The 106,613-nt window shown below is 43.6% G+C and overlaps 1 protein-coding gene across 2 annotated transcripts; it reads right to left on the reverse strand.

Annotated features, from left to right (window-relative positions):
* Positions 1-38,528: 38,528 nt before the first annotated feature.
* On the reverse strand, positions 38,529-106,317 carry FNDC1 (fibronectin type III domain containing 1). 2 transcript variants are annotated; one of them, XM_065833333.2, is made up of 20 exons: positions 106,146-106,317; positions 80,105-80,314; positions 78,265-78,363; positions 76,309-76,423; positions 74,925-75,112; positions 74,166-74,273; positions 70,663-70,851; positions 67,580-69,946; positions 66,145-66,272; positions 64,262-64,373; positions 62,947-63,327; positions 58,959-59,024; positions 56,969-57,130; positions 54,740-54,970; positions 53,203-53,311; positions 47,078-47,157; positions 45,129-45,158; positions 42,635-42,796; positions 41,701-41,823; positions 38,529-40,236 (listed from the first exon to the last, which is right to left on the reverse strand). In XM_065833333.2, the coding sequence occupies exons 1-20, from the start codon at positions 106,231-106,233 to the stop codon at positions 40,121-40,123; spliced, it is 5,064 nt and encodes a 1,687-aa protein (XP_065689405.2). In that variant the 5' UTR covers positions 106,234-106,317; the 3' UTR covers positions 38,529-40,120. The 2 variants fall into 2 exon arrangements, with proteins under 2 accessions (XP_065689405.2, XP_065689404.2); XM_065833332.2 differs by having other exon boundaries at positions 58,959-59,027; positions 106,146-106,316.
* Positions 106,318-106,613: the final 296 nt, after the last annotated feature.

Consider the following 106,613-nt stretch of genomic DNA (forward strand, 5'->3'; position numbering starts at 1 on the left):
CAGAAGAAATGTGAATTGCCTCTGGTGAGACCCAATCCTTCTTGGCTGCAGGGGGGTTCCCACCAAGGTAGGCAATGTACCCTCATCCACAGCTGAAGCTAATTGCCGCGGTGTTCACTTCTGCAGGTTTTAGAAACTCCAGCCCAGTCTCTTCTCTTTGAGGAAAGCACGTGTGGCCAGCAGAGATCCAAGGTTATTTAAAGAAACTCTACATAATGAGGAGGAAAACATTTATTCTGTGCATCTAGCCATCCATCTTCTTCTGTTTACATTAGCCAAGACTTTGGGGAAATACCTAAAAATGGAGATTTGCAACTGCATTAAGTCCAACAGTGTATCAGCAAGCTGCATAAAGTTATTAACACTTCATTCCAGTGTTTGCCCTCCTTTGCATGCTTCTTCCATGAGACCCAGAAGTTTGGGACAATTGCTACAATTCAGTTTTTCAAAGAGCTGAGAGGTTACATGGCAATGATGCTATACTTTATATTAAATCTCTGAAACTGGCACATTGCTTGCTGTTGATTTGTTTAGTAACTCTTGTCTTGAATTGAAACAGATGGAATTAGCACAAATATGGTGTTGTTAAGATTCAGCACTTGGCGAACAAAGGTACTTTGTTGCTAGGAGAGCAATTTCTGACAGTAGACTTTTAAAACAGAAATTACTGTTTTACCCTTCGCATGTTGTGATCCAATGTCATGTGTTTCTAGAAATCCACTTTTCTCCTCAGAGCAAAAAATTCCACTCCTGGAGTCCAAACTTTGCTGTCTGCTTGGGAGCTATGAGAATACAGCATACAGGAAAAAGTGATGCTCATCCAGAAACCAGCCATTCCTCAATGTTAAGAGCTGGATTTTGATAGTCTCCTGCTGAAACACCTCTGCAAAAACAAGCATCCTTTGTTAGTGAGAAAGCCAAGCCCTGTGACTCCGATCTATGGATGTCTTGCTGGGTAACTACTGGACCATAATTGAGAGTGGCCAACAAAATGTACTTGTGAGAACAACCAGAAGTCATATTACTCCACTCTGGGGCATTTGGAAAATGACCATGAAAAATGCACAAATAAAATCTGATTATGCTCTCCAGAGCTGAGCACAATGAAGTTACTGACATGACATGATGGAGGCAGGAAAGTGCTTGCTATGCACCAGCTCTGTTGAGAAGAAGTCAGGTTAAACAGACATAGCCACACGTGAGATTTATCTTGGAAACCGGAGATCTGACTCTAATACTGCCACCGAAGGCCATGTGGCGATGCAGCACTGAGGGAACTTATGTCAGTGTTGTGGTGCATAAAGAACACCACTTCATGACAAATGGCTGTCACTAGGAGGCAAAGGTAGTCACTCAAATGCTTTCTGAAACAAGTTCCGCTGACAGGTAACAACAGATCTGTCAGCAAATTAGAAAGAGAAGGAAAGATCTTCTCCCATAAAACCCATGTGGTAATGCCCACGGAGCAGAGCAAGCAAGCTGAGTCGAGGTGTTTGCTGGCTGAGGCAAGTGGAGGCGCAGAGCATCAGACCGCACTGGGTTTCAGCATCAGCTCACCGGGGCTGGCTTTGGTCCCTTGAGCAGCCCTGCCCAGGAGCTCCTCAGCAGCTGGCAGATAGAAACAGGAGGCAACCTTCTGCTGCCCCTCGAAGTACGTCACCCACCTCTGTTTTCTGGCAGTATTAACAAGGTAGCCGTTTACATGGAGAACTGCAAAGGAAAATGCTTGCAGGGGCTGACAAAACCAGGGCCCGGGGGTTTGCTGCAGGCCTGCCTGGTATGGGGCAGCTCCAGCCTGACTGCCTTGTACCACCCCTCTTCTGAATGATGCTGCCTGTAACATGCCTTGCCAAGGGAGACAGCTCATAAACCTCTTCCCACCCCCTTCCCTTTCTCCTCAACTCCCAGTTCATTTAGATTCTTTGAAGTTCCAGGAGGTTGAACAGCATTAGCTCTGCACCTGGGAGCTCAGCTGGCTCGTTTCATCTCAAAGCCCCCACAGATACACTGGTTCCGAAAGTGCGTGAGCTGTAACGCAACGAGCTTGCTGAGGGCTTGGACCCCACAAGGATGTTTCCATTACACTGTTACAATCCGAAAGACCCAGTATTAAAAAGCAAAATTAGCCACCCTGCACCCACCCAGTAGATGCAGTGGAGATCTCTGCATGCCTGTGGTAAGCAGCAACCTTTCAATGTATTTGCAGTCGTTATTTAAGAGTTCAGTATGCCTGAGCAAACCAGCCAGCAACAGCTCTCAGTACTGAGATGGTCAGGACCTGATTTAACAAAGAAATCTGCAGTGTCCCTTAAAATGTCATAATGACCGGTAAAATGTAACACCAGTCACGTGGGAAAGGAGCAGAAACCAGTACTTCCCAGGCTAAAATAAACAAGACCAGTAGCCCACCAACACACCATGAAAGCTGCAGGTGCTTGCAGCCTCCCATGGCAGAGCAGACACCCTGCTCAACTCTGCCCACCGCCCCATGCCTGAGCACTGCCCCATGCCTGAGCACTGCCCCATGCCTGGCCACTGCCCCAGCTGCTTCCCTGATGGTTTTTGATGCAAGGCAGCCACAAACTTGGCACAGATCTGTTTTGTTTTGCCACCCAGAGCAGTGTAAAGCACAGCTTGATGGTTGGCCCTGCATGCAAAATTACCTTTTCTGGTCTGATAACCTGCTTCAAACAGAATCAAAACTTGTCTTTCTTGTGAGGAGTTCTCATTTATCAAATTCATCTTCAGGCAAGCAAACTCCACGAGGGAATGTGCTTGACATACAAACACATCGGTATCCACAGGCAGTCATATATACTTTGATACTTCGTAGCTTCTGTCTGAGACCATAACCAGAACGTCACAAGTTTTGTAAAATAAATTCGGCTCCATTTTGTTGAGACATCTTTCTTCGCTGTCATGAGGCTGCACAGTTTAAGGCTCTGAGACAATAGAGTACTGAATCACCTCTCTAGCTCCAAGTACCTGTATCCCGCATAACTTTATATATACTGTATCATAGTATATTGCTATACTGAGCCTTGGTATGTGGCTTCACTGAGCTGGAACTGTTTTCTGCACTTGGAAATATTCCTGGCCTTCCTTGGGCTGCTGCTTGCTTAGCAGAACGAGTTTTCTCTGATATGGAGCTGTGCCCGTGTGATTCAGTCAGATTTCAAAATGAAGGCAGTTTGAAAGTGTACTCAGACTGACATCTCCCATTTGACTGGCCCAGCTCTGCAGGCAGAGCCACGGGCCATGGTGTGACCAGCGCCTTGCCACCACTGCATGCTGTGGGCTGGGACTGTGCTGTGAGGAGAGGGGACCAAGGAGGGAAGGAGATGGCATCTGGCATCACCTGGGAAAGGGATTGGGGGAGAGCATTACGGGAGGCAGGGGAAGGGAGAGCTATGAAGACATCTATGGGAGGACAAGGAGGTGCCTGAAGCCAGCAAGAAGTAGACGAAAGTTGCAACTGAGGTGTTGTGGGAGAAGAGAGGATGTCTGAGGAAGGGAAGTCAATTTGGCAGGCAATATAAAGACCTTTTCTTTTTCTATCCAATTACTGTCTGCTTTTACAGTCCAAAATTAAATACTGTAGTCCAAGGCAATTACAGTCTTCATCAAAGCCATGGGAGAATGACCTGTCAGTCTGAAGAGCTGTCAAGCCCTTTCATCTAAGAAAAGAGCGGGAGGCTCAGGCCGCTGCAAAGCCCCGCTGCGGGCAGCCTCAGCAAACAGACAGGGATTTTCTCTGGCGACAGGCGGGAGATGTGTATTGGCAAGGCAAAGCCAGGAGGATTTGTGCCCAACGTGGGTGGCAGCTTGAGCCTGACAAGCTGCCGTGCTGGTAGGTTTGGGAACTGCTGCTGCCCCTGAGTCCTTGAGAGAGGGGGTTGCCATACTTCCCTAGGGATGCACAGCGAGTTCATGTCAGATAGCCTCCACCTGAATAACTGGTTCTCACCATCATGGAAACCATCCTCCAAGTGGCTTCCTCCAGTCACAACAGTGTTGCTGTCTGGGGAATGCAGAGCAATATCTTTTAGATGCATTTCAGCCTACAAGAAGAGCTTTATGTACCTTGGGGTAAGGGGGGTGGGGGAGGGGAAGGCAGGACTGATCACATACACTATGCCAAGAATAACTGAGACGTGCGAATAGATGGCTCTACACATTGGCACAAACAGTTTCTGGTTCAGCCAGTCTCACGTCAACTAGAAGTCAGTCCCATGGCCTGCACCTGACAGACAAGATGTTTAACAGCATGTAGTCAACACAATATCTCTGATCACCCGATGTGCAAAGAACTTGCAACCAAACTGCAAGTCACCAGTTCTATCTCCTCTTCCCAGCATTTGGCCTGTGTATACTTCTTCTCTGGAACACAGAATGGGATTTGAAGACTATTTAATGCTTAAAAAATCTGTGCAGCTATGTTCTACTTAACAGAGAAGTTTTACATGGAAAATGTGTTGTTTTTTCCATTATGTCAACTTCTCACAGCTCTGCCTGCCAGTTGTAGCTCCTTGCTTTCAAGCTACTGATGAGTCTCAGCATCTGTTCTTCTGGGCATCCAGACCATTTGCAGATTCTTTAAAAGCAAAAGCCATGAAAACCTGTTTTTGTAAAATGACTGGTTGTCTTCCAGGGTTGAGTCAATTTGTGGAATGGACCCTTGAAGTATTGCTGACATGATGTTGCAAGAAGAGTAGGTTGAGGGCTTGTCCATCCTCTTTAAGGCTACCACAGGCTCTTCTACTGTAACCTAGGCAGCAGAGTTCCCCCAGGTGCTCGAAAGGCAGTGGAGAAGTCAGTCCTTCTAATGAATGGCAAGTTGGAAAAATAGTTTTTAATACTGCAGACAGCCTAGCTGCTCTTTAAACCTACCTTACAACAAAGTCGCCTGACATGGAAAACAAATCAAACATTTAACAAGGTAAAACTGCAAGTGAAATCTCTGGATAAAACCCTGATGGCATGTTCCAGCTAGTAATGCTAGAACCTTATATTTTATGTCTGGAAGAAAAAAAAGTATTCAACAGATGTTAGGGAACTAAGCCAAAGTTTTGTGACAAAGATTGTCACTCCTTCGTTATCCAGCCAAATTTTGCCCATGGACCATTTCAATGGTATTGCTTTCAGTCTTTAGTGACTCTCACATGAGAAAGAGCACACACCTTATCCATCTCTATTCGTGCCCAGGTAGGCAGAAGAGACAACACTGAGAGATTATCTATTGCTAAACTTCTCCAAATGAAGGCTCAGCCTTTATTCTGGACAGAGAGAGGAGCTGAAGATTTTCCCAGGCAATACACAGAGCTCTGCACTTTCATCACTACTGATGTGTTGTGGGGCATGCCATTTTTTCATGCTAGTGATGAGTCTGGGAAAGGCACAATATGATGCCTAAATGTGACTGCGAAGCAGTTTTCAGTGACTTCAAAGCAGCTGTCAATTCATTGTTTGCTGTGGGAATGTTGCCTGTTCGACCTGGGCCACAGTCGCTTCAGAGACACAAGGAACTGGAAACTAACATGTCAGCAATGGGGACATAACCCTAAGATGTATCAGCCCCCCCTCCACCTTCCCATTCCTGCAGAGATCCCCCTTGAGAAAGCCAAGGGAGGAGAGATGGCAGGACACCTGTCTGTGTAACTACCTTCTTGTCACTGCTGGCAGAGCGGCAGTGAGTACATGGCACACACCAGTCAAGTTCTTCCTTGATTAAGTGAATGTGCATCAAAATGGGAAGTGAATAGGAATGAATCAAAGCAATTCTCAGTGTATCTATCCCTTAGCCTGGATATAAGTCCATTAATCAAGCCCTTTTTTGTTATTCTTTTTTCCCCTTTTCATCAAGTTATTCTTCCTCAGACATTTTGTTTCTCTCAATTTTTCCCCTTTAAATCACACTAGTGACAACAGCACTAAGATAAATGTGTTTACAGACTAGAACTGGGCTGGTATCTCAAATTCCTCTCCATTGCAGACAATTGCATGACTTCACCCACTGGCCATATAGCAGAAGGCCAAGGAGCTGCCAGCCAGCGATGTCAGGCAGTGTGCAGCCAGCGGCAGCTCCTGCTTCTCTTTCTGCACCCAGAGAGCTCAAATGCGGCAATGGACACAGACAGGCATGCCTCTGGCAAGAAGAAAACTGTGTGGGATCAAGCTGGGGATGTGCTTGTGCATGTCTCCACTCGCCAGTTCATCCAGCTGGGGCCACTCTGGGCAGGTTCAGGTGCATGTGGCAAATTTTTACTATGCATGGGTAGCCACAGCCTGCCATGTGTGCATACACATAATGGGTGTCATACCCTGTCCCAGAGCCCTTTAATGTGGAGTGAAGTCTTGCTCCTGGTCACTGCAGGGTAGTTCTGCCAACTATTTTTCACCTCTGAAGAAAAGGAAACAAAACCCTTTCTGAACAGAATTACGTGGCCAGCAGCTTGGTGAGCATCAGTGACACAGATTTCTTTCTCTCAGGTTTCAAACTTAGACATGGCAGAAAGGCAGCTCTGGTTGCTTTACAGACAGTTTCCTTATGATTCTGGAGAGGGGTAATTCCCAGGTCTGATTTAAATGTTCTGCTGTTGCACAGACTGAGAACACTGACAGTAGCTTTCATCTTGCCTTCTGCTTTCCTGAGGCACGTGGACACAGCAGGATGCTGTGTCTGATGGTGTGCAGCATGCGGAGTCTGCCAGCCCTCCCAGCACAAGAATCTCAGCTCTGGCCACCAGCCAGCCCCAGGGACAGGTCCCAGGAGCCCAGGTAATCTTCTTGTGACCGATTGTTGCCCAATTGTCCAAGCTGAGAGCAAATGCAGGTTTCACTGACTCAGGGTGCCCCAGGGAATTAGCAAGGCAACTTAAGTTGACTACTGCAATTCCAGTTTGGGAAAAAGAAGACAATTTTATAAAGGGCATTTTTTTTTTCCCCCACAGTTTTCTTTAGAAATGTCCTCTAAAGCAATTTCATATTTGAAGTAGTTTAGGAACACACAGATTTCATTTCTTTCTTTTCAGACTCTTCTACCCCACTGGGGGAATATCACGAAGGTTGGTTTGCATTGAGCCAAACTCAGGCAACTGAGGCAGGGATTTTTGCTACCTGCAGTAGTTTTACCCCTTTTCTCTCCCACCCATTTCTGAGAAAATCTTCTCAATGAGAGATTGAGAGAATTTTTTGCTTGGCTTTTCCCTGTTGATTTTGTGATCATTCATAGCCGTGCCATCCATGTGGACTGGTAGTGTATTTCACCTCCTTCATTTAGTGTGAATTGTCACCTGGGGAGCATGCCACTGAGAACTGGTCCTCTCACATACCTGACTTTCTGAATCACTGTCTAGCCCAAACGCATGTTTTAATGGGTATCACACAAATGCAGAAGGTAAACCATATTAAATTATCAAATGGGGCACTGTGTACTCTTTCCAATACTAGACCTAATGGTGATTGTGATGTGGAAAAATATGAAACAACCACAGAGGCAAAAACCAAAAGCTCCTTGCAGCTGTGTGCTAATAAAAAGGCCAAATCTGAGATGCGGCTTTGCACATCCCTCTCTCTCAACTTCTGTTACTAGTTTTTAAATACTAAGAGAAACACACATGGTTCCTCCTGATAAAATTAAGCTTGTCCTAGGGATTTAGAGTGGTCACAGACTGCCTTGTACAGGGACAGAACAGAACACAATTAAATGAGGCATTATGAAAGAGATTTTTTCTACTCCCTTGTTTCCCCACAGGAAAACCATTGCAAATGGGGAATAAAGAAAAACTGAAACTTTACACAAAGAGGTGAAGAAACGCATCTAAGGGAAACAGGTGCCTGGAGTCAAAGAGCCTTTCACAGAGCTGTGTGACTTTTCATAGATCTTCCGCCCACCAATGTGCAGAATCATCAGCTCCACCCACAGGGGCAGCTAAAAGTGTTTACAAGCCATTTTGGTATTATGGAACACAGAGGTCTCATGCAGAAGAGGTCAGATCCCAGCATGAAAATGTTTGATAGCACACTGTGATCAAAGTGAGTATCTATATAAAAATGTGCATAATTCCAAATTGTTGTACATGTCAACAAATTTTAGGGTCCCTGCTGATAATGTCTTTCCGGTGCCCCTGGAACAAAACGTAATTTGTAATTCAAAAGAGCACTGCAATTTCCAACCTGATCTCTTCCAGGTTTTCTTTTCTTATCCAAAGCATAAAGTGAGAAGGATTTAAATCTCAGAAAGCTGAGTTTCTTTTGTTTTGTGTACTTAACTTTCTCATTTTTTCTTTAGAGACCCAAATTGATTTAGAGACCTTATCTGCTTTGCAGAGCTTCTTGCATCATTATAACAAGTGGGATCCATAACTTGGTGAACTAAATGATGCTGCTTCCAATGTGAATGCCACAACGAAAGGTGATGGCCATTATTCAAAAGTGCTTAAATAAGTGACCTAGTGATATCAGTTTAATAGGAAGAAACTTTAAGTCACTGCTGACAGATGTTTCTCAGGGCAGAAAACATTTTTGATGGGTATGACCATGGTGTAAGTTTAAGTGAGACCTTTCCTTGCTCTTTCATTTAAAAATAAAGGACAGATACAAGAAATATACTGCACAAACCCAGCAGCTTGTGCCTAATATTCTAGGAGTAGCTGCTTAACTTGTCAGTGGCTTTGATTGCTAACCAGACTAGAAAGAGTTTAAGCCACAGAAGTTTGGAGAAAAGAACCAAAACATTCCAATCTGCACCATAGGCCTGATCCACACTCTTAAGGTGCTCCATTTAGACTAAATGGGGCCAAGACTGTAGATCCCTGCTCAGTTTTTAATGTTGTTTTAAACCTGGCTTGTGTCAGTTTGACTCCAGTAAAATTCTTGGCAGACATGTAAGAAAATATTCATGCAAAACACTGTGTGGATTTAAGTAAACTTGACTAATATCATTGGCCTGTCTTAGAACAGGATTTTTGTAGTCAATTGACAGCTCTTCCAACCAAACATCTATTGTAAAGTACAGACATGATCTTAGTGAGAAGGCACCGTATTTTATCAGAGGTGACTCTTCTCCCAGGATTCATCAAAATTTAACAAAATCCCAGCTTGCCATTATTGCCCTGTTTTCTGTATTACTTCCATGGCACTGGCATGTATTTTACAGCTATGTTAGAACCTGCTTTGACATCAGGTGAGCCTTCAGAAAGATCCAGCGTGGCCAATGAAAGGCTCCTAGATGATACAGTGCTCTGAGGAAGAATGAGCAGTTCAGGGCAGTTGGAGTTTAGTGCAGATGGGCTGCTCAAAAGAGCAGTCCTAGCAGTAAGGAACTTGTCTGCTGTGTCTTTGCATCCTGTAATTACAGTACACCCCAAAAATGGCAGACTTCAATGTAAGGTCCCCAAGGACCTTTGCACAGAAAGGACTGACCTCCGCATATTGGCCTGTGCTGTGGGGAAAAGGCCGATGGGACTGGAGTATGTTTGCCCCACAGCCTGCGGGGAAGGGGGGGTATATCTCAGCTGGCTTCACTGCAGCTGAGCCAGGCATCTGCAAAGCAATTGATGGGGAACTTGGAGCTGCAATGGCTATACTCTTTCTGTTATTCAGAACATCTTGTTCAAAGCAAGATTATGTATCTCTGCACCATACTGTGGTCCTAGTAGATGTTCCCCTGGAAATCTAATCTCCTGATTTAGAAGAACAAAAATGGAAGCCAGATTCAAATTTTTTTGAGATTTACACCCTGGCTATATTTAGTTCTGCATTAGCTTTGCAAAAACTCAGCTGAAAATGTAATTATAACCCACTATCCCCCTAAGGAAAAGAAACCAAATCAGAACCTGAAACTATCTTTTGAAATTTCTGTCTCATTCGAGGGTTTGGCAGGGCTAGGTCTTGCTTGTGGAATGTAACAGTCTCCCAGTGGGGGACAGATAGCTCACTTGTTACTACCTTCTCCTCTATGACTGTGGAAGGTATAAAAGGATCAGGAAAGTCCAATCAATATCAATAACTTCTTGTTACTTTTCCCAGCATTAATTTCCTGTTCTCCTTTCATGCAAAAAGCTACCTGGACAAAGCACAGTGCATTATTGGCCTGGTATGCCTTTCCACATTATTGTAAAATATAATCAGACCAGAAGCTATTCAGGGAGGATTAATACCAACTGAAAATAAAGGTTTACCATGGAGACCATCCAACAGAAATTTCCTTTTTCTTACCACAATTTTATATGGGATTAAAATCATATTCATCAGCACTTTTGTAAATGTGTTTCACTGACATTGCAACTCATGTTTTCTCGTACTATTTTAAACAGCTCCATAAGCACAATAATTTCACGTAATTCCATCTGTGTTATAAGAAGGAAGGTGTTTCACTGAGATTTGGAAATTTCTGTTTACCACAGCCATCCATTTGACGTGGCCCTCCCAAACTTTGGAGCCACAGTTGTTCATTTTCTTCTGCCCTGGCAGACCGCTTGGTTCTAGCTGAGGTTCCTTTGCTCATTGCCCCATTGGTGCATGTGAAGACTAACATTGCTTGTACAGATTTGTGAAAAATCAAGGTTTGGAAAGGAACAACAGAAAGGTCTAAGGCTACAGCACAGTTTGTGGCCTGTGCAGCCCTCCTGCACCAAGCAGCTGGCACATGAGGCTTCCCTGCCTGATTCCTCCCAGGCACTGCTGTTCTCTGCAGACCATCCCTTCAGCACGGGCACTAGTGTGTTGCTCATGGTGAACAAGAATGACAGAACTGAACCTGTAATGGGTGCAAAGCTCAACACATATCTGCTTTGCAAGGTCTGGAGCACAAGCAGCTGACTTTGAATTCTGACTGGTGGTTGAATGCTATAAAGTGAAGTGAACAACAAATGAATTCTCACTGCATAACACTAATCCTCTTGCACCTTGACTCTGGCTCTCACCCATTTGTCCAGCACCCCTGAGCTCTCCTGGGCAGTTGCACTTGCACCCTGGTCTCTAATACCCTGTACATGGTCTAGCCAGTCCAGCCTGCCAGTTTTTTACACTGTGTCCCAAATTCATGTACAGCTGGTCACCACAGAGCTGCTCCATACTTGACAGAAAACAACTCTTAAAAAAGGGATTTTACTTTATCCAAGTCACAAGCCACACTGAGCTCAGCATGCTCTGCCTTCTTGCAGATAAAAAGTGTTGCCAAAGGGTGAATGATACTACTGGAGTTGAGGATCTCCTTCACTTACTCTGATCCTTCATGGCACAGACAATTACCATACCAGAGACATAGCTTTAAGGATATGTTGTGTGAGGACAGATGATGGTATTGAGCCATCAGGGTAGTCTTGATTGTCTTCTGGAAACTCTGCAAGAGACTCTTGTTTTATTTCTGAGTAGGCTACCCAAAGTTGGATGGTATGAACACCCTCCCCTGGTCCCTTGCCCAAGAAACACTCAGTTCCCCTCCTGCAATGTTCCTGTGTCATTCCTCTCCCAGGTACTGTTGGCTGCAGCTAAGGCCTGGCTCAAGTCTGTCTTTAAGCTGTGACTTTAAGTCCTGACCCAGCATTCATGGCCTCACTATATACAGTCCCAGCATGCTCTTTCTAGGCATTAAGTTCCCATAATAGCTAAATCCTGGCATGAAAGGACTTTGCAATGTGGAAAAGAGAGCATGGGCTGACCTAGTAATATAAAGCACTGGTCTTAATGAATAACAGCTTAAACTGCCTTCCAGAGTAACTTTGAGAGCTTATTCTTCATATACCAGACTGAATTTGCAGAAATTCACATCAGTTGCCACCACACCAACTCCCACTGCCACATCCACTGCAATTCCTGTTCCTAGTTTTTTGCCAACAGGTAATGCAGTTGCTGTATTCCCTCTTCCAGACCTCAGGAAACACTTGTCCTTGAGGTTTGGGTAAAATAGCAAGGGGAAGAAAATGTAATGGTAACTGGGATGTGACCACCAAATCCATATGTGGTTTATTGTTTTCTGGTGTTATATATTTAAATATGACCTCAAGCTGTTGACCCATAGTTGTAAACCAGAAGAATGGGAAAATGCTCAGGGATGTTAAAAAAGCTGTCCAAAAGTACCGAAGAAGGTTGTCATGATTAGGTGTGGTCATAAACAGCCTAGAACTGAGCAGAACCCCTCTCTACTAACTATAATCACCTTCTCAAGGAGAAGTGGATTTGGCTTTCACTTCTTTTCAGCTACTTTTGGACATACTTTTCCCCTCTCTGGCCTCACATCTCTGTTACTTCGGTCAGTTTTCCAAACATTTCTTGTATGAAAATAAGGCTTATTTTTGATCTATAAATATGAATCTTGAGAGACATGGAACAAACAAACAGCCTGATAATAGACCAGAAACAAAGACATGTATGAGTTCAGACAGCATGGAAGCAGCCAAAGAGAGATGCAAACCAGGCCCAGCTCCTGGTCTGGCCTAGGGAACCACGCTGGATGCAGTACTTGGCATCAAAAGTCCTGTGTAGCTTCAAACCAGGATACTGGACAGCACGCTGCAAGCTGAGGTCAGGCAAGCTGATTTGAAACCACCACGTGTTGTTATGGCCCTGTGCCCCCTGCTGACATCCTGCTATCGAGCAAAAACAGGTCCCCCATAAAATCAAATGGGAAAGAGTTAAAAGATGTATGATCCTTTGTGTTCTTCCCATTCCTGTTGCTGGCCTGGCTTAATCTAAGTCTGGTCAAAATAAGGCAGCCTTCAGACCACTTTCATCTACCTGTGTTTGCTAGCAGCCCTTCAGGCTATTCTGCAAGTTTGTGTCGGGGCACAGGGACACCACAGGTTTGTGCTATCTGCCACTCACCATGCCTCACAGCACTTACAAGTTTGTAGCTATAGCTTTGGATCTGGAGTGATGCAGGAATAAGCCCTGTGTGGCTTTAGGGCAGTTACTGTTCCTCTGTTCTCCTGCACCTCTGAAAGTCAGAGGCAAACCATGACTTTCCTCCTCAGGTCCTCATGATTTGTGTTCCCCTTTCTGCCCTGTAAATGTGGGGAACAAGGTAGAGAGCAGCACAGATTGATGTCCTGGCTGTAAACGGAACTGGAGATGACTATCAGATTCCAAGCACAGCAGGGGCAAGATTTATCTTCCCCCTTTGGAGGCAGGCCCAGATCAGAGGGGTTGTCCCTTCCACCAGGGCAACCAACAAGGCTTTATATGAGTGATGGAGACTCCTTACTGGTACAGGTTTATCTCTGTCCCAGTCACCAGATCCTCACCCCCCAGGGTATCTTCTTGATCTGACACAGTAGAGGTGGCCATGGGGCACATAGACCTTTAGGCCTTTTCACTGCTGGGGAGCAGAAAATGGCGGTGATGGTGCTTAGATAAACTAACCCAGACCATGTTTAAGTCTTCATGTCCCAACCTGCCTGTCACTTGTCTTTCCCTGAGTCTGCTGCATACTGTCCATTTGTTTGGTGGGACTCAGGGAAAGCTGGACGCACTCTGAACAGGCAAAATTCTTCACCCAAAGGTTTCATATTCATTGATTTCCTGTTTCCCAGAGTGCAGGAGCAGGAACACCACAAGGACCTGAATCTCCTACCACTAGCAGGGAGACCCAGCCATATGTCATGTGGCCACCAAAGCCCTGGGGTCTCTGGGCTACAAGGCACATTTAAGTTCTCTGTGCCTGGCATGTGCAGCCAAAATTACCCAAAATGCTGGTTTGCCTTGTCCTGGCTGAGAAAAGCTCTTGCTGCACTCCTGTGGGCTCATCAGTCTTCCCCAGAGCCTGGAGCAGCCCAAGTGTCCTCCCAGCCTGGGCATCACTGGGCTCCCCTGTGCTGTGGGCAGGCAGTTCCATGCTGGAGTCTCGCAGAGGTCCATAGGCAAGGCTAGGCAAGTTGTGGCAGGGGTCTCTCCAAGGTCCATGGGGCAGGCTAGGCCCTGCACCACCAGCCATCACTGGGGCCAGGCTGCTTCGTACCTGGCATCTGACTGAAATCCCAAAGCCCTGTGCTTCAGATATGCTCAGCGTTTGGTTTTTTGATTCCTTTATTTTCTTTTTAATCCAAATATCACAGGGTTAGTGAAGTATCAACTTACTGAGCACACTGCTGTAAAAACAACCTGACATTGCCGAGTCTCTGCAGGGCTGTTGTCAAAATGTTTGACATGATGCTGAGAAACACCCCTGCCAGCCTAGCCCAGGGGTTTGCTCAGGTCCAGCTGGTCTCTTCCCTGAGCCCTGCCACATGCTGTGTCCCACTTGGCAGCCTGACAAGGACCCTGGGAGGGCACAAGCCTGCCTGCTGCCCTCCCCAGCCACAGGCAGAACCTCAGGCTTTGCCTCTCCGCTACCTCTCACCGGCAGTCACCATGCAGGCTCTCCGTTGCCTCCTCCTTTTGGGACCTGCAGGGCTAGGGTGTCACATCCACATTCAGTACTTAACAGGAGCCTATGAGAAAGATGGGGACAGACTTTTTAGAAGGGCATGGTACAACAAAACAAGGGGTAATGGTTTTAAGTTAGAAGAGGGGAGATTCAGACAAGATACAAGGGAGACTTTTTTTTACAATCAGGGTGGTGAAACATGGGAACAAGTTGCCCAGAGAGATGGTAGACGCCCCATCCCTGGAAACATTCAAGGCTAGGGTGGACAGGGCTCTGAACAATGTGATCTAGCTGAAGATGTCCCTGCTCATTGCAGGGGGAGTGGACTAGATGACCTTTGAAAGTCCCTTCCAACACAAACTTTTCTATGATTCTATGACATCCCCCACTCTAGCCTCACACAGCCAGTGCTCATTCTTCATCCACCTCAAAATCTGATAATGTTTCTGTTATTACGTGGTGCACATCATTACATTGCCTATTAGCAGCTTATTGTCTCTGCAATCACAGTTAAGGTATGGCTGCCAGGTGCAGCAGCAGGTGCTCTGTGCAGCCTGCCTGCCTCCTGCTCATGCAGGAACAGATCCAAAAGCCTCTGTAGAGTCAACATGGATGTCAGGGATTTTTTAAAAATTTTCTTTGACTCTTCCTGGTGTATCTTTTGCATTTTTTACTGACTATATGTTGTGTCCCCCTCCAGCCACACCACATTCCCCTGCCTCGCCATTAACAGGCAACTCTGCTGTCTCTCTCTTGATGTTTATGCTCAAAGTTACACGTTTCTGATAGACTAGCAGTCTCTACAGCTCTGTGGCAAAGAAAAGGCAGGAGCAACAGGGGCAATGTTTCCTAGAGAAAATGAAGAGGTTTACCCTGTAGAATAAGTGATAGTGAAAAATAATTCAGTTATCAGCCAACTTGCAGACAAAATGAAGGATGTAAGTTCATATGGCTGAACCACCTTCAGCACAGTTCAGTCGATTTACCACAGGTGAAGAAAATCAATCCCCATAACTAACTGACTTGTGCCCTCAAGGTGGATCTGGATTTCAGACATACAGTGCACAGTACATAGAGGGTTGAGTACCCCAGGAATGGATCCCAAACTGCCAGTAAGTCAAGCAAGGCATCGTCCAAGGGCAGTATTTGTAATGTTCACTTTCCAGACCTAGACAGCCTCCTGCTACTGAGCACTGTAATAAGTATCAGCGTTTTTCTATGTGAAAGAATGAAGTGGCACTGAAAGACATACTAAATAAGAGGAAAAGCAAGAAGAGACAAGCTACAAAATAAACAAAGATTATAAAGGTCTAGAGGAATACACAGAGGAAATAGGAGCTCAGGGCCAATCACAAGATCAGAGAAAAAACACCCAGATACTTGTGCAAAGACAGATAAGTATAATAAAGTGTCAGATCAAAAAGTAAAAGAGAGAAAGAATATTTTGAAGACCTATAAACCACAGAGAATATCCCTTGATATATCTTAAGTTTATATATTTAGCAACAATAAGTGATTATAAGGAGCAGTGTATCTATGGTAGGGAAAGTGAGAAAGCACAGCAATTCTTTCCATGCAAAAATGTACTGGCCTTTTCCCTGTAGAGCTGCTTTCTAAGCATCTGAAGTAGTCTGTTTGGGAGAGTTGCTTCTGAGTGGCCGTGTCAAGAGAATATTAAAGGGTACAATATTACTTTCATTTACCACCAGCAGCAACAAGCATATGCCTGGCTTCATTTCTGCTGCCCAGATGGAGGGATGGCAACCAGGCTTACACTCCATCTCTGTGCATCAGACTGTATGTCTAGGATAGACCAGGTGTACTGGGCATCTGAAGGAGCAAGGTGGCCAGCTCTCCTCCCCTTCTTCCAGTGAGATGATACTCAAGCTGGGTCAAGCTTCAGGACAACTTCAGTGTGAGATAAATTTGTGAGACCAGGCTTTGAATGTATGCTGTGCTTCTGGCTTCCCACCACATTTTCCTAGATGTTGAAATATTTATGAGGAAAACAGCCTTACGAGATAATGAGCTACAAAACTGCTGATTACCATAAGGACTCATCCCCTTTCGGTTGACTTGAGTTTCTCCTATTAACTTGCAGAGATAGGCTTAGTCCTTCTGGCATGGAAATGTCTGAAGTCCAAGATTTCACTTGTTTGATGAAATAGGCCTAAACACCTATGAGCCAGCAGCTCTTGATAAAACTTGTTATGTCATTGTTGTCTGTTTCAGTTCAGAAGTGTGGGGTATTGTGATAGAGACAATGTGGCTTCTCCTTAAATGTTAGGCTCACTTTCCAAGTCACAAAACTTTCCAAACTTAATGTGCCATACCCTAATTGTTTTCTTTTCGTGGCAGGAAAATATTCCTTTGATTGATAGCAGAACTCAGGCTCCATCAAAGTTCAAACCATAAATTCCCTGTGGCAGCCAAAACCACTGATTAAGGCAGCTCGACTTGGAAGGATTTGGGGGCGAGGTTCTGGGAATTCAGATTTGGGATGCCTGGAAGGTGCTGAGAATGTGATGCAACTCAGCTGAGGACTTTCAGGCTGTCATGAATTGTGATCCAGAGGAGGTACGTTGGAGAATCATTGTTTCTGATAGACAGGTGGGTAAAACCTATGAAATTGTTTGTTTTAAATATTAGTTTGAAATGCAGACCTGCAGCTAAGGAATCCTGCCATAGGATCAGTTCAGGAAGTCTTTAATATCACTAAAATCCATTACGTGACTATTTTTCCCCAAGAATCAAGGACCTTCCTAAGCAGCTCGACATAGTCCTGCAGGTTGCCAGACCATCCTTCTCCAATTTTCTTTCAAATTAGACAGTGGCAGAGAGCAAAGAAGTCCCTGTCTCAGCACTGAGTGAATATCTGAGTCATTCCTGAAAGAGACAGGAGGCAACACACGTCTTTTAAGAAGGGTTGATGTGGTCAGAAGCAAAATGGAATGAAACAGGACTGTTGAGGTCTGTAAGAATCTCCAGCTGTCTCTGCTGTCACACAGTTGCTGGAAGGAAGACAAGTACATAGGGCTTTAGGTCAAAATCTCACTCACATATACCTTATGCATGGAGTGGGATATCGCTTGGGTAGCGGGTGTGGGTCCTTTTGGGACAGGCCTCTGCTGGAGCAGCCAGCACCAGCATGGCCACCAGAGCCGTGCCATGGGCAAAGCCCCTGCTGCTCCATGCCATCCCCATCCCCATGCCTCGCCGAGGAGCTGCTGCTGCACAAAGCTCTCACACTCATGCAGTGTCCTGGTGCAAAAAGTTTGGGAATAATTGGAATATTTGTATGCTGTAGCATCCCAAGTATTCGCTTTCTAATGTTTCAAATGGCATTTCCTTTTGAAAGGTTTGGTAAGTTATTTAAGAAGAAAAAACATTTGGAAACATTTTTAAAAGGTCAAAATCAAAATAAACATTTGGAAAATACAGAATCTGTTCACCCAGTCTGAAATGTTCATTTCCTTTGGATTAGCTATGCATAATTATTTTTTTTCCAGGGCTTCAACATCTCTTCTGGTCAGAAAAGAATGTCAGATTCTGACAGTCCTTGTAGGGCTGGAGGAGCCTCCCCCACTCAGCCCTTCTGTGCATGCATCATTCATATGAGAAATGAGCCCTTGGACCGTAAATCAACTGAGTAATTTGCTTCCAAAAGGAAACCACCACCAGAGTAGAAAAAGATGTCGAGAACAAAAGTTATTGTTTAATGTGATAAAGAAAATCAGTGTTGAAAACAGCTTCCACTGTATCCCGTTTCCTGCGGCTTTGTCATTTGAAAACAAAGATCCCACTCTCTCTCCTCCACAGGCTTGACCTAAAGCTTATCTTTCTCCCAGTTACATGCCACTTGGATTCTATGAATTTTACACTCCCTGTAGTTTCTCTGACTTTGCTTGTCAGGTCCACAGGCCGGGGATACATTGGTTACGCACTTTCCAAAGCACAGCGGGCTACTGTTCCCTGATGCAGGCACTATACCAGTAGAGATAATAAATAAAGAGGAATGTGCCAAGCCATACAAGAATTCTAACTTTGAAGTTTTCTCTTTCTGTTTTTCTCATTGCAGATCTAATGTAGTTATTTAGAAGTCAATATATTTCACCATTGCTGCTTACTAAATATGATTAGATCAGTGGAGATGTAGAGCTGCTGAACATGCTTAAAGCAAGGAGGAGAAATTGTTTGCCAAACAGATGTATAACATTATTACTAATTTCTTGTTTTTCATCATTCTTCTCCCAGTCAAGAAAACTGAAGTCTGAAACTGGTAACAAACCTTACAGCAGCTGGATTCTGAAATAAAAGTGTCTGTGTCTGCAGTCATCCTGCAATTTGTCCTTTGGCCTTAATGTGTTTATTGTCCTTGGCATTATTTTTAAAACATCTCTATCTCAAAAGTTATCCTCTAACAAGTGGGGATTTCTAAGGTATTGGCGCTGCCCTCTCTCTGACCCTGTGAAGGCAACAGCCTGAGAAGGCTGGGACATCTCTGGGTTTCACTCACGGGGCTATCAGTGAGGACAGGCTGACTTACCCTGCATTTGTTCTCACCACGCATCTGATATCCCCAATGCAATGAAGCCATGACAAATGCTTTGCTAACACTATTGCGCAGGTTTCTTGTCACTGCTCCCTGTGGACTAGTGATGCCGCCAAGCAGAACTTTGGCTTCTCAGACCCCTTATTCTTTTACTTCTACTAATATTATGAGACTTTCTGAGTCTGTGCCAGGTAGTAAGGTATATCAGTGCTGCACCAAATGCCCGGCCTCCCACCCTGTGTCCTCCACTCAGGCAGTTCAAAAGGCCCTACAGGCTATTAGCTTTGCTCAGAATGCATCAGCTCTTCTAAAATAATAAACAGGAGGGTTTTTCTGCATGGTCAGCCTCTGGCATCCCAAGATGTTCACTATGAATCTCCAGGATCTGATCCCCAAGCATGAGTGCTACAACCATACTTGATTCTAAGATGATGCTAAGATTAAAAATGGTCAGAAGGGAAGCCAGCTGTGAGTTGTGCAGTGATGTTGCAGCTGCTGGTAAGAGGACCTATGCCCAGCTTAGCTCACAATTCCTGGGGCTTCAACCTGGGCCTTTCCCCAGCTGTGGAAAGGGGCTGAGGGCAAGGCGTCCTAGAAGACCTGCAGTCTCCATGTAGTCTGCAATTGTCCAGACCTGAATCAGAACCAGACATAGAAAGAGTTTGACCTTGGGTCTCCTCGAAAGGCACTCATCTTGTCCAATCTGAGCAGACTGCTACACTGCTGCCTAAAAGTATTTTGCACAACATAACCTCCCTGCATAGGGCAATAGAAGGCAACAGAAAACATCAGAATAAGAGTCATCTGACCAGTTTAAACACCTACACAGGGATTAATCTTCAGATATGGGTACTTAAATGTGTGTGCCCCTGTGTAGGTGCCTGTGGTGCCATTTAAAGCCTTGAATAAAGAGCTGTCCCATAGTCAGCAGACCCTTCAGAGCTGTGCAGTTCACCTTCATTCCTTTGCCTAAACATAGGTGTCTAATGGTAGGCACCCTGTGGGGCTGGCAGGTACAATACAAGACCTATGGATGACCCACAGCCTTCCAGGGTCATGTCTAAGGATCACACAAGATTGCAACTCAGGGAGAGGCCCATGTTCAGGAAACTGAGTCCTACCTGTAGAGAGTACACAGGCACCAACACTCAGGTGTTTGCCTAGAGCTAGATCACTCCTCTGCTTCAGGGTGACCTGAGTCTTTCCATAAAAGTGCCTATTTCTCTTCTTTTTAAGTGAAATCTGCCGAACTGGGCAGGTGTCAGCAGCTGTGTTGAAGATGGTGGAGGCCTCCCCATCTAAGGGCTGTGCCATGACCACCACCACACCAGGTAAATATTGAGGAGCTTTTCATATTTGCATTAAAAAATGCTTTGGAAGTATTGAATTCTTTCCAATGAAAGAGGGAGAAAGCGGGAGGGAGGGGGGGTGGAAGGACGAAAATAGTTTTATTTGTTTTAAAATAAATATCAGGTTGATGGGTTTCTTCAACACTGACTGTGTGGCAGGCAACTGAAATCTTTGTGGTAGCACATTGATCTCTTGCAGTGTTGCTAAAGGCAAGCAGCACTCTGGGATGAATTCTTGTCCAGCCAAAGATGATGGAAGATCTCCTGTGAACTTTGGTATGGGCAAGATTTTGCCTCTAATTCTTCATAGAATCAGAGAATCATAGAATAGTTTAGGTTGGAAGGGACCTTCAAAGTCCATCTAGTCCAACCCCACTGCAATGAGCAGGGACATCTTCAACTAGATCAGGTTGCTCAGAGCCCCATCCAGCCTGGCCTTTAATGTCTCCAGTGATGGGACGTCTGCCACCTCTCTGGGCAATCTGTTCTGGTCTTTCACCACCCTCATTGTAAAAAATATCTTCCTTATATCTTGTTTGAATCTCCCCTCTTTTAGTTTAAAACTATTACCTCTTATCCTACCTCAACAGGCCATACTAAAAAGTCTGCCCTCATCTTTTTATAGGCCACTTTAAGTACAGAAATGCTGTAATAAGGTCTTCCCAGAGCTTTCTCTTCTCCAGGCTGAACAACCCCAGCTTTCTCAGCCTGTCCTTATAGGATATGTGTTCCATCCTTCTGATCATTTTTGTGGTCTCCTCTGGACCCTCTCCCACAGGTCTGTGTCTTTCCTGTACTGAGGACTCCAGAGCTGGATGGAGAGTGAGGTCTCACCAGAGCAGAATAGAGGGGCAGAATCATCTCCTTTTTCTGGTCGCAGTATTTCCATGGGGTTTATTCTTCCCCAGCATAGGATCCCCAGCTGAGATAGATCAGGCCAGCACAGGGAAAATTCAGACAAGTAGCTCTGAGATCTCAAAGTGTGGCAGAAATAACATCCAATGCCATGCACTTGCACAGGGATTCTACAAGGGGGTTTGAAAGCTGTAGAACAATGAAGAACCAAAGGAGTCCGTCAGGAGTGGAAGTGGTTTGGGAGGAGGTTAGAAGAAGGCAAGGTGAAGACTTTTCTTCAAACTGCGTGAAAGTACAGCTTGAAACTGGATGAAAGTTCAGGGCTGTGCTGCCTTTATCCAAACCAGATTTCCTAGCTTCAATCTCTGTGTGCAAGATTATTTTTTAGTTATTATTTCCTAGCTTTCCTGTTGCTGTATGCAATCACTCGGAGGAATGTTTCACTGTTTTCAAAACTCTATGCTTCATAATCGAGGTGGATTTTGGGGGAGGTCACAGCTTCATCTGCATCGATGAGCGATGCAGCACAGTTGGAGCAGATCCTTGGAGTGCATCAGTACTTGGGACCAACCTCACCTCCTTGGGGTTTTCTTCAGCCCAGCTCCATCCTGGGCTGGGTGCCCATAAGAAGGTGGCACACACTACAAGCACTCCCAGGGACCACTCTCACACTGGTTTTGCCTTGCAGGACCCCAGTGTGAGTCACCCAAGACCACTTTGCCATAGAAATCCTTGCAGCTTGTGCATGGGGAAAGCAGATACTCACTGCAAAAGCATGTTCCTGCTCTGACCAAGCGCTGGTGTCAGCACAGCCCCAGGTAGCTGTAACGCAGGGACAGCGGGATCGCTCCCTTCTTTGCCCCCATCAGAGCAACACCCTGGCATGCTGCCAGCTACAGCAGCACTGTTTGGAAAGAGCCAATGTGGCACCACATGTAAAATGAGCCTGCAAGACTGGAGGTGACTGCTATCAAGACAATAACTACAGGCAGCTCCAACTATTTTTCCCACAAGCCACAGCAAATCATATTGATCCAACCCATTCAGAGCACCTGGGGGTACAGAAATTAGTGTTTAGGAAGCGAATAATGAGGAGTTAAACACTAAGCTGGCATTATTAAGAAAGGGAGAGGGAGAAAGCTCCTTTCCAATCACCTCTTCCTAACCAATACTAACAAACTGGGCTAAAAAGCACCAGCTCAGCTTGTGCTCAGGTGCTGACAGCTACTTGTTGGGATGTAACACTTTCAAGGCTGCTTGCAGTTCATCCAGTCTGTAAAAACATAAATCACTTGATCTCTGGTCTGCTCTTGAAGGGAGTCACTAGTTTAGGCTCATTTTAATTGTCATTTATATGATTATTCCTGCATGAAGAATCATAGAATCACTTCAGTTGGAAGACACCCTCAGGATCATCGAGTCCAACCATAACCAAACTCTAGCAGTAAACCATGTGTCCCTAAGAACCTTGACTAAATGCCTTTTAAACAACTCCAGGGATGGTGACTCCACCAGTTACCTGATCAGCCTGTTCCAATGCCTGACACCAAAGAGGGAAAGCACTGAGACTCCCTCCTCTCCATGACTGTTGTCCCACATCTAGCCCTACAAGAGTGACAGATGCAGTTGGCACAATGCAACACTGAGGTGCTCTGCAGGAGCACAGTGCTGCCCAGATGCAGCAAGGTCAGCTCTTAAGGGCAAATTTGTCTTCCATGAGGGAAATTCTTGCAGTGCTTGGTGTTCTTCTTGCCCTGTGGCTTCTGAAACCAAGGTAGCAGACGTGCACCAGAGGTATTCTACTTCTTGTGCCTAGCTTTTGTGATCTCAGAGGAAACATTGTGAAAGCAAAATGCAGAGAACTCTAAATTTGCTGTTTAAAAAAATGTTTAATTGATACAACTGTCTTTGAGGCGAGAAGTACAGTGTCACATTTGGTGATTATGTGTGACTTTTGACAATTAAACAGCACACTCTAAGGCTAAGGGCTAACTAAACTCTCTTCCCAACCTTTCTTCTAAATTGTCAGTGTCTCCCATGTGCTTATTGCCTCCTTATTCAGGAATGGATTCTCATCCCTGACAAGGGCTCAAATATTCATCTTGAATGACCCAAAGCATTTTCCTGCATCCATGAAGACATAACTCCCAGACTTAAGTGGAAAACTTCTTGAATGTAAACCAGATATTTCATGATCTGATCCTGCAAATGCCCATGAGTCAATAAATCTATGGAAGTTGCTCATGCACATGAGCATTTGCAAAACTGGGTCCCCAAAAAGAATCTTTTTAGCAATGATCATCAAAATCCTTGATGATTAGGGGTCCACTGCAAAGGTTTGGATACTTATTATATTTATGTAAACCTTCTGAATCGGCAACACTTGGCTGCAAATATAAGGAGTAGGACAGCAGAAAGAATTGTAGCACTTCTACTATCAGTCAGGCTCCAAGAGCAGATGAGCATCATGGAGAAGAAAATACACGGGAAATGAAATTATCCAAACTTTGCTGAAATGGCAATAAAAGCTTGTTGCAGATGGAAATAATATGATACATTAACAGAAAGGGCTTGCCTTTCCAGCTCCACTCCTACAACCCTTCGGTGGATTTGTAACTTGAATCCTGTTTTCTGAAATGCAACATGTCACCACTCCGGGCCCCTGATCACAGTAATGCTGCTGTCACTGTCCTGCTGGCTGTTGGCATCTGTCTTTCCAGGCCTCCAGGATGCTGTGGGCAGCTGATCTCCGGGGGGTGCAGGTGTTTCACAGGCAGCACCATGACCATAAGTGCAAAGTCACAGAATCACAGAATCACAGAATCGCAGAATCACAGATTCACAGAATGTTAGGGATTGGAAAGGACCTCGAAAGATCATCCAGTCCAATCCCCCTGTGGGACCTGGAACACCTAGATAAGGTTACACAGGAATGTGTCCAGGCAGGTTTTGAATGTCTCCAGAGTAGGAGACTCCACAACCCCCCTGGGCAGCCTGTTCCAGTGCTCTGTCACCCTCACTGAGAAGAAGTTCCTTCTCAAATTTAAGTATGTAAAGAAGGAATCACAGATCTAAACAGGCAACTCAGCTTCATGAAGGAATACAAACATCTTCCTTTGACTCTCACTAGCTTCATGAAGTCAGCATCTCACCGTATCTCTGAATTTCCATCTGTTTCACATTTTGCAGTAGCAGATACAGCTCCAGTACAACCAGGGACTCTGTACAGTCCTGCATCTGGGAGCCCAACAGGGCAGTGCTTTCAACAAAATCTAGAGTGGTGGTAGAGGTCCCTTAAGCCCCAGCAACTTCATGGCTGGTGTTGTATGTATTTGTCATATGTGTGTAGGAAAATGGATGAGCAGTTAAAGATTCAGGCTGAGAGCATTGTGGATTTTGGTCTGGTGGGAGGAGATGCCTTCCCAGCAAGGTCTTAGTGTATGGCTTGGAGCTGGATTTAGCTGCTTGGATCAGATAAATAGCAGTTCCCTCTACTTTAATCCCCTGAGGTTCTAGTAGTCAGTTAATCAGTTTTTGTGGTTCAGTGTATTTTAGCTATTTTTAAAATTGGTTTCTGCATCCTTCTGTTGCTCTTCTCAGCTCATGAGGGGAGACAGAGCTCAAGTGCTGAGACTGAAAGCTACTTAGTCTGGTCCAAATTGCGTGCTCAGGTCCACCGGCATAAAATTAGTGACTAATTTAAGTGTGAGCAAGGTCTGGACTGTTCTCTCTGCCCTGTTTGTCCAAAGGCAGCAGAGAAGGCCAGCAGCTCCCTGAGCTGCATGAGCAGCAAATAGAGGAAAGTGACAGCTCCTTCTACTCAGCACTTGATAAACCACATCCAGAATACTGTGTCCATTTTTAGATGCCCCAATATTAGGAAAACATCACTAAACTGGAGATATTTCAGCAGAAGGCCACAAGTATGGTCAGGGCTGAAACACTTGCCTTGTAAGGAGAGGCTGAAGGAGATGGACCTTCTCAGCTTGGAGAAGACATGGTTTCAGTGAGACCTGACAGCAGCCTCTGGTAAACACAGGGAGGGCATCCTCCATCGAGGATGGAGGCAGGTTCTTCATAGTGGTGCACAGCAGAAAGATGAGAGACAAGTTGGAATAAAAGAGGTCCAGTTTGGATATAAAGAGAAGTTTTTTCACCCTGAGTGTGGTCTGGGAGGTGAAGAGATAGCCTATAGATACTGTACAACCCAAAGCAGGTTGAGAACAGAATGCATTCTGTCAATGGAATAACAGACAGGCAAATTGCCGAAGGCTTGGACACAGGGAGAGTCCTTCATTACACAGTGAAGTACAGTGCCAGTACACTGAGGCGATGCCCATCTCAGGTACAGCAGCTAAACCTTTATTAATACCGCTTTTGTTATTGCTATTTTTGTGCAGACTCATTCTGAATTAGTATGGATAATTAATTAATTATTATGAAAAGCCTGCTTCCACCGTTCCTCTGATGAGCTTGGTGAATAAGGGAACACTGTCCAGCTCCATGTCTACAACAGTTTCATGTTTGTGCAAGTTCACTTAAACTTCAGCAGAAGGGGAAAGGAAAGTACCATGAGCCATTTTCATCTGATCATGTGCCCATACTTGACATATGGCACATACATACATACATCACATACATCAGTGGTTTTATTGCTCCTTTTGCAGATATTTCTCATCTGGTGCTTGCATGATACATACCTTCTCTCCCCATGTGGACAAAGTCTTCTGACATAGACCTGACTGCAGAGTAACACAAGGTTTTGGCCAGCAAATAGTTACAGAATAAACAAGATGTTGCTTTCTGTTCACAAAAGGTGGTTTTTCCCTATACAGCTAATATAAATACATATCAGAAAATGCTTTATAGACTAAGCTTGTAAGATCAGCTTGGTCCAGATGATGTTGGGAAGAAGGGATAATATTGGTCACTAAGAGGAACAATGATAGCAGAGTCTTCTGGTCTGATATGACTGGGAAGGAGGGCACAGGTGATCGGTTGGCTGGGGAACAGCTGCCACCTATGATGTTATTCTTATGGTCCCAGCCATTTGACTTCCCTCCATACTCATGTTATTACATTATTGGATATCATTAAGGGACCTGACCTGCCAAAGTACTAAGTCTCTTTGACTCTCAGGAAAGAAGGTGTTTGTTATCCCTGCTCTGAAGGAAACATCACATTTCAAACGTAGATCTGTGTTCTGATAGCTCACAACTTCCCTGTCAGAAGATGCTGCCCTCAGATAATGCCTTTTGTAACCAGTGGGTTCCACGTGAGACTTAACAGAGGTGGGGGAGCTGGGGCTCTGCTAGTGGTCGCTGCACTCCATGAAGCTCTAAAGTGCTTGTTGTAGTTCCTCAAAGCGCCAAAAGGGGTATTTAATGAGGGTCTGTGTTTCAGTGGCATTCTAGTTTTTGCAAAGTGTAAAATGAGCTACAATAATAGGAACTACTTAGTTTGGAAACCTTACCTATGGCATCCAGGAGGTGAGGGAGACCTGAATGTGAAACTGGATGTCTCAATCGCGATATGAAGTGATTGGGCTTGAAAAGCATGGGGTCAGAGCTGCCCTGTACCAGTCTGTACTGTACTGGCAGTACAGAGCAGTCACAAACTCATCCTGGCCAGCCACTGTATGGATGTAACATGTAGGTACCTGCCTCAGAAATGTTCTGGCTCTGTTAGGCCTTCAGGCTTTCCACTCTTGGCCTTTTCTTCTACTTCATATGTTGGAGAAGGCTCTTTAGAATGTGGGTGAAGGAGCAGTGCTCTGGCAGTGGCATTAGCAGGAGCTGTGTATTTTGGAATGCCTTCTCAGCACAGACCAAACAGTGAAACCACTAAAACCCCAAATCGAGCTGATGACTTCTCATTTCTTGAGGGATTTCTGTCCCTGTCCCCAACCTCTTGGAAATTGCTGGGCTTAGGAATATAACTTTTTTTTTTTTTTCAGTTTAAGATTTCCAGGGACTTTTTCAGTGCTCTTTAGAAAAAAATTGTTCCAACACTTCAGTGCTTTGAGAGCTTTGTTGGAGGAGGGGTGGGGAGAAAGAGCAAATATTGGCATATGAATAATGTGTGGATTACAAAAAGGGTAAATATAAATTTGGTTAAGTCTTTTTTCTTATCTCCAGCCCATTGTCCTCTTTCCAGCTCAGCAGAACTTTTAGCCAGCTCAGATGTTTCCTTGGAGACCCATAAAAGCTCTACAGCCCAGAGCAAACCCCATAAAGTAAGTAAAACCTCCCAGTGTGAGGTTCTGCCTTTCTCCCACTCAGCAATTAACTCTTCTTCCTCCCATTTACATGCAAGTCAGCTTCCCACACACTGAATGCCAAGTTTTCTGCTACTCTTCTTTCACACCAGCCTCAAGAGAAGGAGAAGAGATTTTTAACCATCCTGTCCTTGAGCTCTGCTGGGTTCTTCTCATCTCCAAGTCTCTCCTGGGACAGCTCCAGTCTGCTGTGAACCTGTGTCAATTTTCTTGGCCATGAGAGGACACTCAAATCTGCTTACTTTCAACCATTTCTCATATGGGAACGTGTCTTACCCATACATATATAACCGCGTCTCTCTTACTACCATCTATGCTACTGACTTGGAAAGAAACACTTTGGCTCCTGAAAGCAAAGCTCTGTTGGAGATCTTGGCATTTGGTAGTTCTTTTACCTAGCTCCAGGAGCACAGAGAGGTTGCAGTAAAACGAAGTCCCATGGTCTCAGGTAACTCCCACATTCCTCTGACACAGCCCCAGTACTCTCTTTCTCTGTTGATAGCAGACCTGAAAAAGGTCTCTTTGAACACTCATATTCACCTTCTTAATTTTTTTTTTTGCCCCTTTTATTTTCTGGAGGATGAGAAATCACTTCTACTCTCCATTTCTTTCTCCTGCAACTCTAGATTAAAATTACTTACTGTCTGAGACGGTTTGCTCAGAAACTCTGGAAGTACAGTGTGGTTTGTTTTAAAGACCATTTGCAAGAGCAAAATATCAAATGTTGATAACCGTGCCAACATTTACTATATGGAGTTCCCTCTGTAGCTAGTTTATAGACAGCATTCATCATATAACATTGTAAAAAGCATGTGACTTATTGACTGATTGTTTTCAGAAACAGCAAAGTCTGTTCTATTTGCTGGCTTCTAGCCTCTCTACAGCTGTCTAGCTCCTACTAGTTTCACAGGGACAAGCTGGATAAGCAAATACACGTGTCTGAATGTGGCCTACTTAGGATCTATATAAAAAGCTGAAAGATCTGGAAGACAAGTCTAAGCAAACAAGACATGTTCAGATGTGGATATACCACTCTTTGAGATGCTTTCTGGAGTTCAATAGCAGGTTGAGCTGTCCATGTCAACACAGCTAACAACTGGAACATCCGCACAGCAAGGGAGACAAATGTAAATGTGGCACTGCTCTGTTGGCTTCTCTGTGGTTATTCCAGTTATTAACATCCCCATTTCCTACCTAAGTGGAAGAATTTAAATTCTTCTGGAGTTTGACTGCCTCTGGCAAACCATGTCTGCACGTTCTGGCATGTTTTATTTCCCACTAGATCTACTCAGATCTTGGAGGACAACCACTTCCCAGTTCAACATCATAAAACAAAAACCAACATAACAGTATCTAAATAAACATTTCTCATAAAATAGGGAAACACAGTGATGATATCCATGTAAAGAAAGCCTCATTTGCTGTGTGACTAGAACACAGACTCCTCGAATCAGTCAGGAATGGGGGAAATGGCAAACAGGCCCTTACATGGCACTGTTGACTCTTTCTAAAATACTAAGTTTTCTGTAGTTACTTCTGACTCTAAAAGTAATGAGCCTCATAGGTGAGGCACAACAGAGATATCTCTACTAACACACCGCATGGGTATATTGTCACAGCTGCTCTGCCCTCCTGACAGCACACAGAGGCAGAAACTGAAACGTGAGTCCAAACACAAGTGTTTAGTTTATTGCATCTGTAAACAGTTAGTTGTCCAATTTTATATACCAATGAAAATTCAAGATCACTAGATGTTCTTCTCCCAAGGCTGACAAATGATGTGAAACCATAACTTGTCCCCAACCCAGCAGTGAGGCAACCGACTACTGCGAATTAATGCCATTTTAAAAATAGGAAACCTCAGCTTTCAGAAGGCAGATTTTGCATTTTCAAGAAGTAAAAGGTTTTCTGCTGCAATCTGGGAAAGTAGGTGGGGATTAATCAGCTGGTCTGGAGCTTCCAGCTCCAGCCTGTTTCCTTGCAGCTGTTAGCAGCTGGCTAACCCACATCCTGGGTATCCAAATGACAGAGGAACGTGCAATTCCGCATGTTGGTTGAGGTCCTGCAAGAAAAGTGTGTATCCTGCACCATAGTGGATTTTCACAAAGTTTTTCAGGTTTAGTGACAATGACAGAAAAAAAAGGTGATGGAAAAGACACAAGATTGAAAACAAGGCCCCATATTGAGGAACTTTCCCTGTAACTGGGGTTCCTAAACAATGCACAAGTCTCCCAGGAGCAGTGAAACTTGGAGAAACCCGTGCTTGAATTGTGAACCACGCTGAGAGATCCCCAAGATATCCAAGTCCAGCCCTGTGAAGCATTAGGCATCAGTGGGGATTCTAAAAGGTCCTTTTTATGCTTTTGCAAATGCATAAAGCAACATTAAGACAAGCATAATATTTATCAGGGGATTCTCTTATACAGGAAAACCCTCAGAGGTGGCTCCATTGACACTCTTGCAATCTCCTTACTTGTTGCTCCTTGGCTGAGTGAGATCCAGGAGAACCAAAGCAGCTTTCATTTCGTGTACTGCTATTGAGTGAAATTCCAGATATTAAACATAAAAAGACCTCAAGTTTAGTTGCATGCTGAAGACACACATTATCATCATAAAGGGACAAAAAGGGGACACCTGGCAAAGTCAGCAAAAATCCAGAGGACAACTGGCTATCGTACTGATTCTTACCTCTTTTTCTGTTTGGAAAACAAATGTGTTGGTTTTGATGTGGCTGATGGCAACTGATAGCTATAGAAAAACTAATACATACTGTGCAGAATCACACTCTTCTTCACAATAATGGAGTCAGCAAATAAAACCTTGAATGGGGAGAGGCAAATTAGGCAGTATCTTTCTTGTTTTACACAACAGCTATAAAAATCCCAATATTTTATATGCTGCAGAGATTAATCCAAATTACAATACTTTTAGCTCCCAAATTATACATTGCACCATTATTTCAATAAAATGTTTTCATAAGAGGAAGTCCTTCTTTGGAGCTGCAACCCAAATACAGAATGTTTGTACAAATGAAAATTTGCATGACAATAATGGAAAACTGCAATTATGCACCAGGATGATAGAAACGCCCCTCAGTGTGGAAAAACTAGACATCTGTCTTCATCAGCTTGCTTTTGCAAGGTCAAAGGTCCCTTGTCATGGTTTAACCTTGTTGTGCAACTGAGCACCACGCAGCTGCTCACTCCCTCCCAGCAGAACGGGGTTGGAGACTGGAAGGGTAGAAGTGAGAAAATTCATGGGTTGAGATAAAGGCAGTTTAATAGGTAAAACAAAAGCTGTGCATGCAAGCAAAGCAAAACAAGGGATTCGTTCACTACTTCCCATGGTCAGACAGGTGTTCAACCATCTCAAGGACAGCCGGGCTCCGTCTGGTATAACAGTGACTTACGAAGACAAACGCCATCAGTCCAAACGTCCCCACACCCTTCCTCCTTCTTCCCCCAGCTTTATATGATGAGCTTGATGTCATACAGTGTGGAATATCCCTTTGGTCAGTTGCGGTCAGCTGTTCTGATTGACCCCACTCCCAGTTTCTTGTGCACCCCCAGCCTACTTGCTGGTGGGGTGGTGTGAGGAGCAGAAAAGGCCTTGACACTGTGTAAGTGCTGCTTAGCAATAATGAAAACATCCTTGTATTATCAATACTATTTTCATCACAAATCCAAAACATAACCTCATAATAGCTACTATGGAGAAAATTAACTCTACTCCAGCCCAAACCAGCACATCCCTGAAGGGGACATGCTTGCATTGGCAGACCATGGTTCCTCCCTCCCTTTTTGCAAAGGAAGCCAAAGTCTGCCAATCTCAGAAGTTTGAAGAACCACAAGAAGTGCATCACATTTTGATCACTCAGTTGAACTGATTCCAAGCTGTTCGGGGTCACTGGTAGTAGCAAGGGACATTGTATAACCTCTTGATAGTGCCACGGCAGGTGAGCTAGTGAAAGATTTCCAAATGTTTTCAGAATTTAGCAAGTTCTTGCAACTTTCACACAGGTTTCACATGCACTAAGTCACTGTCCCACTGTTGGCACTTAGCAGATCTTTGCCTTGTATAAGGAGGATATTTTTCCTTCCATTGCTGGGAGTCTTGCAAAGTCTACAGAAGTGCATTGTGATGAGTCTGCAGCATGACAGTGACCCCGCGCCCTCACTCTGTCCAGTGATACAAACTCAGTCTTGGGCAAAATGCATAAGCATCATAACCCTTCTAATATGTCCATAATCTACTTGTTAGAAACATAAGAGTCACTAAGAATTTGCTATACAGTACCACGTGTTGAGCAGCCAGTATATATTTCAGTGTCGTACATTTTTCTCCTCAGATGCAATTCCAACCATCCTTACAAACCTTTTTGTCTCTATATCTTACATGATGGTTCTTTGAAGTAATCCTGTTTTCAGTACAGGTTAATCAAATGTGATGTGATATATCTATTGATGCATAGAATACTATAATATACTCCAGATATACACAAGAATTCAATAGCTGTATGAATAAATGGAATTTCAGTTAGTCTGACCAACATGTTTTTTCTTGTTTCTGAACTTGGACTTTTAAAGAAAAACAGTTCAAACAGATTTCTCAGCGTACACGATTCCAGAAGAATTTTTCAAAAGAAAATTTCAAAAGGAAGAAACCAAAGCATATTTTTGTTTGGAACAAAAAAATCTTAAAGTACATTTCTAGCAGGTGAGCTGAAAATCCAGAAAAATAGTATAACCTTAAAATATAAAATGAGAGCTGCAGCAGCAATAAAGGCAACTGGGAAATGACTGGTCAGTTACAAGCAGCTCCAACCTAACCTAGACCATTTCTGTGCAAAAAGGAAGTGGGAAAGCTAGGAATCAGCAGCTTTCGCAGCAGAGGAAGATTCACTTTCACCTTGAAAGTCATGTCATGTTTGTCAGAAAGATCAGTTTTGAGCCTTTGCAAACAGGGCTAGCAGAGGGACTGGCAGGAGACCTGGTGGGCTGCAGCATGACCATGGATGCTCTGTGTAGGAGCCCAGGCTGATGCAGGACTGCAGACAAGCTTGTCAGTGTGCAGTTTTGGAAGGTAAACATTCAGAGCAGGAAAGTACCAAAAAATGAACTGCAGAGATAATAAAAATAACCTCTAGTGTTACTTCAAATTAATGACAAGCCCTCATTCTGGTTAGTTACTTCTCTGTTTTGTTTAGGTTATGCTACCTAAAGCCACTGTTAACAATATTAATTTTGTAGGGTCTAGTTTTTTCTCACATCAAGGAGAAGAAATGGTGACATATGCATAGCTTGGAAACATTTTCTCTTGTTTGTTCACTGATGGTTAGCAGCACAAACTAACCGACCTCAGCTGACTTGGGTAGAGATACACATCGTGTATCTGCTCTTTGCAATCTGAAGACCTCTCCCATCTGGATGCTGGTGCCTTTAGGAAGCTCTGCCTGTACAGGGGACCATGTCATATGGGTTTCAGATCTCACCCTGTGGGTTCCTGGGGGCTGGGACTCCCAGCATCTGCCCAAGGAGATCTGGTGGGATGAGGAATGCAGCTCTGCAGACGGCCTCTGACTTTCTCAGGGCTGCCCCAGCCAAAGAGCGGGGCAGCCAGGACTGTCTGAGGACCCATCTGGAGCAGCCCCTTCCCTTCTCTCCACAGCTTATCTATGAATACTAGGCTGCCAAGGCTGGCCAAAGTGATCCTCTCCACTCAGTGTGATGGCATGTGTAGTCTGGGGGAAGGAGGTGACTCAGTAGTGCCCAAACCCAGGCCATGAGCATGCCACAAGCAAGAGACGTGATGCCAGCACTCCTGCTCAGTATGGACACCCATGGGCAGCATAAGAAGGGCTCACACATGAGAAGTTTGGCAACCTGGAACAGGCAGGACTGGGGCCAGTGTGAAGACAGAGGTGCTGGGTGAGATGGAGGAGTGTAGAAATTGATCTCAAGAACTCTCCTGTTTTTATTGCCTCCATTTTACTCCCTCACAATGCTGCTGACCATAGGGAAGGGAGAAATGCTGCTACTGGATGTTTCTGGGGGACTTAGACAGTTGTGGCTTTAACACGCAGGAGTGAAATATGTGGGCAAGGCAGGTTAAACGTCTGCTACAAGACACTGAGTGGGACAAGATAGATCATGATGACAGATGCCAGGAGTGAGGACCAACCTCTGCGTGCTCCATTGTGCAACATTTTTGGACATACCTCAGGCTATACTTACAGGACACAGTCAGTGCTTCACTCAGCTCCAGGAAAGAATATCCAATTACAGAACAGAGAAGGTCAATGAAAGGAAAAAATGTAGGTTAATGATGAAGAATCAGCAAAAGCTTATGGGGATTTTTTTTGCAGCTTAAATAAACACAGCCTGTATTTTTAATGGATGAAGAGGATCTGCAGCTCACAGAACAAATATCCCCAGAAGGATGAAGTGTGGAAAGAAATTAGATGGGCAGAAATGCTATTGTAATTATATTCAAGATGAGTTTGAAAGCATCCTGGGAAATTGTAATGTTTTAGCTCCTACTGTAAGATAAACTGGTTCTTCCTGCCCACAGTCCTCCAGGGACAAACACAGTTCTTGTAATTTTGGGAAAAGTACCTCCTGAAAACGCACAATAGGAGCACATGGTGTGTTTGCACTCTGTCTGTTTCTACTTATAACCTTTCAAAACTTTAGAAATAACACACTGCAAGTTTTGTGAGGGATGGGCTCTTTCTTAGAGATCTTGTCTAAGACTTGAGAGAGGACTTTGCTGCTCCTGAACCAAAATTGTGCTCTCATTAAAACTATTTTTTCTCTATGTGTGTGCAATGCTGAATGTACACCATGTGTACCCCTGCCACTCATCCCCTGCTGTCAGGGCCTACAGCAAGGCCTGGCCAAATAGCATCTCCTGCCATCTAGAGGCTTTTTGCATAAGCATGAGGGCATTGCCAACGCTCATGTGTGACCTGATCTCCAGATCCACCTGTGAGCTTGCACAAGTCACATTTGAAAAGCATGTGGAGGAACAACTTGCAGCAAAAACCAAAGTCAGAAATTCTTCACGGGAACCTGGGAGACTACTCTTCTTCCCTATCTTTCTCTCACAGCCTCCCAAATAGTCATGCTGTCATCTGGGATCCAGCTTGCAACATCCATTTTGGGAAAAAAAAAAAAAAAGGCATTTTTTTTTAAGGTGTTTGTTTCCTTTTGTTCAGCACTGGTGAGGCAACACCTGGAGTACTCTGTGTTCAGTTCTGAACTGGTTGGTACAAGAGAGACATGGGCATACAGGAGAAAGTCCAATGAAGGGCCACAGAGATGATGAAGGGACTGGAGCATCTCTGATATAAGGAAAGGTTGAGAGACCTAGAACTTTTCAGCCTGGAGAAGACTCAGGGGACCTTACCCATGTGCATAAATCTCTGATGAAGGGAGTAAAGAAGATGGAACCAGGTTCTTCTCAGTGATATCCACTGCCTACCACTCAAAACAAGGACAACATCAAAGCTAGATCAGGTTACTTATGGCCCTCTCCAGGCCAGTTACGAGTATCCTCAGGGCTGTAGTTTCCCCCACCTCTCTGGGCTGCTGTCCCTGTGCTTGATCACCTTCATGACAAAAATATTTTCCTAATAGTTCATTGGAATTTCCCCTGTTACAGTTTGTGTCCACTGGCCTTCATCCTTTCACTGTGTGTTTGTCAGAAAAGTGTGGCTCCACTTCCTTTACAATCCCATTAGGTTGTTGAAGATAACAACTCAATCAATCCCCGCTAGCCAAGCTTTTCCTCCCCAGGGCTGACTAAACCCAGAGCTTGTCCTCTCCTTGTACCTCCTGTGCACCAGCAGCCTAACCACCGTGGTCACCCTCTCCTTGATCCACTCCAGTTTGCCCAGTACTGCGGGCCAATGGTACTGTACTCCACATGCAGGCTCACCTGTGCTGTCCAGAGGGGGAGAAGTACAACATGGAGCCTGCTGGCTGTGTCCTTGCTCACACAGCCTGGTCTGTGGCTGACCATTGCCACAAGGGTCTGCTGCTGGTGCTTCCTCAGCACCTGTCAGGTGGAGGTTTCCCCAGCTCTTCTGCTTGTCAGGCTGTTTAGAGCTGGGTGGCACAACTGGCACTGATGAGTTATGGCAACTGTTAGCACCCCAGGACCTGGCTCCAGGTTATTGCCTTTGGCACATAACTTCCCAATGTTGGCACCACAATGATCGCACTCAGCTATGATTCTGATGTTATTCTGCTCCGAGTGCTTATCCCCACCAGGGCCATAGTTTTCACTGACTGTAGTGGTGCAACTGGCACAGCAATATGGCACAAGTCTGGCAGGAGTACTTTCTGCTTTATGGGACACAGAAGCATGATGAGAAAGGAATCAGCAGTACAAGGCATGGCTTTATTTTAAAATGTTACTAGCTAAGGGCTCTCCAGGAGACTGGCAGCTCTCCAGGGGTGGAATTTTTTAGACAGCCACGGATGCCAACCTCACCTCAGGAAGCAGAGCTGGGCTGCTACAGCATTGACCTCATTCACTTCTGCACTTACCTCATTCTCTTCTGCCAGAGGAAGGCAGCTCATCATATGAATAATATCTATCTGCCTGGTGAGTAAAAAGGACATGGGTTTGGAGGACAGAAAACTGTATAGTTTCTTGTGGGGATGAACCACAAGGAGTGTTTCACATTGTTCAGTGGGTTGGGTTACCTCCCGCGAAGGCCTTCAATTATCTTTCCAAGCAACGCCCAATGCTTCCTTCATCACCAAAGAGCTCTTCTGTTTGCATCCCGAGTCCACATGCTGGGTTTTGGCTGCCCTTGAGAGCCCTTGGCATTTCTCACATGCTGGCAATTGTTCCTGATGCCTTTGAGACAGAATTCCCAATTCTCAAAAAATCTGGTACAGTGATCAGAGATTAGCATCTAGAACTGACCACGGCTAGACAATGCTTTGAGCAATTTCTTCGCCTGTCTTTTCCTCCCCACCCTTTCCCCTGTTGTGTTTTTCTCCCTTTCTTTTCCAGCTCTATACAATTCCCCACTGGGCAGGGCCCTGGTGTTCCTCTGCCATGGAGAGACTTGGACCAGAGGCTATGCAGGCACAAGCTGTATGGATTTTCTCCCTGTGAGGATCCTCCCTCTTCTCCATCCCCATTCCCTTAAGGATCACTCCGACAAGATGACAGGGTTCATGCAACACCCCTCAGAGCCTCTGAAGGGACATGCTGTTCTCTAAGCTGGCGCCAAGGGCTTGGAGACCAGATGCAGATGTGCTTTTGCCAGCAAGGAGGGCATGGGAGGAGAGCTGATGGAGGGAAAGACCTGTCCCTCTTCCATTAGCACCATGCAGAGGTGTATGATGATGTTGCCTGTCACACAGTGCAGTCACAAAGATGTACAGCTGTTTCAATGGGCATGGGGTTTAGTTCCAAGCAGGCACGCTGCTTCTCTGATGGTGTCACAGCAGGACCACCACTGTCATGGGGACAGTGGGAAGTGGGGAAGGAGAGGATGGGCAAATGGTCAGAGTACTGCCAGGGCCTTTGAGAGAGGATCTGGATGGGAAGTGGCTTTCCTGACCCATGTGTCTTTAGTTGCCTCTTTAATCCCACCACCTCTTAAATAAACAAAGAGCAGCATGCAAAAATAATATAATCTCTTTGAGAAACTACCTACTACCATGATAATGTGTTACCCTGTGCATGGGGCAAAGGATGCAAATATGTTGATCAGATCACCTCATACAGCATAGAGAACTTCTCCAGATGCCAAAGTCAAGGGAACAGACTGCACACCACTGCATTTCATGTGTTTCCCTGCTGTGTCCTACTGCTGACTCTGCCCTCACTGGTTTAGCCTCAGATAATATTTACACTGGAGGGGAACAATGCATAGTGCCTGCCACCCCTGTCCCCAGCATCCCTCAGTTCCTCTCCAGCTGAGGCTGCAGAAAAAAATATGGTCTCAGCTCCTCACCCATGATGGCATTCCTAAATGGGACTGTCCCACTCCAAGGATCTTTCCATCAGGGAATGAAGGATGAACAAATCAAAACCTACCTATGATCTCTGCAAGTGAAAATGCAGAATGCATTGGCTATGGGGAGTGAATATCCGGCTTTAAACACTAGGCCAAACCATGACGAGTGAAACTGGGCCCTGCTCTTTAGAGTCAGTGCCACAAGTCTCAGTTGCTTGTGCTGAAGACCAGGCTCTGGGCCAAGTCATGACTTTGATTCAATAAAAGAAAAAATTACATTTTATTATTGCATACCTCCTCTGGAATCATAAAATATCACTGAATAATTTAGCTTGGAATGGATCTGTGGAGTGCTCACATTCATTTTGTTTTCCATCAGGACCACCAAGTCCGCTTCTGCAAAGCTGCTTTTTGAGACAGTCACCCTAACCTGTATGACTGCAAGGGGCTATTCCATACCATGTGTGGGACTTCTCACTTTCCTGAACTGCATGAGGATCCTGACAGCTCATTTCTCCAGCCTGACAAAGTACCTCTGGTTAGCAGCTCTGCCCTCCAGCACATCAACCACTCCGCAGCCCTAGTTTAGTATTAGCCACAAGCTTGCTGACAATGTACTCCATCTGTACACTCCATCCATACACTATATCCTGTTACCCAGGTTATTAGACATTATTGACCCCAGCACTGGCCCTTGGGGATGGTACCTGCAACCAGCTGTCATTTGGACTTTCCACTATTTTTGATCACAACACTTTGAGTCTCATGTCTCAGCTAATTTTATATCCACCTTAAGTCCAACTATCCAAGCCATATTTCACTAGTTTGCCTACAAGCACACTATGGGAGACCATGCCAAGTGCCTTACAAAAGCCAAAGTCAATGACGTTTACTTTTCTCCCCTTCTGCCCAAAGCCAGTCATCTGAACAAAGAATTTGATCAGGCTGGTGGGGGTCTCATCTGCCCTTTGTAACTCCACACTAGCTGCCAACCACCTTCATACAGGAACAACACATTCACCTGCTTCCAGTCCCTTAGAAAAAGTTGATACCTTCTCCTTTCACAAAAAAGACTTTTTGAAAGCTAACAATTTGTCACTTTGTCAGATTACTTGACACAGATGACCAGAAAGGATGAAATAGAAATGGAACCAGGTATCATAGGTTTATTAGGGAAAAAAAGTTATACCTCAGGACCATATATTTGGCACTGTCCTGAATCAAAAGTATGTGAGAACAATGAAAATGTTAAAACCCAAATCACCATGAAAAATAAAATGCTCTTTTAATCACTTTAGTTCCTTTTTTTTGTTCCCATACGATTTACAATAACTGCAAGAAGCAACTGAAACAGTGTTAGACCTACACTACACGAGCAAAGGCTGTTGAGATGTTACCATGACATGGTAAGTCCATGAAAGGTACTGAGTGAACCATTAATGCTAGATTACCCAGAAAGACTACTAAAATCCTACGTTATTGCAAGCTTCCAAATGCCTGCTAGAAAAATCATTGTTATACATTTCATCCATGTCAGCCTTTGCTTTCTGGTCTGGATGGAAGAGATTTCGGTAGTATTTTGAATGAACTGTATCCCAGTTTGTCCCCAGGATGGATCAAAGTCAAAGGAGTTTCCTGCTACTTGATTCTTGTATTGGTGGCTTGGGCTTCCTTTTGGAGGGCAAGTAAGTTAAAAAGCAGTTTCTAATTTGCAAGTTACTCATCCCATGTCCCCACACAGTGAAGTGAAAGATAGCATCAAGGAATAAATAACACACCAAATAAGATAAGAATGGATTGAAGACAAGTTGCACTCAAAGTTTCAAATAATAAAGGACAGAAAGTTTAACTCATGCTGATAAAACACTGAATATGTGGTTTTGCTGGACTATACAGTGCCACTCTAACATGGATAGAGGGGTAGATCCCCATTGAATGTCCAGTCCAAAGGCTGCCAAGGAATTGGGACACAGGTCTTTGATCAATAATTCAAATGTTAGATCAACAGTACTCACAAGAAGAATACAGCTCTTTCCTCGGTTAATATATTGTGCATAGCAATATCTCAAAGAATTAACAGCACCTTTTACATTAAAATTCCAAACACATTTATCTAGCGAACAAGAAAAACTCAGCATCTTTAAGCAGTACTTCTGCAGATGTACAGTACTGTATTTATATAGATACAGATATAGATATCTCAAAGTGAATTTACACTGTGACCTGGTGATTAGTCCAGCAGTGGGCAAACTCACAGGGTAAGTCTTCAGGAGAATATATTGCCTTTGGTTGGCAGCCGGTTATGTGTCACAATTGCATAGGGGAGCCCCGGCAGGTAGCAAAGGACAGTTTAGCATTCCGTTAAGCAAGCACAGCATGCTTAGGTCGTTCCTGCAAGATATAAAAAACTTCCAAATTTTCATGGCTAATATAGTTCTAGTTTTCACAGGTTGCGCACATCACAACCGCCTCTCCGTGCCTTAAAGACCCAGAGGAGGAAGGTAGGACATCAAACTTATATCCTGTCCCTTCTTCCAAGCAGAAATCAAGCAGCACCATAGATCTAGGCTGGTGAAGTGGGGACCGTGTTTGGAAACAGCGGTTTCTTGAGCAGCTGGTCTTCACTGTTTTGCCTCATTCATCTTTTTTTTTTTTTCCTCTTTTCTGAATCAGTTGCTCACAGTCCTCTGGTAGAAATCATTTGAAAAGCATGGTCTGCCTAAGACAGGGAAGTAGACTGTTACCATTTCCCTGGGATGGGCACGCCACACTCATACCAGCCCACATAGTAGTAGGGTGTTGTGTATCCAATACGTCCAAATGATACAGGCTCCTGGCGGTACTGGCGGTAATACCCTGTCAGGAGAAAAACGCTTGTTTGCATTTCAGAACAAAGACATAGCAATTTAACAAAACTAACAGATGCAGCAAGAGTCAATCCTACAGTCCAAATGAAAATTAGAAGCTGTTTGGTAGGGAGTTTGACAAAAGGTTATTTGCTAGCCCTAGTACTTGCTTTAGATCTTTCTTGAATGATTTAACTCTGGTCCTTTGTATTTCTTGTAGGTGGATTAATAGATGTTACTGTCCAAAATCTCTTGAACTATTGTGTAACGCTGTGCTCTGCCAAAGCACTTCTGCATTTCATTCCAAAAGGTGGCTATATTTCCACTGTGTTTATAAAGTTTGCCAGTCAGTTAAAAAATATGAAGGACTCTGGGGCAAAAAAATACCATCAAATCATATTATGTCACAGGGCTCAAGAGACTATCAACAAACACCAGCTTTTCACAAAACAAAGAGGTATCATTTCATGCAGTAAATATGGAGTTAAGCCCTTTCTCCTCCTTTTTCTTCGTCTGCAGAAAGAATGTGACTGCTTAAAGCATTAGGAGCGATGCAGCATTCTTCTCTGCATAGCTCGTGCACTGGAACATCTGAAACACTCATGTCTTGTGCCAGTAATATAATTTTGTGTGCACTCTGTCTCCTAGACCTAGTAACACGCATCTGGATTAATCATCCTTCTTTTGAACTAAGAAATGCAGTACTTCCTAGTGAGAGATAAATATCAGTGATTATTTCAGAATCTTCCTGGTAACGCAAATATGAAAAGAATATCAACAAAAAACTTAATGTGGAAACCACTAAAGTCAACTGAATATTTTAAATCAATTGACTTATTGAAAAGACTGACTGACTTCCATGACTGAGTTCATTTTGTGAAGCAAGCCATCACCCCCTTGGCTATGTGAGCTGAGCAATTTACTCAGAGGTACTCCTTCAAGGTGAAAATTTTCACTCAGAGGGAGAAATCTGCCAGGGCAGAAAAAAAGTCCTGCAGTCCAACCATAAGTCACTAGACATACTCCTATATGTTTTGTATTGAATGAAGCGGTCAGATATCCTTTGCAAAAGCTGTCTTTGCAAAGACAGAGCTGGTCTTTTCTGGCATGCGGAAGAGTTTGCACATCTATTCAATGAGGCACATTTTATAATTGGGAGAAAGGTTTCATAGACCTATACCCTTTTTTCTGGTTTTGTGTTTTGTTCCTGTAAATTATTTGTATTACATGTCCCTCTCTTTCTTTGTGTCTCTCTCTCTGTCAACACCCACAAGTCCTTCTGGGACTTCCATAACCTGTTCAGCTAGGCCTGAGAACAAGACCATCTCATCACCTGCTGCACCAGCATGACTCCTCAGAGAGCTGCCAGCAGCCATAGACAAAAAGCCCTGCTCCGTGTCATGCACTCTGCCCCTTAAACATCCGGATAGGGTTACAGGAACCTGGCCAGCACCCCACTCTCAAGCTGCTGTACCTCGGATGGTGGGCAGGGCTTCAATGTATGTCTGAGGTCCTGTTCTTCCATCGAGGTGTGAATCCACAAACTGGCAGTGGTCCTCGCCCCTTCCCCAGCTGTCCCCGATGCTGTAGAAGGTGTCTGAAGGGTGACAGAGACAAATGATTTGACTCAGCATTATTTTTGCTTAAGATGCTGTTCACCACCAGGAAAATAGATGTGGGAGAAAGCAGACGTACTACAGTCACAAACACAGTATTACCAATGAACAAACAGTGGCTGAAAAGAGGGGAGAATGCTACCTTCATTTTATGTAAGGAGAAATTATGGAAAACAGAAATTGGCTATAGCCCAGTAAGCAATATTCCTCATTTTTCAAGTCCATGGACACTGCACCACAGATAACAGGTGGAGTGAATTTCAACCCAACCAGTCATTTCAATAAGTCATATGAAAGTAAAAAACACTCAAATTGTCAATACTGTCCGTTTGACTGTAGTCTCAAATGAAAACTAAAAACTGTGGAACTCTATTTCTAGCAGATGAGGTGCGTCGTGCCACCCTGATTATTTCTTACTGTGTATTCAAGCACTGCTCCTTGCAATAAAAGCAACACATCAGCATAATCCAAAAAGCCATTGAGATAATCTCAGTGCCCCAGAACAACAATATGGAAAGTTTTCTCCATTATCTTTTGGCAAACACACCTGTGTGAGAGCTCCTGTTAACCCTTAGGAGTACAGGTCACCCAGTCACTGTCACACCAGCCTGTCCTCCAGTGTTCTCCCCGTCAGCCGATATCCTCTGGGGTTCTCTGGGGTGTATTGCTCTGTCCTTTGACAGAAGGACTCCCAGACAGCCATCACACAAGACTTTCACAGACAAGACAAATAAAGCAAGCAGGGGGAGGTGACAAGTAATCATATATCAGGAAATTAATCTCGGTGCCTACCTTTCAGGTCATCACTGAGGTAAATCTTGTACCGTAAAGAGTTGCAAAGAACCACTCCTACAAACTTGCGGTACCAAGTTCGTTTCACATACTGCTTGCCGCTGCAGTCTGAATAGGTGGGGTCATATTTAAAAGTGAAGGGGATCCAGATAGGCTCACCACCTTGGAGAAAAAAAAATCAACATTAAGGAGAGACTTCAGCATTTCAGTCTGAGTTTTGTTGAAGTTAATATCTGATAATACGTTTTACAAGAGAAGCTGCAGCAGATTAATGCATGACTTTTCTATATCCAGAAATACTACTTCAAGAACAAATATTATTAAAAAAAAAAAAAAAAAAACAAGGGACTTGATTAAATTCCTTCTAGGCAGTAGGCAATAATAACTGTTAAAATTTTATTTAAAAAATTATTTCATGTACTGAATCACACTTTTAACTAAACAAAACTCATCTAGGTGTTCCTGCTCTGACAGGAGGATTGGACTAGGTGATCTGTCGAGGTCCCTTCCGATCCCTAACATTCTGTGATTCTGTGAAATAGTCTCACTGTTTTTAATAAGACATCTTCTCTACCTAGTGATACTCAGTTTATTTTCTAAATAGACCCTGATCTTAGGTCTGACAGTGACAATGCAGTCACTCGCATTTTAACACTAAGTATAAACCTTAATGCTTTTGCTAAAAACATGTTAAAAATTCTGCTGTAAGTGCCTGTGATGCAAATTAAAGCCTATTCTTGCTGTTTCATTAAAACTATCAAGTCAGAAATGTACTTTCCTGTTTTGTTTTCCCACATTACATTAAAACAGATGAGGTTCCAATAACAGACAAGTGAGACCTTTCCTGGGGAACTCTGTCCGGAGCTTTGCTACAGAGCAACCTGCTTAACTGAACTGCAAAAGACTAAATATTCCTACTGGCTTGCCTAAATGTTTGCTTTATACTAACAAAGACGATATAATTTCTTTTGAAATTGCTATTGTAGTAATGTATATATAATTACAGAAAATGTTTCCAAGCTGGTAATTCGTATTTTTGTCTCTAGCTACAGCACAAAGCCCAGGTTTTACTGTGCTGTTTTGAGGTGGTTTATAAATGAGGTTGAAAGATTTTTTTGTTACTCATTCTTCCTCCGTCTCACCAGGTACATGGGCCAAATGCTGTAAACACTTGCATGTCAGAAGCAATCTGATCAGCAACCCTCAGAACTCCACTGGCTTGGACGTAAACATAACTGGATTGACTTTATGCAATTAGTCACATGGTGAAAGGATTGCAGGATTTTGGCCAAAGCTTTCTCTTTAGAATAAAGCAATAAACTATCTGTTCTTTGAACACAGTCTTATTGATGTGAATAGCCTGCTTTTGTCCACCACTTTTGCCCACTTCCAGAAATCCTGAAGGATAAACTTAATGTGTCCTGTAGGAGCTGCACTGGATGTTCAGAAACTTAATTTCTACAGCTCTGCCACCTCTTTTTGGTCTATCTTATCTCTACCACCGCAGCTACACAAAAATATTTTGTCTTTGTCCAGTCGATGCAGAAAGTACAAGTGAAAAAGCCATCACCTTCCAAAACCTCCTTTCCATCAACAGACCCACAAAATAACTGACAGCAAAAAGCCTGCAGGTGACTGGGGACATGGGAAAGCCACTGCTCTCAGAGGCCTCCCACACTGACTGCCAGAGACACAGATCGCTCGTGCTCTCCAATATGTGTGCATCATCAAAGACATCTGAGAGGACATGAGAAAAACACACCAACAAGCATAATGAAACATAGAAGGCAGGGAGACACTGGGCATTGTTTTCATGAACGATGCTGTCAAAAAAACCCCAAAATCAACCACTTGAACTGCTTAGGAAAGCTGACAGAGCGTAAGAAGTATGAGGTCTTTTTTCCTGCATCTTTTCCAAGAGCACATGCTGCCTGGGGTTGACCTACCAATGTGCATGTCAGCAAGGCTGGTCCGAGCACCAGGAAATCAGCTCTTCTGATGAGGGGCTTATTGCAAATTTGGAAATGCAAAGGAAGCTCAACAGCTTCGTGGCATATCATTCAGGTCAGTAACAAGTCCTTGAATTTTTTAGTATTTTTAAGGGCATGGTGATCAGTATAAATGAGCATAACAACTAGAGATAGGAAAACCTGATCCTGCAGTTTAAGCTATGCTCAGTCAACTGAAGGACACAGATACAGCAGCAATATAGTTTAGTGCTTATTACTAAGCGATTGTAGCTGTTGTACCATGCAAAGGCCAGGGCAAAATCAAGTGCTTATTCTAACATATCTTTACAAGATTTCTTTTCAAAGACCAGAATAAGGGGTCCTAAGACAGAAAATATTTTCTGAATTAGCACAATCAATTACTACCTGTTCCTGCTTAAAACTGTAACTCAAACTATGTGTTAATGTGCTTCTGTCACCTATATTGTAACTGGTTTGTGCAGGGTTTGTGTACTTCATGAAAGAAACAGCAGAATAAGACTTACCAGGTGGTCTGACAATGAGGAGGGGATTGTCTAGAAGAATGAAACAAATAAGAAAATTAACATTTTGTTCCAAACCTTGTTTTACAACATGACACATACAGTGTAATTCAAGAGAGTGTCAGTTGCAGAGTAACTGCCTTTAGCTACATTATAAATATGGGATTTATATTGGTTCTCAGAGCAGGAGGACAGTTTCACTGTAAGCTTCTGAGTATATAGTGTAATACATAACCCGCAGGCCTAACTTCCAAACAGAAACGTAACCTAACTCTTGTATGCAAACCTTAGTCTCCGACATCCATCATGCTTAATACAGTTGCTTAGTGGTATTCATAAAAATGTGAAATTCATAATTTTAACTTTTTTGTCATACTGACAGAATTTTTGCAGGACCCCCATGGGCAGTACAGGGATCACTGTCCACTACCTCAGGAGCTTCTGTTTGTTTGAAATACTTTATTTTTTAAATAAAGAAGGACAGAATAAGTGTGGAGTAAAGATAACAAAACAACATAATCTAATGCATTAGCTTGTCTGTATTTAGTATATTAGAGCTACTGTCATCTCTTAACTAGTTCTTATTGTGCACTAAATACCTGAAAAAAAAAGCACAGTGCTTATCTACCCATGGGAAAGAAAAAAATCCAGGGAGGTTTTACAGCTTGATGAAAGGAAACAATGGTTTTCCGATCTCTTCAGTGGGTTACCAGGGATAAGATCAAACATTTTCAATAAGCAACTTGATCCTATGACAGCATTCTTTATTGAATATTCTCATCAGCTCAAATCTTTCAATAGCACTAGAAGAGCACTCTGAATGAACGATTTCTGTCTCTCCTGACCTACTGCATCACTGTAACTATAGTGTCTGGCTTTAGATTTAGCAACTGCTTTTGTATATATGCCAGCTGCAAAGCCACCTTTGACCACACGACAAACGGAAGATCAGTGCTAAAATGAAACTTCAAATTTGGTGGATTTAACCTGTTAAATGAAGCTCACAAGGTATCTGATTTTGTATAGGAAAACCATGCATTCAAGTTCATATACTGGCAGCCAGCGAATCAGCAAAACCCTGTAAGATACAGTATGCCTTATTTGTCCAACCTTAAACATTATGCTTGGATTTATACTTGAGCTTCTTACTCGTATAAAAAAACCTGAATAAATTATGCAGGACAATTTACTTATCTTGCATCTTTGTCTCCTTCTGTGAAGACTTATTTCCATGGTTCTTGATGGAGCTTCTAAAGCAAGCACTACAGGCTGAGGTCAAATGAGCAAAGGCAGAGATTGTGTAAATGCCATATTGTCAAAAGGGCAACATTTCCAAGAGACAGCAGACCTTTCACTCCAGTAAAGGCTGAATAATTTGCCTTTCATTATTCAGAAGAGCCATTGACCTCTGGCTCAATGGAAGAAGAAATAAAAAACCAGCTCATTTTACGTACTATTTTTAGAAGGGGGTGTTGCTGTTGAACACGCTATTAGCCCCGTGAAAGACCAGCATGTCGTGCCAAAAAAAGAACACAAAACTTTGCCCGTCTGATAGAACAATTGTTTCCTATATTTCTTCCAGAGACAACCACTTCCAGCCGTTCAGCTGTTCACAATTAGGAAGCTAATTTGCTAGATGTTTGGTCAGCCTACCAAAGACATTAAACTTCCCATTGCTTCTGTATTGTTGAACATTAGTAGTCTTTTGCATTTTAAATTCAACTTCCTGTTCCCCTGAAGCTCACTTTAATGTCACTTATATCTTCACAGTGGCATTAGTGCGCATTATTTTCCCAGCTTTACTGAAAACAAATAATTAACCTGAAAAAAAACTCTCAAAAGCAGCAAGTTCAGGATAATCACCAATATTGCTGTAATGGTTTCTGTCTTCGCCCTGTCACACCTGTTATCAGAAATTTAGTTTTGAGATGAAAATAAAAAGCAAGGCATACCAGATTCTGTGACAAATGTGACTGAAGAGCTAACAGGCCCATAGCCAAAGGGATTCTTTGCTTGGACTTTAAAATAATACCTGTAAAAAAAAGAGAGGGAGAATAAGATTAAAACATTGATTCCGTTGCAATGGCTAAATTATAAATAGTACTAAAACAGAGTGAGAATCCAATCAGCAGAATTCCAGTAAGTTCAGGTGTCCTGTGCATTAAATTGAGTTGAATACTCAGTCAAGGTATGAGCTGGTTGTTAGATACAAATTTCTCCTTTTTGCAATTGCTCACATGCATGTTTTTGATCATTAATTTTTATCACCCCCCCTCCAAAAACCGTGCACAATTACATCCACTTTATATGAAACAACCAATAGCAATGCACTAAAAGAAAAAGTTGCAGAGGAATTAAATTCTGATCTCAGGAACAGTTTTAAACCAGATCATCTTCTCCAAAAGCAGTGGTGTGAACTGCAAACTAAAACTAAATCAGATTTATAAGAGATCAGAAGCTAAGCTTTTGACCTTTCTGTAAAAACTCTAGCAGAATTAAGATCACAATACTTGAGTAATATGAGAAAGTTTCACATTGCCTTATTGATTCCCCGAAGTATTTAAATCACATGCTTAACTTAAAGCATATGACTTGACACTAGAATTCTGTTATTTGCCTAATAGCAGCAAAATTATTCTTGCTCTTGGAAAAGAATGTGTGTAAGCACATTTTTATTTCATTTCCAAATACAATGATTTTTAGTTGATGCCTATCCTGATATTTTTCCCCAGAACAATGTTTTCTTCTTTCTCTTTTTTCTTTGTATCCAGGCCAGCAGAAACCCATTAGAATGGAAAATTACCATAAAAAGTTTCAGCGTAGTATTTTTAAAGTGCTTGAGTTTATGTTTTCCTTTCAAGGCTGCTTGCTCAATTTCATTCTTGTAAAGAAATTAATAAAAAAAACAACCATGCCTCTGTAATATCCACATAGCACTTGGATCTGGATTTAGCCTCTCATGCAAAAGCAGACATCTCCAAAAGTTCTATACATGACCCACTAACAGGGCGAGCGCTTACTTGCAGGGACAGGTAGCACCGAGCACAGGATTACCTCTCACTGCAATGTCCCAAGTGGCAAGCTTGATGCTTCTCATGAAAAAGAGGGGTTTTGTGAGGTTTAGCATGGCTGAAGAGAGAGGAGAGGAGAAGCAAAAAGCTTCCTGTGTGCTCTTTTACTTCTGGCCACCTGAGCAGAGCACAGCAGCCTGAGCACTACTTCAATCCCCTGAGCTGCCAATGCTCTCACAGGACACCTGCATCCACCCACACCTCCTTCACCCACTCATGCCTTCTTCATTCAGATTCGGACAGGGCTGTGGGTGCAAGGCTGACATCAGGGACAGGACATATGGCAGTGATTCCTCATGCTGGCTCCCAAAATACCCCCAACACAGCACCAAGTGCACTGGCTTCACTCGGCACTTGCTATAACTACTTCAGGAGAGCAGAAGAAAAATGTTTTCCAGCCTACATCTTTTCCACAAGGCTTCAAAGCACAGTGAAAACTTCTGCACAGATGCCTAACTTTCCGCTGCTTCCAAACAGGTATAATTAGATACCAACTTTGCAACACAGTGGCACCTTCTGAGCAACCCTATGCTAGCTTCAAAACATTTCCATGACAACCATAAGTGCCAGGATCCACATCTGAAATATGAGGAAGCAGCCCAAGAACCTCATGCTCCAAATGCACCTATTTAGAAGAGGAAAGGCATGGAGTTTTGTATCTTCTGTAATTCAGGAACTGATTACCTACGTAATCAGAGCAACTGTGCATTCAAGTGTCCTGTTACATACATAAAAGCCTTTCTGGGACACATGATTGTTCAAGATGCCTGCCTGACTGTCTGGAAAAAACCAGCAATGAAGTTATGTGTACATTTCCCTTCGCTAAATTGGAAAATTAGTTCCTAAGCCTTTATATACACAAGAAGTCTTTACTAGTGCCAGAAAGAGAGCCAGGTCTCATGACTTGCTGACCCGTGGTTTAAACATAGACGATGCTATGACTGCTGTATTAAGAACGTCAATAAAATAATGCAGTCAGGATATATTTCTTTCTCAGACATGACAAATAAAAAAGAAATTGCCAAAGCCCTCCTAGGTCCAGGCATCTGACGTTTTCATTAGTCAGAATCCTTCAGCTGATGAATTTGCCAGAAAATCTTAAATCAGTATAACTCAACTGTTCTTCAGCACACAAATACATGAACAAAATTTGTAATATGTAAGTTGATTATGCTTTGATTACATTCGACTTCAGCAAAATTGCAACAGGCACAGAATCATCACAACTGCAAGAGGAGACTGAGGGGTGACCTTATTAATGTTTATAAATATATAAAGGGTGAGTGCCACGAGGATGGAGTCAGGCTCTTCTCAGTGGCAAACAATGATAGGACAAGGGGCAATGGGATCAAGCTGGAACACAAGAGGTTCCACTTAAATTTGAGAAAGAACTTCTCCTCAGTGAGGGTAACAGAGCACTGGAACAGGCTGCCCAGGGAGGTTGTGGAGTCTCCTTCCCTGGAGACATTCAAAGCCCGCCTGGACACATTCCTGTGCAACCTCACCTAGGCGTTCCTGCTCCAGCAGGGGGATTGGACTAGATGATCTTTTGAGGTCCCTTCCAATCCCAAACATACTGTGATATTGTGAATACCATTCGCAGTTCATTTTCAATACCGACAAGAAAAAAAGCATTTCTTCCTAATAATAAACCTCCTTAGAGGCTTCTACTGACATGTCAAAAAAGGGGCATAACAAACTGTAATGGGGCAATGAATATGTAATAGTTTTATTCATTTAGACTATACGACTAATCGTATCACCATACCTGTCACTTTCAGCAAAACCATTTTATGACTTAATTCAAGCTGTCTCCCTTCTGTTTGAATTAAATAGCTGGCACTCACAGTCACAAAGTGAGATAATCATTCAGCATGCTAATTAGGGAAACAGCTGTTTTTTAAAAAAATTTGTTACCCTCAAAATCTTTTTCCCAGCCTCTCTGAAGGTGTGTCTGCATGGACCCCACTCCCCGCACCCCGACCAGCGGCAGGCTGAGCTGGTTGCACCGTCTGTGTGTGCTGCAGGTGGCAGGGTGGGAGCCATAGCACCGTGACCGTGTGCCAGACATGCGGATGGTGGGACGGCTGCTGCTGGAGCTCCGTTGATGCTGGGTGGGCACGAGGGTGGATGCATGAAGGGTACATGCAGATGTCTGGGAGGGAGAGCCACCCATTGCCCAGGAAGGGGACGGGACGAGCCAACGTGACGGCTCTGCACAGACCCCTGCCCAGCAGGATCGGTGCATGAGGACAGGCTGAGAGAGTTGGGTTGTTCATCCTGGAGAAGAGAAGGCTCTGGGGAAACCTTATAGCAGCCTTCCAGTGCCTAAATGGGACCTAAAAGAAATTTGGAGAGGGACTTCTTACAAGGGCATGTAGTGATACAACAAAGGGTAATGGCTTTAAACTGAAAAAGGGTAGATTTAGATTAGATATAAGGAAGAAATTCTTCACCATGAGGGTGGTGAGACTCTGGAACAGGCTGTCCAGAGAAGCTGTGGATGTCCCATCCCTGGCAGTGTTCCAGGCCAGGCTGGATGAGGCTTTGAGCAACCTGGTCTGTGGAAAGTGTTCCTGCCCATGGCAGGGAGGTTGGAACCAGATGATCTCTAAAGTTCCTTCCAACCAAAACCATTCTATGATTCTACAAGGAAGAGGCTGGGAGTGGGTGGGGGAGGACAAGCAGGTTTCCTCCCACTGGCACATGGAAAGGGCAGCAGGGCCTGAAACCTTCCTCCTGCAAATGCACCACCCCTCCAAAAAAACCACCAAAACACAATACGTAAATCAGCTGCCTGCAGGTTTACAGGTTAGTACAAAGTGTCTCCCTTCAACAAAAATGGCCTAGCACTACATCCATCATGAATATTTACAACAAACATTATAATATGACACTAGAGAAGAGCTGGAAGAGGAGCTTCCTGCACAGTTGGTGTGAGGTAGGCATGTGCCACACAGGTCTACTGCTTGCAGAGGACAAGGGTTGCATTGACATCTTACCTCTTTTGTGATGTCTGATGATAGACAGCAGCCAGCTGTGACTGATGCTGCTTGTTGGGGGTTCTTAGGCTTTGCTTTAATGGAGACACAAAAAGAAAACAAAATACAAGCCAGAAGATCCAGGCTCTGTTTGTAATTGTGAGCCCTGAGTAATATTTGAGAGCCTCCTATGAAATGCTCTGTACACACTGAAATTGCTAGCAGGCACACTGGGATCAAAATGCTTCTGGAGAGAACAAAAACCAAGTGGACAGGGAAGAAGATCTGAAGAGACATGAAGATACAGTGGTAAAGGATAGTGTTTTAAATCATGAGACTATCTAGCCACTCCTATCAGGCACTGCCACAACTTTCCTGCAGAAAGGCAGGAAAAAGCCTAACCATGCTGAAGAAAGAGATTGAAATGTTTATGACAGGGATTGTAATGTTTGTGGCTGCAGAAGACTGGATTTTGTGGTTCAGCAGATGCTGTTCAGCCTTTTGCATCAGTCTTCTGTGACAGCTGAGAATTAAGGTTAGGGAAGGAACATTGTCAAGACTGATGGCTTTAAGATTCAATAAGGTTTAAAGTAATTTTATCATTTACATTCACATGTCACAAGGAAGCAGCTCCTGTGGCCACTGAAGCTGACCAGAGTTTTGTTAATGGAAAAACTTCCACTTCTCAAATAGAGGTTAGACCAGGCCTTGCAGGTTAAACACAGACTTCCATTTTGTTTGTAAAACCTAAACACCAGGCAGATGTTTTCCAGGATATGCTGACAGCATCAAATCTTCTCTAGGGCTGACTTCTGCCAAGATGCCAACCCTTCTCTGATGTGCTGTGCATGCCACGAGATTGCACCACCAATAACCCCTCATGGGACACCCAGCAGCCAATAGCATCTGCATACAGGAAATCCGACTTAATCAATGTAAACACAAAACTTTTGGACTAACTTAAGATCTCATGCCATGCTTTCTTGGTTAGGCATGGGGTCTTTTCCCAGTGGTTAGGGAGTTATTTTTAAGACAACAAATATGCAATCAATTCAGCCTGTGGATTTGGAGATTGCAAACGAGATTGGACAACACACGTGATTTCTCTGCTGTAAAGAACCCTTCTTCTCCACCACAGACCCCACATGAAGACTTCATTGCCTCTACTAAGTGAGGCATGCTAGTCCCAGCCCACAATCCCAGTGCATCTCCCATGTTACAAAACATGTGCCTAAGAGACTGTGTCTAAGAGACTGTAGTTATCAGCGCGTGAAGAGCAATCACGTAGCCCAAGGCAGCACCAAAAGTATTTCACACTCAGAATTTGAGAGAAAAGTATGAGAGATGCTGAGCATCTGTCAATTTTAATGTCGCATCTACAATTTTAATGTAGTCCCTTTGTGGCTGTTTATTTCCCACACAATTGCCATGAATTATTACAATATCCCACAAAGCACACATTCTTGTTTTGCCATTTCAGAGAAATTTTTTTCAAGATAAAGACCTGGTAGACTGATTTCTGACCAACTTCCACAGCCTCGTGATATACCACCAAGCCCTCTCTTCCAGCACAACTCATGTGATCAGACAGTAAAAACGGACCAGAGAGCAGCACCTCTCCTCACCAGCTCTTAGGTACCAAATCTCAGCTATGCCAGTATGTGGGAATGTACACATCTCATAACATCAAGAGTATGCTTTAGCAGACTCTTACCTTCAAAATTTGATTTAGTTATACATAAGACTAGAACATGTTTTTTTCTAAATAAGATTTTCTCTGTTACTGATATGTGTTTATATATACACAAACATATATGCATGTACACAGTCATCTGCTCCAGGGTTAATATGGTAAACATGTCATGTAAGTAGCTGTGCAGTTTACAAAACAATTTGCTGTCAAACAGAATCAGTAAAATCTAGATCAGACAAACATTTATACTAAAACAAAGAAAAACAATTAACTATTCTCAAAATTTGTTTTACTTCTCAAACACAACTGAAAAGAATGGATCAAATCTTTACCGTGTATTGGGCTTCAGGTTCTCAATGGGCAAATGAGTAGTTCCTGCAGTCCTGGTTGACCACTTATTCTTTAAAAAGTCATCATAGGATGCACTGTAAACCAGATAGCCTGTAAAGAGGAAAGACAAATAATTGTGAAGATTACAAATAAATTTTAAATAAATGATATTCCAAGTCTTAGGTGTTGTGGTAGATTTTATGGGCTAAAAACAGTGGAAGTATCTTTGAATATGGAAATGATTTGATGTCTAACTCTCCTGGGAAAATCCTAGGCTAAAATTATTTCATGTTATTAGCCAATAATGATGGAGCATTACATCAGAGTTACCCAGTTGCAAATACTGATTTAAAACACAGTGAAGTCAGAAAAATGATAGAATCAACCCATTCATTGTTTTAAGTGGTGCACTGTGCAGAAACTAATATTATTAGAAATACCATGTTTAAAAAAAAAAAATGTTGTGCAAACTGCACTCAGCAAGATACTGGATCAGTAGTCTTGAAGAATGAAACACTGTGGGACAGACATCACATGGCCTGTTCAAGTGCCACCTTCTGCTTTCCCAACCATTACCGCAACCATTAATCAGCTCTGTGAGCTCCCACCCCTCTGCCATCACTGTCAGTCACGTATCCGCGCGAGGCTCCTCAAAAACTGTACATTAGCACCAAAGAAGTGGTGTTTTCCAACGCTTACTTCAGAACTTTGAGTCCATTGATAAAAAGTGGTTGATTAATTTCTAAAATATTTTAGTTATTTATTTACTCTAGTGTTTTTTAGCAACAATTGAGATTCATTCTTGAGGTCAGTTGGGCTTCTCTGTGGCCCTCAAAAGGTGTGAAGATATTAAAGGAGATATAATTTAATACATTTGTTCAACATATCCCCCACCCCTGAAGCTCATTTGTTGGACAGATATTTGAGCAAAATTTCAGTAAAACAAGGAAATCATATCCTGGGCCACAGACTCTACCGGAGATAAACAACTCTGATATGTTTTTTTCCTCAAAAAAAACCCCAAAAAGTGGACTAGAAGACCACCAAGCCAGAAGCCCCTCTACAAGTAGACTGCTCCTGTAGCCATGCTCACAGTGGGGCAGGACCCAGAGTTACTCCAGCCACACAGTCACCTTAGCTCAGACTGGACTGAAACCAAGTGTGAAAGATGCTCCAAGGGAGGCTTGGAAGGTGACTGTGGTGGAGCTGAGGGCACTACCTGTGGGCAGAAATGCTCAGCTGAGCAAAGTGCTATCACAGGTAGCATCCAGGTGAGAAGCAGTACCTTCAGAACCTCTAGCACAAGAACAATGCCAACATTTTTGAAATGTCTGGACCAGCCTGGGCTCATTGGTCTGGCATTGAGGGAGGACAAAGGGACCTTTCTTGCTCCTCAGAAAGTAGCCCACTTCCATTAGAGAGTCGCAAAGGAGTGAGGACTTCATCAGCTGTTGGCTCAGTTTAAGGTAAAAATGGTCATTTAAGAAAACCTTCCCCTTCCCCATTTCCTCCTTGGAAGACCAATGCTCAGGAGAGTACCTGTTACCATGTCTCCTCGAGCAGGCTTGGCCCAGTCCACGATGACAAAGGAGTGACAGCCTTCGACTGCCACGACGGTGATGTTGTGAGGGGCTCTCAGGGGATGCAGCTCTTTCTCTCTGAGGTCATTAGGGATGATTTCATCGAGACTCTCCACCTGGAAGTGCTCCAGGGCCTCTGTCAAGGAGCAGGGGGCTGCTGGATCTTTATTGAGATAGGTGACATAGGGAGCTAGAAGAGACAGGGTGATGCTTAGTTAGCAGTTTGTAGGTATCACAGAGCAGCACACAGGCTGGCAATTTCCTGAAAAGAAGAGAAGGAAGTTTTGTGATTAAGCTGAAAATTCTTCCCTTGCAGTCCAGAGATGGTTCACTGCCGATAAAAAAGCACGGCTTATACTCCATTTGATTAATGAGCAGGGAGAAGGGGATGCCAGTATTCAGGTCTACCTGACACTGACAACTGTACCAAATTACACAAAGACAGAAGGATCATCTTTGCTATGAGAGGCAGAAGAGCGCAATGTGACTGCAAGACTCTCTGCACGCTACCTCCAGCTGCTCTGCAGGTGGGGTAGAAACGTCACCTAAACCCTCTGCCTTTCCACATGTGGGATCAGATCCCTGTCAGGGCCTTAGACCATCTAAGACTTTACCAGGTCTTAGTGGTTGTTTCTTACACAACTGAAGCTAGGGTGAAACAACAGAGAGAACAAGAAAAGTAACTCTAAGGTGAAGCCTGACCAGATTAAATGAAGGCATTATTGCTGTGATTCTCTGGGTACTAAAGGACCAGGAGTTATGAGTCCCTACCTTCCAGGAATGTGCTCCCAACCTGTAATTTCTGTTTTGAAAAGCTTTAAACTGACTGGAATTGCACTTCAGTTCAGGAAAAGATTAAACTACCTTTCTATTGCCTTAAAAGTCACTGTAGCTTTCAAAGTAAGGACTATAAAACTTGCTTTGGAAATGTTTATTCAGTTGTAATAATACAATTCATTGAAATGGTAATATTATTTCCCTAGTGTCTTGAAATGTTCACAAACTAACATTTCTTGGTTTATCTTATTGGATTTCATGTCCTAAAGGGATTTTTTCCAGAACTTGCAATGAAGTTACTTTTAGCCTCTCCAGCTAAATGAATCAAGAAGCACTGTCAGTGCAAGAGCCGAATAGAAACATCATGAAATTGTTTGGACAGGGAAAATGAAGATGCGCTGGAAAAAGTCTTGGCATATATGAAATCAAATCTTTTTCTCCAGCAGTAGAGCTCTACTCTAAGCCATGTGAAACCTGTGGATTTTGGAAGGGAAGTCAAGACATGAGTCAAAGCTGACTCTCCACCCTTTAAACTTCTATGTGAAATGCCAGGTGAGCCAGCAGCTTGACCTGACCTCAGTTCAAATGCCAGAGGTTTGTAAAGGGCTGCGGGGAGGTTGACAGTCTGGGGTAGAAGCTGGTATGCAGTGCCCTACCACCTCCAAATCCCTCCAGTCTGGCTCCCAGCTCCTTCTCTGACAAAGAAGCATAGCAGCTTTGAAGTCAGATCTGCAAGACCTACCTACACACTTGAATGGCTCAGCTACACAGGAGCCAGCCTCCTGGCTCATGTCAATGTACTGGGGACTCCTTCACCAAGTTCCTTCTACACAGCAAAAATACAAATAGCAAAGTGAAATTTATGTCTATTGGTTTTACTTTTTGGAAAGTTCATATCCAAAACACCATTCATTCCTTGACTTTGAAGCACACCTTTCACACACCTTGTGCAAGGTGGGTGAAATCACTGGGGTTGTATTCATTCATGGGAAAGAATTAGGTCCCCCAGAGGAAGACTCACACCTACATGGAGATTTGCACTGATTAAACTACTGGTGTCAACCTAAAATGATGCAGTTGAGCTGAACTGAGCACCAGAGTAGACATTCTTGCTCTCTTACTGACTTCAGCTAAATTGAACACAATGCAAAATACAAAGCAGAGCACTTAGACTGAAAGAGTACAATGAGGTTTGCACTACTTCAACAAAATTGGTGTGGGGCCACACACAAGCATGCAAGTATCGAAGTTATGAACAAAGTATTGCTGCTTGGTTTTGCCAGGTGGCAGTCCTTCCAGTGACCACACACTAGTCTGTGGGATGTATCTGTGCAATGGTCTCAGCTTAAGGGCTGACCTTGCTAGAACAAGAATTCTTTGCAGCACAAGTAATGAGCTACATAAACCTTACCAGTGAACCGTTTCTTCCCAGCAATATCATATTCTGACACAGGGCCAGTGCCAACAACGCTCGTCTCTGGATAGACAACTTCAAATTCTGTCCTTGTAGAAGCAGTGGTGGTGGTGACGGTGGTGGTGGTCGGTGGCAAAGTGCTCTCAAAAAACTCGTAGTCTTCAGAGGAAACAAAAGACAAAAATGTTAGCTTGCTTTGTGTTATTTTGGCTTAACTATGAGAAGGGAAACATTTCTGTCAGCAGCCACAGTCCCAAAGGAGTGCCACGCACCCTGTCACACACTCCTTCAGGGCCTCTAAATCAGGGTCAGTCACACCTCAGCTTTGCAACAGTCCTTGCCTTAGGATATTAGTGTTGTTGCTGATTTAGATCTTGCTCACACAGGTAAAAAGGGTGACAATAAACAAATGTATTCATACAGCAATATCTTGGATGCATTCTATTTATCACCTCCCCTTACAATCCTCAAAGAAAGACAGCACAGTAAATGAATCCCTGGCCACAGCCCTCGGGTGCCAAAGGAAGCAGATGATAAATTGGAAAAATGGCCTTTTAGGAGAACTCTGTGTTATTATGCTAAAATTTTAGAGTTGGTTCATACTGTTCTTAAACCTTCCTGCAACTTAGATGCATGGAGTCTTGTACTTGCCATTTGTGGTCCCATTAGGCCATGAGAGAAGGCAAACTTGCACATGTGAATCTCCTGATATTCTGTCCTCCCTGATATTCGATCTCATTAAATTCAGTGCTCTTTGAAAAGCTACTGCGTTACCAGACACACAAAATAATATGAAAGAAGCCCGTGGCATCCCTACCATGTCCTTCTGCAGTCTGTGGGACTCTGCTCGTGGCTTTGAGTGTTTTCTGATTAAACTGCTAAAACATTTGTTTTCTGCAGGTGACCTGCTCCTAAGGGGAGGCCTGGCAAAAGACCTGTGCATCCCCTCCTCCTCACATTCTTAGTTGACCACTGTATGAAGCGGTCAGAATAAAAAGTCAAAAAGTCTATGATACCTTCCTCTCAGTTGCTGCATTCTCTTTTTAAATGCCTTTTCTGTTGGTGGTGGTGGTGGTTTGCCTTAAGATCCCAGCACCACATCCACAAAGAAAAAAGTTTATTATTCCAGAACCATAAATTCTACAAAAATGCTAACATTAGAACACTCTGAGTTTAACAGACGTCTGTATTTATCTGCTTTAATATGTGGTAGTAAGAGCAGGAATCTGAGGATTAGAAGCAGCAGAACATCGGAAGTCGGTGATGCTAGTTCCAGGAACCAATAATCTGCATTCCCTGTGCAAACAATGCTGGGTCTTGAGGCTTCCTCTTCAGCTAAGTTCTTTGTGTTCTGAATCATAATATCAGGATGGCATGAACATAACTGTAAAAATCTTTCCCTCTTCTCCTTTTATGTGATTTCAAGTATCTTTAATTGAAATTCCACATAAATTCAGCAGATTATTTTATATGTAAGTGATCTTATTCAGTATGAGCATGTTTGAGTCTAAATGCAGACTACACATCAAGAAAAAGATGAAATAATATATTCACAGTGCTGTGGAGTACTAAAAGCTCACTAAGGTATTTCAAGTTTCCAGGACTCAGACAATATTTTTATTTTCTATTTTAGAAGAGTTCATTGACTTCAACTGGGCTGGAGTTAGAAGTTGTACCAGGTAAAGTAAGTCTAAGATTGAAGGAGAGCCTGTATGACCCAGCTCTAAGCATAATTTATTTCCACAATAGGTTCATGTTAGACAGCAGGACTGATAGAAAGGGACCTTCCTGTCCAGAACAGTTGCCTTTGCACCCTCGAACTTCACATGTGATGTGGGACTCTGGAAAGATTTTCCAGCTCACTGTTGCTTGTGTAAGCTCCCATTCACCAGTTTGCCCCTTCTGACCCAATTCTAAAGTAAAAAGAGGGGAAAAATCCCAACCCCAAACATGCCACTTGCAAAATACTTTTACAGTTAAACAGTACCATCATCATATATCACATAGGCCTCTGTAGTTGCTGTCACATCTGAATCCAGTCCTGAGAACGTATCTACTGAGAGAGAAAGAAAAAAATGCTGTAAGAATTCAATGGTCTTGTCCCCACTCTCTAGTAAAATACTTCTGGGATAAAATTTAAACTAAAAATCTTCAGCCAGTTGATTTGTAAAGAAAAGAAACAACTGCTTCAGATAACATAGTCACAGTCCATTCTGCACGTTTAGAATAACAGCTGAGTAGCTAAGTGCAGTAGTCAGGAGCTTTGCTGAGGGAAAATAGGTTCAGGGTTGCTACTCAAAACTGAGAGTAATGCACCTTCCAGGAGCTCTGCCCTAGCCCTGGGAGCTCTGGAGCAAAGGCAGCTGTCAGCAAGCAGGTAATGCTCAGGTCAGGGTTTAACAACATTTTATAGTTTCAGGAGCTGCAAATGTGAGAAATTTATATGCGAAAAAACAAACAAGCAATTCAAATAAACTGAAAACTTCTACTCAAATATCAATGTCAAATAGTCCACAAATACAATCTGAATGATACATTTTCATTTTGCAGGGTTTTTAAGTTTAGAATCAACATTGATTGTACAAGACTGATTTTTTTTCTACTACAAGAAGTATCTTTTACATACATAATAGTGATTTTAATGCCAAAATAAATTTTGAAAACAGGGGAAATTGGTTGATTCTTGTCAGACTTTCACATAGCAAAATATGACATTTTCTCATGGTAGATTTCTGCAGCTACTCTTCAGAAGATCTTCCACTTGCAAGCTACTTGACTTCTCTGAAGGTAGTCAGTGACAAAGTAGATCGTTTGTTGAATTCTGCAGATTTTCTCACCATAGTTGGTCAGTATCAACCAACATTTACAATGTATGCACTTATCTTTGACTACATTCAAGTAAACAAGAGACTCAGATATGCAAAATTTAAGTCCTTCAGAGGTAGATTTCAACTTCACACCTACTAGCTAGTCAGCCTTTTGCCTATGTAGAATCCAGCATAAACAAATTTTATTTTCAGTTTTTGTGCTTGTTCAGTCTCTTCTACTTTACTTTCTGTGCTTCTTTAGCAATAGCTGTGGCATGGAGATGATGCAGGTACTTTCCAAAAGTATATTTATAATTGGCTTTATAGTTTTCTCCACATACACCAGCTGAAGTTCTCCAGATTGTTCCATCACCCTTTGCTGCAGCTCTTCAGTGAACCCTGCCAATACCAGATGAGGCCAAGCCTTGCTATGACCACTTGCTGTAGTCTTTCGGCATCTGTAAGGACAGCAGACTGTGCAACCATCACTTAATTTTATCACAGGTTCCTTGTGAGTTCGTAAAAGAAGTTTAGCTGATTTCACTGACAGATCATGTTTGTGTGGCCAAAATCCCTCTTGAAAGCTAAAGACTGCTGAATCTAGCAAAATGTTGACAATAAATTCTGCTGGGTCAACCAAAAATCCTTCCAGAGAGTAAGAGAATTTGCCAAAGCTTAGGCAGAACATTTGGCAGTGGGTTTTGGCACTCGCAGCCCCACGCTGTTTGGGAGTAAAGCACTTAGCAACAAAACATCAAGCTTTGGCAGAATAAGTATTTCATTTAATGATCTGGAGTATTTTCCAGACTCAGATTAAAGGGAAAGACAACATAAAAATATGATGTGGAAATCATTAAGGGAAAACCGCATTAAATGTTTTTGATAGTTCAAGTAGTAGCTGTTTATCCCTCTTGAAATTGACACTGCACTTGTTTAACAAAAGCAGCCATCATTAGATAAATGCCACAAAGGTGCCTTCTTTTCAACCAATTTCCTCTGTGGAACAAGCAGGTTGTTTTGCTGCATTTGTCATATGTTGAAGCAGGTCACCAGGATTTAAAAAAAAAAAGAAAAATCAAGAAAATCCTAATAATTACTCTTCAGAGAACTTTAATAATTGCCAGGTAGGGACTAATTAATATTGCTTAAGCTATATAGCAGGTAAGAAGTAGAAATCCAGCACCATCTTGTCTTTTCAATCTTCCACTATGATGCATTTGCAAACATGCTGTCGAAATGCCAGACAGTTCAGGAATGACTTAAGGGCCATTCTCACTGAACATGCAGCCACTGTAGAAAAACAGTTTTCATTCATGCCTCTAACAAAGTTCAAGGATTCAGCAAGCCCATCCAGTAGAAGGTAAAAAATCCAAGCAGAATGTTTTTAAATGTTCATAAAATCACATGAAAATTCCCAAGCTCATAACTCTGCTAAAAATAATATCGCAAAGCTTTTTGTTGTTCAGCTTCTGAAGTCTATGCTCAGATTAAGTCCAGATATATTTCATTAACTCTTATTGCTCTTATATATTCTCAGAAGAGATATCTTCAGGTATCAAATAGCACAGGCTAAAAAGGAAACATTACAGGATGTAAGCAATCTGTAAGGTAAGCAAAAGAAGCTAGTGGGAGTGGAGAGACTCTTAACTCTACCAAAAATCATGGTCCCCTTTAGGCAGTTTTGAAATTACCAGGGTGACTATATGTATTGTAACATATGTATATATTGTAATACTTTTGTAAATATAATTAAGAATACTGAGAGCACCAAAGGGGGAAAAAAAAAAAAAAGTTCAAATAAATATTTAACAATGATGGCAATTTTTATATACAAATGTTTGTGTGTGTACACATCCATGCATATGTACCTATGCAATCACACTTCTGTAAGTACACACTGTCAAACACCGGGCTACTTGTTAAATAAATATTAACACTATAAATCATTGTAATTCCATCTGTACAAGGCACTAACATCTCTGACTGATGGCTTAGCCAGGGTAGTTGGAAAGGGAATTTTCAGTCTTGTGCTTCTGAGATCCTTTCCAAGGATGCCATCCTTCGACTCACTGTGAGTTGCTGAAGCCACAACTTTCGGTATTTCTGCATTCTTCAAAGCAATAGTTCAGCTTCCTAGACCATGGTTACATGACCTACTTGTAAATCTACTTTTGCTTCAGAGATACAGGTATATGGGGGAAAGTTAATGAGGCTTAATTACCCATTAAAACAGGCTGGTGCAGTTGGCAGATGTCTGACTGACAACCTGTTGTTTAGGTTATGGTCATGCTGCTACTGCCTATTTGTACAGTGAGCGGGGATTGCCTTCAAATTGAAAGAATAAGGACTACCATGGTGCTCTCTTATCTGGTTTTGCAAAATAAACAGCTAACTGGTTTGCAATGCAACACTCAAGTGATGGAAGGGTAAAACATGGTACAAACATGCTCAGCACCCAAAGACTCCAGTGCATTTATATTTGTTTACTTTGGATTTCAGTTTGGCACCACATCCTAAGCTTGTATAACTGCAGCAGGGAAATAATGACATACACCGACACTGCAGATGAGAAACAAATTGATGTACAATTCTCTGTTTTATCTGTGCCGAGCCAGGGTTGTCTTTCCCCAGCTTCATCTGTGCTCTGCTACATTCCTGCTGGACAATCTCTATCTCCATGGGCTGGCAAGAGAACAAGAATCTCCTTTTGCAAGAGCTGTTTCCACTGTGGCTTAAAAGAGAGATTTTTCAGAATTTATTGTGAGAAATGAACACAAAATAGACAAAATGTACAGTGCCTTCAGGTCCTTCCGTGGCCTCAACTGGAGTGAGGACTTCCTTACATGTGAGTGCTTTGACCACAAAACTGCTGCCTATACTTGTGCTGACATGCATGAATATATGTGACAAGACTGGATCCAACGCAAGGTAAAAATTTTGCTGAAATCAATATATTTCCACAAAAAAACTACAGTGCCGGAGAAGGCTGACATTTTCTAACGAAAAAACATTTAATGCCCAAACCCTTCCTCAACTCCTCTATCTCAGCTCCCACTTTAACACATGGACCAAAATCTCAACACAGATTCTTTTCTGCTTTACATTAGTGTAACTGTACAGTACAAGCAGCCCAACCAAAGAAGTTCAAGCAGCACAAAAGGAAGTTACCTTCTGCATTGCACTCTGGCTGGCCATCGAACCCCAATAGCAAGTTGCCCTCGTCGTCGTACTGTGCATAGGTGCCTGGAGGACAGGTTGGGGGTGGTTTCTCAGTGGGTGGTTCAGTGGTGGTTGGCTCAGGGGTGGTGGTAGTAGTTGTAGCAACAGTTGTTGTAGTGGTTGTAGTAGTTGTTGTGGTAGTTGTTGGAGGTATTGTTGTAGTAGTAGTTGAGGGAGTGGTTGTTTTCTTAATCATTTCAAGACCAATCAGAGGTTTCCCTCCAAGGCTTATTATCGGTTTATCTTGTGCACTCGCTACAGGCTTACTAAATCTGCCATGTCCAAACAAAGGTATTCCATCAGGACTCACCACTGGTGCACCCTTTTCATCTGGAAGGGAAGAAAGGAAACAAAAAAAATCTCATCATTATTCCATTTCAGGCTTATAGTATGGTATATATCAACAGTAGATACCACAAGAGCACTGAGAGTGTGACTACAACCTCTTGTAACTAAGCTGACAGAGAAGGTGGTTATTATCTAGGAAAGAGCCATGGCGAGGGGATCTGGAAAATGGTTCAGAAGAACCTCAGATACTTCCTACTTCTTGAGAAGACTGCAGGGAAGCTTCACTTCAGAATCCCAATGTGCAGACAGTGTCTGTATTTAATCTAAGTCAGTCTCATAACTGTTGATGAAAGGTATAATGAACCCATATTCTGCTCCCTAATGTCAAATGTGCAAGGAAAAACTGGGATGAGCTGGTGAGACGTTGTCACTGAAGATAAACTTTTGTGCCAAATTCTGGGTACTGCAAATATTCATGGTAACCAGTTTAACAGCAAGCACTGAGTTTGCATTGAAGAGACCTACACAGCTGGACTGATATGCAAACAGCAGTGTTTTCACAGATCACACACAGAGGTTTTTGCTATTTATGATCAGTTTCAGAAGGAAAAATAAAATAATCATATACATATGGCTGGAACAGTGCTAGTGGTGGAGAATCATTACTTCTATTTATACGAAGATATAAATGAGCACCAATCCTTATTCTGGCTCAGTTCTGCAGTCCTTTCTAATGCTGATACAAGTGAGATGGACTTGGGTGATTCTTGCTGTCTCAAACTCCAGAGCCCCACAGGATGCCCCAAAGCCTGTCCAGGTCCTGCAATGTGCTGACTGCCTGATGGAGACCTGAGGTACAAGCAACTCCAAATGACTTGTATGGGATTTAGGGATAACTGAAACATTCAACAGCTCAAAGACTTGTATTATGTGCAAAAGTTTAGATTATTTCTTTAAGATGGAAGCTGTCACTTACCAACAATTGTACGTCCATCCCCTCCTAATTTCACTCGGAGAGGGTTGCCTTGGGAATCTTGGAGGTATTTTCCTTCAACATTTAGCACTAGCCCTCGGTCAAGATCTACAATCTAAAAGCAATAGATGGACTCAAGTTTAGCTAACATGACAGGAGCTGAAATTAAATTTCACAGCAGCAGAAATCCTGAGGAAATTCAGATATTAAGTGTGATGTTCTGGAATACCTACAATGCCCAGACACATTAAAAAGTGAGTCACCAATTGTTTAATAATCACTGAAAAATTACTGCTGAAGAAAGCAAATCTGCAGGACCTGGGCTCCAGAGTCGCACAACAACCACATTCATATTTCCTACTGCAGCTCTCACATGCAAAGGAGCAACTCCCTTGATTTTCTTGGGCTGCGCAACTCCTAAGGTAGAATCCTGTGATACTGATTTGAGTATGACCCTGAGCCCTTTTAAAGATGGGGTTTAAAAGTATGTCTACTAATAAAAAAAAAAAAATTAAACTAGTTCATTTAGATTAAAACAGCAGTGAAAACAAAGTAGCTAAGATTTAAATCGGGGTAGGAGACTGAAGAAAAGCCTCTGTCTCATAAAACAAATCTATCTGAGCGCTTGGATTGAATTCAAGAGGTAACTGCAGTTAAGATCCAGTCTTCGTTGCCATTTCAACCCAAAATAGCTGAACTGTATGCTGTTTTAACCTGAGGTAACAGACACTGAGCCACAAAACACAAAAACGCAAAAGCTGTTAAGCGCTAGGAGGAAACTGAGAAGACATGAGCACCAGTTCCAGGCTGATGAGACAGACTTACATTTGGTACTGGGGAAAAGGCTGCAGCAGGAGGGACAGTAGGTCATGAGATCAGTCTCTGAAGGCCTCCAGGCCTCAGATATTGATATATATTCTCTTGCTTTGCAAGGTATTCATCCTGCTTGCAGCAATGCATTCTTCTCGTGAGGTAGAGAGAGACACTCCATGGCCTCCCAAGGACCTTTCTAGCCCACCTTCTGGAGTCTATTTAAAGGACTTTGGCCATGCTTTTCAAAATGTCTCCCTTAAATGTGACATACCTGATGCACCTTTTTATGTTCTTCTAATGTAAATGGTGAGATTGAAGTGGCCATAAAATAAATGTCTTTATGTGTCATGCAGCAAGTGAGAAACTCTACTGATGTCAGGGAGATTGGTCACAGTCTCATCTGGCTCAGTGTTTGGGCAAACACACAGGAAACACCAGTTCCTTCCCTGCATTGGTTGGTTGTAAACTCATTGGACAGGATTTTAAAATACAAGGTCTGGGCTTGTAGGCACCTAGTGGGGTTTTCCTATCAACAGCATCTGAGCTCTTCTGTAGATACCACTGGAAACATGTCTGTATGAACAGCAAAATGCTTAAAGATACCTATGTATGTTAATTTAAGGCATCATGACACTTACATAGTAACCTTACATTCTTATACTCTTGCTCACAAGCTTCTCCCTGGATCGTGAATCTGGAGGAAGCATTGATGAACATGCCTTTGACAGCAGTGGTCCCAGGCAGTCCTCACACACACTGCCTAGCAGACAAGCCCTGAGTCACTGGGGAGATGAAGTCCCACTGACTTTGAGGGAAAAAAGTTTCACTAAATCTATGGGAGTAATACTATACTTGAAAATTCAAGCCATCAGGCTTTAAATCAGACATTTTAAATGCTCAAATAATGAAATGCAGAATTTGTCATGAGATTTCAATCAAAAAGTGGAAACTAAGTATAATCTCACTTTACAGCTTCACTGACTGAGAGAACTGTTCTCCTCTCTTAATGAAAATGTAAGTATAATACAATAAAAGGCCAAAGCATCTTGAATTCAGAGAGAAGGTCACCCTACCCACTTTGTTCCTTGAGGGCCATTGATAACTCTTTGTCCACTTGGTTTTCCATTATTACCAGGTACTACTTTTCCATTTCCATTTCCATTTCCATTTTTCGTTGTAAGATTAGGTCTGCCATTGTAACCTGAAACAGAAAACATGTTATTCTGAAGAAAGCTGTGCATATTACAAACCACATTTAAAAATGCAAATAAATGCATTTTCTGACTGATCTGGAGAGCAGAAAGAGTCTTCACCACACTTGACAAGCCAGGCATTTAATTTCTGCTTGGAACAACTGCTGTGACACTGTCAGATCGCTGCAGCTGACACAGGCATCTGAAATAGTTTCTTCTGAGGAGGTTAAACACTCATGGTTTGTTTCTATCATGTTTATTTGGTTTCTTTATTCCCTCTTGGGTTTTTTTAGTAAAGCAGGGCAACATTTCTAAACAACACTTCAGCCATTAAAATGTTTGTGATCTTCATAAACATTTGAAGAGTGAGGTGAGGGAAGAAAACATTATTAAACAAAACCACTTGTTCAATCCTATCCTTATACAAAGCTGTAGTGACAAATTGAAAGGAGAGGGGATGGAAATTACCATGCATGCTCCTCACTGTATATCAGTAAGGCCACATTGGGCAAAACATTGTTATTTATTCACTAAAACACTCAGGTCACTCACTACTATTTTGGATGTCCATGCATTAGAGGAAGAAAAAAACATTTCTACCTAGCAAAGTTGCTGAGACAGTGTGGGATTCTCCATAGGTGACACAGGCAATCAACAGGTTACACACTGTAACCCTCTGTTCCAATACTCAGAATCATGAGATATTCTACCAGGAAGCAAACCTCTAACATTCGGGGTAAATCAAATCCGTAAAGGTATTAGAGGGCCTGACTGTAATGTGAGCAATCCTCAACAGGAATGTGCAACTCTGAGCTGTCACTTCAAAAAAGAGGAAAGTGGCTTAAAAATTAATTAAAGAACAGCCAGGACAGCATGAGGAAACACCTTAGTGCCTAGGTGTGGGCAAGGTAGCACTATATAACCCACAAAAGCCTTTTAGTAATCCATATGGTGAAGAGTGATGTGTTGGAGAGTCTGTCTTATTCTGAGCACAAATACGTTTTCAGTGAGCATTCAGTGAAGTCATTGCTCAATAAGGAACATAGCCCTTTCTTCCAATTTAGTACCTAACTCTGTCATCTCCTCTGTGGATCATGGGATCCTGTGCAGAGCAGACCACAGGACCAAAGGTCTGGGACACCACATTGCACTGATTAGCCAATGTCCTCAAGAACTGGGCTCCCTGAAAACCAACAAAATAAAAAGTAATACTGAAATAAATAACTGAACCTGCATTCTGATGGGGGACTTTGCATCTAACTGATGATCTTCAGAAAAACAGTTCAGTGAGATTACTACAACAAAGACAAGATACCTTGTCTATAAGGAGGTCTAACAAATTGCCGTTGAGAAGGGCTCCGTAGCCTGGAGTTCAGTAGTCGCTGGCGAGGGGACAAAGTGGAAGAAGAAACTGTTGGAGAAACAGTGTGTGTGGTCATAGATGCAGAAGAACGTGGCCAAACAAAGCTTGGTTTAGATGGAGTATGCTTGTTAGAGGACTGAGTAATCCGTGATGCTATGGCAGAGCTTCCTGGTGATTCGGGAGAAAATATTTTTAATGTTGGAGTTTTCTCCTTCTCTTCCTCTTCAGAGTTTACTTTGTGAGGTAGAAGAGTGTCCATAGATTTTCTTTTATTACTAGTAGTGTCATCGTATGTGTTTTTGTTACCTCTAGAAACAGAAGGGGACCATTTTGCTGCCAAAGATGTGGGTTTCTCTTCCACTTCTTTCTGATCATATTCATTGTAATAATCATCCTCTTCATTAGAAACTGACTGACGAGATTTAGATGAAGAAGAGGAAGGAACTTCTCGAGGAACTTCAGCTTCAGACATTTTTGAGGGCAATAGGCCATATTTTTTCTCTGTTTGGGATGCTGTTCTTGTAGCAACCATTGAGTGAGTAGATAATGAAGGACGAGCGTGTCTTGAAGAAGTGGATGACAACCTTGGATTATACTGGTTGTCTTTTGCTGTATCACTGGCAGAACTGGAGTCTGGTCGAGTAAGTTTTGGCTTGTAGGAAGGTACCTGAGAATCTGGCTGCTGTTGCTTTGATAGAGAGGAGCTTGAGCTTCCCTGAGAGAAAGATGCAGGTAATCCCCTAGAAGAGGACACACCTTTACGAAACACAGAGTGGCTGCTTGCTCTGTCAGTGCCTTCTGTTTTACCTTCATCATCATCTTCCTGCAATTCTTCGTTACTCTGGGATGAGATGTGAGATGGGAGGCGCCGGCCCCTTGAATGCAGTAAGGAAGGACTGGTTTGAGCCATCTGTGAAGGCTCTGAGTGGGAGGTCTTCTCCAATGGAAGATTAGAGGGCAATGTCTTTCTAGGCAAAGATACACTGAGTTTTGATTGAGCAAGGGTTTCTTTTACCTCTTGACTGTCCTGCTCTTCAGGTTTATGTTTGGAAAGAGAAGACTGCAAAAGCGAATGCTTTTCTAGAGCAGTTGATGGACTTCGTTGTTCTGACGAGTCAAAGTGACTTGACTTTTCACCATGTGTCCTTCTGAGGTGAGAGTCAGAATTGATCTGAGAATTTCTTCTCTTGGAATAGATTCCTGAAGAAGACTGCCTGGAGGAGGGTAGAGAAGGAAATAAGGGGTTTGTGTCTTGTGAGTCTTCCCTATAATTCTTATCAATGTCCTTTCTGTCAGATTTGGCACTGGTGGAGGAGCGAGAGTGAGGTGAAGCATGGCCAGAAACAGCAGACCTTGATGAGACAGCAGCTGCAGCTAATTTCGAATCCTTCCATGTGCGAGAACTGGAGCCCGAGGGCAGCCTTGTTTCTTGCGACTGAGAACTGGGCTGTTCTGCTCTGTCCTCTGCTTCTTCATTGTCAAACTCATTATGGCTGTCACGAGCATGGGAATCTGCTGATTTGGAAAGGGATTGATGTGAATGACCTAGAGAACCAGACCTACTGGCATGGCTTGGGACAACCTCATGAGAGATAGCAGACTGCCGGTTTGATGGTAAAGCCTGGCGACTAGCCTCTGAAGTTTTAGAAGATGCTTTCAACAGCACGGGGTCTGGCTTCTCTTCGACGTTACCTGCAAGATCATTATTTTTGGCAGGCAGAGGATGAGAAGAGGTTTTAGAAGGCACGTTAGTGTTGCTTTGCCTCAGTTGCTTTGTTTCATTATCTGTGTATTTAGGAACAGATGAGGCAGAAGAATGCTGTGCTGACGATGGTAACGGTGCTGGTGGCTCATGTTTCTCTGTGCTCATCTTCTGTGACACCTCTGATGTGTGGGTTCGAACAGGGGTCCTCCCTGAGGCAGCGACAGGGTGAACTGGCCGACTAGGGGACAAGGGTCTAACAATCCTCCTCTGATCCTGGGCTTTTGGTGGCATTGTTGGAGCTTCTTGGGAGGAAACATGATCATCTGTCACTTCAGTGGATTGGAGATCAGTTTCCAGTTCACCTGTCTTTCTAGAGTGTAACTGAGATTTACTTAGAACCCCTCCTCGAGATAATATTTTATTCTTATATTCAGAAAGAAGATTCTTTTTATCACTAACATTAGGCGAATGAACAGATGACTGCTTAGAGGAAAGTGATGGCTGAACTTTTGAAGAAACAGGGGATGTCTGAGAAGGAGATGAGCCAGTTTTTTTAGCCTCTGAATTATCTTGAATATTTGTTTGTTGCTGAGCAACTGAATCCTCATGAGCAGCTGGGACGAGAAAAAAAAAAATGTTAATTCATAACAACAGAAGCAGCACAAAAAAAATTACTAAAAGAAGAAACCAGCCAGGTAGCAAGAACAAGACAACTTATGAGAATGTGAGACAATAATTATTTCTACGTTAACTTGCCTATGTGGAATTATTGTAACTTGGGTAAAACTTGGAGCAATTAAAATCAAACATCTAAAAACATGGCCTGCAACATCATATCAGTGGAATCAAATCTTCAACAGAGCTTAGTCATGTTGATGGCAGGGTGCTGCATTATTCCACCTAAGGCTGTGGCCCACATTCTCAGTTAACTCAGCAAATCTTCTGTCCCCACAACAGCATCTTTTTGGCAAGAAGGAAACACAAGGAGTAGTACCTGAGCAAGCCAGTCTAAATGACTTTCACAAGTGGGAGCTGCCAGGAATAGTGCAACCAAAGTCCCAAAGCATTGTATTCTTTGGCCTCTGGACAACAAGAGCACATAGTGTTTTCATGCAGGAAATAGAGTATGGTAAGCATTTATTTAAAATGTTAAAATGTCTATAAAATGTCTTTTTACATGCTGCAGTAACAGAAAGATTGTTAATGAAGTAAAATCCTATGAATTAGATGGAGTGCAGAGGAAGCTAAGAAAAGCTGGTAAGAATGAACATAGCTGGGATCAAGGCAAGAATGGGCAGACTACACAACTAGTGCATGGATTGACGCTCACCTGCTGGGATAGCAACACTGAAGGCTTTAGACTGAGGACCTGGTCCCCTTCTGTTTGCTGCACGAATTTTGAAAATATAGCGCTCCCCGGCCTGCAGACCATCTATTATGGCTGACGTTGTAGCTCCAGAGTAGGTGATGGACTTTGCTCCAAATGGCTTGAGAGCCGGGGCGTATGAAAGAATGTATTCTGAAATGATTTGGCAGACGGTTGGAAGGAGGAAACTGAAAACAGTCCTGTTTCCAGCGGACAGACTGTATGGGTAGGATGAATTAGAACGTGCATTACTAAAATTAATACACTAGCAATGCACGCCGAGTCAACAGCTGGAGTATAAAGACATGAGTGAGATATATATACATATGTATGTAGGTAAATTCAACATTTGTTCATCTTAATAGACAAAACCAAATCACATTAATGACCTAATGACTGAGACAGAATATATTAGCTATACCTTCATAAAAATACATTAGCAACAATGACCATCAGATTTAAGAGTCACCAAGGGGAGCCAGATGACCCAGAGGTGTGGGGGACATGAGAAAGTTAGAGCACCAACTACTGAATGGTTTGGTGTGCTGCACCAGGAGACCTTCTTTTGTTTCTTGACATCGACTAATAAAGGGAAAAAATGAGTCCTCTGAAAAAGTTAACTGCCTGAATCAGAAATCACAGAAGAAATCTGTACAGAGAAAAGTCACTGGAGGCAAAAACATGTACAAACATTGTCAGGAAAATACATACTGTCCTACTGCTTGTGGAAATGTTGTCTGAAAGACTGTGTAAATATTAGGTAGTGCAGATTGCTAAAATCAGAATACCTATGCTGTAATGGTTGATGGACCACAAGCAGATTTTAGAATTCCCAAGAAAAAGATACATTTTGAACTAACTGATTAGCTACCAACATATTTGCAATCAGCATCACATAATCTTGAGAATATTCTTCCAAAACGTAACTTGCACACAATGGCAGACAGCACACAAATGTGCTGCTGGCTGTAGCTACGCCCTGAGCAAATAAGAATGTTAAAAAATTGTCTTTCTCACAGAAATTATTTGGAAGAACAAAATGGTGGTTTTTCATAATTATCATTCAAGACATCAGTAATAAAATCTAGTGACATTATTCATTAATATTAATTACTTTCTTATCCTACATTTCCAACAGAGCCTTGACACAGCTACAATTGCACTTCACTTTGAGACCCTAGTCATGCAAAAGCAGCTCTGCCAGTTCACTGTGGTGAAACTCTACCATCTCCAAAAGCCGTATACTCATTCCTCAGCCATGCTGGAGCCTGAGGGACATCCCCATGAAAACACCAAAGCTTTACTTACTTTAATCTTGGAAACAATATTACTGCAGTCAAATATAAGTGTTTCCAGCTGCATCTTTGCTTGGAGGGGTTTTAGCTGTAATCTACAGGCCAGTAGGTAAAATTCATGCCTGGCTGACTGAGGTTCTTATTCAGAAGTGACACTTCTACCAGGAAATAACAACACTGCATATTACCAAATGGTAGCAACAGCATGCCTGTCCAACAAAATCAAAATCAAAACCTGGCGCACACTGCTTAATTATAGCCACTGCAGAAGGAGCAAACCAAGGTCTTCTTGCCACTTAAGAAACTCACCCTGCTCTCTCCCCTTTCAGTTCAGGATTACTGTGGTACCCGTGCTCTGTCTTAGCTTTCTGTATTGGGAAAAATTTCACCCCTATAGGAGTAATTGTAGGCATGAAGAAGAGTCGTCCCATCACACTCTCAGGGAGCGTGCAAGTTTCCTTTTCAGTCCTCTGTTAGAGGCCGGGGTATTGGACCAAAACAGAGTTTTGAAAATAAATTCCAAACGCTGCCAGTTTTCTCTCTCCACACAAAGAAACACAATATTACTTGAGGAGTCACAGTGCCATGATGGGAAAACTCTAGAACATAATAACAGTTTCAAAAACAGGAATTTATTCTTTTTTTTCTCTTTTTTTCTTTTTTTCTGAAAACAAGGCCATATTCATTGTGTTAATAAATAAGCCATGCATAGGTCATCAAAATTAAAAAGAAAAATCATCAGTGTTTTATATACAAGTGCACTTAATGCTCAGTTGGAAAAAAACAATGTATTAGAAGGCACAGTAAGCTTTGGATTGTTTTTCGTTTGTTTTAAAATACACAGGAGTTGCTTTAGTTGAAGAGGCACTGCTGTAACTTCCGGTAACTCAAATGGCTACCGGACAATATTTTCTCCCATTACTTAAATATGTGGTATAAATATAGAAAAGGATGGGGTAGAAAAACAAAAGGACCAAAAGACGAAAAATCCCGATTATCACGTGCTATCAAAACAACTATGAAGTGCTAATTCGGTGGTTTCATTTAGCCAGTAGAAATATATTTTTTGGTCATTCATCTACTTTTAGAATAAGACCTCTCCCATAACACTTCATAGCCAAGAAAAACAATTATATTTTGGACACGTATAAGTGTTCAGTCCTTGAATACCAGGTATCTTTAAAATTATTGCCTTGGATGAACCATCTAAAGATTAGCAGACAAAGAAGGACAAAGGGCTACAGACAGCTCAAAATTAGGAGCAGATTTGAAATTTCAGATAATGTCCCTGCATGACCCTACTTTAAGAAATAATAATTCTTGGACCCCATTGCAGCTCCATTAAAGCAATTGGCAAGATTCCTACTGACTTCAAAGAGGAAGGAATTCCACTGCAGCCCTGAAGAGCACAAAAAGCAGGTCTTGCATGCAGACACGGTACACTTCCCTCCAGGCCAAAGGTTTTTTAAATCCTGAGATGCTGCAGTGCTGATAAGGCACCTCCAGAAACTTGTGTAACTTCTGTAACTCAAGAACACAATCCAGTCAACCACTGGAGAACAGGAGTGGCCAAAAAATCAGCCTGTTCATTTTCAGAGGGAAAAAGGAAAAAAAAAAAATCCCAGAAAGTTGTGTTGCTTTGTTTTGTTTTGTTTTTTAAGCCTACACCAGTAAATATCCACTGACAAATTAGATTTATGACTGTATACAATAATACTATAGCACACAAGGCTCACGTGTGACATCGGTTGCACTTCCTTCTTAAGCTGAGGCTTTCCTTCTGCAGTAAACTAGAAATAAAACACAACATAAACCCACTCACTTTTCTGGCAACTACCCCACTTTTCCTTGTTCACCTAAGTGTTACAAATCCTTTGGGAAACTTCCTTCTTCAGCTCCATTTCAACCTGGTCATTAATGGAAGAAGAGATCAGAGTGCACATGTGACACCCCGAGAAGTTCTGTGACATTCCAGGCACACGATGATGATGGCTTCCCAGCAGCAGTGTGAAGACATTGGGCTGGAAACAAGAAAATCTTGCTTGGGTATAAGCTATTAATAGGTGAAAAAATCCTGGCACAATCAGTGGTTCCAGCTTGCTGCAGAGTGGCAGTCTGGCTTCCAGAAGAACAGCTCACTGAGGGGGTTAAAAAATGACAGTGAAGACTTACCTTTGACTTTTCCTTGACTCTCTGGGAGAGCATCCCAGGATGCTGCTACAGAGGTTGGTTTCCCCTTTAGTGGCCAAACATCCAAATTTTCAGGTGCACTGGAAGGAGCTGTGAAATAGCCATACGCAGAAGAAGCAAGTAAGAAAAGCTGACCTATACAGCAAATACCTTTTGCTCCTTCTCCTTGTAGCAGAAATTCCTGTAAAGTCATTTCAAAGATAAATGTGAAGCACACACATGGCTCAGGTCCCTGCGTGCCTGTATTACATCTCTGTATGAGATTTCTGTCATGAAATTCTATTCCATACTTTTAGGAACAGCCTGTCTGCACGAGACTGCTACCGTCACTCAGCTCAAATGACATGGTGATTCGGTTGTTATGGACCACTTCCCTCTACCAAAGGGGCTCCATAGCTTCTCCATGGCGGAGGCAGGATTTAAATTTGCTGCCCACAGAAGACAGTAGTCAGGCCGCTCCTCCCAAAGGAAGGGGCATGCCCAGCTGCAGGGGTCCAAGCTGCTGACCCGTGCCCCAGAAATACCCAAACCATCTCCCTGTTCCCACCAAACTAGAGCAACCCTGGTGTGCTGGCCAGGGCACTGCTGCAAGGACACAGGCAGAAGGACTGAGGCTCTTCCCATGTCCCCAACCCTCTTCTGCCTCAGGCAAACACTTATTCTGTCTTTCCCTCAAGTCAGTCCTATCTCACAGCTTAAACCTAAGACTTGTGTCACCCCAGGGACCTTTTGAATACATACCCGCCTCTGGGGTCCGTTGGTAAACGGACACACTCCATTTGCCTTCCTTTTCTCCCTCCAAGATTTGGACAGCAAACTCATACATGGTGTCAGGCAGCAGATTCTCCACCAGCGCCCGCCGGTTGGACACCTGCTTGTAATCCCACCTTGCTGATTCCCCCTTTTCTCGATAGCGAACACTGTATTGTCTGGGATTAGAAACACACAAAAATAAAAATTCACCTGTTGAAACCTAGAACTAACAGAATCAGAGAGAGATGGGGCTGCTTTCTGCTTGGCAAGCCTGCTGGGCTTACTGGGGAAACTAACAAAACGCAAACAACAAAGTACCACCACCACCATAAGCCAGCATCTTTTAAGCATCTGCCTTCCTCTAATGGACTCTGACTGCCTTTGCTCCAAGGGGTGGACTGATCTTTCCAGCCTCTTACTCAAAACACCTTTTCCCTGGGGGGAAACCACAGGGATTTCCAAACCAAGCCAGGCATCCTGGGGGGTTCTACACCACCATCCCACCACCCTACGGCTGCGAGCGTGGCTGGATGACTGAGAGCCCCTTGCTCCCAGAGCAGCACTGGCAGCTCGGTTCCCATGTGTCTGCCCAGATAACTGCTTCCACAATGAAACCAGGAACATCTGAAATTACCAATTCTCCTGCTGTGTCCCTTGGAGTGATTCAGTCCCACATTGCATAGCCCTTCACTCTTCCCATACTGAGCAACACAATCCAGCATTTCCAGACCTTTGGCAATTTCCAGTCTGTTTCTCCATTTATTTTGGTCTCCAACTGCTGTGACATGCTGCTGCAAGCCAAGCTCTCTCCCCCTCACAGGAGACCCCAACCTGCTCAGTAGATGGCAGGGCCACAGATGGGTGTCTTTCCCGTTGCAGGGAGATGCCTCCTTCACTTGCAGTTTGGTCGTCTTGAAGCTGTAGTCTATTCTGACAACTCTCTGCCTCTCTGTGGTCCACGCCCCATCCCCAGTCCTTCTTTCCCCATGCATGCATGGGGGTTTGCTGACCGTGGTGATATACCAACATTTGAATAGCAAAAATATCCCTGGCGGGTACTGACAACATTCGAAAGAGACCTAAACCCCCGGAGCTCAGTACTTACACAGACTTCTATATACTAGAGATCAAGGCGTAGAGAGGTCAAGAGGGTACACCACCGCACACCCATACGTCAGGTTTCTAACAGCTTCTCTGGAGCATCCCCTATCAGCCACTGCCATAGGTAGGGATATCCAAATTCTTACACTCTAAGCTAAATTTTTCTCCAAACCAACTGTAATTAAATAAACAAATACAAAAGCAATCCACAGTGCATTGGTAGCAGTTCACCTTCAGTATGCATTCAGAAAGAAAACACAGGGTTAACTACCTATTTGCTGCAACCTTCTGTTTTTCATACAGTGGGTCTGTCCAAGCAACGAGCACAGACTGAGAGGACATAACTCGAACAGTTATGTCTTGTGCCACCTCCACTTCTTCCTCCTCTGAAATGGAGGAAACAAAATAACATATCAATAACAATATTGGAGTTCTCATAAAAAAAAAAAAAACAAAAAACAAAAAACAAACAACCAATTACTGTCTTCAACTGATGTTATAATACACACACAGAACAGACAAACAACAAATACAGTGGTAGTGGAAAACCAGGTACATTGGTTACTGATAGTACCCTATGGAAACATCATTTTTTCTGTTAGTTGTCTGATTACAAGACCAGAGTATGAATATGTTCTACAGTCCTTCAATATTCTATCAGTTGCCAAACTCTTACTTACAGTGAATGCCTTATTAACATACTGACATTCATTGTGTCTGACAAACTCACTACCAGAATTGCCTGGAGAGTAGAAATTTCACCATACGAAAAATCTTGATATTTTAAAATTTTGTTCCATTTTGAAGGGAAATAAAACCAGGGACAGTCAAAAATTCTTCAGAAGGCAGAATTCTTGCATATTTTACATTTTTGAGTGCTTCAAACACATTATTTTAATTCAGTTTTGCCATTTTTATGGTAAATAAGGCAACATTCTAAAGAAAAAAATAAAATAGTTGACGTGGGCTGTTCTGACATATCAGAATATATTTTCCAAATAATTTACAAAACTGTGAAATTAAGTGAAACTAATTTGATTTTTTGAGGTTTTTAATTTTTATGAGACTCATTTTTCTACCTTTCCATCAATTTTTCAAATGTAGCCTACCTACCACCCCGTGAAAGACTTCTCACTCTTCCTATTAGTGCCAGAGCATCCATTCCCAAGCCTCCCAGAGGCACAGAATGCATCAAGTGCAACTTTCCAGTCCAAGTTTCACAGAAGAGTAACATTGGAAAAACACTGATGTCTCAGGGAAGGAAAAAAGGTCAGCAAACTCCAAAGTATGATTTCATTCTCTAGGGATCTTACTGATATACGACCGAAGTCCAGGAAAAGATTGCCCTTCTCTGCAGGGGTTCACATGTTACCACGAATCCCAGCCCTGCCTGCACAGAAGGCAGGCGGCAGGGAAGCACTTCTTCCAATCAAATGTTTAATGTACAGGGTTCTCAGACAATTCCAGGTTTTCCAAGCCAAACAGCTACTACTCAAAAGTGGCTGAGAGGACCCATCTACTACTCTCAAGTGGCTTAGGGGAGCTATTAATGAAGCTTTTCAATAAGAGCACTTGAGGAGCAAAAGTGAGCATGAGAAGTGGATGGCATGGTCTTCCCAGAGAAGGTATGAGGTGGGGTTTCAATACATCACGGTTCCTAGTTCTGACCAAGGTGTTATCCATCACCACCAAAATATCCAAAACTCTCTGCCACCCCCATGGCACCTCATCACAATGTGACGGGGTAAGAAAGCTGGCATGGAGATGACTCAGAATCTCACTCATCCTTTTTAACCTTGGCAGCAGTATGTTATGCCTTCTTTCCAAACGAAAGTGAAAACTTTTGCTGGCCAGGCTTAGTCTTCTGAAAATCAACCCTTCAGAAAAAGGGGTGGAGATCTGACAAGAACGTATACTGTTGTGGAGGTCCTGGCTTCGATTTGATCAAGTCTTCTCATGTGGTTATTGCAGTACATAACATCTGCCAATAGCTGTAGAGGAAGAGATTAAAAAACAAAACAAAAACCCCAACAACAGAAACCCAGCCAACTATGTTGCGGAGTTGTATCACTTTATTAATCCTGCTTGAATTAGAGAAGCAATCATCTATCCACCAAGCTCTTTAACACACAAAGAAAAACTTAGCAGCTCCAGCACCAAAAGACTTACAGACTAAAAATCACAACTCTGTCTCCATGAATTGACAGCAGATGTGAAAGAAACATACCTGTGACTTTCCTCTTAGTTAGAGATGACCTATAGACAGGTTGGCTCCGTCCTTGTGAGCTCCTCGATGGCAGCGAAACCACATGGACTGATTCAGAGGCTGTACATGAAGGGACAAAAAAGAGGCTTTCCTGTAACCTTTCTTCATTGCAAAAAAAAAAAAAAGGGCATGTCTTTTCAGGCAGAACTCTGGTTTATTCTTTACCAAGATACAAACGGAGAAACTTCCTTGAAAGGTAGTTTATTAAGATACATGGCATTTATGTCAGAGGTTTCAATATACATGCAGTTTAGAACAGTAAAGTTGGTGTTTTAGAAGCAGGAAAACAAATTATTAACACGAAAAAACCCCACATTAAAAGAGTCTTATATTCAGCTTTGAGTTACTCTCTAGATAATTTCACTATTTAAAAAACATTTGCTCCCCTTTTTTAAAAAAACATAGTTTAAAAGCAATGAAAGTAAGTAGATGCTCCAAACCATGTTACCCCACATTTCTCATCAAGGTTAAGTACAGTACTGAACTCCCACTAAGTCCAAGACAAGATTTCCATCAACTTCTGTGCTGCCTGGCCAGGCTCTCAGCCTGCACAGCAGCAGCATATGCTGGGCATCAGATGAACGGAGGAGCATCCTCCACACGCACGTGTCTCAGCCCTGCTGCCTCAGCACAGGTGCCAGAGCAGCCCCTCCATGAGCGGTGTGCAGAAAGATGAAGAAAGGGAGGAGATACTAGAGAAGCAATGAGAAGTTAAGAGATTTTTGTTATAAAAAGGTAGAATAGCTTAAAAAGGAGACTGGGAAATTCTCTCTCTTCAGATAAACAGAGATAAAGATGTGCATTTAATACAAAACCCACAAAGTAGAGAGTGTAATAGACATTTACATTGCAAAGCCAGGAATTCTGGCAGCCATGTGTGATTTTGGAACTGTCACCCATTTTGTAACCCACGATCAGACCACCTGTGGGATGGGCTTCCAGCTTAGAGGAAAGATTTTAAAAGAAAGAACCCTAACCCTGAGCAAACGCACCCAAACAACAAGGAGCAGGAAGCTTGCAGGAAGAGAACCAAGGAACAGCTTGTGAGTGCAGACCCAGTCCCTGCTGGGGCTAGAGGAGCCCAGGCAGTAGGACAGAGGCAGATCAGACACAACACGGGCAAGTGACATAAGTATCCCAAAAGGAAAGCCTCACCCCTTGGGGAAATAAAACTGTTGCAAACCTCATTGATACAATTTGATGAGAAATCTTTTAAATAAAGGGCATGGGATCTAGGGCACAAGTGCAAACCATCACAGCATGGCAGGGGCCAACCTGACTGTATCAGGAGCACTTGGTTACCAGGACCTCATGAAGGAACTGGGCAGAACACGGACACACAAGTGTAACAGTCTAGTATGGAGCCCAGGAAAGGTTTAATGATAAACATGGATACATTTACTTAAAGCAATTTTTTTTCTCCACTGGCCTGAAATAATGTGGGGGCACAAAGTGTAAGAAGAAGACAAGAAACAATGAGCTTAAGAGCAGCCCCACTACATGCAAGGAGAATCTGAGCTGTGCTTCTTCTCCCCTGCCTTTCCCCACACTATTAACATGAGTAACCCACACATGGTGTTTCTTTAACACAACATGAAGTTCTGCTACACTTTCTACCCTGGTCATCATATTTTTCTGTTAAGAACATGTTACACAACGCAATTATAGTGAGCATTTTCATTTATAGGAAGAAGTCATTCTGATGGCTACAATAACACGTGGTTTGTGATTCCCTGACAGACACAGAGGATGACAGAAGTGTGCTTGCTCAGCTAGATGGGACCAGGGAAATGTGACTCACCTAGTTTTCTCGCTTCCTGGTTTTGTCGCTCCTGCAGCAGTGGAGCGTAGCTCATCCTTCGGCTGCTCTCTCCATACCCACGGGGGTAACCTTGGGGTCTGCTTCGCGGACCCCTGAAGCCTGCTCCATAAGGTGGCCTCCACCGAAAAGATACCTTGCCATCTGGAGACTGGGCGTGCACTCTCAGAGGTCTGTTTGGCATGTCCTTCTCTTCAAAAAATAAGCAAACACACAAAACCCATGACAGTTATTATGAAGTATGTGATGTATAGCAGTCCACATATGGCTGTTGAAAGTACATCTATTAAATTACATCTGAATAAAGGGTACAATTTTATGGTTTTTAAGTTTTTCTATAAAACCCAACTGCAGTAACAACAAGTTTTCCAAGTGGAATGCACAATACTCAATAGTGTCTTTTCCCAGGCTCTTCAGACAGGCTGGTGCAAGACACTGAAAGTGAAAACATATCGTAATACAAGAACTCCTGCCAGAAACTGCGGATGACTTGTAGCTTTCCTGTTTAATCTTCTCCTTTTTGTTGTTTTTAAATCCCCTTTCCCTTGTTCGGGCACACCAGTACATTATTTTTTTGGCAAGTGATGAAGGTCAGTGTCAAATGAAGCACAAAACTGTTTCACTATTTTTAAACTTTCTTTTAGAAAATACTCCACATTAAATGCAGATTCTCCTAAACCCATCACTAATGGTTCTGCTCTCTGACAGCCTCATATTTGACAGGTCTGTTCTGCACGTGCTTCAACTTTTCACTTCCCAAACTCCCATTACACGATCCCTTGAGTATCCAGTACTGTAACAGGTACCGTATGTGAGTCATTTATTTTTACATTTGCTGGCAAGTTAGCAGCGTTCTTTTAAGAAGTGACACTGATGCAAGGATTGCTCAAGCAATCAGTTTTCGTGGCATTCTCCATTGTATATGACCTGCGCCATGCTACTGCGCTGGCTGCAAGCAGAGCAGCCAGAAACAGCAAGAAGAAGGGTGCTGGCAGCACCAGCCAGGACTGAGATCTCCCACAGATGCAGTGATTTTTTGCCTCTTATGTTTTATATTTCACACTCCAAGTAGGACTCTCTTCACCTCTTCTAGCAATACCATTCCACCGAGAGCAAGGCTGCATGAACTTGCCAGCACAGAGGTTACACACTGTATTTAAACCCTTTCACTCCCTGGCTAAGTGGGTTTTTGCAACCACAGTGATGTCAAGAGAACAAAAGACTGGGACAGAAGCAGCTGCCAGCCACAGAGACCTGGACAGACAATGAAAGACAGGGCACCAAAGTACTCCCTGTCAGAACAGTAGTGAGATCTTATTTCCAGCTCCAGTTCAGGAGTTCATATTTATTCCTGACAGCACTTAAACATGTTACTTTAAGTATGTATTGATGCCTGCATGTTCCTATGTACACCAAAACCAGGTCCTTTTCCAATATTTCTGCCTAGTGACAGCTTCTATAACCAAGTTGTTCACTAGGTCTTTATCTGCTGACAAGGTTGCATCTTATTATGCCCTTCCAATAAATGTTCTTCTATTAAATTACCCTTTGGAAGGGACCATAATGACCCTCAAAGCTGTTTGCAGAGCTCCTCTTTAAATCCCTGTGAGAAATGCAAGGCTTCAGTGCTTCATGCAGAGAAGAGCACACCCCCAGTAAATCCTGCTTTTCTACTGAAACACTGGGCAACAGCTCAGCGTGGCTAACCTTGCCTTTTTATTTTGCCTACAGAGAGACATATCACCAGTTTAAACACATGGACTTTAACAGCTTCTCTCTTCTGGCTGCTCCTCACCATCCCAGCAAAACGAAACAGCTATAAAACCAGATTAATCAGCCAATTCAGCCAGTTTTACAGATTCTTTGTGTTGCCAAAGAAGAGTACACTAGTTGGATCACAGCAATGGATTTGGTCCTAAGTGTTTAACAAACAATAAAATGCTTTCTGCTATACAATAAATACGGTTGCTTTCATGAGACTCCCTGACCACTTTTCAAGGAACTTTCTCAGTCATGCACTCTATTAAAAAAACCACCTGTTCTCACACACTTTCTTTTTCTTGCTCTCCTGAGCAGTTGCTCAGCACAGATTTCCAAAGCCCATTAGTCACTGATCATGGAGGCACACAGCCTTCATTCACGGCACCACCACGGAGAACTGAAAGAGAGCAAAATTCAAGTTGGAAGAGACTGCTGGAAGTCTCTTATACAACCTCCTGTTCAGACTATCTCCAACACTGCACAATCATAGAATCATAGAATTATTTAGGTGGAAAAGACCAACAAGATCATCGACTCCAACCGTTAACCTAATGCTGTCATTAAACCGTGTCCCTAAGAACTTCATCTACATGTCTTTTAAACATCTCCAGGGTTGGTGACTCCACCACTTCCCTGGGCAGTCTGTTCCAATGCTTGACAACCCTTTTAGTGAAGCAATTTTTCCTAATATCCAATCTAAACCTCTCCTAGTGCAACTTGAGGCCATTTCTTCTTGTCCTATTACTTGTTATTTGGGAGAAGAGATCAACATTCACCTCACTACAACCTCCTTTCAGGTAGTTGTAGGGAGCAATAAGGTTTCCCGTCAGCCTCCTTTTCTCCAGGCTAAACAGCTGCAGCTCCCTCAGTTGTTCCTTACAAGGCTTGTGCTCCAGACCCTTCACTAGCTTCACTGAACTCTTTCAGAATAGTCTAAACTTGGGCACATTGCCTGAATCTCCAGTGGAAGATGGCTCTAACAGGTCCCAAGACAAGATTTTGGATCAGAATGAAAGCTGCACAGTTGACAGCTATTACAGTGCCTGTGGTTTCTTCTATCAGAGGCAGTAGATATAACCTTTATAAAAGCGCACGGGACTGCAGCTGTCTGTTCCCCATTTAACGCCTACTTTGACACGTCAGGAACTCAACTGGATTTCAATAAACTCTGAATGAGGTCTCAAATCAGTAGCAATGAAAATGCTAAGTCTTCAGATGCATTCACTCCCAATGCCTTTTTTTCTAATAAACTTTGGGAACAGCTACCAAGTGTTTGATTGAACTGAAGGCTGATTCTTCTCCACCTTCCCACTATTAGCTCCTTTTAATACCACTAAGTTTTTCACTTTTGGTTCCAAAACTGATTTAACAGTTTTTTAGACCTCCACTCTGGCCAAATTAAATCAACCAGAAGATCTTCAGACTTCATCTAAAAAGCTACTTGAAATTAAAATAAAATCAAATGATTTTTTATGTTCTGGAAAATGAGAAAGAGTCACTCTCTTGTGTTCTCTTCAGTGTAGACATCCAACATTACCTACAGCTGCAGGAATTTGTATACAGGATCTTGGCCCCCAAAATGCAGGGCTGATTAAAGCCTCGGTATTGACTTTTTGCAGTTGAAAAGTCCACTGGTGTTGCCAAAGTTCCTGTGCGTGTCAGGACTGTGAGAGAACATTTTACAAATGATGTAAGCCCAGAGCATGAGGTCTAAGCTCAGGGCAAAACATCCTCTAAACAACCACACAAGGAGGCAGCTTGCACTTGCCAAATCACACAAATTCTTCAGAGGGCCTCATCAATTATCTAGCAAAGGAAAACACAAAATAGCTCCAGAAGAAAGGGGAAGTACTGACCCTTAGTAATCAATCTATAGCTGTGGGGGGAAATATCCCAAGCAACTCAAACCCATTAAGACATAAGTGCAAATTAGTAGTTGAAACACGAGGTCACAAAAAATCAAGCGCTTCAATTTACCACCACAAGTGTAGGTACAAAATGTTTGCTTTTTCCTTCCCTAGTCAGCGAAAACTTCTCTGCATTTTCCTTCCATGTGCTGTTACTTCAGGACTGGAAAACTGGACCTACAAAATGTGGTCTGCTGCTGAGAGGACACATATTTGGCACAGTCATATAGTCTATAAACATCTACCAACCTCTCTTTTCACTTCGGGCAGAAATTTGGGAGGCTAAGCACAGTGACCCAGCCATGAGCAAAGTAACAGCTAGAATAGAAAAGCTGTAGCTGCTTAGAGACAATGAACTCATCAGAAAGTGGTCAACTGCCTTCATTAGAAAAGGCCAAAAATGCCAGCTGGCAAGTGAAATCCTGTCATGGGCAACTTGACCAGAAAACTTCACAGTCTAAACTGCAATAGCAGACTGGTGAGATTTTTTTGCTTATTTCATATTGTTGGGTTTGTTTGTTTTATTTATTTTTTTTTTTTTAATTTAAGTTCTAGTCATCAAATGAGACTGACTGACTTTGTACCTTGGATTTGAGACTATTGCTGTTTTACTAGACAAAACAGTATGGGAGATTAAACAAAATGTGCCAAACTGCTCAGTTCATTCACCCTCCTTGAAGAGCAGATCCTTGTCTTAAGAAGCCCTTAAGTGTTCCTTAAGCACAACCAATTGTACTCTGAGATGATAACCTTGCACCACTGCCAACCTGCAAGAGTAACCCAGTTTCAGAGCTGAACAACTCAGTTTCTGAACAGCCTGTAGCTGCACTCTGCAAACCCATCATTAAGGTTAGAAAAGTATCTCAGCCAGCTGTTATTCCCAGATATCTGAGCTATTTCTTTGGAATATAAGACTCCTGCATATCATGCACTCTCATAAGTGTCTGAGCCCTACCACCATGAAGATATCACATGTACTTGTAGCAAAAAAAAAGATAGTGAATAAGCAAATAGAAAAAAGAGGCATTACATTTTGATTTTTCAGCTGGCAACTCTGAAATTAATTCCATTTGTGATGTAAGACCCTTTATAAAACATCCACACTCCAAAACCTATTGCGCTGGGCTCTCCTAAGTGCAACTGCTTGAGTGGTGACGCTCAGGTTCACGGCACACATGGCAAACACATCCTAGGACACTTCTACAATTGCCCTTGTTTGGCAGCTTCTGAAACAAGACAGACATCTGCCCCCAGGGTGCAGAAAAACCAAGGGACGCCTACCCTGCAGGAGACACCAGGGAAGCCAGGGGGGGAAAGCCCCACACTCAGGTGGATGTGTCGATGTACCAAGAGCTGTATCATGGACAACCCTCTGCCAGGAAAAAGAGTTTATTGTTTTCAGAAATACTTTGCAACTTGATCACCCATCCCTTCTTCATGCCTGCACTGGGCGTTGTTTTCCACATGGTGCTCAACCATCCTGCAGCAGGTAAATCACTTTGTGTCTTGGCTTTAAGGGTTGGGACAATTTTGATACATCCTCTTATTTTTTTCTCCTGATTTGAAACAGATTATGAAACAGAAAGAGAAGAAAGCAGAGCTTTCAGGCATCTAAAGCTCTGTAGTTCTTTGTGCCACTCAAGGCTTTCAATCCAGTTGTTAATTCATGAACAGGAAAAGAGAAATTATATTTTACCATGACTGACAGGCACAAGGGAAAGAGAACATCCCACCTTTCTCATCCAGCAATCCACACAGCTGTGGCTGCTTTGCTCCTTGCCTTCACATACTCTCACTGCTACCTACCTCCATAGAGCTATCCCAAAGCCACATCAGCAGAAACATTAAGAAGAAAGAAGACAGACAAAATACCACAGGAAGATACTTGTTTTCCACTCAAAAATTAATGTACCGTGTCACTTTGGCAAAGCATTACTGGATTTTTTTTTTTCAAGTAGACAGTTTGATCCAAGCTCTGTTGAGAAAATGGGAGCAATTCCACCAGCTTCAATGACGGCTGGATGGGGGCCATCCTGAGAAGAGTTTACTCTGCAAAGATATTTCCTGCAGTTGGTGAGCCAGCCCAAGCAGTGCTGATGTGGCCCTCTGAACCGAGATCTGCTGACTGCTCTGGCTCCAGAAGACTCTGGGCTCGATGATTTACTTCAGAGCAACAGTGGCACAGAGCACAGTACTAGGTCTAGCGGGGCTCTTTGCAGCATTGCAGCAGTTAGCACCTGCAAAAGCACGTATACGATTAGAGAAAGTAGGACTGAAATGGGAGAACAAATCTACTGAGTTGGTAGGTCCCCTAGCATTTTATAATACAGTCAACCTTGTCCCTCTGTGGGCTGATCATCTTTTTTAATGCCACTAATTTATACACTCAGCATCAGATCTCCTGGTATTGAGCCAATCAGTTAAAGCAGTGGAGACAAGTGGTACATAAATCCTTTGTTTCTCACAGGAAAAAAAAGAAAAAAGCTCAGCACATTTCCACACACTCCTGCTTGGCGCAGAAAGCAGGGACTGGAACGGTTTAGTTCCTGCAAAGCACAATGGAAAGTGTGCCATAATTCACCGGGCTCCAGCCAGCAGTTTTGGGCAGAGGACCAGTATCCAACGGTAATGTCTGATTTAAGCAAAGCCATTATTATACCTCTGTAGAGGAGTTACCTGGCATCCAAAGGACATACATTAAATTGACAGCATCAACAGAAGTTTCCAGTGCTCCCTTTGAAGAGTCCTCTGAATGCAAAGTACAGTAGGACTAGGGCATTTTCCAAATTCGGCAACGTATTTCTACATGTGTAATGCCTTTATTTTGACTTAAGAAAAACCGACAGTGAGTTCTTGAAGGCTTCACATTCTCCTGCTGACATCCACGCACAAGTTTTCTTCTGTATCAGTGCCCTTTGAAGGGAGCCCACCGAGCCTGGGCTACCCTTCTCTCTCACATCCACTGTCTTTGGACACCTCCTGTCTGGCCTTCTCCAGTGACCAAACCACCATGGTGGTAACGAAGCCCAGCAACCCCAAAGAAGCTGTGAGAGCATGCCACAGCACTGGCCATGGTCTGCAAGCATCCATCTGGGATGTTGTTCAACATCTGTCTCTTCACTGAGTTGGAGGAAAGGTGTTAATGGAGGGATATCACCTTTGGGGTTCCTTGTGGGGACAGAACAGGCAAAATCAGCTGGCAAGGGTGCGGGAATACCCTGACTGCGGCTGGCCTCACCACAGGACTAAGCTAGGGGGTTAAGAAGCACTTCTGATGTTGGGACCAGAGGGCAAAGCGGCCACAAGTTTATTTCGAAATACTTTCCATTGTAGATCCCCTTCTCACACCTCAGCCCAAGTCATTGCCTCCATTTATCCCATCCATGGCAGAGCAATCATGTTCAAAGTCAAAACCAGTCTGTGTCCTGCTCTGCAGGCTTCACATCTCCATTGTCAAACACATGCACTGAAATGAGACATTTTTCTCATGGTTCTACATCAGTAAGCTTGGAGGACAAGACAGAAGACTGGCAAGCGGTACAGCTCTGTGGGGTGCCAGGGAATCTGTAGGGACCACAGCTTAATCCCTGCCTTTCCTGACAAATCCAAAACAATAGATATACAGACTTTTACTATGATAGTATCTAACAGCAAAAAATATTCCAAATACTATTGCAGACCGTGAAAAAGAGCCTGGTTGCTGGTCCGTAAATCATAATAACAATTTAAGATTTACCCTTGACTGACTTTTTACTTAACTAACCAACCACATGAACAGGCTTCACTGCAGGAACACTGCAGGCTGTTTCTTCTAATGCAGGTGGAGGACTTGACACTTCCAGCTCCTCTGGGACAGACTTCAGCCTTGGGGATAAGACTACAACTTTAAGTTTCCTGAATTTCTATTGTTTAAGGCTTTTTAACATTAATATTTATGAAAAATAATATGTAAATATAATAATAAAGACATTCAAGTAACATGCATATGCTGGCAGGCTTAACATATCCCAAAGGTTATATACACATGCATATAAAATACAGATATATGACTCACAGGTAGAATTTAGAACAGACAACACACATTGGAAATATCAGAAAAAGACACGACAAAGAAGTAAACATCAAATGGAGAATATCATGCAAAGCAGTAATATTCAAGACAAGGATCTGGTGGTTGTAGTTGCTCACGGATTAACCAAAATAAATAACAATGTGCTGTCCAAAAAAAAACCAAAAAAACCCCAATATAATTCCACCCAGATCGGTTGGAGTTTATTCTACACTGCTGTGCAGTGAAAACTCACTGCTGCAAGAACTGTGTCCCATAGCCAGTCACTATGTTTTAAGAAAGACACAAGCCCACTGAGGAAAGTCAAGAGGAGACTTATAAACACAGTAAGAAATCTAGAAAACGTGACCTCAGAGCTAGAAGAAAGGAGAAACATCACAGTACCCAGGGACTGAAGCACTATGGGTTGTATCTGCAAAAATAATGTCAAATGGATGCGGGAGTTCCCACGAGGAACATTGGCAAAATCTCTGCAGAGGGCACTTCCTACTGAATCCAAGTATCTCCTGAGGAGTTACCAGCAGTCTTCTGCTCTCCACAACACACACACTTCCTTAGTTCTTCTAAGTAATGCAGTGTATTCAGGAAATCACAAAATTATATTTCCTTTTCATATTATCTACTGACAGTAAGTTTGACAGATGCCCTATTTGTTGTATAAAATCCTAAGTCTTCTCATGGGTTCTAAAAATACAGTTTTCCACTTAAAGAGTTGGTCCTCTCCTTTGTGTTGTACAGGAGTAGTTAAATATAAATTATTTCATTATCCTCTTTATGGTATCTGCTATTGCTGACACTAAGCCTCTTCCTTTCTTTCCTTGGCAAGTTTTTGGGAGATTTGCCCTTTTTCCCCAGAAATTTTTAGCTTAAAGGTTAGTATTTTCTGGGCTTACTGAAGGTGGTCTGTGTATCAAGATGAATATGATTGACTCACAATTAACTATTAATACAAGTACCTCCCTGAGCTAGCAGAATAAAGCTGAATCCCAAGGGAGAAGCACAGAAGGTGCCAGATTGCTATTCTCTATTATTCCCTACAGAGACCTGGAATCGACTTACACATTATGACAGAGAAGTCACTCCTTTCCACTGATTTATTGGGTTTTAATTGTCCGTCTGTCTGCCCTCCATGAAGACTGGGCCTTGGTATCTTACTCCCAACCATAAAATTGGTCACTTAGCTATACTTGTGTATTTATACAGCCAAAAACTTTAAACTACAAGAATAAATCAGTGCTCATGTTGTTCATCAGGAGGAACAGGCACTACAAAGAACACCAGCTTCAAAAGAATGATGGGTACAGTCACTGCAACCACACACGAGTCAGAGACAACACGTATCTGGTTTACACACTCTTTGGCAGGATGTCCTCCTCTTGTTAGTTGCCATGAGGACAGAGGGACAGAGGTGTCCTCTAAACCTGCTGTCTTGCAGATCTGTCTTGTTGGCTTGAACTGTCATTGCAGGATTGCTTTCTTTGACATAATTATGTTACTACAGCATGTATTTTTCATTTATGATCATCACATGGAGACTGACATTAGTCTCACAAGCACTTAAAAATATCCCCCACCACATGAATTTGAGTTCTTTGACTTGAGTTCATTTAAAGCTCTTTGATGCACTCTCAGCTGAAACCCTGGTAGAACCTTCTGTCTCCAGCTTATTTGGAAACCTATTCCCACTCTGGAGGAAGAGGCATCAAGTCATTGCTCCTTCAGGTCCATCGAGACAACAAAAAAACCAACCCAACAGTCCAAAAGAACTAAGCCGGAGGGTCAGGAGCTCTCCTGGCTGCACGGCTCCAGTCCCCAGGGCTCCCCACTGCCACCCACACAATGTGCACAGCCCAGGCTCCAAAACACATGGTTTACATCAGGCCACCGTTTCAGTTCCTGGAGAACTCTGGCCCACTGTTCAACTCAGCAGCCACTTCTGGGAGAATGAAACATGAAACTCGTTCCAGCACCAGGCCTCCTGAAAACTTCCAAGCATAAGGCAGTGAGATGGATATGCATGGATATAGCATATACTGTAAAATCAAGTATGGTCCGTAGAGCTGTAACCCTTCTATAAAACCTTCAATTGCTAAGAGAAAATGGAGCAAAATTTAGTGAAGAATGTACTTTGTATGTCGTAAAAACTTTAATTGTTCTCCACTCGCTAATAAACAAAAAATGGAAAAAGCTGAACATTTGGAAGACCCATTTCAGAAGTGTTTTTAAAACTGGCTACTTCAAAAGCAGCATTGGAAAGTGGCTTTTTAACCTGCCACTTGAACTATCCCTTTTTCTAGATACATCTCATTGGTGTTGCTCTGCTTTTATTGCTAGAATTGCTCTTTCTAATTTTCCTTTGGGTTCTCTTCACTGTGTCTTTCAAGTTCCTGATATTTTAGTTTGCTTATATTTGAAGTATTTGAAGTTCTTCATCTGGAAAAAAACAAATTTATTTTGGTGTATTGTTCTCTTTGACATGGCTCAACCACATCAGCCAGACATACTGCCGAAAGATTCATCTTCCCATGCAGGACAGAGCCCAAACTCTGACTCCGACTGCTCCTCGAGAGTCCAGTAAACAGTCACAGGATGAGAGCACAGATTGATTAGATGGCACCATCAGCAGAATCAGGCTCACAGCCTTTAAGCTTTTGATAACAAATCAATGTCAAATCTATAATATTTGAGTGAGTTTCAAATGTATATGCAGGTATCCTTTCAATCTTTGTCTACTGACTTTAAGTCTAACCTTTTCTGGGCTTAAAAATGGAAAGGGGTAGGGACAGACTAGACCTCTGTGGTACTCCTGGTTTGACCCAAAGCTCCCTGGCTTCGATGGGAACCTGTCCTTTATCATGCTGGTCACTAGTAATTTGGTTTGCAAGAAGGAGGACTGACTGATTTAACAGAAAAGCAAGTTTATAGCAAAGCTAACCTATTGCTTTTACACCATCCATACGACAAAGAGGAATAGCATGAACTGCCAATGGGCCTGATAAAGCCATTGATCCCAGGTGATTGCTCCACACACATCCCTTCAATCCATTATCCTCACGAAGGAGGGAATATTAATGCTTCTCCCATGAGACTCACCTAAGGTTTCTCAGTGCTGACACTGCATCTCTGCACAGGACTCTTGGCTGTCTCAGCTGGCAGCTCCTGTGATGCTCAGACCTTTCCTAGTGGGCATGAAACTCACATTCCTTGGCTTTGGTGGATATTCAACTGCAGAAATAGCACAAATGTTGACTTACAGCATCTGAAGCCTCATTTCTGAGATAAATCAGAGCCTAAGGGCACTTCAAGTGGTGAAGTCTGAATTTAGTCTGACTGCAGTCACAAACACGACAGAAGCACAGGATAAAGCTAACTGAGCTTATTTTCCCCTAGATAATCCTTATATAGGCTGTTCTCTACCCTGAGTCAGAAGTTTAGTGATAAGAAGGAAACTTGCCCGAGAAAATCAGAATGCGAACAGGGCAACTCATGCTGTGACAAGACATTGTCTGTAACAAAATGAACCCCTTCAAAGCTTGTGTCTTTCCATTCTGTGTTCATGACTGTAGTCTCCATGTTATTTTCATTTCCAATTTGTTCTTGTTTTCATATTCACATTCTTTATTTACTCAAAAGTGAGGTAATTTCTGTGTTTCTGCCAGTCTAAAATGAAGCATACAGTACCTCAAAACCATGTTGGAAAAGTAAAGAGCAAACATAACATTGCCACAAAGCTATCAGACCTACAATTTTGGTTATTAGCCTCTTTAAAATCAGGGCCACCTGACCCATACTGCTTTTTAATGCATATTTTGTTGTCAAATCAGGCATTGAAAACACACCATCCATTAAAGAGAAGAGGTGGACACCACAGAAATCTGTCACACAGTGCTGAATACTTCAAAACCACAAGTCTGCCGAAACATCCCTGACTCTCACCTGCATGTGTGCACCATCCTTACGCACTTCTTACAGCTGCCTCTACAAACCCCAGGTCCTTTAGCTGTGTTGGCACCAGATGCACAGTTTAATCAATGTTAAAGCAGCCTGATGGTATCACAAAACATAACACTTCCCTTAGTGGAGAGAAAGTGGCTTTAAACCCACTTCACATTGCTCTCTTTGATTGCAGAAGAAGAAGGTAGGAGAAGAAACCACCCCTGAGAGATTCCCGAGGCAGCAGGATCTCCCTAAGAGACTCCACAGCTCCTCAGGGCAGACCCAAGGCCACACACGTGTGACTGTATCTGCCTCCACGGGCAGGATCCATCTGTCCCAGGTGCCCAGGGTAAAGCCACAGGTTTCAACAGGCCCTTCCACTGCAAGCTTTTGGGCTCCCTTTTGCTCTCTCCTGCCCTAGCCTGATGCTTGTCCCCCAAACAGTGCAAAGACTGTCAGGGATATGGGAGTGACCCTTACAGCCCAGGCAGGATTTTGGCTGCACAACCTGTGACGAGCAGCAACACCCTCATTCTCTTGCAACAACATGGCAATTTTGTCCATGACATCAGCAGAAGAAGGCAGGAAGATAACACAGAGCTGGCACTAGGATGGCTATTATCCCTCTTATAAAACACACTGACTCCCACGCCGAGAGCTACCATTTCTGAGCCATAATGTCTACATGCGTTTCTATGAGAAAGAATTGACCCCTGGTACAAATGCACATGGGAAAACCCACCATGACAGTAGGAAGAAATGACATCAAGTGCTGGCACTGCTCTGTTTATCTGAAATTTCTGATGGTTTCATGCAAACATGGAATAAGAGAAAAAAAATTGCTCAGACTGACTTAATCTCAGTGGTTTTCTCTGCAACTGAGGGAAAGCTTTCTTTAGAGATTTCCACACAAGTGAACATAAGCAGAGCCTTCTTTAAGTTGAAGATGAAACTGGTACTTTTGCATCCACAGCTGATGCCTACACAGGTATGGATAGATGGGAAGGGCAACAAGCCCATGGATATCCTTCTCTCCAGCACTGACACCAGCACAGAGCTTGCATGATGCCGCTCTGCCCAGTCTGGACACAGGGCCTGGTTCTGGGAGTCACTGTACTGCAGCCTGCCCACATTTATCCTCTCCCCCTGTATGGATGGTGTACAGGTGAGCCAGCCTATTCCCCTCCAGGTGGGCCTCAAAGGATGCCACAGGCAAGGTAGTGAAAAAGAGGGAGCATTGTTTCCAGGCTGTCATGCATTCCCTCCATCACTGTTCCACTCCCTGTGTTCCAGCAGCCTGAGCTGGCTTTGAAGTGGGTTGGCAGGGGACACAAGTCAGAACCAAAGCATGTGTCCCTGTGAGCCAACCTCTGCCCTGCTCCCTCCAGGTATGGCCATAGAGCTCCAGGGAGGAAAACACACCTACTAAAATTGCACTGCTCATTATGAGGCTAACTAAACCATGGCAGCACCCTTATGCTGTGCACCTGGATTACTTCTTACAAACCTAAATCTTCGCTTCATTGCTCTGCTTTTACGTTAGTGCAATCTTCTTAAAATCAGTGGCACGTTACAAAGTTAGTCAACTGAAGCATGAAGCCCTGTATCTTTCAAAGGCTAAAGGAAACATAGTGTGTAATTACCCTGATGGGAGATATGGACTGGACTTATGGAAAGTCACAGCAGGTACCACAGTCCTCTATCTGTACTGGTTTGCATTCCAGCCTCATCAAGCAGTGGTTATCCACATCCGCAAAGCACAAAACTTTATATGCTTAGTTCATATTATTCACTTCATATGCTTAGTTTCATTTAATGAAATACTCCTAGTCAAACACCTAATTTCCTTTCCAAACCTTATTCAACTTTTGGCTTCTGAGATCCTCAAAGCAGGAGACAAATGCTAACATTTTCTGTACTGGTTTGGGGTGCTGGGTCATGGGGAGGAACTGAAAACTCTCAGCCACCTTCACTTTTATGTCCCTACTCCACAGAGCTTCTGAAAAACTCATTCATCTTGGGCACTTTAACACCTTCCAAATGGATTACATCAGTCATTTGTGGAAACAATGACAAGTGTTAACCAAGACACAACTAGCCATAAACTCATGGCTTCAGCTGTTCGTTAAGTACCTAAACTGGGATTATCACTCACACACATACATACACACACAAAAAAAAAAAAAAAAAAAAGAAAGAGTCAGTGAAGTGAATATTAGCTTTGTATCCAAAGCATTGGCTATGTGGATGGTATGGTTCTGCTTTTGGTTCATTCCTTTATGCATATCACAGACTTCATCAAATCATCCTCTTTAAGGGATCTGGATTACTTGCATAGAGGGGGTTGATTTACACCTCTCAAAAACCACCTCAATATATCTAAACCTGCTGCCTTACCCTGTAAAGTAGCGCAGACTTTTTAATCTACCGGAGATTCACATGTTTATGTAAAGTCTTTCCATTCCATCTCTAGTTGAAGCACACGTTCAACTTTCCACTAGAAACTGCCAAAAATGCCTCAGACTTGCAAAATCAGAGAGTAGGAATTCAAGCTTCACTGTGCATTGAAAGATAAAAAAATTAAAACTCAATTTTTATCTATCTCACATTGCAAACTTCTCATTAATCAGAAGAGTCTGAGATTCCCAAGGTACAGGTTTGCTAAGAACAAAACACTGGCTCAACATTAGTCTCTGCTCTTTCATTAGTAGCTCTCAGAAATTAAGTTTCTTCACAAGGACTAGAAAAAGTACATCCTAAAATAACAGTCTTTGCTTCTTCCTCTTCATGAAAAATACAAATAAAAACTAAAACATTATTTACCTATCAGTAATATAAAACTGTTCATGTCTTGAAATAACAGCAGTCCTGACTCTTCTAAATAACTTTATTCCACATAACTTATTGTTAAAGATCTATCAAAAGTATTACATAGCTTTGTACCCTGGAAAGGGAAGCTGGTGAAACACACTCCAAGTCTCCCAAAGTGCAAAACTCATAGATACTAAATGAAATGCATGCCAAGGAAATGACCAGAATAGTACTATAGCTATTCTTAGGAGCTCTGCACCAGGTTGGGCTCAGATAAGGAATGGATAGGTACAGATCGGCTTTTCTAATAAATGTCCTTCTTATTTCATTTCCAGAAAGAAAGACTTCTGCAGTCATATTCAAAGCAGTGTATTAATGCAAAGCCCTGGGCTGTGTTACACATTACAACTAGTCCTATTATAGCTGAGCAGACACTGAAGCAAACAGCAGCAGCCACTTGCAGTTATCATATCAGTTTACATGTTGCAGTCTGTCAACTATTACCTGGGGCGATCAGCAAAGATTTTACCCAATTAACACCTTTGAAAAGCAGTTGAACATACTGAAGAGATGCACTCATAGCTTTGCAGGTTTGTAAATGAAAATCCATGCCATCTTGCTTGGTTTAGCCTAGCAATATCTAGAACTGAAAATACAAACACCTACAAAGGAACCGATGGTTTAACCTCCAACATTTAGGTGCAAAACCTGTGGCTTTTCCCCACACAGCACAGAGCACCCCATGGCCAGTGCGATATACAGCAAGAGAAACATCTGAGGAAGAAAACCAACCCTACAACTCCATGAGGCTCTGCAAAAAATTAGGAGAGCAAGTCTCAGGAAGGACCACGGTCGACTTCCAGAGTCTTTAGCAGGCCATAGCTAGCAGCATGCTAGAGCCAAACCTTACCAATGTGTGCGGATTGCTATTTTGTGTTATTAATGTATCCTTGTTTGAATACCCAAAGTGGGAGATTTGGAAGGGGTGGAGTGAAAGAGTGTACTGATAGACTACACTCTCTGACTGCTTCTGCATCCTCTGACACTAATGGCACTGGTGCAGTCCAGAGGCAATGGAGTTTTCAAATATCAAAACACCCATCTGCCTTTGCCCACTTTGCTTGTGAGCTCTGAACATCCTGTCACCAACACTGCACAGTCTCTAAAATGAGCTCCCACAGAAAACCAACAGTTACATCTGTGATGGTAACATCTTCAGCCATCACAGGGCTTTGACTAGGTCTGCATGGCATGCAAAGAGATGCTGCTCAACAGACTTATGGGTAGCCCAGATCTAGATGTTCTGCATGGCCAATGCTGGTGAAACAGCCCTGAAGTGACAACAAAGCCTTAGCTTGGATCCCTAAAACCAAAGCTAGCCACTACTAGCAAGGCAAAGAAATTTGCACTTCCTTAAGTAGCTTAAGCAACTTGCTACCATCTTCTGGATTGGCCATCTGCTTACCATTCAGAAGCACAAACATTTTGTTAAAGCAGCAAAGCTTCCTGAAACACAGCAATTTCCTTCCATACAAAGGGGTCTCAAATTAGTCAAAAGTTGCTGTGGACATTTCAAAGTTTCCCTCTTTGCCTTTTCAGTTTTCACAGGGACTGCTTGTAACCATAACAGTTGGGGTTTTTTTTTAATATATAGATATTTATACAGCACAAGCAGCTTAAAATGTATATTTGCAAGAGGCCCCTCTTGCTGCAAAAGCCAAATGGTTCCTTTCTCATTGCCAAAAGTCTTGCAAACCCAATGACTAATTTTATGAAGGCTGTTATGTTTAGATTCATAGGGCCTGTTTCTGCCATGCTTACTGCAATTATTAGCAGCTTGTTCTGCAAGGTTCTGGTCTCAAGAAAAAGCTCCCCAAGAAAAGCAGCAGGTAGAATAGTGAGAACATGCTAAAAATAATCCCCCCCCTTTCAGACACACCACCTTCTTTCTGAAGCATCCATACTAACTCATCAGCTACTCTGATGCTTATCCACACCAAACCCTCAGGTCCACTAGATAACTGGGCTCTCGCTTTAGCTTTCTCCAGTAGGCTGCCATCCTTCCTCTCTCTGTGCTGGTGCTAGAAAACAAAACTTGTTTCCTCTTGTATCTCCTCCTCCCCTGCGCCAACACACACATGGCTGGTTGCTTCCCGCCGTTCCCCACGGGGAGTGTGGAAGCCATCCTCTCCCAGACGTGCTCCCACCACACTGCTATGAGGACATGGCTGTGCTCACACCTCCCTCCTGAATAGCTGCCACTGCCCTGTGCTAGCACCACATGGGACAGCTGGCCTGTTGCCAATGCAAGGGAAGACTTAAGCCAATACAAAGCCATTTCTCTTTTGTCTTTACTAACATGGTGGTCTGAAATCTATTTCCACCCCTCCAAGGTTTTGCACCCAGTCCCATTCCCATGTGACATCAACAGGTCCAGGTTTCCAGCCTGCCCTGCACAGCGTAGCACCAAACACCAGCAGGAGCCCATGATGTCTTATACGACTCATCATCCCTTCCTGAGAATAATTTAAAGAGCTGTTTTTGCAGAGGAAAGCGAGTGTGTTTGCAGGGGTGTCTGGTCCCCAGCAATCAGCACATCCATGGGCAGGGCTCATCCTGGCTGGGGACTGATCTGCTGGGAGGGCAGCTGAGGAACACTTGTGGTCTGAGACATCTCGTGGCAATAAAGAGGTATTACCTTGCACTCAGCAATTGAAACCCAGCAGCTCTGACCCTGACTGGGAAGGGCTTTCATCAAGACCCCCACGGTCCTTTGACAGTGACTTAAGCAGCCACCGCAGATCTGGGAGGATCAACTTGACTTATGACAGTCAGAAAGAGAGAACAATAGGAACTCAGTGCTCTGGCACAGCCATTGCCACATTGGAACCAAAATGTACATTAATATACACATCTAGCAAGAAAATTTGGCTTGCTAATATTGCTGGTTTAGGTGTAGACTTTATAGGTTTTCGATATGGTAGCTGTGCTGTCACAGAAGAGCTTATTTTTCTGTTTTATTTCACTTTCTGTTGGGTTTGTTTCTTTGGGAAGAGAGCAATTTCTTCTGTGTCTTCAAGAACCAGACATTTCAAGTTGTTAATGCCATCACGACCTTCCTGGTGGGTCATCATGGTAGAAGATACTCAGATCTTCACAGCCACACACTCCGAGGTTCTGCGTGCATACACCTTTGGACCTGAGACTCAGGAGAAGGGCTCCAACATCACAGAAGTTGCTCTAAGAGCCTACAACATAGCAAATATCTAGATCAATAGCAAGTCATTTCACTCACAAAGCTAAGGACAAGGAGTCAACGAAAAGCGGGAATTTCTAAACACTCCCAAGGAGACAGTGAAGTTTGCTGACTGGAATAAATGGAAAGCTGGGATACTCCACATTTTCAGGCTCTCCAAGCCTGTGCTCGTAGTCTCTTTCACCACAGAAATGTGACCTGATCACTAAGCTGAATTTATCCCTAAGAACCTATCTGTGGTACAGCTGGAATAACATCCCAGACCGGAGAGGCAGACATCAAGCCACATCAGTTTGCAGGCTTGATCCAGCAAAATAATATTCCTGTACTTCTTTCAGCTATGTCCAGTGGTTTCAGGGAGTACAACTGCACAGGGCAGATAAGCATGCATGTAAGCATATCACAAATCACACCATCACACACAATAGACAAGAGGGGGTCTACAGCAGGGACAATATCAAAACCTGTGTCCTGAGTCATGGAGGGGAACCCGAGCCCCTGCACCCTTCTCCTCCCCAGGGGACAGTCAGCTCACTGACTGCCAAGGACAGCACAAAACCAGCAGTCTCCTACCGAGCTTTGATAAAACCCTGCAGAGATATTACTGAGCATCTCACAAAATATTTCAGTCATAACTTCTTGTTTGGGAAGTTTCAAGTAGAAGAGAACAGAAGCTTAGGTTGAACAGTTCTCTGGCACTGCAGCATTCAACTCATTTTTAAAGCAGGGCCAATGGAGCCCAGGAAAGGTGAGATGTCACTTTGATAGTTTTTCTTGGGCCTATGAATGAAACCAGGTCTTGTGATCCTCAGCCCACCTCCCCAGTAATAAGACCTTGGACACTTACCAAATACATATATTAAAAATACATTTATCCTGAAATTAGGCTGAAGCCTCAGTCCAGCTGATCCAGATGGAGTCTTTCCACCACTACCATTCATTCACTCTTACGTTGTTTATAACACAATTATTTTGGGAGACGAGACCAGAAGCATCAAACTGACAGCACAGGGAGGAGAGAAGCCGATGTGAAGCTCAGCTGACACAGCTGGCGAGGCTACGAACACACCACCCAGAGCACCTGCTCCGGCAAAACACAGTAAGCCTTCTGCCAAGTCCCCACACCACCATCAGCTTGAGACTGCTACAGCATCTCCATCTCTGAGCTGCCAGGCTTTCTGCAAAGCATCTGACAGTATGGACCACACAATTATGTCATCAAACTCGGCATGGCTTCAGATGACAAAAGGGAAAGACATTCAGATTATGCGAAAATGCAGCTTAACTGCTCATGAAGGGCCGGATTCTGATGCCATTAGGTATTTCAGCAGGGCTGTCACATGAAGCAAGACACTACCCAGCAGGAATAACAACATCTAAATTCAGCCCTCCAATTACCTGGCCGCAGCCTGCATGCTGCGGTGCTCTCAGAGCTGGCCCAAGGACCTCAGCAGCATAGGCAAAACTGAATGCTGGCTTCCCAAGGCTGAAAATGCGAGTCCCGGATACTTCTCAGGCTGTGGGAGGGGTGGGCAGCCTGGGGTGCTGTGCCCACACTGCCCTCCCTTGGCAGTGGGAGCATCCAGCTCTGCGAGAGCTGGCCAGGAGGGTGGCTGGGCTCAAGCTGGGTATCATGATCCGCCAGCCACAGCAGTACGGTTTGCCAGTCACATCTGCTGCTTTCTGTTGTACAAGTTTTAATGTAAACTCAGTAGTTTTTGCTGGTTACCAGCTAAACTCCTTCCCTCTCCATACACCCTTCCAAGGATGCCATTCTAAGAGGAGGAGTAAAGCACTTCATTACAGAATACAACGACAAGTTATATTGACTATTCAATTTCTCTTTTTTTTTTGTCTTCTTTTTAGAGACAAGGAAAAACTAACATTCCAGCTCCAGCAGTTCAGCACTTTTCCCCCAGAAAAGTTACAGCCAAAATATTGCAGCCAACTATACAGTAAACATGACGACTAATAACCATTTGAAGAGTTGCCTCTTTACAGCTGATGTATATATTAAGAACGAGCAGCTCCTCCAGTGGAAAAAATAGTCAGTTTAATGCCAGAATAATACAACAGTCAGAAAGATTTGCTAGAACTGGGACAGTTGCAAGATGTCCAAGAGGACTTGATGACTGAGAAATAGTGAAATAGCTGTGCTGGAACAATGTAATATAAACACGCTTCACAGTCCTCAAAGAGTAATTTGCTCTGTTTAATGAAGAGCTGATTTGGTGATCAAGTTACCCACTGAAGAGGGCGATTTAAAATCCACACTTCTCCAGACCACTTTCTAATCCTTACATAGTTAAATTTGGATGCACCTTTCAGGTTTTCTTCCAGGGTCAGGAGCAGCTTGGACTGACTTCCTTTCAACAGGCTTTCACTATTTCATCTGATGTTCTCTTTGTATAGGAAAAGCTCTCTATTTAGAGCACACAATTTCTACATGACTTGGGTCTTTCTTCCAGCTTTCATTACTTCTCTACTCCTTGGAGCTATTTGCTTCAAATATAGACCAGTTGTGCCAAATGCAAGCACCTACACTGAAATGAAGCCACACACACAGACTGATTTCAGAGGCACTGAAGCACAGTCAGCTCTTAACACAGCCTCAGGGTGTGTAGGCACCCCGACGTGGCATGGGGAAAGAGCCCCCATGTCCCATGGTGCAGGTGTAATTTATGAAGAGCTAACGGTGGGCCAGGGGTTACAAGTTCAATTAGAGCGATATACGGTGAATCTTACAACCTACGCAGATTTTAACCATCCTATAAATGCTGAGAATGTTACAAAACACACTGAAGCTTAAACATACATTTGCAGAAACTCTGAGGGGCAGAGTAACATCCCAGACAACAGTCCTGGGGAACAGGCAAGGAGGAATCAGCAACTGCAGAGCTACATGGGTCAGAAACCCAGAAGCCGCATGCCTTAGGAGGGCAGGACACTGGATGAGGGGTCTGAAGAGAGGCAGGTACCAGAATGTCCTCCAGGAGAAAGGAAGAGGAGGGAGCTCAGCAGCCAGCACAGGTCTTGCTAGAGTCTGGAGACTCATGAGCTGCCAGCACAACCTTCCATCTCCCCAGGTAAGATGAGACCACACAATGAAGGAGGAGCCTCTGCGTAAACACTGCTTGATGTTGCTCTTGTTAACTCTGCTACCAGTATAGTAGTTAAGCATTCAACCATGTGGTCCACCATAGAAGAAGTTCATTTTCGTTACAAACTTGTCTGAACTTTAAAGAGCAATCAGGGAAACCCGACACTTTCCAGGTGCTTGTACGTCCCCAAAGGAAATCAGTTCAACCAAGGAGGTGCTGCAGGCAAATGCTGCTGATGCCTGCAAATAAAAATTCGAGAGCTGGGATCAGAGTGTCAGAAGTCCCTCCAGCCAGGTACAGAGTCAAGTGCAAAATCCTCTCACTGGTTTAAACAAAGCAGGCAGTGGAGATGCAGACTAAACCATATCATCCCTCTAAATCCTGAGACATCCAGGGTGTGGAGGAAAGCTTAGAAATGTGTGTCCCAAGGCTCAGAGAACAGACAGCAAAGCAAATGCCCTCAGCAGTTCTTGTTTTTTAAATATTCTGCTTTTTAAGCCACTGTCTTGATCTTGGCAGTGCTTATTTTGGCACTGCAGTTTGTGAACATTCAACTCAGACTGTAGGTTTTGCAGCCAACAGCACAGCAGAATAAGCAGAAGTATAGCAAACACATATAAGAAAATGTAAACGTGATTTCAAAGGCTTTATACTGGGTCACACATAGCAAAGGATCTTCCAGATGACCTCCCATTTCTTCAAAAGACCCATCACTCCTCTATTGCCCTGAAAATATAAGCTACACCACTCCTCCGAGGCTATGCTGTCAGTGCAAACATAGCCAAAATGCAATTTCTCAGCCCACATAGAAGCAAAATACTTGGGCTCCTCACAAGCCAGAGAGAAAGTATCTCCCCATCTTCAAGATCTTCTGCTCCCCTCTGGATTTCACTGCCTCGCAAGCTGGTGGTTCATTCCTCTCTGCCGTGCTGGGCAGGGACATGGGCTGCAGAGGTGATTTCTCACCTTGAGGAATAATGAAAAGAGTCACAGTTCCAAGCAAACAAAATTTCAACTGCAATCAAAGGAATAAAAGCAATCTGGTATTGCAATACACCAGGGAAATTACTGCTTTAGGGAGCTGCGAAACAGAAAAGACAAGTGGCAATTTGGGGGGGTAGAAAAGCACAACAGGGAGCACCAGTATCTGCCTGAGGGGCCAGTGCAGTGTCTGCAGGGCTGGGAGCATCCGCTCCATGCTGCACAAGAGCATGATATGTCTTCGGGGAGATAACAGCAGCTTCCCAAAAGGAAGGCACATCCATGTCTGTGCCATTCCATCTGGATAAGAGACCACTTCACCTGCTGAGTGTGTTAGTGGTCTGCAGAAGGAACAGCGAAACATCCACGGTCCCTCCTCCCCCTGAGTACACGCGCCACAAGAGGTAAACATTCCCATGATACGTGCACCTAGTTATGAACAGTTTGCTTGGGCAGGTGAGGAGTACTAATTTATGAAGACATGTAACTCAAGTTAAACAACATAAGCAGACCCTGACATTTCAAAACTAGAAAATTTAAAAAAGAAAAAAAAGGTGCTGGTTTGTCATCAAGTTTTTGAATACTTGAGATTGCAAACCATACCAAACATAGGCTCACTCTAGAGGTCTTTGGTCAGAAAAAGGTTCTGGTCTCAGCTATACCTGAGCTGCAGTAGTGTAAATTTAAGAGACCCAACGCCTGCCTGCATATCCCAATGCCACCTTATCCATACTCCTAAGCACTTCCCCAGCGATGGAGAGAGCTGGGTGACACAGTGACACAGTTGCCAGATGGAGAAACCACAGTTCCTAGAAGAGCACCGGAAATTGAGCCTGGTGAAAATACTGCTTTGCTTCATTGATCTGAAGATAATGGAGCACCTGCAGGTGGCTACAGGCAGCTTGCAGCAAACATGCAGTCCAGCCTCAGTTATGTTGAGACTCAGAAGGCACATTTACCATTTCAGAGTCCTGCATGAGAAATGTCAATGACACTTGAGCACTGAATGTGTCTGAGGAAGGAGCTACATTTTTTGGGCATATGAATGCTCACTCAATGCACTGGATCATACAGACAAGATTCTGTTCTCTCTGCAGGCAGAGAGAAAGCATGCCAACTCTTTATTTTGCTCCATGATCTACTCAGCCCCCCTCTGTTTTCCTTCTGTATAGCACAGCTTCTGAAAGCACCTTCTTAACAACATGTTCAGCCAACCTCAGTCCATGTGCTGTCTGAAGAGTTGGAATTACAGACTTGCACAGCACAAGGGCTTTCATACCTCTGACACAACCAGAGGTTGGTACAGAGCTATACAGTTAAGACCATTACAGCATTGTCCTAAATAACTGAGAAGATACATTGCTCAGAGCTAAATGAAGTGGAAAATTCCCTTGGAGATCCTTCTGCTTTCTCTGTTTATGTCACACAGTCTAGAGAAGGAGGGAAAATGAGAGTTAGTGCTGCTGTCAGCAAGGCTATTATATCAAGCTCAGCCTCCTAATGCTCCTCCCAAATTTGTCCCACCAGCCACAGGTGGTGCTTGAATATTATTCGTATAAAAGCAATCGAGGAGGGTTTCTACAGGACTGCTTTCTGCTGTCAGTAGAAAGGACTGCTTTCTGCTGCATCCTTCCACACATGGGATCTGGCAGCAAGCTACAAAAATCTCTCTTGGCAAAATAAAAACGGGATCTGCCCCTAAACTGGTTCCAGCACAACACCCTTCTCTTAGACTTCCTCAGCCCAAGAGACTGAGCATAGCAATCCTGGGCACAGTCCCCACGCTGTTTTTCCGTTTTGATAGACAGAAGTAAAGGCAACGACAGCACCAGCCCAGTGCCAGACCCTCACTGGGGGAAAATCTTTTCTTTCTTTCCACAAACATAAAAATGAAGGGCTCTTTCACTTCCTTTGTCAGAGTCCTACTGCTGAGCCAAGGCAGCTTCCCTGTCTCCCAGACACAGAACTCGGGCAAAGGCTCAAAGTGCAGAGTGAGTTTGGGACAGGTCACGTAAACAGGGTACATGCTGGAAAGGTGAGGAGAATGGGAAGAGACTCTTTTAAACACAAGTAGAAGATGAGAAAGCAGGGACAAGGGCAGCAAAGGTGCTCAGCAACAGCTTTTAACCCCTGAGAAAGGACTCCAGTACTCACTAGCCCTCCTGCCTGAGACTGCACTTCTTCAGGCACAGTCTGGGGTTAGTGGCTTATAAACCACTCAGTAGACTGAAGAAAGAAAGTGGTGCCCATTCAGCGTGGTCAGCACACCTCCAGGGACAAGGAGCATACATGCAGCCCACACACAAGTCCTGTACAGCCCCTCTGGGGGTTAACAGCACAGTGTTCCCACTCAAGCAGGTTTTGGTGCACTCCAGAAATCCACAGCCGGGAAGCATGGAGCGCTCCGCACAGTGCTGTGCCAAGACATTTGGGTTTGTTCAGAAATTGGCTTGGTTTTACAGCACATTGGTGTGGGGCTGTGAACGAAGAAAGACTGTACTGAAAGTTTTGAATGTAACTTCCATTAAGTTTCAGACTCCCCTAGAGTCACTTTAGACATCACACAAAGCAAAAGCCTGCCTGTATTCAACAGCTAACACTTTTCCTCAGAGGCTACGACATTTCCCATTATATTGCCCATGATATTATCACCCAAACTCCCCTGCCCCTTTCCCTCTGATATGCCAGCAGGCAGCCCCAGGGACAGCAGATCCAGTTGCTCCTCCATTCCCCACCACCACAAAGCAGCACCTCTACAAACCCACTTCCAGGAGAGCGACCCCAGGTTTAACCTGGATAGGCATAGCACGTCACAGAAAGACAGACAGCAGTGGATACATGGGCACTTGCCAGCAAAGCTTACCTGCCGTCACCCTCCTGCAAATGTACTCTGCTGCTAGTCTGCAACCGTGCACCCTGCAAGCCACACACCTTCAGCAGCCCACAAAGAGAGGGCTGTGCAGGATCTCCAAATCAGGCTTGAAGATATTTCCCTTGTTCCAGGTTAAGGAGATCTTTCCATTTTGCGTAGCTGCACACTAAAATGCACCAGGAGTCACAGGTAACATTAGGTCCTGCCCAGCCCTGAGCTGCTGAGATGCTGAATTGAGCTGAAGATGGGGCAGCCACCTCACTAAGAGCTAGGGAGCAGGTGTCCCCATACCGCCCTGACCACTGTAAACCCAGCAGTTAAAATGTGGTGCTGAAATGCCCCCGTATGTCCTTCTATATCTGCCCCTAGCCGTGCTCTGATGCAAAGACCTCGTGGGCACAAACTGGGACAGGGACTCAGCATCGCCTGTGGTGCAAACAATGCTGTCCACGCAGGAAAGGACGGGGAAGATCAGTCACCCCGCACGACCTCCAGAGCAGCTTAAACCAGAGGCCGAGAGGCCGGGGAATCCTGCCAGCAGCACCAGTCGCCCAGGCTGATCTAGGGTCCAATTCAGGACTCCGAGGACGGGAATGAAGAGGGATCTCGCCCGATTTAAAAAGAGCTGCTCAGCGCGGGAGCTGCCTCCTGTCAGCCCCGTTAGACGAGTGAGCGGGGCTCTTCAGCCGACACCAAACGGGACGAAGGGACCGGCACCTGGTGCCGGCGGGAATAAGGCACAGGCGCGCTAAAGGCAAGAAGGAAGCAGCCCTCCGCTGCCCCCGCCTCACGTTTGGCCGGGACCGTCCTTGCGGGCTGCAGCCCCGCGCTGCCCCAAGCGCAGCCGAGCCGCAGCCGGCTGACCTGAGAAGGTCTCGATGTCCGGGAGCCGCGGGGGTCCGCAGACCCTCGGTGCCAGGTTCGGCCTGGCTCTGCAGATACACACAGCCCCCCGCTTGGGTTTCCCACCTCAGCCTGCGGCAGGGAAGCGCTGAAGCGGCCGGTCTGCCCGCCCCGGCACCGGCGGTGGGACCGGCACAAACACGGGCAGCAGCAGGTGCCTCTGCGGGAGGCGGCCCGGCTTGGCAAGGAGGGGTGTACCCCGCGATGCCGCCGCGGCTCCCCCATGTACCCGGTCGCCCGTCACCGCAACGTCTCGAAGCCGCCCCTCGCCCCGCGGCACAACTCCCCGCCACGGACCCAACCCACGGAGGCGAGCCGGGCACGCCGGGTGCAGGGGCCGGCAGTCGCACGCGTGGGCCAGCAGACGCTCACCCACACGGGCGCAGAGCGGGGCACCTCCGGGAGGGGCCCGGGGCGGCTGCCTACCTGGGGCGGCGGCGGGCAGCAGGGCGGCGAGGAGCAGCAGGGTGGCCCAGGGCCGAGGCGGGGCGCGGGGGGCGGTGAGCCCCGCCATGGGGCCGGGGGTCGCGGGGCGCGGGCGGCGGGAGCGGCGGGGCGCGGAACTGCCGCCCGCCCGGCGTCCGTCTCCGCGGGGCTGCCCCGCTGCTTCCAGCGCGCCCCGCCGTCTCCTCCTCCCGGGCTGCCGGGAGACTGCAGCGGGGCGGCCCCGCGGAGGCGGGCGCCGGCCCTCCGCCCCCCGCGGCACCCCGCCGCCCCGGCCCTGGCCCGCCCGGCACCCGCTGCCCGCCCCGGCCCAGCCCGCGGCCCGGCACACCCGCCCGGCCCCGCCCCGGCCCGGCCGGCGGTCCCAGCATCATCCGCTTCCCTTGCGTGCACTCACCTGGCTCCTGCAGAAAACTTCTCGGGGAGATCCCGAGCTCTGAGCCTGTTACT

This window comes from Patagioenas fasciata, chromosome 3, assembly GCF_037038585.1.
Source record: "Patagioenas fasciata isolate bPatFas1 chromosome 3, bPatFas1.hap1, whole genome shotgun sequence".
NCBI lineage: Eukaryota > Metazoa > Chordata > Aves > Columbiformes > Columbidae > Patagioenas > Patagioenas fasciata.

Excerpts from the sequence above, each read along its gene's own strand:
- FNDC1 (XM_065833332.2), bottom strand. The coding sequence starts at position 106,233 with ATGGCGGGGCTCACCGCCCCCCGCGCCCCGCCTCGGCCCTGGGCCACC. Across the intron at positions 69,947-70,662 it reads CAGTGTTGCTATCCCAGCAG|CTGCTCATGAGGATTCAGTT; the intron begins GTGAGCGTCAAT and ends TTCTCGTCCCAG. Across the intron at positions 41,824-42,634 it reads CCTCAGTGATGACCTGAAAG|ACACCTTCTACAGCATCGGG; the intron begins GTAGGCACCGAG and ends GTCACCCTTCAG.